This window comes from Mercenaria mercenaria, chromosome 14 (genome assembly GCF_021730395.1).
Source record: "Mercenaria mercenaria strain notata chromosome 14, MADL_Memer_1, whole genome shotgun sequence".
NCBI classification, from domain to species: Eukaryota; Metazoa; Mollusca; class Bivalvia; order Venerida; family Veneridae; genus Mercenaria; species Mercenaria mercenaria.
The window spans coordinates 61,064,608-61,208,786 of NC_069374.1; the positions used below are offsets into that span (position 1 = coordinate 61,064,608).

The window sequence follows — 144,179 nt, forward strand, 5'->3', positions numbered from 1 at the left end:
TGCAAAACCATTATGTTGGCGCGGCTCATTTTACCTTTTGTATGAAATGTTTAAGTGCGAAACTGAACGACATTCCTTATTGTTTTTCAATATTTCAAATGACTAGCTAACAACGAAGATACAAGATACGAAATGTGGTGAAACTGTTTTCCAGACAAAAATGAAATACATTTTTAACGAAAAAGAACATTTTGAAGGGTGGCTAAAACATTAATATTTTTCTTTTTTTTTTTGTTATGATATGTAACTTTATTTAGAGGTTTTGATTTTCATTATTACACTAATTGTGTATTATATTATTGCTTTTTAAACCTATATTGAATATTTTCAATAAATAAAATCATGGAATTTTAAGCAGATGATGGATAAATGAGATAATACCTCTTACGGTAAAAATGTACTTCAGCCTGTGAACTTACACCGTTACTTGAATAAAGCTCATTTTGGTGCCGCTTAGTGCATCAAATTTATAACGTCAACGTGAATGCACAAAGCAAACAGTATTGAGGGAAAACTTGCTTCAAAATGACAGAACAACAATAAAACTCTAACTCATTTCGCTTCAAAACATTCAGAAAATAATATAAAACAGACACAGTCGACGCAGACATTATTTTAGGATGGAAAGATGGAAGAAGGGTGGTTTAACTGAGGCTGCTCTTGCAAAAGGTTAAGAGGCATGCATTCATTGTTTAGACCCGCTATTTCTGTCAGATGTTTTCAAGGAAACGCACTTTCGACATGGTTCACTGTTGTACATAAAAAGTTTCGATTATAGAATTTTGGCGGCAAATTGGGATCATTCTTATTTGATGAAGGTTTTATTCCAAAACTGAAGTATGGTATTCCAGTGCTGAATGTAATATCAAAAAAAGTAACCACTGTGATTTCATTTCGTGCATTTCTTTTGGTGTTTCAAAAAAATTAAAAGACGGATAAAACTAAGAAATAAATAAAACCACCATTTACATGTATTTTGAAATGTTTTCGACAGAATGCTGAAAAAATATTTGACTGGTATTTAGTGTAAAAGTGCATTTTGACTTAGATTCGGATATTTCAGGACTGCAACTCACTGCAGACCTGGAACGCCTGTATAAATTACAGACCCCGGTATATACCAGATTCAAGCAATTTGAATGAAAATTATCTTTAATGTATATATTTTGTGACCATTGTAATACTAACCCTAACCTTTTGTCAGTATATGATACATATTATACACTAAATGCATGCTGTCGTACAATAATTTGCGTATTTTTGCCGTGCGCTCCGATTGATAATCACTTCAGGACATGCGTAGGAGACAGCTACAGCTACGACAGACTGCAATGAGCAACATCGCATAAAGAATGTCCGTGACATTGAGCGCAAAATGAACAGAAGTTACGATATGCAAGCATCAAATGGGGATTTTACATTTATGCGTTTTGAAGCGCCTTGTCAGATTTTTCTGTTGATTTTATTTTCACAGTTTTGCATATCATGGATCACAAATGTATCATAATTGAAATGATTGTAGTGAAGTCTACTGGATATATTCCTTAATGAATTACTGTGATCATTGCGTTGGAGATCCACGTTTTAAAAATGTACCATGAATTGATTACAGTGAAGTCTTCATGCATTAAGTTAGCTCTAAAATTGTTTCAAAAATTGATAAAACAATTTAGCAGATGCGTATTAGTTGCACGCAATGCTAATTACGACGCCAGTATTCAGAAATCCAGAAATCCACGTGAATGTAGACTCTGTTCTTGCAGGCAGCTAGTCTAATAGAATTTGAGACAGGCTGAAATTTTAATACCCTGACAGAAACGGCAAGGGTGTCCGTGGTCATCATTTTTAAATGACATTTCACATACTGATATAAACAAAATAATTAGCGTCTTTAAGGAAATTGTTGAGCTGACATTGAAGTATATTTCTAGATGATATACTTAGATTGTAAATTACTTAACACTGTAAATAATGTGAATCTATTTAGTAAAAATAGTTCATTTTTGTGTACTTTCATCATCCTGTATATACAAAAATGTAAAAGGACACAATGAACAAAACGTTTGTGTGACGTTAACACCATAAATGACGTATCAACGTCACAATATTTACATTACCAAAACAAATAAAAAGTAAATTTACCAAATAAATCTGCCGTGAAGACCCCCTATTTTTATTTTATTTTCTTGTTTAGAAATGATATTAAAGAAGAATATATTTGAAAATCAAGAGCTTTGACCGTTCCGTTTTATTTTATTTCGCTAAACGGCCATAAAACACATTGAATATTTTCGCCATTTTTCCCCATCCCTACTACGGATATCTCTTTATTTAAGCATTTTCCAAATGAAATAATTTACAATATGCAACATGTAAACAATAACATTGAATTTAGCTATATTCTTGAGTTTGAAAAAATGTAATAACATTAATTTTAATGCGATTATTACAGAAAAACGGCGTTTTCCCTTGAAAAATACATGTGCCGCTAAGTGGCGCTCTTCAAAAGAAATGTGGACTAGGTTTACTAACGATTTTCTTTTTCCTCCAAATGAAAGACAGGATATGTTAGTACATACAGACTTAATGTCAGTCTTATATCTCATACTTCGAAATTTTAGTAGGAACCCCGCGAACCACCTTAAGTCCACGGCAATTCCACTGTATAATTTTACTTTCCACTTACAATGGTAAACAAAAATTGAACGACTGGAAATTTAAAGTATTAGTGTTACATTGACTCAGGAGGTGGGAACGTTTTGATCTTCCCCTCCTTTGTGCTAGTTACACTGGACGGAGCAGATAATGGCGGATCGTCATCATCCTCCCCCGTCAACCGGTTCGTATCAAGAGGGAACCGGTTATGGGTTTTTATAGGATCATTTGATCCCTTTCCAAACCCATCAGTTTTCAAGTCAATTTTTTGTCTGGGTGTTTGACTCACCCCACGTTGATTAGAATTTGATGTAACATTTTGCTTTGACGATTGCGAATTTGCGTAGTTTGGAACATTTTTGTACAGCTGGTTGCAGCCTTGGTTTAGCAGCTTCATTTTGAACTACTGGTGGCTGAACAGGTTTTGCTGAAACTTTTGGCTTTTCGTTTTGAGCATTTGAAACAGGCACAGAATCACTTTGCGTAGACGCATCAATACATTGAGTTTATTTGTTTGAGTTAGATTTTGTTATGGAAGAATATGTCGATGTCAGTGATGGAGATACGAATTTAGCATTGGAAATTTGTCTAGCTTCAGGAAATCCAATGCCCTGTGTGAATTTGACATGGAGAACTTCCTTTTCGATCTTCCATGTCTTGCAGTCTCGAGACTTGGCTGAATGAGGCTCGCCGCAATTCACACAGCGCAATGGATATCTGCAGGTGTCATGTTCATGAGAATAGCCATTTTGGCAGCACTTTTGGCAAATATGATCAGCTTTACAGTTATTTTCATTGTGGCCAAACTTGAAACAATTATAACATTGTAGAGGATTTGGAATGTAAGTGGAAACTTTTGTACGAAGATAGCCAATGTTGATAACAGAAGGAAGAAATGGAACGCCAAATGTTAGAATGATAGTGTTCGTTTGGATTTCTTTGCCTAGTTTCTTTATTTCGATGCGTTTAGCAGCATTGACATGTTGCGCAGCAAGTTCTCGCACAATTTCCGTCTCCGATACTCCTGCAAGATCAGGACAACGAATGATCTCCCTTGAGGAGTTCAGAGAACGGTGTGGGATACACTTGCATGGGTGGTTAAAAAATGACGTCATGCTAAGTGCATGTGCTGCTTTGTCAACCTCCACGAGCTGGTCCCCTGTACGTAGTTTCTTAACTGATTTTGGAGCACCAGCAACACTCTCGAGTGTTTTCGCAATCACAAAAGGAGAGTACTTGACATTTTAAATGTTTCGTCAGTGGACTGAATCAGAAGAAATCTAGCGTAAATAGTGTTTGAGCCAAATGGTCGGTGAGAAGAATTCTCACCTTTCATGCCGTCAGAGTCTGTTTCCGAATGCCGTCGTTTATTTTTATTTGTATTTTCCATGTTTAAATGTTTCAGATTCATCACTCGCAGCCCCCATCCGCCGCGGAGTCCAACAAGGGAACATGTAAACAAAGCGGATAATATCCAGCTTATACATGTTAGGGATACTGTAGTGATATACTTTGCCAGATATTTTGCAATCTTTTTATATCACCAGCTGTATTGCAGAAAACAATAAGGGGATTGAAGGGATTGCTACTCTACCCAACCAATTGACCCTAAGCCACCGTCTTCCATGAAATAAGATGGAAATACATATTACAGTGAAGTGTTCAATAACTGTGTGAACGTACAATGAAATTTGCTGAGCGCAGTAAGATATGACAATAGAGAGAGACATTAGATTTTGTAAAACATAAATTTGCAAAAGCTCAGAAACGCCAAAAACGTCTACACCGAATCAGAGGCCAAAGATGTGTATTGGCATCCACATCCCGGAAAGAGGATGTACACATATAAACAAGTACACATCATCTCCCCGAGATGCTATGGGGCACCTCAACATCCAGGACACTCCTCTCCGACTTACGGGTCGCCACCCACGGCAAACAAGTGGCTCCATTTTCGGGGGAGTAGTACCCCTTTGCATGGAGATACAGCCGGCATTTTCTATCCCCCGCCGGCAAAGGGCAAGGTAACCTGAGGATGGTATTAAAATCAAAACCTATTTTACATCATATTTATGGCACATAGAAGTAATGATTTATTTCAGATAACGTCTGTGGCATAAAATTTCAAAATATAATAAAAATAATAAGTATGGCTTTTAAAACCAAATTCGGCCGTCAAACTATGTGAACATTTTGCGTGTAGTGGGTATTTAACCGGGCAAGCCCATGACAACTAAATTTATAGTCAAATGTTGCTAGACTGTAGTAAGAAACGAAACGAAGAACATGCTTGACATTGCGTGCATGCTAGTGTGTACGTGCATGCGTGTGCGTGCATGCGTGCGTGTTTGTGTGCGCGCACTCTTTATGTATTATACTGTTAATACACTGGTATAGAGCGTTTCCAACTGCGCTACGGCTGTATGGTGGGTGTTGTAAAACCTCCATATAATTCTCCTTGAGGTATTCCTGTACTACGGCTGAAAGATTGACCGGGGCGATGTCATATAGTAGCCATGCGCCTTTGACCTTGGGCGCTTTGCAATGAAGTGGTTGGGAACAGCAGAGAAGACATTTCCTTTGTAAAATGTGCCAGTAACGCTACTCTGTTCAGGAACAGGGGATTGAGCCACAATTCCATCGGAGTCAACTAACATGGCATACACAACCCGCATGAAGCTTCTGCTCAGCCGGGCAATAACGGTCCTCCAGTTATTTTCACCTACCCACTTTTTATCATTTTCTTTATTGTCCGGTTAAAAAGAAGCACAACCACGTCTAATCACCTGTAAAAATTCATGTGATACGCTTAGATTCCTTGTTTTGTTTATAGTCTACCAATATCTCAGGAAAATGTGACTTCTGATGGCATTTTTTGTTAATGCTCGGATATTAGTATAAAAGTGTTACTTAGGATCATACATGAAATATAAAAGGGGCTGTCGCCTTCTAGGGTTCCTCATTACAGTATAATAGGGTCAAAGGTCAAATGAGTGCATTTACAAATAAACTATGCGCTACGCACTCGTTTTATTTTCATATAACCATCTAAATTGATTTAAATACTGTGTCTCAACCCCCTTCAGTATTTTGTATATAAAACTGATGATAATATAAAAATATTTATAATATATATTATATTATATAGAATAATATATATCTGGGAAAAGTGGCATACGATGGCAAAGTGAGTTTATACTTGGCATGTTTGCTAATCTTTATATGTGGATCAACTGTAGAAATATTTTGGTATTGTCGTATCCAAGGTTTATGTTAATGGAATTCCAAGGTCAAAGACATGTCAAGGTCAAAACTGAACTTTTGAAAATGACATGTAAGGTATTAAAGATAGCAAAATGGTGCGTATATTAATTCTTATAGATTTGAATGAACGTTTTACACAGTGTTTAATGATTATTTTATTATAATAAAACATAAAAATGATCATAGACTGATTTAAATTCACTTAACCGTACGGGTAACCATAAGGTAACCCTTAAATTAAAAGTCACATAATTAGTAAATTCCAAATCACACCAATACACTTTGATCTTATGAATTTAATGAAATTAAAATTTTTATATTCTGAATGTTCAACTAGGTTTAGTTAAAATGGAACATCCGCCAATATTTTCAATATGAACATGTTAATTTTATATCAGGTTTGTGACGTGATTAATGACACCACATTAATGACAAAATTGTTTAATCCCGCAGATGATAGTACTTGCCGCATGGAGACCAGCACCAAGTTGCATTCATTCTGTGACTTTTTCTTTTTGGGTTACCTTATTTGAACTGTCATGGCTCAACGAATGTACGCACAATTGATATCACTGTTATGTTTATTTAAGGAGGTAGGTTACCTTTATATTTGTATGTGCGAATGTCCAACCGGAAGCTAGCGTGACGATTTACGACGACGTTTACGACAAACTAAATGTATTTGTATATTCATTCTTCTGAAAACAAATCATAGACCTGTCTTCGATCTGACGCTTTTTGGTATAATAATGCAGAAATAATGAATAAATTGCCGCAGAAACGCTTCAAAACAATGTTGCCTTAAAATGACGTCATTGACGTCATGACGTTACGTGTCAGTTACCGCGCAAAATTAATAGCTTTTATCTTGAAAGTACGTAATTCTGTGCATTTTCTTTATTCAAACTATTTTCAAATAACCATTATTTGCTGAAATATTTTTTATGAGTCTTTTGCTCTGAATAATAATCAATATTTTGCTTCTTTTATGTAGTTATATTGAAATGTTATGCGGAATGTAAGAAAATGGATGATGGTAACCAATGTTATTTGGAATATAGTTGGGTGAGAGGTTACTTGTTACGGCCATTTTCAAATAAAAAATCTAGCAGTTTGATTTGTAATACCTATTTTACAGGTTCCGTTGATAATTTGTTACTTATATACTAAAACTAAGATCTAAAATTGTTCAAATTTCAGTAGAAAATTGTGGTTTCTTGAATTGAATTGATGTTACCATGGAAACGAAGCCCGTGACCTATGTATCTAAATGTAAAATTCAAAAGCGTTGACACTAGTCTATTTAAGAAACACAGCTTCGGCTTTTATTTTCATTTCAACAATATCCATGAGAATAATAGTAGCATGCTGAACGATTTTTCCATGAAAAATGCCAGACGAGGGGTACTGCTGTAAGTATTCTAAGCTTAGAAATTTGTTTGAATAAATGCAGATAACACGAAAATATAACTTACGTTAGAAATAATATGTTTTAAAGCTACATCAACTAGAAAATAATCTTATCAATATTATTTTATAAGAAATTATGACAAAAAGCAAGATATAAGCCATTTTAAACATCTCTGTTGCCATGGTTACTTTAAACTTTAAGAAAAATAGGGTACCATGTATAGTGCTTGGTATTTTGCTAATAATATTACCCAAATATTCTATGTTGGTCATTAACAGGATGGCACTGAAGCCGTCGAAAACTCCTATTTTTATACATAGTTGTTTAAAACTGAGAGAAAATGCGTTACCATGGAAACACGAGCCCCGCGACATATACATTTTAAGCTTATATTAGAAAGCTAACGTGCATACTAATAAAATTATAGATTATGCTGACTTCTACGGATATCAATGAAACTAAAATACACTGAAAAGTGTTAAATATCCGTACTTTTCTTCTTCTTTCAATATGAAATACCTTTGGAGGGTCATGTTCTTCAAACCTGGATAAAAATTGAACTTGAAGGGACAGAGACAAACGAAACTGAGATTTTAGCAGTTAAAACTTCATATTACACGAAATACAAAAAGATGCTGCGGTTCAACTAATTTGAATTTACCCTTGTAACAAGGTAACCTACCTCCTTAATTGAACTGGTCAATAAACAATGTGTCCAATTTTCATTAAATATCTGTCAAAAATTGGCAGAGATAAAAAAAAAAAAGTCATGTGTGGAGATGTTGAGTAAATGATAATAAAATGACACTGCAAATCCCTTTCTTGCACTTCAGGCAGCAATTTAATTTGAATTATAAGCTTTGAACTGACTATAAAAAGAATATTGTACACCTATCTTTTGAGAAATATGTGCAAAAGAGAAAATATGGAAGGTTTTGAAGAAGAAGACTACAATGGAAAATGAATTATATATAAATGTATAACAAATCTCACATAAACAGTTAAAATCACTTTACTGTCATGTATACAACCAAGTATTTTTAGATCAATAAGTAGAGCGCAGATTTAAGGATCGCGATTTCGTAAGTTCGATCCCCGGGAGAGGTGTATGTTCTCCGTGACGATTTGATAATAGACATTGTCAGGAGTAATTTCGTCTTTCGCTTCTGAATCATATGGAGAAGTTGGCAGTTACTTGCGGGGAAAAGGGCAAGTACTTGTAGAGACTCCAGAAACACGAATTAGGTTAACTGACCACCGTTACATGACTGAAATACTGTTGAAAGTAATCGGCGTGAAGTTGGCAGTACAGCAGTAGCAGCAGTAGTAGCAGTTAACTGCTACTACTGCCAGCAGTTACAGCAGTTAACTGCTGCTACTGCCAGCAGTTACAGCAATTAACTGCTACTACTGCCAGCAGTTACAGCAGTTAATAAGTTGTTACAGTAGTTTATGTTACTGACATTAGATATTTTGTTTCCCTTTCTTCACAATAGACATTAATATCAGTACATCAAAATGCTGTCTCATCTTGCCATTTTCCCTTTATTTACTGTTATTTTACAGAGGGATGCACTCCCTGTCCCCACAACCATGCTCCTACGCACATGGTAAAGTAAGTTTTAACAAGTTGGATGTAATTAATTCCGGGCCTGATTTACTCGTTATGAAAATGAAAGTAGAAAAATCGCGATTTTCCAGACAATTACATGTAAATGGTTTTTTTAAGTGGCCCGGGTACTTTTCCCTTAAAAAAAATAAAATAAATGTTTTTTAAATGGGCATAAAATTCTTTGGGATTATTTTTAATGATTATTGAAGTAAAGATGGGAAAAAATATTGACAAAAGTTGTTTACGATAAAATCGGATTTCCTGGCTCCTGACAATACAATGAAACTGATTTATGTATCATCCTTCGCACAGGTAGATTTGGAAAACGAGGAAATTTTGGGGGGGTCCCAAGCTCAGCCCCAGACCTTTATTAGCGGATCGGACCGGGTGGCCGTTGTAGAGAGGGTTGTCCCCCACCAGGCACGGGTGGCCGCCATTCCGGGAAAACTCTTGTTTGGGAGGAACCCGGGCCGAGGTGTGAGGCGGGGGTGGGTCGGGGGTGGCCTAAAATCGTTCCAGCAGTTAATAGGAGGTCCCTACGGGACCTTTATCCAGGGTTGAGACCGGGTGGCCGTTGTAGAGTGTGGCGGTCTATGGGGGGCCAGCATAGTGGCTGTTCCGGGAAAACTCTTGTTTACTCGCGAGCGGGTCTCAAAGTTGGTTTCAGGCCATTTTCGGAAGTTTTCAATTTTTCCAGTTTGGACGCCCCCAGCTCCGCCCCAGACCTTTATTAGCGGATCGGACCGGGTGGCCGTTGTAGAGAGGGAAAACTCTTGTTTGGGAGGAACCCGGGCCGAGGTCGGGCGGTGTTTGCCTGGAAAACTCTTGTTTTTGAGAAATCGGGGCGGAGTGTGGTTAGAGTGGCTTTCTTTCAGCAGTAAAAACCTGATCAACTGTTCAAATAAACCATACTGATAAACTGTTCTTAGTCATATTTTAATGCTGGCAGTTACATATATAGGAGACTGGTAAACGTTCTTATAAGCTATTTAACTGCTGACAGTAAAATAGTAAGAAAAACGACGAAACTGCTCTTAGTAATACTGTTTTATTGCTGATGGTTGCATATCCTGCTCTTAAAAACATCATTTAACTAACTGTAGTAACATATACATGAAACTGATGAAAGTAATCGCAGAAACAACTTTTAACTATGGACAGTAACATCTATCTGACAATGATACCAGATATCGTCATTTAACTGCTATCATTATATAATATAATGTTTATAGGAAATACAGAAAACTCAAAAATTCGTATATTTTAACAGCTGTCAATATCATATAGAAAACAGCTGAAACTGTAGTAAGTGACAATATGTAACTGCTGGCAGTGACATACACAAAGAAATGATAAAGCATGTCGTAGAAACATCATTTACCTGCTGGCGATAACGGGCTGAGGAGTGTTCGAATCCCGACTCGGCACTTTTTCCGCCTCATTAATTAACGCACACGATGAATTGCTGTCACTGCTGGAAGTTAACTGCGATACGCAATAAATTGCTGTAACTACTGGCAGTATGAACAGTTGACTGTTGTAACTGCTGGCAGTAGCAGCAGTTAACTGCTGTAACTGCTGGCAGTAGGAGCAGTTAGGAGCAGTAGGAGCAGTTAACTGCTGTAACTGCTGGCAGTAACAGCAGTTAACTGCTCCTACTGCTGCTACTGCTGTACTGCCAACGTCACGCTGATTTGAAAGTAATATTTACCTATATGAAATGCTTCTCTAGCTCCTAAAGAAATGATTTCAATACTAGTGATGATTCAATAAATGATATATATTTATGTTAATTTGTCCACGCTGTTAAATAGGACCATTTTAGAGGAATAACTGTAAGATTGGTCATATTATAGGTGTACACAGTACATGTACGTTAATAAACAAAACAGAACAGATCCGTAGGATTTGAGCTAGTTAATCTGTACAATACTTCTTTGATTTGCTGTAATTTGTTTCTTTTGTTTTATTATCGGTCAGACATTTATCCTAACATTTTATGTATTTGTAGTTAAGTAGCACATTTCTAGAACTATCACCGAAGCTCTTAATGCGATATTTGCATTATTTCATTTTGAAAATTCAGCAAGCTATTTCTGTTTCGATCCTTATTATATTTTGCTTTACTTCTACAACCTCACTTCCTGTTCAAAACAAAAGTTGAAAACGAATCAGATCGTAACAATTTACACATCTCACACTTGCTTTCAGACAGGATGTCCTTGATAACATTGTGAAAACAAAGCTAGTATCTTGACACTGAAACATTAGTCATTCAGATATTTTACAAATAAAAATGTAAAAATAAAGATGTTAAAACATCAGAAAGGTTGCTTTAGAATGTTTCATAATAGTAACACTGAGGCACATTCAGTGAAATAGTGAAGTTAGTTATACCTTACGGTATTTTCATGGTTACTGACAGATGATGGTTCAGCTAATCAAAATGGTGAAATATGGTAGCTTGATAGTAACTAAGAGATATACAATGCGTAAAAATAACTACCTGTGGGATAAAAGGAGCATGAAGAAGAGATTTGAAATTCAAAACGATGGATTTATAATAAACAAATACTGCCGATTGAATATGTCAGGCTAAGACGTCTATAGCTTGTGAAGTGGGACTATTATGGGGTTTATTCATTTTTTATATAAGCGTAAGAAGTTATTTTTATGTAAGGGTAGTTCATTCTAGCATTCCACACTGAATTTAATTGACAATATATTTATTTTTACATGTTTAAGGTTACAATAGCGTTAGCTCACAATTGTTTCATTTATAACATCAGTAGATTCCTTCGTGATACTTTGGTATGTTTGCTCTACCCGGTTCTATCACCAACCAATCACTCGGAAATCTAAAGGTATTGTAACAGGAAAACAAACATGCTTTACCTCTATATTCACAGTCATAAAGATCATACTAATAACATTCGAAAAACTTCAAATTCACTGACAATTATTAAGCCTTTTTGAAGTTATGCCATCCATAGAACCAATATAAACAAATAGTTACAAAATTGTAGATATTGAAAACAACTGAAGAGTGGTTACCAGTTTTTATAATAGCCTAATGTTAATGTGCAAAGAATATTTTTAGCTGATTCAAAACTATGAAGAGTACCATTATCATGTTAATGGAATGAAAAAAAAAACTTAACATTTGCGATTATCTAATACCTATATTCAAACTTAGATATCACTTACTTTTTGTGCATAGACAGTATTTCTAAACGCCCACACATTCCTGAAATTACTACACGTGCGTAAACCACTGGAATAGGGTTTTAATTGACAGCATAGACCATTTTAGATAATGCTTGAGATAATTTGCACATCTCATAATATCTCACAGACTTAATCAAACCGAGTTTGCTACTTTTACGTCCTTGAGTTCTATGCTTCCAAAGGAATCTTTCGATCTGTCAACAGTTAGTACAGTCAGACCGTGTTCGCTAGAGCTCGACGGGATAAGCAAAATGTGTTCGAGATATCAGTAGTATAAGTCAAGATGAAGTATACATTATATAGACCTGACGATGAGTTCGAGCCATTAGTAGTAGTAGTATAGTGTGAGTAAATAGCTGCATTAAATCAGGTCTAGGTCCATGTCCCTAAACTGGTTCCAACTGATTCAAACCAATCACCTTGACCTACCTAGTTTATATAAGGTTCACGTGACTGACCTCGATACTAAATATAGAACATACATGACATCATGTGGTGGTGGGTTTCCAGCTACACCGGTATGCAAATGAGGCCTGATGCAGCATGTTTTTTTTTTCATTTCCAGCGGCTGCGACTGTTTCTGAGACTCTCGCAGACTTTCAGGAATTTCGGTGCCAATGTAGAAAAAGTTATTTTTAACATTCTGACACCTCCAGAGTCATTTTTAGCGGTTTGCGACTGTTTCCGAGACTCTCGCAGACTTTCAGGAATTTCGTGCCAATGTAGAAAAAGTTATTTTAACATTCTGAAACCCTCCAGAGTCATTTCTAGCGGTCTGCGACTGTTTCTGAGACTCTCGCAGACTTTCAGGAATTTCGGTGCCAATGTATAAAAGTTATTTTTAACATTCTGACACCCTCCAGAGAGTAATTTCTAGCGGTCTGTGACTACTTCAGAGACACTCGCAGACTTTCAGGAATTTCGGCCAATGTAGAAAAGTTATTTGTAACATTCTGAGACCCTCCAGAGTCATTTCTAGCGGTCTGCGACTGCTTCTGAGACTCTCGCAGACTTTCAGGAATTTCGGTGCCAATGTAGAAAAAGTTTATTTTTAATATTCTGAGACCCTCCAGAGTCATTTCTAGTGGTCTGCGACTGTTTCTGATACTCTCGCAGACTTTCAGAATTTCGGTGCCAATGGAGTTAATGCCCATTTTCCCGGTTTCCCAAGTCGAGTAGATTCAGAAAATAGTAATGTATGGGTGTACGTAGTATAATTACCGAGATATCGGCATTAAAGGGAAATCATTCATGCGTTACAACCCTGGTTTTCCATCCGTCATCGGAGGAACCGTGGCGTGTAGGGTATCTAACGAAAGCTCTCGACCAGCTCTATGCGATGACAGACTCAAACCCGTACTTCTGGCCTCCTCAGACTCAAGAAACGTAGAAATTGGTGCGAGACAAAGCTCGAGGAAAACAAAACAAACGCCGTCTACATCTATATGCATACGTTTATTCGCTTACATATTATATACGTATTTATTGCATGCTCATAAACCCAACGTACGCAATAACGCTCACTGTATATACGCCCCCCCCCCCCCATCACCCTCTACAGCCTTAATTAACGATTAAATCGACGTTGAGCCGAGATCTATGAAGAAACTTGTAATCACATGCACTTAGTCACACCTAACTGATTTATAAATGACATTATTATTATGTTCTGTCTGGCTCTTATATTCGACCAAAAAAACACAATGGATGCTAGGTACGCCTGCGTGTATATTTGTTGTGGGGCAGAGGACGGCCTCCTACGTCACTCCTAGGTAACTCAAGAAGTTGACGGGGTCAGAGGAGGGCCTCCTACGTCACTCCTGAATAACTCGAGTCATTGTTTATATATTTTCTTTCTAAGCACTTTAATAACGCCTTCCGATAATGGTTATTTTAGGTTATTCCTTAGCCGTTCCAGTTCACCTCTCTACCCAACGGTCTATCCGCTGCAAGGTGCCCTCGGCGTCTGTCGGTAACTCTCTTCCAGCTCCTTCTGTTTAACTGGTGGTGGTTTCGTTATTTCCGGGGCTTCGTATTTTTCAGAACCTTTTCAAACAGATACTTTCTCTTGTTTATTGCGTATTTCCACGCCTCCTCACTACTGTAATCGTCCATCAACTCAAGATCAGATGCCGTATTCTTAATGGATTTATAAGCAGGGTCATGTTTAAGAGCACGATTCCACAGTATGGTTTTAGCAAAGATTTTCGTCATCGTCTTCCTGTATTTGTCTCTCATGTCACTGTATGCACGATTCCTAGCGACGTTTACGGCGGTACCGTCCGTCACCATGTAGTGTTGCACTCTTTCACTATATTCCGACTGCAAGACTTTGAACGTTGCGTCTATAATGTTTCTCCATGGGTCCTCTGTTTCTTCGTCGGAGGAACTCGCCTCCTCCTTTCTATGATTATCATTGTCCCTTGATTCCTTATCACTATCGTCACCAATAGCGTTCATTTCTTCCGCACTGTCCGATTCACCGCTTTCCTCATTATGCTGCATCTTCTTATGACGTAACATGTTATCTCGTCTACTGAATGTTTTCCCGCAAACGTTGCATGTGTTCATGTCGGCGTCTGGCTGGTAAATGAGGAGGAATTCTCATACAGCAGTATAAAGAGGAGGAGGCGAGACGAGGCGATAATTCTTCCTCATTTACCAGCCAGACGCCGACATGAACACATGCAGCTTTCGTTAGATACCCTACACGCCACGGTTCCCTCCGATGACGAATGGAAAACCAGGGTTGTAACGCATGAATGATTTCCCTTTAAATGCCGATATCTCGGTAATTATACTACGTACACCCATACATCTACATATTTTCTGAATCTACTCGACTTGGGAAACCGAAAATGGCATTAACTCCATTGGCACCGAAATTCCTGAAAGTCTGCGAGAGTATCAGAAACAGTCGCAGACCACTAGAAATGACTCTGGAGGGTCTCAGAATATTAAAAATAACTTTTTCTACATTGGCACCGAAATTCGTCATCGGAGGGAACCGTGGCGTGTAGGGTATCTAACGAAAGCTCTCGACCAGCTCTATGCGATGACAGACTCAAACCCGTACTTCTGGCCTCCTCAGACTCAAGAAACGTAGAAATTGGTGCGAGACAAAGCTCGAGGAAAACAAAACAAACGCCGTCTACATCTATATGCATACGTTTATTCGCTTACATATTATACACGTATTTATTGCATGCTCATAAACCCAACGTACGCAATAACGCTCACTGTATATACGCCCCCATCACCCTCTACAGCCTTAATTAACGATTAAATCGACGTTGAGCCGAAATCTATGAAGAAACTTGTAATCACATGCACTTAGTCACACCTAACTGATTTATAAATGACATTATTATTATGTTCTGTCTGGCTCTTATATTCGACCAAAAAAAAACACAATGGATGCTAGGTACGCCTGCGTGTATATTTGTTGTGGGGCAGAGGACGGCCTCCTACGTCACTCCTAGGTAACTCAAGAAGTTGAGGGGGTCAGAGGAGGGCCTCCTACGTCACTCCTGAATAACTCGAGTCATTGTTTATATATTTTCTTTTCTAAGCACTTTAATAACGCCTTCCGATAATGGTTATTTTAGGCTTATTCCTTAGCCGTTCCAGTTCACTCTCTACCCAACGGTCTACCCGCTGCAAGGTGCCCTCGGCGTCTGTCGGTAACTCTCTTCCAGCTCCTTCCTGTTTAACTGGTGGTGGTTTCGTTATTTCCGGGGCTTCGTATTTTTTCAGAACCTTTTCAAACAGATACTTTCTCTTGTTTATTGCGTATTTCCACGCCTCCTCACTACTGTAATCGTCCATCAACTCAAGATCAGATGCCGTATTCTTAATGGATTTATAAGCAGGGTCATGTTTAAGAGCACGATTCCACAGTATGGTTTTAGCAAAGATTTTCGCCATCGTCTTCCTGTATTTGTCTCTCATGTCACTGTATGCACGATTCCTAGCGACGTTTACGGCGGTACCGTCCGTCACCATGTAGTGTTGCACTCTTTCACTATATTCCGGCTACAAGACTTTGAACGTTGCGTCTATAATGTTTCTCCATGGGTCCTCTGTTTCTTCGTCGGAGGAACTCGCCTCCTCCTTTCTATGATTATCATTGTCCCTTGAATCAACACAAAATGGTCATATATCGCCGAGCTTAAAATAAGTGAAGTACTGTACTATTTCAGAAAGACTTATATGTAGTACAACAGTTTTGTAAAAGACATCTATGTAGAAGTGTATCAATGTTCAACATTTTTGGAGAAATTAGAATTCTTTCTGGGAAAGGGACTTATCCTGCTAATATGAAATATTATGAGTGAATTAACATACATGGCAAGGAAGGGAATTTATTGGTGAATAACATATCTCTATGTGTTGGAAAAAAAAAAGGCTATTTTAAGCAAATTATTTGATCTCTGCTGAAGAAAGGACACTGGGTGAACTAATATCCATGCCAAGAAAGTTTAAGGGTGAATTATATCCCTGCCGATGATTGGACTTGGGTGAATTATATCCCTGCCATGTAGGGGGACTTTGCACATAAAGTAAAATAATCCCTGCTGAGGAGGAGCCTTGGGTAAATGAATATCCCCGCCATATTAGGTGTTTTAAAACGTGAAATAATACCCCTGCCAAGGAAGGCACTTCTGGATGACTTTTTTCTAAACAGCTACAAACTTGGATGGTGCGCATGCTTTCTTCATCTGGTATATATATATTTGGCATACATATAGTTAATGAAAATCCAATATTTCTCAAACATGCAAATTTAATGTTACAAATTTGGAACAAACTGTTCAAGGGAAACGATCAAAAGTGAAATGCTGGTCTAATTAATAGTAAATGTGGAGAAAAGAGTGACAGCTGCGATAATGCCTAGAGAATGGTAGCAGATTTACTAGATGGAGGTTACTTTTATAGTACTTACAAAAAAATCTTGAAAAGTAGAAATATGTGCATTCATGTAGAAATATATAGATATAAATTGATAACATTGGGGCTGAGAGTCCTGCATGTTTGTTGTAAGACAAAAAGTAATGAAAAAAATATAATTATATAACTAGCTTCACAAAATGTGAACATGTCAAACTTCAAAACTAGGTTTAACACTAGCGGTATCAAACAAAATTTCAAGTTCAGAATTGTGACAAGACTGCAGACTGAAACTAGCATCCTTTTAACCCTTTTCATGCTGTACAGACTGATTCTGCCTTTGCGACCAGTGTGTATCATGATAATACTGCACATTCATGCAGTCTGATCATGATCTGCACTGTTCGCTATTCAGCCAGTTCCTTTTTGGTAAGCGCTCCTTTTAACATTAGCACTTTAAGCATGTTTTTAAGGGTTAACTCATTAACCTTTCTATTGTTTGTACATCATTCTAAATTTACCAACAACAGGGATTCCCTTTTGTACATGTATGTCATTTAATAACAGGGATACCCCCTTTTTTTATATACATGTATAAGTTAAAAATAAAAAAGGGAAGTTCTACAGCTTTATAAAAATCTATAAATGTAACCAGTCTATAAAACTACAACAGATGAAATGCATATTTAAATAATTCATTAGTTTATGGCACATGAATAGAAATAATACTTGCATATATTTTGAGTCTGCCAAGTAGCAAATGAAAAACATAACCATGCAAAAACAATAAAACAATGAAGGCACATCTTTATACAATGTTGCATACTTTAAAAGTAACAAAAAACATTTTAATATACATGTAATGACTTTATGACTGGAAGCCTGTTTTCAGACACTGCTGCTGACATAGAAAAATAAGAGGTGTGTGTAAAACATGTATGCCACACATGATTGCTGTAATAAGTGACTGGGTGTAGTATTTTAGAGTAAGCTACATTGTGACCACAAAATTATGGGAAGGCATTCAACCTGAGCCACTCCCATATACCCTATAACTGCCATATTAAAAATATTGATTTTTGTGTTTTATTTTCCTCAGTAAAAATATTACAAAGGCACTTTATTCTAACAAATCAGAATTTTTCAAGACTATAAAAGAATTGATAATCTGTATGCATTAAATCTAAAATTTCAGACAAGAAACCACAAAGTAACTTCAAAATTTAAATGAAGGTAGAGAGGATAATCTGATGGTATCAATGACATGCAATTTTTACTGTAATTTCACATAAATATTACTTTAAATTCGAACAATCTGAATTATTCCCAACTGGATCTGAACAAGTCCTTTACCTGTGCATACAGTTTGTTTGCACAAACAATATACTGAAACAGACTCTATAATCTTTGCTCTTAATTTCAGTGTCTGATTCTTATTAATTTACTCTAAAGACCACTTTCTCAGAAAAACAGTAGCCATGTTTTATTTCGAAGTAGTGCAGTGTGGAATAAGTGCTGTTTGAACCTTCAACCTCCAACAGTTTGGTCTCTGAATTTAAATGCATCATCATATTTAGAAACCAACCAAGTTTTGGTACCTTAATACTGAAATATCTATATAGAAACTAGAGGTAAGAAGAGCCAAGGACTTGAAACTCTAAATTTCTAAAGCTTACTATGGGCATATCTATAACAAACATAACTATATATGTATATCAATTACAACATGATTCTTATCTTAGATTACCAGTTAAAACAGAAATGAGCCGCGCCATGGGAAAACCAACATAGTGGCTTTGCGACCAGCATGGATGCAGACCAGCCTGTGCATCCGCGCAGTCTGGTCAGGATCCATGCTGTTCGCTAACAGTTTCTCTAATAGCAATAGGCTTTGAAAGCGAACAGCATGGATCCTGACCAGACTGCGCGGATGCGCAGGCTGGTCTGGATCCATGCTGGTCGCAAAGCCACTATGTTGGTTTTCCCATGGCGCGGCTCAAATATGTTACGATATAAAAACTGAAACGTGAGCTGCCACAAAGACATGTTCCACATGATATCTGGTCAGAGAAAACTGGGTAAGTAATTTTGAGACTCCATGTAGCTGTTACCTCGACATTGGCCTAATATATCAAAACACATAAAGGTCACCTACAACCTATACAGAATTATCCTGTGCAGTATGACTAACACAGCTGCAGACTCGATATAGCAGTTAATGCCTTGACCTTGACCTAAATAACAAAAGGTGCCATGTCCTAACAACAGGCAATAATTATCGGAAGTCTGGTGGCTATGAGCATTCTAAAGATACTGACTGGAGACCATTTTCCATCTCCTGGGCACTGTGACCTTGACATTTGACCTACATGACTACAGGGTAATCTACTAACCTGATGATAGGCAACCATCATGTAAAACTTGACAGACATAGGCAAAAGCAAACCCAAGTAATTGGTTGGGAACAACTTTGAGCACCATTTTAACTGTTACTTTAACTTTCTGACACCATAAAAACAGAAACAGTCATTTAAGCTACTGACCATAAAACAATATGATAATCTAAAAGCAATCATCATTACGACGTTTTGACATTATATGTCAAATGGCTCCTAAATCATAGAAGCAAAATCAATTGCAGGTCACTATGACCTTGACATAATAATCTCTTACAAATGGGGTAATCTGTTGACCATGGACAGTTTAACATCATTCGGAATAACTGACCTCCAGCATCATGATCGTTCATCAATCTGTCTTATCGACAAACCATCAAACTCCTCTTTTCTTCTAACAGCGATATAACAAATAAGCAAGTGAGTTAAACAATATATAACAGTCTATTTTTAAAAACAAAATTTAAAAATGTTAATAAATACATTAATAAATTGCACAAAAATTACACCTTTTTCACAAATATGTGTGTCCTAAATATTCATATGTAGTTTAATCAAGTGCACCTCTGCACGACTGCACATATAACCCACTATATACATTTGGCTACCAGGCTAACTTTAATTACTCTATAGCTCTGGTTTCTTCATTTCCAAAATCAAGTGTAAGTGTTTTAAGGTATATGTATCAAACAAGTGTGTCCATTTATGGCTCATAATATAGGTATGATTATTATCACATTGGCTGTTTACCTTATAGTTTTGGTTACCGCAGTCTGCACAGAAGACTGAACTTTTTGTTCATCTTGTATTGATATTCATATATTGAACAACTGTAATATCATAGTCTGAAGTTTTGGTAAGTTTTCATGTGTTTCTTTAAGATTGTTTTTAACAGAAATGTCTTCAGTTTTCAGTTTCAGGGGTTTTCTGTTTCCATACATAATCATATACGTTTTCATCATTTTTATTAAAAAGAGAAATGTTTTTAGAGACCAAAGGTATATAGTTGGTTACAAATAGACTTAGTTGTGCAGAGATGCCCGTTTCTTGACTTATTTATAAATAATAATTATAACAATTAAAACTTTCAAAACAAAAACATGTTCTTGGAATGTTATAGGTAACAGATTACATACACAATGGTTTGTAGACATGTCTACCAGATGTCTGTCATTCTTTACTTAACACCTTTAGCCTTCTGGCGGCAAGTGATTCTGCCTTTGCGACCAGTGCAGACCAAGCTCAGCCTTCACATCCGTGCAGTCTGATCCTGGTCTGTGCTATTTGCTATCAGTCAGTACATTTTCTGTGAACACCCCTTTGAATAATAAATGGTACTGCCCAAACTGAATGATAGAGTAGTCCATTTTAGACATTTAACAGGCTAAAGATTAAAACAAAATGGTAGTTTTTTCTTTTTGTTTTCGTCATGAGAAATCCCTTTAACAAATTGATATTTCAAGTGAAAAAGTAACATTTTTTTCCAATATGTCCTACTTTACCATTTCAATTATTAAATCAAACATTACATCAATGGCAATATGTTTCATAAAATAAGGATTGCCTTAGCTTCAAATTCTGTTAATCATTATTTTTACATTATATTTTACCTGTATCAAACATCAACATGCATATCTAATACAGTAATCTTCATTTAACATCTTCAAGTATGTCTAACACAGTTCAGAATTATCTCGGACCATATATGTCTTACACAATTTTGTTCATATACAATGTAGCATTACCACCAGGTTCATATATGTCTAACACAGTTATATTTATTTAACAACATAATTACACCTCAATATGTCTTACACAATAATGTTCATTTACCATCACAACCATGTCCATATAATAAATTATGTCTAACACCAATATGTTTATTTAATATAATCATCATCTCCACAGTTATGTCTAAACTACAGTTACACTGCACTTATATATCTAACATACAGGTGTTACATATCTAACATCACCTCGTCATGTCAGTGCAATAACTCAATAAGTGCATATATATTATATAAGCACTTATTGAGTTATTGCGCTGACATGACGACCTGTTTCATCACTATCTTACATTCTCTGTCCAACATCTTAAGCAGTATTGCAAACAGCATTTCAAAAGATGTAAAACAACTCCATGTTTTATCAAAATCTCGTGCAATATTTTATTAGCGCCTAACACTATGTTTTATCAACATCTACAATATTATGTTTAACAGTGTCTATAACATCATTCATGTTTTACCAGCATTTAATGTCATTTCATAACAAAACACTAACAAGATGATTTATCAAATGTAACAAACATGATTTTATCAAGACAAAATAACAACAGCATAATTCAATTGGTTTAAATCAAAATCTAACACATGTTCTCTCAATGTGAAATGTCAGTCTTTGACTACACAATTATTTTACTGATGTTTTACATCATTTCTATGGCTATAAACCACACTTGTTCTACAGTGATGTTTGCAACATCAAAGTTATTCTTTTCACATTATATTATACAAATGCACTGACCTGGGTACTTGTATCAGAAGGGTTGGTTTCTATACATTTCTTATATCGCCAGAGTCCTAAGGAGAGTGAAATGAAAAGTACCAGAACCAATAAGACATGATATAAGGTGTCTAGATCTACACACATCAACAGTGTAATTTTTCTTTTATTAATTATTTACATACAAACAAATTTCTGACAAATGCCTGCAAGCATTTATGCCAGGTAATGTTAAAATCCCTTCATCAATGGCAGAGTTATGGATTGGACAAGAAACAGACCATGTTAACCTTTAACCTCTAAGTGTGACCCTGACCTCAGAGCTAGGGGTCTGGATCTTGCGCATGACACATCATCTCATTATGGGGAACCTTTATGCCAAGTAACTTCAAAATCCCTTGATGAATGGCAAGAGTTATGAACCTGACACGAAACAGACCCTATTAATCTTCGACTTCTAAGTCTGACCTTGCCCATGGAGCTAGGGGGTCTGGGTCTTGTACACGATATGTTGTTTCATTATGGTGAACATTTATGTCAAGTTATTTCAAATTCCATTTGGATGGCAGAGTTACAGCCCTGACAAGAATTTATACAAGACAGATGATGTAATTTTAATATGCCCACAGTTGGGGGCATAAAATAGTTTTTCAAACCAACTGACTAGAATGATACGGATTCAGAAACTAAAGTATTGACACAAGGTGTTGTATCAATCTATTTGTAACTGAAAAGGAAACCTGGGAAATCTAAAGTAGGTCATGTATAAAATCCATCAAATAGATCAACTAGGGTAATACAGGTTCAGAAAACATTAGGTCAGTGATAATACAAGATATTGTTTCAACTTGTGTTATAAAAACAGTTTTATCAACAGAAAATGTACATGTAAGTAATAAAAATATATATCATCATACATGTATTTAACACAGAAAACACTCGTCAAACCAGTCATTCAGTCATCACTTTCTCTTTTATTTTTATTTGATTTTTAAGGGCCGTCAATGATGGACAATCCTGTATACTAACACAAAAGTTATGTGTTTTCTTGGTGCCTATCATGAAGTTGCTTTAGCAAAGACATTAAAAGAGGCTGCAGTTTTGTAGTATGTGCACATGTAGTTAATCTCTATACATAACATTCTGATAAGAATTACCAGACAAATTTGATCAAATTGTTATCTACAGGTAAATCTGTTTTAAAATGGCACTGTGTAAGTTTGCTTTACATATACAATGGTTAATGTCAGATATATATTGTTTTGTCTGTAGTCTGCAATGTTTTAATTTTTTTTACAACTCTGATATTTATTAACCTTTAGTCTGCTGGCAGCAAGTGATTCTGACAGTGCGACCAGTGCAAACCAAGGTCAGTCTGCACATCAGTTCAGTCTGATCATGGTCTGCACTGTTCAATATTCAGTTAGTAAATTTTCATTGAACGCCCCTTTAAATAATAAATGGCACTGCCCACATTGAATCATATACCAGTCCATTTCGGAAATTTACCAGGCTAATGGTTAAAGATCAAGAACGAAATCTTAAACATATGTATTTCTGGTATAGTATCAAAATGCAACCTCTCTATTTTGAAGCAAGAAAGAAATATTTACCATCAGCATTTATTTATTCAGAAATACTGGTACATCTAATTGCAAAATTCCTTATATAACTTCGAAAGTTTTTAATGTATCATTTGTTATCAATCATAACTGAGAAATGAAACTCTTCTATATCATGTATCATCTCACACAAATCCAATTTGATACGGATCGTCTCTATCACTGACAGCCCCTTGTATTTTTAGGACTGCCACCAACAAGGACAAATGGAATTCCCAGACTTTTCCCTAACCAAAGTATTATTTTCACTGACGACTACCATCTTATTTCATCCGCACCACTCTCCCCTACAACCAGTCAATGCAAGCATTTACTGTTTATTCTAACTCTTACAATCTGAAGGTAAGCGGACAGCCTAAAAAACAAACACATCATCTAAGAATGATACTAGCCAATGAAGATACTGTTTCTGGCAAAAACCTGTATTTTTGAAATTATCTTTTTTGTTACTCAATCAAAAGGTACATGTATTAGTAAAAAGAAAGTTTATCAACTGTAACTAAGAACAAATTGTGCAAAAATACTATTAAGACTGATTTGATATCCTTGCTAAAATTAATATTTTGGCAAAAAGAAATTATTTTTCTAAATTTTTTTATTTTAATTTACTGAAACATTTTCAAAATTCCCTGACAATTCACTGACCTTATAAATAATCCCTGACTTATCATAATTGGTGGCAACCCTGAATATTTTTAACATTGCTTTTGATTTTGTTCAACCTACAATCAACACTCATAACAGAAAAAAGGTTTACACACCAAAAGCATCAATATTAACAGAGAATTGTGTTTCTTTCTGAGATCTTGGGTTTAAATTTTTAATGAAATGAATGGTAGAACTCAGGAAATATTCTAAAAGCCTTAAGGCTGATTGCCAACAGCTATTTACAACCTTTCATTTCTGGCGAATAAATATAATGAAAGGTTGTAAGTAATTCTTACGACCTACTATGAGTTTTTTCAGAAACTGCACTTGAAGAGTCAAAACCTGAGCTTAAAATTATTCATTTATGACACTTCTTATTGAATCAATAAGATTTTTCATTTATAGTAGTGGTCATAAGTGGCAGATACCACTTGTCTTTATACTGACTGTAAAAAAGGCATAAAGTACAATTGCTTAAATAGCTTCCACTCAGTAAATACATGACAGCTCATATTGTCAGTAGTTAAAGGCATTAGCTGCAAGGTTGCAGTATGACTAGGGACAGTACAGGACGGTCCACCTGGAGAAATCTATAAAAGAAAATAAACACTTTTCACTTTTTTCAAAAGAAGTGTTTTCTACAGATGATCTGTCCTATCATGGAAGTCACTGTTCTTTTTTTCTTGTTTTCTGCTAAAAGCATAAAAATAAGTGAATTTATTTATGTATAGCTATCTAATGTTAATATTTGTACTCGTATTTCACTACATACTCCGGATACACCTGTCCATTGTTGTCAAATATTACAAAGATTTTTGGATTATTTTTATCGTCTACACACGAGTCGTACAGATCACTACAGGGATTGGTCTTATCCTTGCTGGGTGGCCGAACATACTCGCGCTTGCCCTGGACGTACTCCCCGACAAGCACTTTGACAATGAACATGGCCTTGTTGTCCAAATCTGTGTAACAATCAGAATATTTTGAAGTAGTTGCAAAATAGCTACCCTTTCCATATCTTGTACCTGTCAAGATAAATTTGAATTGTGTATAATTTAATAAATCAAAACTAAGTTATGGATTTACATTACACTACACCTGAACTGAAAAGAGCATAAACTAATATTATGTCAACTTAATATGAAAGAAAGATACATTTACATAAAATTTATTCATAAACAGCAAATAAAATATCAATGTATGCTCACCAACCATCTTGGAACTAACAAAGCATTTATTTATTATCATATGAGTCAAGAGTCAAAATAAGTGGAACAGAAGGTACAATTACAACACTCAATATATCAACAGCAGAGTCAGAACTATTAATTCAAAATGATTACATTCATTGATCAGCTTTGGCATATCTGTGAAAGCACAACAAAAGTTTTACATAAAAAGACAGCACTTTGTTTTAAATATTCATATACAAAGGTAGAATGAATTTCCAAATAAAATATCATAGTCTTTTACTTTAACCCTTAGCCTGCTAAATTTCTAAAATGGACTGGTCCATCATTCAATTTGGGCAATACCATTTATTATTCAAAGGGGTGTTCACTGAAAATTTACTGACTGAATAGCGAACAGTGCAGACCATGATCAGACTGCACAGATGTGCAGGCTGATCTTGGTCTGCACTGGTCGCAAAGGCAGATACAATTGCCGCCAGCAGGCTAAAGGTTAATCTATTTTAGAAATGTACTGAAAATGATGAACAACTAGAGCTATCACTAAAGGTGATGAATGCCCCCCCCCCCCCCCCCCCGCCGCATGCACTGACACAGTACATTGCAATTTGACGCACACAAGATTGCATAATTATGTGGACTGTATGTATATATAGACTGTATGTATACAGTATAGTAACAAAAAACAAAGTCCCATAACTATGCAGAATATTTATCTAAAAGAATGTAACATGCACCATGCACAACTAGGGTTGGTACTGATCACTTGTGTGAAGTTTCATTAAATTGTGTGCAAGGGTTTGGTAGATTAGGCACGCACAAAACTGCATATGCAGACTGTATGTACATTGTATGTTAACAAGTCCCATAACTCTGCAATTTTTGTTGCTGAAAGAACCTAACATGCCCCATGCACAACTACTGTTGTTACTGATCACTTGTGTGAAGTTTCATTAAATTGTGTCAAGAGGATGAGGAGAGATGGTGCGCACAAGATTGTGTCTATGTATATAGTATAGTAACAAAAAAACAAAGTCCCATAACTCTGCAAAAATTTTTTTCTGAAAGAACCTAACATGCCCCATGCACAACTACTGTTGTTACTGATCACTTGTGTGAAGTTTTATTAAATTGTGTCAAGGGGATGAGGAGAGATGGTGCGCACAAGATTGTGTCTATGTATATAGTATAGTAACAAAAAAACAAAGTCCCATAACTCTGGAATTTTTTTTTCTAAAAGAACCTAACATACCAATGCACAACTACTGTTGGTACTGATCACTTGTGTGAAGTTTCATTAAATTGTGTCAAGGGGATGAGGAGAGATGGTGCGCACAAGATTGTGTCTATGTATATAGTATAGTAACAAAAAAACAAAGTCCCATAACTCTGCAAATTTTTTTTCTAAAAGAACCTAACATGCCCCATGCACAACTACTGTTGGTACTGATCACTTGTGTGAAGTTTCATTAAATTCTGTCAAGGGGATAAGGAGAGATGGTGCGCACAAGATTGTGTCTATGTATATAATATAGTAATAAAAAAACAAAGTCCCATAACTCTGGATTTTTTTTTCTAAAAGAACCTAACATGTCCCATGCACAACTACTGTTGATACTGATCACTTGTGTGAAGTTTCATTAAATTGTGTCAAGGGGATGAGGAGAGATGGTGCGCACAAGATTGTGTCTATGTATATAGTATAGTAACAAAAAAACAAAGTCCCATAACTCTGCAAATTTTTTTTCTAAAAGAACCTAACATGCCCCATGCACAACTACTGTTGGTACTGATCACTTGTGTGAAGTTTCATTAAATTCTGTCAAGGGGATAAGGAGAGATGGTGCGCACAAGATTGTGTCTATGTATATAGTATAGTAATAAAAAAACAAAGTCCCATAACTCTGGATTTTTTTTTTCTAAAAGAACCTAACATGTCCCATGCACAACTACTGTTGATACTGATCACTTGTGTGAAGTTTCATTAAATTGTGTCAAGGGGATGAGGAGAGATGGTGCGCACAAGATTGTGTCTATGTATATATATAGTATAGTAACAAAAAAACAAAGTCCCATAACTCTGCAAATTTTTTTTCTAAAAGAACCTAACGTGCCCCATGCACAACTACTGTTGGTACTGATCACTTGTGTGAAGTTTCATTAAATTCTGTCAAGGGGATAAGGAGAGATGGTGCGCACAAGATTGCGTCTACGGACAGACGGACAGACAGACAGACGGACGGACAGACAGACAACCTGAAACCAGTATACCCCCCCTTACAACTTTGTTGTCGGGGGGTACAATTATTATAGTAGATAATGATTAGTTTGGTTTAAACATATTTTATTTTGCAATATTTACAACATGATTACAAATATACAATAAAGGATTGGACAGGAAGCTTTATAAGCTTAAGGTTGTCCTCTCCCTTAATGATTAGTTTCATGTTGTGTATGTAGTCAAATATAATACCTGATTTTTGTCCACTGAGTCGGAAGTCAAATCCCTGCCTACAGATAGCATCAACATATCTAGTAGTAGTGCCGTGGAATAAGCGTCTCTCTCCAACATCTTTACTATTAATCTTCTTCTGCATCCGCACTTTCTTACTGTAAATCAATGACACATATGTAAAGATTATCTTTTTTTTATATTTAAATGTCTATAAAAAACAATGAAGGTTAAATAATAGGGCAAAAAAATCACTGGCAGGGCAAAAAAGTCACACAGCTTTCTCACACTATGATGACCGACTGAAGGTATCTAGGACAAAAGAACTAAGAATACGTTTTGATAAAGCAGCCAATGCAGAAACAGTCCTGGTCAATTAATGCTATAATCAGAACTTATGTCCAGCTTTTTTATGTTGAAATTATACTTAGTATGCCAAAGGAATGAATTCCTTTCAAAGTCCCTCTTAACCGCCTCGATAGCCTAGTCATGGGTTCGATACCAGACTGCGTCTTATATTAAAGAAGTGAAAAATGGTACCAGTAGCTCTCTTGCTTGGCACTCAGCACTGAAAGGGAAACTGGCCTCTTCTATCATACCCTATTGGATTCCATCAGGAGTGAGGTGTTGATAGTGATTAATATAAGTTGTAGAACTTGTTTCACAACTGACCTAAAATAAATTAGTACTAGAAATGTTTCAGACACAGATGCAACATGAGAAAGGTCATTGGCACGGTACTGCTCACAAACTGAAAGAAGGACCCTTGGCCCTATCTATTTACAAAAAAAAAAAATTGTAGGAAAACCAGAAAATTTAGTATTCTGTATATGTAGTGAAAATTGCCTAAGTTCAACCAAGGACTTTGACCTTGACCTTTGAGCTAGTGAAATGGTTTTGCGCATGACAAAACGTCTACCCATGCTTAACATTTGTGTCAAATTATTCTGAAATCGGATGATGCATATTAAAGTTATGGCCAGGACACAAAGACCACATTATAAGTTGTTTGTAGTAAAAATTGGCTAAGTTCAACCAAGGATTTTGACCTTGACCTTTGAGAAAGTGAAATATTTTTGTGCTTGACACATGGTTTATCAATGCTTATCATTTGTGTCAAATTATTCTGAAATCAGACCATGCATGTCAAGTTATGGCCCGGACACGAACACCTCACTTTCCCGAACACACAAACACACAGACACATAAACGGTCAGGGGTAACACTATATGCTCCCCCCATTTTATGGCAGGGGCATAATAAACTAAAAGCCCTCTTGAGAATGTTCTTTGACTGCAGTGGTAGCTCTGCATCTTCAATTCAAATATTTCTCTACATATACTGGGAAAAGTTGGTAAACAAGTTAAAAAGCTTTTCCTTTCATTTGACTGGGTGACCTAGTTCTTGACCCCATATGAGCCAGTTTCAAACTTGGCTTAGAAATCTTCAAGATAAACATTCTGACCAAGTTTCATGAGCATAGGGTTATAAATGTGGCCTCCAGGTTGTTAACAAGCTTTTTCTTTGATTTGAGCTGATGACCTAGTTTTTGACCCGACATGACCCAGTTTCGATCCAGGCCTAGAAATCATCAAGATAAACATTCTGTGCAATTTTGTATCAAATCAAAGCATAAATGAAACTTCTATATGACTGAAAGGGCTGAACTAGTAACTCCAGAACCCATGATGGCATCTAGCCGGTTTTCGAACGGAACCGAGATCTTATTGTGACTTAAATTGTGTGTAAATGTGGTTAAAAACAAATATAAAATGTCGCTTCTATTGTGTTCACAAGCTGAAAATTAAAAAATGTTGGCTCTTTCAGGGGTCAATCAGGGGTCGTAATCCCGGAACTTATGACTGGATCTGAGAGATTCATCATGGAATCCAAGATTTACTGTTGTTGAAGATATTTTGCAAGTTGGTATAAAATCAAACCATAAAAAAAGTCTCTTTATGGCTGCAAAAGCCAAAATAGCAAATTTTGGCCTTTTAAGGAGCCATAACTCTGGAGCCTATGATGGGATCTGGCCAGTTTTCAAAAGAAACTGAGATATTATGCCAATACAAGTTGTGTACAAGTTTGATTAAAGTTGATTGCAAAATGTGGTCTCTATCAATTCAAGTTCACAAGCCAACAAGAGTGCCAGAATGTCACAATATACGCCCGTCACAGCAAATTTCTTTACACTAGCACCTGTATCTGCAAATGGAATTTTAATTTTCTAGTTGTTTACAATGTTGTTTTTTTTAGAAATTATTGTAATTCTTTTATTTTTTTAAGTCCACAAAAAAAATCCTTACCAGGTAGAGATATCTTAAAATACACCCAAAATTTGAAAGTAACATCAATGTTGTACCACAGAAAAGTGGTCTTGGTTTTTCCCTAAGGTCAATTATAAAAAAGTTACAATGTAAGTTATTTATAGTAACAACTAAGAGAAGTTAATCTTTAAAGAGAAAAAAAAAAAAAAAAAAAAATCAAAAAAAAAAAAAAAAATTACAAGTCCATATAAAAATCCTTACCAGGTAGAGATAGCTCAAAATACACCTCAGAATTGGATGTAACATGCATGTTGTACTACAGAAAAGTGGTCTCGATTTTTCCCTACGACTTGTAATGAAAAAGTTACAATATAAACTATTTATAGTAACAGCAAAGGGAAGTAATTCAAAAGAAGGGACCAGTGCATGACACTCCGTCTCATGGTGGTGTACAATTGTGCCAAGTTACATCAAAATCCCTCCATGCATGAAGAAGAAATGCTCTGGACAAAGTCTTTCTTGTATCTGACCTTTGGCCTCTAAGTGTGACCTTGACCTTAGACCTAGGGACCTGGTTCTTGCGCATGACACTCCGTCTCATGATGGTGAACAATTGTGCCAAGCTACATCAAAGTCCTTTCATGCATGAAGAAGATATGCTCCGGACAAAGTTTTCATTCTTGTATCCTTTGACCTCTAACTGTGACCTTGACCTTAGACCTAGGGACCTGGTTCTTGCGCACGACACTCCGTCTCATTATGGTGAACAACTGTGCCAAGCTACATCAAAATCCTTCCATGCATGAAGAAGATATGCTCCGGACAAAGTCATTCTTGAATTTTTCATTCTTGTATCCTATGGCCTCTTAAGTGTGACCTTGACCTTAGACCTAGGGACCTGGTTTTTGCGCAAGACACTCCGTCTCATGATGATGAACAATTGTGCCAACTTTCATCAAAATCCCTCCATGCATGAAGAAGATATGCTCCAGACAAAGTCATGCTTGAATTTGACCTTTGACCTCTAAGTGTGACCTTGACCTTAGACCTAGGGACCTGGTTCTTGCGCACGACACTGCGTCTCATGATGGTGAACAACTGTGCCAAGTTTCATCAAAATCCCTCCATGCATGTAGAAGATATGCTCCGGACAAGGTCTGTGGACGCCGCCCGCCCGCCCGCCCATCCGCCCGCCCGCCAGGGGCGTTCCCATAATACGTCCCGTTTTTCAAACGGGCGTATAAAAATAGCAAATTTTGGCTCTTTAAGGGGCCATAACTCTGGAAGTCATGATAGGATATGCCAGTTTTCAAAAGGAACCGAGATATTATGCCAACACAAGTTGTGTGCAAGTTTGATTAAAGTTGATTGTAAAATGTGGTCTCTAGACTCTATTGTGTTCACAAGCCAAAAATAGCAAATTTTGGCCCTTTAAGGGTTCATAACTCTGGAACCCATGATGGAATCTGGCCAGTTTTCGAAAGGAACCGAGATATTATGCCAAAATAAGTTGTGTGCAAGTTTGATTAAAGTTGATTGCAAAATGTGGTCTCTATCGTGTTCACAAGCCCAAAATAGCAAATTTTGGCCCTTTAAGGGGCCATACCTCTGGAAGCCAAGATGGGATATGGCCAGTTTTCGAAAGGAACCGAGATATTATGCCAATACAAGTTGTGTGAAAGTTTGATTAAAATTGATTGCAAAATGTGGTCTCTATAGTGTTCACAAGAAACTGTGAACGGATGACAGACGACAGACAAAATGCGATCACAAAAGCTCACCCTGTCACTACCTGACAGGTGAGCCTATAAAAACGATAGGTTCACAATATTTGGCACAACTTATTTCAATAACACCATGACTCTGATGAAGTTTTCATAAAGCCTATCTTTGGGAAAATCAAAAATCTAATGAAAATTTGGCATGGAAAAAAAATATACAGGGTAGATCTGAATGAAACTTGTAAATTAAAATACCAGTAATATCTTTTATTTGACTGACTAAAATATATAGCTTTGTGTGCTTATTTTTTATATATTTGCCAATGATTAAAGAGATCCGCAAATTCCAATTTTGAATATTTTCCATGTATTGACATTGTGTTCATATACTGAATCTTAAACAAGAGGGCCATGATAGCCCTATATCGCTGACATGAGTTAAATTGCTCAAAATGATATGATCAAGTTTTGACATAGAGCACATAAGCATACACATCAAATATCAGCAGGATAAATATTTTCTTGTAACAGTCCCTTTTGACCTAGTCAGGGCCAATTTCCATACCAAGTTTGAGGGTCCTAGGCTCAAATGCTGCATTTTTGTACTAGCATGACTATTCCTTACCCTGGAAGACTTAAATAACATTTGAAACCAATCTCATTAGATGCTGCTGATCTCAATATTCATTTACATAAAATAAAGGGAGGTAATTTGTCATAAATTCAGTCAAAAGTGATCTAACCTGATTGTCTGAGTCCATCTGGTGGCATAAATGACATTTGAAATCAGTATCTTCATTGGTTACTGAGATACATGTACACCCATTTTAATTTGAAACAAAGGGAGGTAATATGACAAACAATCAGTCCATATCTATCTACCCTGATTGCCTCAGTCCAACTAAAGACAATAATAAAATTTCAAATGAGTTCCATAAATATTTACCAAGCTAAATCCATTTTTATTAAAACCAGGGGAGGTAATCATGCATTGGTATACACATGTAGAAGATACAGAGTACACGCCTATACAACAATATATTAGAAAAGTATTCATATCGATAAATGTTAAATCAAGAGTTATCTAACATGACTATTCTTTAATATCATGGAAGACATAAATAACGTTTCAAACCAATCTAATTAAAAGCTGCTACGGTGTATTAATTTAGTTAAAAAATAAAGGGAGGTAATTTGTCAAAAATTCAAGTAATATGTATCTATATAAATCCAATTTGATTACAATCAGGGGAGGTAATCAGATGTAAAATAACCCAGGAACCTATGATTGGATCTGACAGATTCGTCATGGATTCCAAGATTTATTGTTGTCGAAGATATTTTGCAAGTTTGTATCAAATCAAACAATAACAAGAGGACCATGATGGTCCTGAATCGCTCACCTCTTCCCACATGACCCAGTTTTGAGTATGATGTCGTTTTTCTATTATTTGACATAGTGACCTAGTTTTTGAGCTCACGTGACCCAGTTTTGAACTTGACCTAGATATTATCAAGATAAAAATTCTGACCAATTTTCATGAAGATCCATTGAAAAATATGGTCTCTAGAGAGGTCACAAGGTTTTTCTATTATTTGACCTATTGACCTAGTTTACGAAGGTACGTGACCCTGTTTTGAACTTTACCTAGATATCATCATGGTGAACATTCTCACTGATTTTCATGAAGATCTCATGAAAAATATGGCCTCTAGAGAGGTCACAAGGTTTTTCTATTTTTATACCTACTGGCCTAGTTTTTGACCGCACGTGACCCAGTTTCGAAACTGACCTAGATATCATCAAGGTGAACATTTAGATCAATTTTCATGAAGATCCATTGAAAAATATGGCCTCTAGAGAGGTCACAAGGTTTTAATAATTTTAGACCTACTGACCTAGTTTTTGAACGCAGCTGACCCAGTATCAAACTTGAACTAAAATCTTAGAAAAGGTAGTAGATGCGCGTCTTGAGCGGCACTTGAGTGAAAATGAGCTACATGAGGGACTGCAGTCTGCTTACAGAAAGTTTCATTCAACTGAGTCGGCTTTGATAAAGGTACAGAATGACATCCTCACATCTCTCGATCAAAATTCTGTAACAGTCCTCGTGCTACTCGATCTTTCTGCGGCTTTCGACACGATTGATCACCAAACACTGTTACACCGGCTCGAACATCATTTTGGAGTCACACACAAAGCACTTGCATGGATGTCATCATATCTTAGTGACCGCTATCAAACTGTATGCGTTGATGGTGAGTTGTCGACGCCTACGTTGATGAAATACAGTGTGCCCCAGGGATCAGTGCTTGGTCCAAAGAACTATATCATGTACACTAAACCCGTGGGTGCCATATGCAGACGTCATGGACTTCTTCATCATTTCTACGCTGATGACTCTCAATTATACCTATCTTTTAAGCCGATAGAGGCTGTGGCCAGAAGTGAAGCTTTGCGCCGCATTGAGAGCTGTCTGACTGAAATTGTCTCGTGGATGAATTCCAACATGCTGAAGCTCAATGCTGACAAAACTGAGGTAATGCTATTGACATCAAAGCGTAACTCCAAGTACATTGATGACGTTTCTGTGAAGGTCGGTGATTCTGTGATAAAATCCACGAAATGTGTTAGGAATCTTGGAGCAGTATTTGACAGCGGTATGGATATGGAACAACAAGTCAACTCGGTGTGCCGGGCTGGATATGCACAACTTCGCAGAATAGGTCACATCAGACGGTATCTTACCAGTGATGCCACAAAAACCCTTATAAACAGCCTGGTTACTTCACGGTTAGACTACTGTAATGCCTTGTTAAGTGGTATACCAAACAGCACACTTAACAAGTTGCAACATGTCCAGAACACTGCAGCTCGCGTAATCACTAAGACGCCCCGTCGCAATCATATAACACCGGTTCTGAAGGAGCTTCACTGGTTGCCAGTGAAATACAGGGTGCAGTACAAGGTTCTGACCCACACCTTTAAGGCGTTACACAATCAGTCCCCTGCCTATATTAGGGATATGCTAGAAGTGTATAAACCGGTCAGGACCCTAAGATCGCAAAACACGCTGTCACTGGTTATGCCAAAATCTAATACCATGATGTATGGCAATCGCAGCTTTTCGTGCATTGCTCCAAAGCTTTGGAACTCTCTTCCTGTCAAAATCAGGGAAGCTGACACGCTAGCTGCTTTCAAAAGCCTGCTCAAAACCCACTTTTTTGTACAATATTTTGTTAACTGACCGATACATTTATTTTTTTTTATCTTGTTTTTTTTTAAATTATACTTGTTTTCATTCATGATTTTTGTTAATGTGGAATGCATTATCTTTGTATACGTATTTGTTTGTATTTTTGCAATTTATTCTGTAAAGCACTTTTGAACGTGTACAAGTGCATGAAAAGAGTGCTATATAAATGTGGTATAATAATAATAATAATAACTAGACATCATCAAGATGAACATTCAGACCAACTTTCATACAGATCCCATGAAAAGTATGGCCTCTAGAGAGGTCACAAGGTTTATTTATTATTTGACCTACTGACCCAGTTTTTTAAGGCACTTGACCCAGTTTCAAACTTGACCTAGATATCATCAAGGTGAACACTCTGACCAATTTTCATGAAGATCCATTCAAGGGTATGGCTTCTAGAGAGGTCACAAGGTTTTTCTATTTCAAGACCTACTGACCTAGTTTTTGACTGCAGTTGACCCAGTTTCAAACTTGACCTATATATCATCAAGATGAACATTCACACCAACTTTCATACAGATCCCATGAAAAATATGGCCTCTAGAGAGGTCACAACGTTTTTTCATTATTTGACCTACTGACCTATTTTTTGACGGCACGTGATCCACTTTCGAACTTGATCTAGATATCATCAAGGTGAACATTCTGACAAATTTTTTTATCCATTCAGAAGTATGGCCTCTAGAGAGGTCACAAGGTTTTTCTATTTTTAGACCTACTGACCTAGTTTTTGATCGCACATGACCCTGTTTTGAACCTGACCCAGATATCATCAAGATGAACATTCAGACCAACTTTCATACAGATCCCATGAAAAATATGGCCTTTAGAGAGGTCACAAGGTTTTTCTATTATTTGACCTACTGACCTAGTTTTTGAAGGCACTTGAACCAGTTTCGAATTTGACCTAGATATCATCAAGATGAACATTCACACCAACTTTCATACAGATCCCATGAAAAATATGGCCTCTAGAGAGGTCACAAGGTTTTTCTATTATTTGACCTACTGACCTAGTTTTTGATGGCACATGACCCACTTTCGAACTTGACCTAGATATCATCAAGGTGAACATTCTGACCAATTTTCATGAAGATCTCATGAAATATATGGCCTCTAGAGAGGTCACAAGGTTTTTCTATTTTTAGACCTACTGAACTAGTTTTTAAACACATGTGACCCAGTTTCGAACTTGACCTGGATATCATCACGATGAACATTCAGACCAACTTTCATACAGATCCCATGAAAAATTTGGCCTTTAGAGAGGTCACAAGGTTTTTGTATTATTTGACCTACTGACCTAGTTTTTGAAGGCACGTGACCCAGTTTCGAACTTGACCTAGATATCATCAAGGTGAACGTTCTGACCAATTTTGATGAAGATCCTGTGAAATATATGGCCTCTAGAGAGGTCACAAGGTTTTTCTATTTTTAGACCTACTGACCTAGTTTTTGATGGCACATGACCCAGTTTCGAACCTGACCTAGATATCATCAAGGTGAACATTCTGACCAATTTTCATGAAGATCTTGTGAAATATATGGCCTCTAGAGAGGTCACAAGGTTTTTCTATTTTTAGACCTACTGACCTAGTTTTTGATGGCATGTGACCCAGTTTCGAACTTGACCTAGATATCATCAAGATGAACATTCACACCAACTTTCATAAAGATCCCACAAAAAATATGACCTCTAGAGTGGTCACAAGCAAAAGTTTACGGACGGACGGACGGACGGACGCACGCACGGACGACGGACGCTGCGTGATCACAAAAGCTCACCTTGTCACTATGTGACAGGTGAGCTAAAAATTAACGAAGTCTCTTTATGGCTGCAAAAGATAAAATAGCAAATTTTGGCTCTTTAAGTGGTCAAAACTCTGGAACCCATGATGTGATCTGGCCAGTTTTCGAAAGGAACCGCGACATTATGCCAATACAAGTTGTGTGCAAGTTTGATTAAGTTGATTGCAATTGGGTCTCTTTCGAGTTTACAAGCCAAAAATAGCAAATTCTGGCTCTTGACGGGGCCATAACTCTGCAACCAATAATGGGATCTAGCCAGTTTTCGAAAGGAACTGAAATATTATGCCAATACAAGTTGTGTTCAAGTTTTATTAAGGTTGATTGTAAAATGTGGTCTCTATCATGTTCACAAGCCAAAAATGGCAAATTTTGGCCCTTTAAGGGGTCATAACTCTGGAACCCATGATGGGATCTGGCCAATTTTCGAAAGGAACCGAGATATAATGCCTATACAAGTTATGTGCAGGTTTGATTAAAATCAAATTAAAAATGTGGTCTCTATCGTGTTCACAAGGAAATTGTGAACGGACGACAGATGGACGGACGGACAAAGGGTGATCACAAAAGCTCACCCTGTCACTACCTGACAGGTGAGCTAAAGAGTTAGAAACACTGCAGATTTTATCAGTTAACACATAAAGATTGATATTAACTTGTCTGTGACTTATTTATGCTTCTGTATGCCCTAGCTGGGCTTTATTCTAGGTTTTGCAGATAAATGACATTACTCCATCACTTGCAGTGTGTCAAATGTGCAGAACTACCTTAAGGACAAATTTCATAATAAGATACTCTCCTAATCAAGTTTCACATCCTGACAATTAAACTGCTAATTATCTTACTTGTTAGAAGGATTGAGGAAGTGTGAACTTGAATATCTGATCGAAGTTGCTGTGAGATAGGATACATGATACTATCAAGGAAATTCAAACCTATGAGAAATCATTTCAATAATCATCTTTAAATGCATGGTTCCGACACATAAATAATTTTCCTGGATGGATAATAAAGATAAACTTAGTTAATTTCCAGTAACAAGAGATACATGTACTTTGAATTAAATGAGTCATCATAGATCAAGTTTATCTCTGTAGTCTTAATGTTTCATTATAATCTGACAAAAGAGCCATGACAGTAATATATCAACTTATCAGACACAAAGAGCTCTAATTGGTAACAGTTTTGGTAGATAGTCACCTAAGGAAAAATTCTGCCACATTATGAAATCAGGTAAGCAATGTCTAATGAGCAGATTTTTTTAAAGATTCTATTGTATGCATCAAACAAAAGCAGGTATGACCTTTGACCCCTAAGTGTGACCTTTACAGCCAGATCTGAAACATGCACTTGGCATGTCGTCTTGATGTGGTGAACATTTGTCCCAAGTTTCTCTAAAACCCTTGAAGCAGATCAAGAGTAACAGAGCAAACATGGAACAAAGTCATATGAATTTTGACCCCTAAGTATGACCTTGACCTTGAAGCGATCCATCATAAACATGCGCTCTGCCAGTTGTCTTGATGTGGTGAACATTTGTGTCAAGTTTCTTCAAAATCCTTCAAAGGGTTCAAGTGTTACAGAGAGGACAGGAAATTGCTAACGGTAGGACAGACGGATACTGGCATCATAACATAATACACCTACTTTCTATAAAAATAGAAAATATTCCAAGCCACCTGGCATTCACTTTTTTCTCTCTCATAAACAGATTTAATCAAACCGAGTCTGCTATTATTCTGCTTGGTTGCATGCCTTGCTTCCAAAGGACCTCTTACACCAGCAATCTTTAAGTGCTGTGTGGAGGCTGTAAAAAGTCTCCCCTTAATTGGATTCAGTGCTGTTACATTTTCAGGTCCTTAGGGATCATGGAGTCCATTCAACATTTGTGTAATAAAGTTCCACTTAAACCGATGCTAGTGTGTGTGTGTGTGTGTGTTTTTATTTTCTCTACAGTCCTGATTAACAGTTTTAGGCTTATTTATCTCATATAACTGCAACAGGTGGTCATCATTTTCTTTTTTCTATACAGACCTGGTGCAAACAGACCTAGGCATACTTACCTGACATAGTCACACCAGAGGTCACCATTTTCTATTCTCTCTATAGACTTGATACACACTGTGCTGGGCATGCTCTCACAGAACAATCCTTCTATTTCCTTATACTCTCTCTGAGTAGACGGGTATCTTTTCAAAATCTTTAATAAATAACAAAAATCATTAGAAAAATTCATAAAGATATGACAAAGATAGAAACTGTGCAAGAGATGTTCAGTTCGATACAAATCAAGGGAAATGTTCCTATGCTGTTTTTTTTTTAATCACATGAATAGCTGTCATACTGTAACATTTTAGCTTTTATTGTCGGAGATGGACACCTAATGCCCCTCTTCCAAATATTATTTCAGAAAAAATTTAAAAGGGAGAAACAGAAAATGATATAAGGCATACCACAGAAAACAAAATAAGGAGTTTCGTTCAAATCAAATACACTCAACATGGTGTTTCACCTTTTTGTTTTATTGCCGAGGTGTTAAATATTTTCTTGTGTTCCTTTGTATTTTATTCTTGTACACCCTTTGTCATCTTTAAAATATGCTTGTATGGATCTATTGCAATTTAAAAGTCCTAGAAAAAGTGTTTTCTTTTGGATTCACTTAATTTCGGAGCATAGGTATCAACATTCTTTATTGAGAAAGAAGTTCATATAATCTGAATAATGTACAAGTTCTAGTTCGTCTGAAAGAATGGTTTAATTAAAGTAGTTCTTTGGCAAAAGATAAGAAATTTCTCATTTCAATGAGCTACTAAGAATGGGTGTTCTTGAATAAAACCTGACATCAATGACTATTTTTTATCTAAATAAATTCAACAGGTTCATTTCGGCTGACATCTTTTTACAATAACATATTTTTAGGGTGCATACAGATAAGAAATTGTGTCCCATTAGATCTGAATAACCTGCATTAAATAACAAGAGGGTTAATGGCCCTATATTGCTCACCAGAGTTGATCTGGCCTACTGACCAAGTTTTTGATCCCACATGACCCAGTTTCATACTTGACATAGAGATCATCAAGACAAACATTCTGACCAAGTTTCATAAAGATAGGGTCACAACTGTGGCCTCTACAGTGTTAACAAGATTTGAACGGGTGACCTAGTTTTAGATTCCTTATGACCCAGATCCAAACTTGACTTAGAGGTTATCAAGACAAACATTCTGACCAATTCTCATGAGTTTCAAACTTGAATTGTGGTCTTTAGAGTGTTAACAAGATTTCCCTTTGATCTGGCCTAGTGACCTAGTTTTTGACCCACATAACCCAGTTTCGAACTTGACCTAGAGATCATCAAGACAAACACTCTGACCAAGTTTCATAAAGATAGGGTCACAACTGTTTTTCCTTTGATTTGACCAGTTGACCAACTGTTTTTCCTTTGATTTGATCAGTTGACCTAGTTTTGGACCCTACATGACACAGATCTGAACTTGACCTAGAAGTCATCAAGACAAACATTCTGACCAATTCTAATGCACGACACATGTCAGACAATGACTGGTCACAATAGCTAAAAACAAACTAGAATGTGTCTGTAGGACACAGGGTGTGCCCCCACTGGTACATCTGTCACACATATGGGCCAATAAATATTTGCAGTCATTAGGGAGTATAGCCTCAACAAACATTTTATGAAAAGGATTCATTATTCTAGAACATATACTTTTTGAGCTATGAGCATCACAAACAAAAAATCCACTATTTTGGCTATTTCAAAGACCGTATTTCTGTAATAAGCCCTCAGATTCTCAAGAAGAATGCCAAGTGTGCAAGGCCACATCATGATAAAAGACTCAAGCATGGTTTCATGAATTAACATTGCATACTTTTCTAGCTAGGCACATAAATAGGTGAAAATGTGCATTTTTTTAATATTTCAGGGGCCATAACTTAAAGAAGAGGGCCATGAAGGCCCTGTATCGCTCACCTGACCTATTGACTTAAAGATCATCAAGTTAGTTTCATTAAGATATGGTCATAAATGTGGCCTCTAAAGTGTTAACTAACTTTTCCTTTGATTTGACCTGGTGACTTAGTTTTTGATCCAATATGACCCAGATTCGAACTTGACCTAAAGACCATCAAGATTAACATTCTGACTAAGTTTCATGAAGATACAGACATAAATGTGGCCTCTAGAGAGTTAACCAGTTTTTCCTTTGATTTGACCCAGTGACCGAGTTTTTGACACCACATGACCCAGATTCGAACTTGACCTAAGGATTGTCAAAATTAACAATCTGACTAAGTTCCATGAAGATACAGTCATAAATGTGGCCTCTAGAGTGTTAACAAGCTTTTCCTTTGATTTGACCCAGTGACCTAGTTTTTGACCCCACCTGACCCAGATTTAAATATGACCTACAGATCATCAAGATTAACATTCTGACCAAGTTTCATTAAGATATGGTCATAAATCTCGCCTCTAGAGTGTTAACTAACTTTTCCTTTGATTTGACTCGGTGACCTAGTTTTTGACCCCATATGACCCAGATCTGAACCTGACCTAAAGATCACCAAGATTAACATTCTGACTAAGTGTCATGAAGATACAGTCATAAATGTGGCCTCTACAGTGTTAACAAGCTTTTCCTTTGATTTGACCCAGTGACCTAGTTTTTGACCCTACATGACCCAGATTAGATCTTGACCTAAAGATCATCAAGATTAACACTCTGATTAAGTTTCATGAAGATACAGTCATAAATGTGGCCTCTAGAGTGTTAACAAGCTTTTCCTTTGATTTGACCTGGTGACCTAGATTTTGATCCCGCCTGACTCAGATTTGAACACGACCTATAGATCATCAAGATTAACATTCTGACCAAGTTTCATTAAGATATGGTCATAAATGTGGCCTCTAGAGTGTTAACTAGTTTTTCCTTTGATTTGACCTGGTGACCTAGTTTTTGACCCTACCTGACCCAGATTCAAATTGGACATTGAGATCATCATGAGTACCATTTTGACAAAGTTTCATGAAGATACAGTCATAAATGTGGCCTCTACAGTGTTAACAAGCTTTTCCTTCGATTTGACCTGGTGACCTAGTTTTCAACCCTAGATGACCCAATATCGAACTCGTCCAAGATTTTATTGAGGGTAACATTCTGACCAAGTTTCATTAAGAATTGGTCAAAATTGTGACCTCTAGAGTGTTAACAGTCAAATTGTTGACGACGGACGACGGACACAGGGCGATCACAAAAGCTCACCTTGAGCACTTCGTGCTCAGGTGAGCTAAAAATAGGGGGATAGAGCCAGCCAAAAATAAAATCTGTGCACATTTATATCATGATAAAGACTTATGCAAGTTTTCATCTATTTATATCATATACTTTTTGAGCTAGGTGTGTCACAAGGTGAAAATGTGCATCATTGACTATTTCAGGGGCCATAAATCTGAAAATAGGGGGTGGAGGAAGACAAAAATAGAAGGTGCGAAAGTTCATATCATGATAAAGACTTATGCAAGGTTTAATCAATTTATATTAAATACTTCTTGAAATAGGTGTGTCACAATGTAAAAATGTGCATTTTTGACTATTTCAAGCGCCACCACTTTAGAAATAGGGGGCAGACCCAGATGTAAAATAGGAGGTGCACAAGTTCATATCATGATTAAGACTCATGCAAGGTTTCATGAATCTATATCAAATACGTTTTGAGCTAGGCATGTCACAAGGTGAAAATGTGCATTTTTGTCTATTTCAGGGGCCATAACTTGGAAAAAGGGGGAGGGGGATGGCACAATAAAAGAAGAGGGTCATAGATAATGATCTGGGCCTACATAATTTAGAGTGTTAACAGGCTTTTCCTTTGATTTGACCAGATGACCCTGATTTGAACCTGGCGTAGAAATCATCAACTTGAAGATAAACATCCTGATCAACTTTCATAAAGATAGGATTATAAATGTGTCCCATAGTGTTAACAAGCTTTTCATATGATCTGAGCATGTGACCTAGTTTTTGACCCCACATGACCCAGATAAACATTCTGATCAACTTTCACGATGATAGGGTCATAAATGTGGCCTCTAGAATGTTAACAAGTGTGCCTTTGATTTTAGTGGGTGACCTAGTTTTTTACCACACACGACGTAGTTTCAAACTTGGCCTTTGAATCATCAAGAATAACATTCTGACCAAGTTTCATGAAGACAGGGTAAGATATATGGCCTCTAGAATGTGAACAAGCTTTTCCTTTGATATGAGCAGGTGACCTAGTTTTTGACACCACATCCCGGCCTAGGAATCTTCAAGAATAACATTCTGACAAAATTTCATGAAAATAGGGCTATAATTGTGACCTCTAGAGTGTTAACAAGCTCTTCTTTTAATTTGAAAGGGTAACCTAGTTTTTTACCCTAAATGACCCAGATTCAAACTTGACCTAGATGCCATCAAGACAAACATTCTGACCAATTCTAATGAGTTTCAAACTTAAAATGTGACAAGAATTTCCTTTGATCTGGCCAACTGGCATAGTTTTTGACCACCACAGTTTCAAACTCATCAAGACAAACATTCTGACCAAATCTCATGAGTTTCAAACTCAAAATGTGGTCTCTACAGTGTTAACAAGATATTCCTTTGGTCTGGCCTAGTGACCTAGCTTTTTTCACCACATAACCAAGTTTTGGACTTGGCCTAAGGGTTGTCAAGATAAACATTCTAGTCAAGATTCATGAAAATAGGGTCATTAATGTGGCGTCCAGAGTGTTAACAAGCTTTTCCTTTAATTTGACTGGGTGACCTAGTTTTTGACCCCACATGACGCAGATTAAACTTGACCTAGAGGACATCAAGACAAAAACTTAAATCTTAACAAGAGGACCATGATGGTCCTGAATCGCTCACCTGTTCCCACATGACCCAGTTTTGGCTTTGACGTCGTTTTTTCTATTATTTGACATAGTGACCTAGTTTTTGAGCTCATGTGACCTAGTTTTGAACTTGACCTAGATATCATCAAGATAAAAATTCTGACCAATTTTCATGAAGATCCATTGAAAAATATGGCCTCTAGAGAGGTCAAAAGACTTTTTTATTATTTGACCTACTGACCTAGTTTTTGAATGCAGTTGACCCAGCTTCAAACTTGAACTAAATATCATCAAGATGAACATTCAGACCAACTTTCATACAAATCCCATGAAAAGTATGGCCTCTACAGAGGTCACAAGGTTTTTTTTATTATTTGACCTACTGACCTAGTTTTTGACGGCACGTGACCCAGTTTCAAACTTGACCTAGATATCATCAAGGTGAACATTCTGACCAATTTTCATGAAGATCCATTCAAGGGTATGGCCTCTAGAGAGGTCACAAGGTTTTTCTATTTTAAGACCTACTGACCTAGTTTTTGATCGCAGTTGACCCAGTTTCAAACTTGACCTATATATCATCAAGATAAACATTCAGACCAACTTTCATACAGATCCCATGAAAAGTATGACCTCTAGAGAGGTCACAAGGTTTTTTCATTATTTGACCTACTGACCTACTTTTTGACGACACGTGACCCACTTTCGAACTTGACCTAGATATCATCAAGGTGAACATTCTGACCAATTTTCATGAAGATCCATTCAAGGGTATGGCCTCTAGAGAGGTCACAAGGTTTTTCTATTTTAAGACCTACTGACCTAGTTTTTGATCGCAGTTGACCCAGTTTCAAACTTGACCTATACATCATCAAGATAAACATTCAGACCAACTTTCATACAGATCCCATGAAAAGTATGACCTCTAGAGAGGTCACAAGGTTTTTTCATTATTTGACCTACTGACCTACTTTTTGATGACATGTGACCCACTTTCGAACTTGACCTAGATATCATCAAGATGAGCATTCTGACCAATTTTTATGAAGATCCATTCAAAAGTATGGCCTCTAGAGAGGTCACAAGGTTTTTCTATTTTTAGACCTACTGACCTAGTTTTTGACCGCACATGACCCAGTTTCGAACTTGACCTAGATATCATCAAGCTGAACATTCAGACCAACTTTCACACAGATCCCATGAAAAATATGGCCTTTAGAGAGATCACAAGGTTTTTCTATTATTTGACCTACTGACCTAGTTTTTGGCAGCATGTGACCCAGTTTCGAACTTGACCTAGATATCATCAAGGTGAACGTTCTGACCAATATTCATGATGATCTTATGAAATATATGGCCTCTAGAGAGGTCACAAGGTTTTTCTATTTTTAGACCTACTGACCTAGTTTTTGATGGCACGTGACCCAGTTTCGAACTTGACCTAGATATCATCACGATGAACATTCAGACCAACTTTCATACAGATCCCATGAAAAATATGGCCTTTAGAGAGGTCACAAGGTTTTTCTATTATTTGACCTACTGACCTAGTTTTTGAAGGCACGTGACCCGGTTTTGAACTTGACCTAGATATCATCAAGATGAACATTCTGACCAATTTTCATGAAGATCTTGTGAAATATATGGCCTCTAGAGAGGTCACATGGTTTTTCTATTTTTAGACCTACTGACCTAGTTTTTGACCGCACATGACCCAGTTTCGAATTTGACCTAGATATCATCAAGGTGAACATTCTGATCAATTTTCATAAAGATCCCATGAAAAATGTGACCTCTAGAGTGGTCACAAGCAAAAGTTTACGCACTAACGGACGACGGACGCTGCGCGATCACAAAAGCTCACCTAGTCACTTTGTGACAGGTGAGCTAAAAACTCTTTAAAACTTAAACTCAAACTTAATCCGTGGACTATAGGGAGTTAACAAGAATTTCTTTTGATCTGGCCTACTGACCCAGTTTCAAACTTAACCTAGAGATCATCAAGACGACACATTCTGAAAAAAGTTTCATAAAGATTGTGTCTGTGGCCTCTAGAGGGTTAAAAAGGCAAATGCTGACGCATGACGGAGGGCGCCAAACAATTACCGATCATGAGAGCTCAGCTTGAGCACTTCACTCTCAGGTGAACTAAAAATAACCATAAATAAATTAATAACTATCAAGTATCTTTGGATCTTAATTCTCATAATTTTGTTCAAAAGTTACATTTCTGACATTACAATACCAATATTGCAACATTGTGCGTAACCTCAAAAGAAGCTTCAATATTACCTCAACAATTTTGCAATGGTCCATTATATCTGTTCCAGCATTCATCTGCCAGTGGGGTGGAGCTGCTACGGCACCAACACCGCTGGCCGCACCTCTCATCACCTGTCCTGAGCTACGTCCTCCGGGCAACCTTAAGCAAGGAAAACATTGTATAAAGTAATCATAACTACATGTCCCTCCCAGTTGAAATTCCACCAGCAGACCATTTCATACCTTTCTCCTTAATTTTGAAAAAGAAATAAAAATACATTAAAAGAAAGCCTAGAATGTACTGACTTTTTCTATTTTTTACATTATTAAGGTAATTTTGTAAAACAAGAGTGCCATGAATGCCCTGTATCCTTCACCTGACCTATTGACCTAAAGACCATCAAGATTAACATTCTGACCAAGTTCCATTTAGATATGGTATAAATGTGGCCTCTAAAGTGTAAACTAGCTTTTTTTAAATTTGACCTAGTAACCTATTTTTTGACCAGACATGACCCAGATTCAAACTGGACCTTGAAATCATTAAGATTACCATTCTGACCAAATTTCATGAAGATACATCATACATGCAGCCTCTAGAGTGTTAACAAGTTTTTCCTTTGATTTGACCTAATTTTTGACCCCACCTGACCAAGATTTGAATCTGACCTAAAGATCAAGATTAACATTCTGACCTAGTTTCATTAAGAATATATGGTAATAAATATGGCCTCTACAGTGTAAACTAGCTTTTCCTTTGATTTGACCTGGTGACCTAGTTTTTGATCCTACATGACCCAGATTCAAACTGGACTTTGAGAATGTCAAGATTACCATTTTGACCAAGTTTCATAAAGATACATTCATAAATGTGGCCTCTACAGTGTTAACAAGCTTTACCTTTGATTTGACTTGGTGATCTAGTTTTTGACCTGACATGACCCAGGTTCGAACTTGACCGAAAGATTATCAAGATTAACATTCTGACAAAGTTTCATAAAGATACAGTAATAAATGTGGCCTCTACAGTGTTAACAAGCTTTACCTAGTGACCTAGTTTTTGACCCCACCTGACCAAGATTCAAACTTGACCTATACAGCCTCAAGATTAACACTCTGATCAAGTTTCAGTAAGATATGGTCATAAATGTTGCCTCTACAGTGTAAACTAGCTTTTCCTTTGATCTGACCTGGTGACCTAGTTTTTGATCCCACATGACCCAGATTCAAACTTGACCTTGAGATCATCAAGATTAACATCCTGACCAAGTTTCATGAAGATACAGTCATAAATGTGGCCTCTACAGTGTTAACAAGCTTTTCCTTTGATTTGACCTGGTGACCTAGTTTTTGACCCTAGATGACCCAATATCAAACTTGTCTAAGTCTTTATTGAGGGTAACATTCTGACTAAGTTTCATTAAGATTGGGTCCAAATTGTGACCTCTACAGTGTAAACTAGCTTTTCCTTTGATCTAATCTGGTGACCTAGTTTTTGACCCAGATGACCCAATATCGAACTCGTCCAAGATTTTACTGAGGGTTACATTCTGACCAAGTTTCATTAAGATTGGGCCAAAAATGTATCCTCTAGAGTGTTAACAAGCTTTTCCTTTGATTTGACCTGGTGACCTAGTTTTTAAACCCAGATGACCCGATATCGACCTCATCCAAGACTTTATTGAGAGTAACATTCTGACCAAGTTTCATTATGATTGGGCCAAAACTGTGACCTCTAGAGTGTTAACAAGCTTTTCCTTTGATTTGACCTGGTGACCTAGTTTTTGACCCAAGATAACCCAATATCGAACTCATCCAAGATTTAATTGAGGGTAACATTCTGACCAAGTTTCATCAAGATTGGCTCAAATTTGTGACATCTAGAGTGTTAAAAGTCAAGTTGTTGATGCCGACGCCGATGACGACGAACATAGGGTGATCACAAAAGCTCACCTTTGAGCACTTCGTGCTCAGGTGAGCTAAAAAACACAGGCAAAACTTGTTGTAAATATTTATCTCATGATTATTCAGGCTGTTCGAAACAAATAATTAGACAATTCTGGCAATTGCTCTTTACCATGTCAGCCGAACTTCGTTCACTCAAACTCGAAGGTACTAGCAAGGTATGTTCGTGTTATCGATAGTTCGAGCCATCAATCAATATAGTACATTATAAAGGAATCTTGCCGGGACCTGAAGATGAGTTTGAGCAAAATGTGGTTTTGAATTATCTGAGTTCTATCTAACCATGTTCAAAATCGTTAGAGGCAATTATTTATTACAGCCATCTGCATCTTCACAGGGCTTGATAAATCCACTCATTCATTCATAAATATGAGCAGAAGTAGGCTCAGGGCTGTAGTATATGTCCTGCAGGATGAGTGCAATTTTGACCACAAATACAGTGAATCTTATTAAAATGGAGCCGTGAAGAAGCCAGATAGCTAAAAGCTCTAAAACGAAAATTATTAATTTGTTGTCTAAAATCTGCCAAACTCTGTTATGGTACTGCATTATGATTGCCTTAGCCAGACACTTGATAGTCAAGAACAAGATTCTGGTATGTACCATTTTTAATGGACTTTAAAATAGATAATGTCTGTAAAAAATTCATTTTCTTAGTGAACAGAAGGACATGACAAATTATAGCAGAACCTGCAATGAACATTTTAGGTAGTTCGTCCTACAGGACAACGGACAAGTTGATTTCAAAGAATTTGTTGAGCTTTGCTGCAGGCAGTTGAGCTAAAATTGAACATACTGTCTCTTTTTCTGTTCAAAATCTTGTTTGCTGATAAATGTAGGTCTTCTGGAGACTTCTCGTTCAGTTTTATACTCAAGGTTACGTTGTACCATCTTCGGAAAGTCAAGAATGTACTCGTGTCCAAGAGTGCTGAATGCAAGCTGACCCTCTGGATTGGCAATATAGGCCTGCTCTAGATCAGTGCTAGATATATTGGACTTGTATCCAGTAATATCATCCTAAAATATAAGAATATTACTGAAGCTACATGTACATAAATAAAACTTTACTTACACACTAGATTTTAAAATACAAAGCAATTTAGTTCTCTAAATTTTTTAATATTTTTTTTTTTCGAGCAGTCATTGCTTGATGGCTTCCTCACATGAAGAAGTCAACGCCCCGAGTGAGACTTGAACCCACATCAGTGAGGGGTAAGTGATCTAAAGTCAGCGCCCAGAACCACTCGACCATGAAATAATATTGTGAAATCATTTCTAATATTCATGGGGAACTGATTATTTATGGAATACACAGCTGTATCAATCCACAAATCAAATCCAAACAAATAAATGCAAGAGATACTCCCATTCATGTTATCTTCACATGGTGAAATACATAAATTCATATCCCTATGGAATAACCATTGTGATCAAAAGCATGTGATTTTAGGCCTACAAAATGAACTGATTTCACAGGCATTTGTTTGTTTTGGGTTTAGCGCATTTTTCAACAGTATTTCAGTTATGTAATGGCGGGCAGTTAATCTAACCAGTGTTCCTGAATTCTGTACCAGTGTATAAACCTGTTCTCCTCAAGTGTCTGCCTACTTCCCCACATGAATACCAGGACAAATGATTTCAGACACAATATCTTTTTTAAAATCATCACAGAGAACATAATTTGTGCGCTCTCCCTATTGATCAAAGCGGCTTGCTATTACATACTAACTAAAACGTCATAGCCTGATACAGTACCCTTCTTTCTGACTTGATTAGCTAAAGGCTTTAAAATTGTACCACACTCAATAAAATATAAGAATTAGTATTACCTCGCCATATCTTATCCACTGACCGAGTTGGTTTTTCCAATACCAATTCCACACTGTTGTTAATGGCTGTCGTTCAAACTCTACAGAAGATGAAGTTGACAGTCTATGAACGTCATACTTCTGTCCGTCAACACTTGTACCAGTCATTGTTTTAAATATCACTTTTACACTGGAAACAGACAAGTATTTTCTAACATAACAATATCATAACCAGACCTTCAATTATGTAAATATAAGCACCGTTGTGCGAAAACCAACATGAGGGCCTTGCGGCCAGCAAAGATTCAGATCAGTGCACATCCACACTGCTCATTTATCCCACCATACATACTGTTTGCCTATCAACTTCAGCACTTGTATGCAACTGATTTAAGTGAAAAGTATGCATGTGCAGGCTGATATAGATCCATACTAGTCACAAAGCCCTAATGCTAGTTTTTGCACAGTGGGTCACAATTAATAGTTTACAATCAGGATGGTTTTATTACTGGTATCAATGAAAAGCCAAATCGAAAATTGCTTTGTGTATAGCTTATAAACGCAATTCTGGCATAACCACTACCCAGCCTGATTTACTTGTACAGTAACAAAAAAACACATACTGGCAACCAGCAACATGGTAGTACTGGCAACCATTTTGTACATACAAATGTAGTGGTATTTAGTTACCAGCCTTAACACTAAAAATAACAAGGGATACGTTTTGACCAAGTGCTGGTACGGATTGATACGGATTACTTTCAGGTACATTTCTATCCATGGCTAGACGTAGCTATCCACACCGTATGTGTGACTGGGGTATCAAGGGGTTTAGGAGATACAGAGCGGACACAAAATGGCAGGCTCAAAACTTTGACCTTCAGTTGTAACATTGTCCTTGAGCTGACATGGCTGACTCATGGGTTCTGCACATCGTCTTGATGAGGTGATCATTCGATGTAAGTTTCATGATTATTCTTCAAGGGGTTTAGGAGATACAGAGCAGACACGAAATGGAAGGCTCAAAATTTGCTTGAGTTGTGACCTTGACCTTGAGCCAACAGTTCTGCATATCGTCTTGGTAAGGTGATCATTTGACCAAATTTTCATGATTATCCTTCAAGGGGTTTAGGAGATACAGAGCAGACACGAAATGGAAGGCTCAAACCTTTGACCTTGAGTTGTGACCTTGACCTTGAGCCAACATGCCTGACTCATGAGTTCTGCACATCGTCTTGATGAGGTGATCATTCGACCCAAGTTTCATGATTATCCTTCAAGGGGTTTAGGAGATACAGAGCAGACACGAAATGGAAGGCTCAAACCTTTTACCTTGAGTTGTGACCTTGACCTTGAGCCAACATGCCTGACTCATGAGTTCTGCACATCGTCTTGATGAGGTGATCATTCGACCCAAGTTTCATGACTATCCTTCAAGGGGTTTAGGAGATACAGAGCGGACACGAAATGGAAGGCTCAAAACTTTGACCTTGAGTTGGGACCTTGACCTTAAGCCGACATGGCTGACTCATGAGTTCTGCATATCGTCTTCATGAAGTGGTCATTCGACCCAAGTTTAATGATTATCCTTCAAGGGGTTAGGTGATATAGAGCGGACACAAAATGAAAGGCTAAAATATTTGACCTTGAGTTGTGACCTTGACCTTAAGCCAACATGGCTGACTCATGGGTTCTGCACATCGACTTGATGAGGTGATCATTTGACCCAAGTTTCATGATTATCCTTGAAGGGGTTTAGGAGACACAGAGCGGACACGAAACGGAAGGCTCAAAACTTTGACCTTGAGTTGTGACCTCGACCTTAAGCCGACATGGCTAACTCATGGGTTCTGCACATTGTCTTCATGAAGTGGTCATTCGACCCAAGTTTAATGATTATCCTTCAAGGGGTTAGGAGATACAGAGCGGACACAAAATGAAAGGCTAAACATTTTGACCTTGAGTTGTGACCTTGACCTTAAGCCAACATGGCTGACTCATGGGTTCTGCACATCGTCTTGATGAGGTGATCATTTCACCCAAGTTTCATGATTATCCTTCAAGGGGTTTAGGAGATACAGAGCTGACACGAAATGGAAGGCTCAAACCTTTTACCTTGAGTTGTGACCTTGACCTCAAGCCGACATGGCTGACTCATGAGTTCTGCATATCGCCTTGATCAGGTGATCATTTGATCCAAGTTTCATGATTATCCTTCAAGGGGTTTAGGAGATACAGAGCAGACACAAAATGGAAGGCTAAAACCTTTGACCTAGAGTTGTGACCTTGACCTTGAGCTGACATGGCTGACTCATAAATTCTGCATATCGCCTTGATCAGGTGATAATTTGATCCAAGTTTCATGATTATCCTTCAAGGTGTTTAGGAGATACAGAGCAGACATAAAATGGAAGGCTCAAACCTTTTTAACTAGAGCTGTGCCCTTGACCTTGACCCAACATGGCTGATTCATAAGTTCTGCACATCGTCTTGATGAGGTGATCATTCGACCCAAGTTTCATGATTATCCTTCAAGGGGTTTAGGAGATACAGAGCGGACACAAAATGGAACGCTCAAAACTTTGACTTCGAGTTGTGACCTTGACCTTAAGCCAACATAGCTGACTCATGGGTTCTGCACATCGTCTTCATGAAGTGATCATTCGACCCAAGTTTCAAGATTATCCTTCAAGGGGTTTAGGAGATACAGAGTGGACATGAAATGGAAGGCTCAAAACTTTGACCTTGAGTTGTGACCTTGACCTTGAGCCGGCATGGCTGACTCATGGGTTATGCACATCGTCTTGATGAGGTGATCATACTACCCAAGTTTCATGATTATCCTTCAAGGGGTTTAGGAGATACAGAGCTGACACGAAATGGAACACTCAAACCTTTGACCATGAGTTGTGACCTTGACCTCGAGCCGACATGGCTGACTCATGAGTTCTGCATATTGCCTTGATCATGTGATCAGTTGATCCAAGTTTCATGATTATCCTTCAAGGGGTTTAGGAGATACAGAGCGGACACGAAATGGAAGGCTCAAACCTTTGACCTCGAGTTGTGACCTTGACCTTAAGCCGACATGGCTGACTCATGAGTTCTGCACATCGTCTTGATGAGGTGATCATTTGCCCCAAGTTTCATGAAAATCCTTCATGGAGTTTAGGAGATATAGAGGGGACACAAAATGTTACGGACAGACGGAAGACAGAAGGATGGACAGAGACCATTCCTATAACTCATGGTGTGGGATTAAAAACAGGCAACTACCTACCAATACACAACCACTGAAAATTTATAATGATATATGGAATTTAAAATGAAAAGATTTCAGAATTCACAAAACGAATTCAAGAACAACAGTTTGAACTGTACCAAGTTCAATATTATCAAGAAATAAAACTGGCTGACCTTTGACCTATTTCCATGTAATACTCCAGGTTTTCTGGGTCACTGTAGGTCAGCTCCATCTCTAGGTTCACAACTGGCGGCAGAATCTGCCACTCCATTTCCCCCTGCTGCTTATATAGCCACTGATATGGCAGGTCACCATGGAAATTACGACAGGTCAATTCCCCAAATGCACAGCGACCACGTAGATGGAAGAAACAGATGGCCTGACGAGAGTTTTGGTCTGTTGAGATCTCTCTACTTATACCTGCTCTCCCTGAAATTAAATCAATGCTATCCATTACTAACCATTTATATTACAAAACTAGAAATGTGTCCATGGGACACAGATGCCCCCACTACATGACATTAAAATGATAATTTTTTCCGAGGTCAGGGACCATAACTCCTACAATACTGAATAAATCCGGACGCGAAACCCCAGGTGCACAACTGCACATGCTGACCAACATTCCTGTAAACTTTGGTGACTCTAGGTCAAATACTTCTGGAGCTACGCGCAACACAACATTAAAATGACCAATTTTTAACTAAGTCAGGTGCCATAACTCCTACATGACTGAATGAATCCGGATGCGAAACCCCAGGTGCACAACTGCAAATGCTGACCAACATTCCTGTAAACTTTGGTGACTCTAGGTCAAATACTTTTGGAGCTACGCACGACACAACATTACAATGACCAATTTTTAACTAAGTCAGGGGCTATAACTCCTACAAGACTGAATGAATCCGGACGCGAAACCCCAGGTGCATAACTACACATGCTGACCAACATTCCTGTAAAGTTTTGTGACTCTATGTCAAATACTTTTGGAGCTAGGCGCGACACAACATTCTCGGAAGGACGAATGGACGGACGGAAGGACGGACGGACAAGGGCAAATCTATATGCACACCCCCCCAAAGTGGGGGCATAATAAAACGATTATATATAATATCAATTGCTACTAAATAAACCACCCCATAATTTTTTTTTCACCCTTTATCCATAGATACCCAAAATTCAATTCTTCTATGGATTTTAACATGTATGCATAGCATCACACTGACATCCACATATCATCTTCGGTCATTGATTTTAGCCTATATCCATATCCACATAAAAAAAATCATCCCATGGATTCAATCCTGAATGCATACTTGCTCAAAAATACATCACCTCATGGATTTTTTTACTCAACAATAAAAAATCACATGGACTTTATCACTCAACAATATATCATCCCATGGACTTTATCACTCAACAATATATATTTTCTCATCGATTTTATCACACATCATTATATCATCTCATGGATTTTATCACTCAACAATATATTTTCTCATTGATTTTATCATTCAACAATATATCATCCCATGGACTTCACTCAACAATATATATTTTCTCATCGATTTTATCACACATCATTATATCATCCCATGGATTTTATCTCTCAACAATATATTTTCTCATTGATTTTATCACTCAACAATATATCATCCCATGAGTTTTATTTTATCACTCAACAATATATTATCCCATGGATTTTGTCACTCAACAATATATCACCCCTTGGATTTTGTCACTCAACAATATATCACCCCATGGATTTTGTCACTCAACAATATAACACCCTGTGGATTTTATCCTGTATTCATATTTGAATAAGCTCATACCACATTCCTATATAATAATACAATTTCTACAGATTATTCTAATCTGTAATGAAATTAACATGATTAGTTTTTCTTCTACAAAGCATGATTGTTTACCAGTTGCTGCCTGTCTGTGTGCCGAGGAAGCACGTGGTGTCCTCTGTGCAGCATGGGGACCTGCAGATCTCTGTGCTGATGCTGGCCGAGGTGGTTTCTGGGCTGCTGGGGGCCCAGCTGGTCTTGGTGCAAATACTGGATATGGCATAGGCATACCTGCCCAACCTTGTCCAGGCAGGGGGCTCTGTCTTTCTCGTGGCAATGGAGGTCTTGGAAGTCCAGGACCTGCAAAGTTAAAATGTCTTCTTTGTTAAGACTAAATAAATCAAATAGTGGTACTTTGAAAAAGTCAGATTTTAAATATTAAAGTCAAAGATAATTTGTAATTTTTCATCTACCTCTAATGAATAGACTCAATCAAACTAAGTCTGCTATTATTTTGCTTGGTTGCATTCTATGCTTCCAAAAGATCTTTTATAGATTTCATTTGGAATGACATGGCCAGGGATCACACCTCAACCCTCCCTCACCTAAAGTGGACACTCTACCATCGAGCTTCTGGAGGGGTATGGCATAAAACCTTTTGGTTTTGGCAAAAAGGGCTATTTCATGGAGACATTAATTCACAGATTTCAAATTCTAATGATAAAACAAAGAGTTTTATTTCCTCAGTGGGATTTTAAATTCAGGTATTGACACTTAAGGTTCCAGTGTTTTCTGTTATAAAGCAGTACAAAAGGTGCAAATGAAAGCATTTATTTGACTAAACAGTAGAGAGGTTGATTTTTCAACATATAATAAGTATAACAAGAGCGCCGCCAAGCGGGGCAATATATGCCCTAAGGGTTACATCAGAGGATGGGAGTAAAATTTAAAAAACTTGACTGTTGAAGCCCAAAGGACAGGAACAACAAAAAGAAGAAATTCCAAAAAAAATAATTTCTAAGTCCACAAAAAAATTCTTATTAGGTAAAGTTATGTCAAAATACTTCTAAAAATTGGATGTACTATCCACGTTGTACCACAGAAAAGTGGTCTTGGTTTTTCCCTACTGCCAATAATAAAAAGTTTCAAAATAAGCTATTTATAGTAACAAAAAAGGGAAGTAATTCAAAAAAAATTATTGTAAGAGAACAAAAAGGGATCTGCCAAATAAAAACAAGAGCACTGCAATGCATAGCAATATACACAAAGCAAAGTCATATATGACCTATGACCCCTAAGTGTGACCTTGACCTTGAAGCGAGTCATCCAAAACATGCGCTCTGCATGTCGCCTCAGTGTGGTGAATATTTGTGCCAAGTTTCTTTGAAATCCTTCAAGCAGTTCAAGAGTTACAGAGCGGACACAGCAAAGTCATATATGACCTTTCACTCCTAAGTGTGACTTGACCTTGAAGCTAGTCATCCAAAACAAGCACTCTGCACGTTGTCTCAGTGTGGTGAACATTGTGCCAAGTTTCTTTGAAATCCTTCAAGCAGTTCAAGAGTTACAGAGCGGACACGAAACACACTCATATGACCTTTGACCCCTAAGTGTGACCTTGACCTTGAGACATCCAAAACATGCGCTCTGCATGTCGTCTCAGTGTGGTGAACATTTGTGTCAAGTTTCTTTGAAATCCTTCAAGGGGTTCAAGAGTTACAGAGCGGACACGAAATTGCTAACGGACGGACAGACGGACACCGGGACCATAACATAATACGTCCCTTCGGGCGTATAATAAGTATCAGCTTGAAATATACCAATGATTTTATCAAGTGTGACACACAAATCTACATACAGTCAGACTTCGTTTGCTCGAACTCAGATAATTCGCGTACCACACTTTGCTAGAACTTAATGTCAGGTTCCAGTAAAGTATCTGTATAATATATTTTTTTGGCCCAAACTACCGATAACTCGAACAAATTTTCATTGTCTTGTCGAGTTCAAGTGAACGAAGTTTGACTGTAGTTTTGAACTGTAATCATTAACTGCATTCTATAGGTGTAAAAGTGTGATATAATCATCTCTAAATGAAATTGAAATTTCAATATGCAAAATACTGACACCTTAATTAATTGAAGCTTAATGAAGTATCTATTAAACATATTGTGTCAACACATTATTCTATATCTACACATAACAAAACTTCTAATGCCCTTCAATATCTTTTTCAATATCATTCATACTACATTGTACTACATATCTTTAACTATGTCTCACATATTAAAAAAAATATGTTGACAAAATGCATATGAAAATTTCAACGAAACTGAATGACACTATGTTATATTTTACCCACTTAAACCGATTTCCAAAAGTCACAAAATCACATAAATGGGTTCTATTTAACAAGAGGACCAAAATGGCTATAATATCGCTCACCTGTTATCATTGTACTTAAGGACAAGGATCTGAATCACGCTCTCTGCACGTCGTTTCAATGAGGTGAACATTTGTGTCAGGTTTCTTTGAAATCCTTCAAGGGATTCAAGAGTTACAGAGCGGAAGGGAAATTGCTAACAAACAGACAGACAGGCGGACACCGAGGCGATAACATAATACGTCCCTTCGGGCGTATAAAAAGGAATGGAGATCTTATGGTGATACAAGTTGTGTGCAAGTTTGGTTTAAACAAATCATAAATGAAGCTGCTATTGTGCAGACAAGGTCAAAATAGCTAATTTTGGCCCTTTCAGGGGCCATAACTCTGGAACCCATTAAGGGATCTGATCGGTTCAAGAAAGGAACCAAGATCTTATGGTGATACAAGTTTTGTGCAAGTTTGATTAAATTCAAATCATAAATGAAGCTGCTATTGTGCACACAAGGTCAAAATAGCTAATTCTGGCTCTATCAGGGGCCATAACTCTGGACCCATAAAGGAATCTGGCCAGTTCAAGAAAGGAACCAAGATCTTGTGGTGATACAAGTTGTGTGCAAGTTTGGTTAAAATCAAATCATAAATGAAGCTGCTAGTGTGCAGACAAGGTCAAAATAGCTAATTTTGGCCCTTTCAGGGGCCATAACTCTGGAACCCATAATGGAATCTGGCTAGTTCAAAGAAGGAACCGAGATCTTGTGGTGATACAAGTTGTGTGCAAATTTGGTTAAAATAAAATCATAAATGAAGCTGCTATTGTGCAGACAAGGTCAAAATAGCTAATTCTGGCCCTTTCAGGGCCCATAACTCTGGAACCCATAAAGGAATTTGGCCAGTTCAAAAAAGGAACCAAGATCTTATGGTGATACAAGTTGTGTGCAAGTTTGGTAAAAATCAAATCATAAATAAAGCTGCTATTGTGCAGACAAGGTCAAAATATCTAATTTTGGCCCTTTCAGGGGCCATAACTCTGGAACCCATAATGGGATCTGGCCAGTTCAAGAAAGGGACTAAGATCTTATGGTGATACAAGTTGTGTGCAAGTTTGGTTAAAATAAAATCATAAATGAAACCACTATCATGCAGACAAGAAATTGTTGACAGACGGACGGTCCACCACTTTCCATTAGTGGGCCAACAGCCAAACAGCCATTTTTTAAGGGGCCAACAAGGGTCAACAATGGCCCCCAATAATCTGCTGATCAACCAAAATGGCCCCTTAAGGGTCTCCCCCACTAGTTTCGGACACACTGTGTAATGGGCCATTTCTTGAAAACACAATTTTTACCTCCCCTGAGGCCCTGTGACTCATTTACAGCAAAAAACAAAGGGTCATGGCTCCTTGCTTATAAACGGCCCCATAGTCACCTCTGGGCTACTAACATGGCCTGTTATCCCAGTTTAGAGGCACGGACGGACGACGGACGAAGGGTGATCACAAAAGCTCACCTTGTCACTATGTGACAGGTGAGCTAAAAAAGAGCACATTTTGTTTTAATGTAAGGATAGTTTGACAAGAACAAAATAATTTCTTTATTCTACCATATACATTATATTACAGTTTATATTATACATTATAATAAAATAGTGCTTAAAAGAATAGCATTCATCTTATTTTTTCTATATCACTGGCAGAAGGTGTCAAACTGAATGGAAATACATGTATCTCAGGTGACTGTGTTTGCAGCAACTCGGCAGAGCCACGTTACCACCTACACAGTTACACTGAAGCCAGATATTTCAATACACACCTGCAACCAACATGACCAATGAAAGATTCTTATGATGTAACTGTAAACATATAAAATCTCAACCTCAATCTCTTATTATGCACAAACTTCATCTTTACCTGAGGGAACGTTATGCTTCGGCTTCCTTTTGTTCCTAGTACCTAAATAGAATAAAGAACTGAATACATATTGTCATGCAGCTAAATCATGCAAATGAAATATAGAATACACTGCTAACAAGGGCTGTCCGTAAGACAGCGCGCTCCACTATTCGCCGATTTGACAGTAAAATGAATATATGTCTCAATAAGAGACCTCTACCTTAAAAGGAAGATTAGATACACCAAGGGGCATAATTCTGTAAAGAACACAAATTAGAGTTATTGGGATTGTTACCACACATGCAGATGATGATGGTTAAGATATATTTTGAGTTTCAAGTCATTATCTTATATAGTACCAAAGTTATATCCAGATAACGAAGTTTGTTAAAAAATTCAAGTATGAAAGGGGCATAATTTGGTCAAAAATACAAATCAGAGTTATGGGGATTGTTACCACACATGCAGATGATGATGATAAAGATACATTTTAAGTTTCAAGTCTTTATCTTATATTGCATTAAAGTTATACCCAGAAAGCAAAGATTGCAAAAAAAATAAGTACAAAAGGGGCATAATTCTGTCAAAAATACAATTAGAGTTATTGGGTTTGTAACCACACATGCAGATGATGATTATAAAGAAATATTTTACAATTTCAAGTCATTATCTTTTACAGTACCAAAGATATGTCTATAAATGAAGCTTTCGAAAAAATTTAACATGAAAATAATTCCAAGTATAACAATTTTGTGACCTTGACCTTGGGTATAATGGGCCCAGCCCCTGACATACTTTGTTTGTATGCTGAACAATGTTTATGTGAACTTACAGTAAGATATAAGCAATAGTAACAAAGATATGACAGAAAAACAAAGGTTGCCGAAAAACTTTAACCTTAAAAATAACCTAAGTATAACACCTTGGTGACCTTGACCTTGGGTATAATGGGCTCAGCCCCTAAACATACTTTGTTTGTATACTGGACAATGTTTATGTGAAGTTACAGTAAGATATAAGCAATAGTAACAAAGATATGACAGAAAAACAAAGGTTGCCGAAAAACTTTAACCAAGAAGGGTCACGCCGACGCCGGGGCGAGTAGAATAGCCCCCCTATTCTCCGAATAGTGGAGCTAAAAACAGTTCATGCATGTAAAGAAAACAAGACATCATCTGAATTCTAAAGTTCTCTTGTTTCTAATGTGAATAATAGTTATACCAATGAAGATAGAGGTACAATAGTTCCATGCTGAGAGAAAAAATATACTTTTCGTAAACAGTCAGGGGTGTAACTGTTTTAAGTTATGTAACCTATTTCAGTTACTTTCTCAAGCATTTTATAACCTGTATTAGTTATAAAATATAGTTAACTCAGGTAAGTTATTCAAAAAAAGTCTTTTTGCTGTTCTCACAAAGTGACCTCTAAAGTGAAATTAATAGAAAACTGTGGTTAATCAAATTCTCTTTTAGTCTGATCATGACCTGATAAGCATATTAATGGGATATTAAGAGTTTTATAGCTTTAAAACCTTTGCGTAAAACTTTATCAGCCTTGCGTAAAAAAATTTACTGCATAGCTGGAAAGATAACAGTTCAAGGATTCAGGAAATAATTGCATTAGTCTCATTCAAAATGAGGAATTGGCACAGGAGGGCTTTGCAATATTTTATGATAACTGAAACAAGTTATGAAAGTATAAGCAATAATTCAAATGGGTTATAAACTGCAATAACTTGAAACAGTTACACCCCTGACTGGTAAAGATCAAAATATTAAAATTTATCTAAACAAGTAATGATATATTATAATAAAATGTATTTTACATGCATATGGATGATGGGTTTTAATGTCACTCCCACTCAATTTGTGGTCATTTTCACTTTCCAGCTTTTGATGGTGAAAGAAGATCCAAGGTGCTCTTCTGGTTTTTATTTCATAACAGGTTTGCATCCGGGTAAAACCACCAACCATCCAAATACCAGCTAGATGACTTCAACACATGAAAAAATCTGCAGCCAAAGCAAGATTCCGAACCCATCGTGGTAAAGGCCAAGTGATGCGAAGTCAGTGACCTTAATCATTTGCCCATAGCGACACCTTTTTGAATCACTAACAACATAAGAATCAATAAAATATTTTTTTCACAAAAAAAAAAAATAATACTAATAACTTACCTTTCCTTCCCCTTGGCTGGCTAATACCGTACCCATCACTGTCATCTGAGCTTGAGTTCCCATCGTAATTTCCTGACCCAATACTCAATCCGGACATACCTCTGTGTAGAGGTGATGACCCAACACTGCTTCCATCACTCCCTGCGTTTGATACCGCTTCTCGTAAATCTGCTATAATTTCCTTTGGCGTTCTCAATGTACTAATTCCATGCTTTTCAAGGATTTCTTTCACACCACGCTCAAGTATATCATGGCTTCTGCGACATGTTTTACCAAATCGACATCTGCCTAGAATGTAGTGCTTACAGATATGTAAATTTGGACAAAGTTTTCCTGACTCTGCATACCTGCATCCTCCCTCAACATTGTAGAATTTACATATTTTTGGCGCCGTCACAGATGTTCGACTTTCTGCCCGTCCAAAAAGTAATTTTAAATCCTCTACTGCAATACCGTCCAAAAAATTTTCTTTTAAAATCTGCATATTGTGGGAGATTGTCAGATCATGACCAAATGTACACTGGCCTCCAAACGGACACTTTCCAGATAATAAATAAAACTTGCATATATGCAAACCAGTGCAAAACGGAATAGTTCCAGGACAAGTTTTGTTTTTTGAACAATGAGTTTCGCATATCTCAACTTTAGTTACTTGTTTCACAAAAAGCTGTCCATCTTCAAAACATTCAAAATAGCCGGGATTTCTGACCACAACCTCCTCCAACTCGGCTAGTTCTATCCCTCTAAAGCGCTTACATAGTTCAACCAATGACAAAGGCTTGCGTTCCCTCGAAAGGACTATATTTACACTCTTTATAACATCCTTCTCGCGTTGAGATTTTGGGATAAATGCAGAGGCATACATTTTCAGGCATAATATGATACTGTCACTTTAATCCCGATTCCATCAGGCCTGAAAAGAGATTACAAAAATTATAACTCATGTTAACTGATGTCACTGCAGGCGATTTTAGAAAGATGTTTATAAATTTTCAAGTTAAATGGAATAATGAACATAATTATCTTGAACAAGTGACCGAGTATTGCAGTGCCAGTGGCAATACAGAAGTTCCCTTCAAGTGGAAAACTTTGTTAAACAGTGTTCATAGTTGTCAACAGTGATAGGACTAAAAACTATTTTTTAAGAAATTGCAGGATCCAGATTTTTGGACAGACAGAAGGATGGTATTCCTTTAGTCCCGTCTGTGGAAGCTTTTGCATAAATAAAATGAAAGTCACAGAACACACCCAAGAATTTAAATGACCTGCCTTCTGAAATTATATAAGTGCGAAATCTTCGAAAGGATGTTAGTGTTACATCACTGATGAAATTGATGTGTATATGTAAATGGTGTCAATGTAAAAATAGGCACCGGACGGCTAGAAAATCTTCAGGGGATTTTCTAGTCGTCCGGTAATCATGGTAATAGATTTCCTAATGAATAAGTAACGGTACCTTTTATTTCCTAAGATATCGATACATATCTGCAAACAAAATTGTGTGTCATTGACTCAATACATTCTAAAGATTACTTTTAATTATTCTTCTCAAATTGCATTATTCAGCAGATAAAATGAAAGTTTGCCGATATCAATAATGGCGAGACTGCCGTGACGTCACTTTGGCAGGCAAAACAATGTTTTTATGGGATCGGAATTTTAAATTTTAACAACTTTTTCACTGGATTTTCAAAATTAAAACAGTTTTGAAATACTTACCATGCTTACTGTTTTCATATTTTAGTATTCAAATATCTTTTTTAATGAATAACTCATTACTGTATTAATTTCTACTATTAAATGACATTTAATTTCAACAGCGGCAGTGTGATAAAACAGAAAAACAGTAGTTAAGCGTTCATAATTTATCCATTTTATTTCAAAATAATAGTCAAAATTAACTAATCATCATCAGAATTGCTTGTTTTTATCATGATTATAAGCTTTCCAAATGTACTTTGACATTTTATCATTTTACATAATTTTATAAAAGATATATCACAGAAAAGGCATTTCAGTGAATGGCAACTGTATAATTATTTAAGAGCATTTTACAAACATTAAAAAAATCAGCTTATCATAAAAGAAATCAGCAAATTAATTTTTTATCTGGTTGTTAAAGACACTTAAAAAAATTCTCTGAAAGATAATAGAAACAGCCACTATGATTATAACAGGCCAAGAAGTTTTATAAAAAATAATGTTTATATGTTGTCAGGTAACAGACACTGTTAATAAACACCACCAAAACCATAATCCACAAGCGAGTTGTTATTTCAATAAACACCATGAAAAACATGATCCAATTTCACATGTATGCAAATGAGCTATTTGATCTCTAATTAACATAAATGTGTCGTTTAACAACATCCGCTAATGCAGTGCATAACAGATAGCTTCATGGAACACAGTCATAATAGATCGCTTAATGGATCATATTTATAATAGATCGCTTAATGGATTGCATAATAAATCACATATTAGATTGCCCAAAACACTGGGTCTTTTTTTTTGTTTGGCGGCCGTTTTGAAGTGTTACAAAATCAATTATCCGGTATAAATTATAATTTGACAAAACTTTTTTTTTTTTTTAAATATATACCAAAGGGACTGCAGATAATAAATTCCACTAAATGCTCAAAGAATTTTGATCTGTTTTATTTAAAAAAAAACAACAACACATCACAACCCACACCGCTAGTTAATTTACTACTAGTCGCCGGGTTCAACCATTCTGCTTTCATCTCATAATCGATTGCTCCGGAAGTGATGTCATGCATACCTGATCAATTGTCCGAGGTTCTATGATGCCTGACTTCCTACGGATTTACGTACCCTACATAACAATTCAAATTATCAACTCTAGCTTAATTAGTAACTATAAATGCAAGATATAGAGACTGAAGAGGATGTCAACCAAATGTTTATAGTCTGTCCCACCTAATTTTGGACCTCCGATAATTTATTTATCCTGTAGGTAAAATTGTCAAAAATGGCATCGTTAATACCAGAAAGTTAATATCTCTAGGCACCTTTTTCATTTTTTTTTGAAAAAATGTAAAATGAAGCTAAAAATCAAGATTTTATGTTTTTCCCCATAGACTTGCGTTGTAAAATGACGTGACGTCCATTCCAAGATGGCGGCGTCCATACAAATGTCATATGGTGGTTTGCTCACAGTTGGCGACGTCTGATATATTTGATATTTATTGTTGAATAACAGACATGGAAAACAAACTTTTTTCCAAAACTCTTAGGATTTACTTGTAAGGAAGGTGCTGAATTAACATTTTACTTCAAATTAAGCAGTTATTTTCGTTTCAGGTATTCAGCTTTTTTCTGAAAATGTGTTGTCTCAAGTCAAGTGCGTATCATTGTTTCAGCCATAGATATTATAATAGAGGTGGGGACAGCAGAGGTGCGCACAACCCATTTAACTCATTTTCATTATGGGTTACTGTTGTTTACAATCTTATCAAAGGTTCGGATGATAACAGTCTGTTAAAAGGTTGTTTTTAGCATGAATACATAGTTACGTCTCACTATTTTTAGTGACCGTTCGATCTAGGATAAACATATTAATGATTTAAAAAGTACATATTTTAATTTGAGACAACGGCCTATATAAGGGACTACGTTAAACAAATTAATAACTGCCTTTATTCTTTATAATAGCATAATATCTATTTTATCAATTCCATCCTCGCGTCTTTATTTCTCATGCTCGGCCGTTGTAAAGTGGGGCATGTTAAAACATGTTTGTGCTATTGATAGGCATGGTAGATCTATAGACGAAATAAAAATATGACATTTTGAAGGGGTATTTTGCTCTTCAGCCAGATAAATGAAGCATGTTCAAGCGCGTTAGTTACTTTCATTTTTGATGGTATGAAAAACATGTGTTTTTTCTCACCAAAAAGTATGTATACGAAACATTAATTTTGCTTCTATTACAAACGGGGGCAGTACACAGCTATATTGAAAATTCCACCACAAACGCGTTGAATGCAAAAAAATAAAACAGTGTTTCTGTTAAAAAATGATTTGTAGCAATTCAAACTTTTTGTAGAAATTCAGTCGAAAATTTCGTAGTTGCAGGAACTTTGCCATACTATGTATAATTAGCTTATTAAATACATCCATACCCATTTCATTACAAAACTATACTCTGGCAAAAATGACTGTACGTAACCAATTGCCACAACTTGCAACTATTGCAAAATATACACAGAATATCACTGCGGTCATGTGTATGCAGTGATATAGTCACATGCCAAATGGATTTTCATTGTATACATGTATATCATACGGAATCTGATGAAACTTCAGAATTTAGGTTGACCAAATGCTTTTAACAGCGATACATTTGTTGGTTTTCGTGTTGTTGCTTTTACGCTTGGTTTTACATCACACCGACACAGTTTAGGTCACATTGGCGACTTTACAGTTTTTGATGGTGGAATAAGACCCTAGGGCATTATTTCATCACGGACGAGAACCTAAGCGGATCTACAGACTTTCTGAATGCCAGATGGATGGCTTCCTAACATGAAAGAATTTCACACACTAAGGGATGTTTTGAGCCACCGGCATTTAGGAGAAGGGGTTGGAAGTAAGCAGCCTCAACCACATGGCCGAGAAGCCCACTTAACGGCGGCCAATTGTCACTAACACGTGAAATTTCCCGAAAATCTCCAAACTGGAGAATATTTGGCAATGGCGACCAGAAATAAACAACAGCGAATTCCTATAGAGAAACTGAAATTTAGTCGCACGGGAAAACCAGACGATTGTTGCAAAAATCCTTGAAATTCTTGAGGGCGACTTTTTTTTCAATCACAAAAACATGTCTTATGTTCTTTGATCCCGTTTCATTTCTTCATATATTGGCCCGAAGTTGAGGTCCAAAATTAGGTGGGACAGACTATAGAGTGGTGGAACCTATGCTCGCGGTATTCCTATGCTCGCGGTATTTCCATAAATACGCTCTCTGCAGAAGCACTGATAAAAATATTTCATCATGCTATGTTCAACACCGACCAGTGGTGAAATGCCTTTACAACAAACGTAGCGATAGCCGCGCGTGCCGCTCACGTGACGTATACAGCAGCCGATATATTTTACGCAATCTGTATCCGTCGCACAAATCTTACACAAATATGTCAAAATCACGCAACTACAATTAGTTTTTAAGAAATCATGCATTAAATTCAGATATAAGATACATTTAAGAGCAAGATGTGATGAATGTGACGCCTGGCTACACTACGAGTGCCTTTCGAAACATGAAAAAATCGGTGTTGACCTTAGTATTTTGACAAAGTCCAAATGGCTCTTTCTGAGATGTAGGGAGGAGTTAATTTCCAACACACAAAAGAAGTGTAGAAAACATTAGTGAGTTAATCACTGTCGTTGTCTGAATCTTTAATACTTGAACATTCTGTTTTTAAATAACATTATCATACGTTTTTAAGCTTTGTTCTAATAGTGATTCCATTTCTGTAAGGGAAATATACACATAGAGGCACATACTAAATTTTATCCTCATTTCTTTTGTGTTTCACATAATAAATGAGTAATGTTCCAGTGTACGAAATTTAGATTTGAATCCACTAGCCCGTTCGGGCTACCAGACTGGAAATTTTCCAAGCCCGACACCAATTTCACTAGCCCGAACTTTAATATACCTTAAAATACATAATTTTTGCACCATATAACATTTTTTTACAGACATCTCTATGCATGTTTGAAGTAATAAAAAAGACATACAGTACATGTTTGCCATGTTTTTGAAAAAAATTTAACTCTAAATACTCCAGTCCAGATCAGCATCGTCAGAGTCCAAAAGCATCGGACATGACACTCCTTGCCAAAACAAAATCTAAACTGTTACCCCGATTTTTTAGGATCCGCACTCACCAATTACTGCAACTCGGACTGTTGACAATTTGCAAGATGTAATAACGAGTGCTGAATACACATTTACACACACGCTGATAGCATAATTTAAGCTCCGCCTACTGCAGGTACTTGTGAGATTTTCGCGAGAAGTATGAAAGCTAATGAAATAATCCGTTACGCTAGAGGTGATTGTATTCAGCCAATTAGCGCTGCGGTTACGTCTTTGACACTGTGTTTGATTGTCAACACATGAGAGAGCAAAACCAACAATAATCCCATAAGTGTTTCTCAGTCTGGATGCAGTACTCGTTTAATTAGCATGATTTTTTTAAACAAATTAGGAAAATTCAGTAGCCTGGTCGGGCTTGTACCTGCGGAAAATCGGTAGCCCGAGCTGAAATTTGGTAGCCACGGGCTGTCGGACTACCGCGAATTTCGAACACTGATGTTCTAAATATTATATTCGCATATGCTTGTTTGTTCATTTTTAGCCTGCTGATTTTTTTTCCGCCTTAATTTAATCGATATAACATACCGCCAGCATAGGTTCCCTTCAGGGCGAATTTTCACCTTTTCACGTATGCCGTGTCGATAGCTCACGAGACGACTAAGTCACGTAATGACGCACATCAACAATATGTTTCCATAAAAGGAGGATAACTTTACGTTTTTTCATAGGCAAATCGAAATAATAATTTTTTCTTGCTTCTTAAAAAGATTATATATGTACAAAATACCGCGAGCATAGGTTCCACCACTCTAGTGATTAAAGTGTCACTAATTTCACATCCCTTCACAAAGACGTTCAAAATTACCTTTGTAAATATCACAATCGAAACCGAAAGTAGAAATTTTCATCTGCCTTTCCGATTTTGTCACAATTTCCATGTGTGTACGCCGAAACATTTTCTGCAAACTAAGTTTACTTAATTTATCGCTTCACGTCTTCTATGACATCATACATTACTCTTGTGTCAGAGTCTTAGAAAAACAAATAAATTATGTCTAAATATTCAAATGACTTTTTATCTTGGCTAGAACCTGTGCTTTGTACCGTTCACTTTGGGCCTAACACCTGTACCATTACGTATTGTACCGTACAGTCCGGGATCATTACAGAACACGAGCCCCCTACACCCAAAGAGTCACCACGACGTTCTGATAAAACTGATATAAATACAGCTATTTTACAAGATGGCATGTGAACAATTTACGCTCTCCTTGAACTAATGTCTTTTCACAACTTCATCTGCAAACTTACTCAGTCATTCTCTCAGTCATTCTCTTTTCAGTATAGTATTATAAACATAGAATAATAACTATCTTACACTGTAGAAACAAAGTGTGGTCTAAACTCACCTTAATACATCAAGTTCTGTGCAAACTAGGTTATAGTCTACTCGTGTATTCCGAATAAGTCTAAAGTGCGGATCCCTCTAAACGTTTTACAGCTGATAGCAACAATTACTTCAGCAATATTTAGAATTTTTGGCTACTTAGATTGTGATTTTTATGATTGTTGTTACGCCTAATGATTAGATAACAAAGTTCATGGTTGCAAGTTTAACCTTCCATTACTCTGGTATAGATACAAAACATGACGTTAGTAACATCGTTTAGAAACGACGTCATCTGTTATAAAAAACAACAACAACAAAAATAAAACGTCTATAAATATCATTTTTCTCCCTTGTTTTAAAGAATAAAAGATTATACTAAGAAAATAAATATTAAAACATAAAATTTGAAACTGTTTTAGTTTACAGGAATGATTATCATAATATAAAAAAAAAAACTTGAAGTACCTCATCTGTTAAAGTGACTTCTTTTATGCTTTCCAAGACCACTTCATACTCATTGCTATCAATTTTACTGCCGCCTCAGTGCCATAAGTTTCGGTATCCGGAAGAAGGTATCGTGATAAGTAATCAAATGGATCTGCTGCAATTTGCCTGGCTCATATACAAGCTAATAGTCTACAGCTTAGCTGCATTTCCATCATCAATTTCTCAATCCTTGGAGATGGTCTGGTACAGGATTTGTTGAACATTGTAATAAGAGGCTTATATGAAGTTGTTAGCATCTATGTATATCAGATTCATGCTGAATCTTGATTTGACCCATTTCACAGCAAGTGCGTCTTTCTCGGTTTGACTAATCTCTTCTCAGCACTTGCCATATATCTGCTAATGCACTGTACTGGCTACAGTCTTTGGCATGTTTTCTGAAACAAGCCAGCTGACAATCCCACGTGAAAACTTGCTTCTGTTCGAACGATGGTTGATTTTCTAGGATTGAAGAACACCACCGTCGCCCCACTTGTGATGCTATCTTTCAATAGAAGATACATTTTGTCCTGTTAGTCTTCTTAGTGATGACGTCAAAACAGAATTTCGTGTAATGAACTGAGAGAGGTATCCTATCATGTCCAGGAAGCTTCTAACCTCGTCCCTAGACTACGGTGGTTTACATTCTTTCACTGCTTTGACCTTATCTACTGTTGGTTTGAGTCCTTCAATAGTGAACCTGTATCCATAAAACTCTAGTTCTTTCACTCCAAACTGGCATTTTTCTTTACTGAGTACGAGCAATTTGGAATGTCTCCGAAAATTCTGAACATGGCTTCATCAAATAAGTCCTGAGATGTTTTTGCTCAAATATAAGCCTTTTTGGTCTCGTGTTTCACCATGGTGTGCTAAAATGGGCAACAGCCCTCGAGTCAGGATGGAATACTAATTGATGATATCCTTGCCTGAAATCCATGTTAGAAAATGCTTTATAGTCATGGAATTAACATATGAAATCCTATTTATTTGGTACACTAAAGTCAATTTATTTGGTACACTAAAGTCAACAATGTGCGAATATTACGCGAATATTACTCCAAATGAATATAAACGGCTTAGTAACATTGAGGACCCATGGATATGCAACCAGTGCTCAGCCTTCCACTTTACTGACAGCTTCTTCGACAATACTATTTTATCCGTTGACAACTCTGTAAATTCTACAGGTGAAGAAAATATAGACAATTTTGAATGTATAACTAAACTGAGGAAGCAACACCCACGGAGATTTGTATGCGGATGTCTAAATACCAAACAGTTTACGTAACAAATTTTATTGTATTCAAGAACTTTTAACTGAAAATACTATTGACCTTCTTTTTCTTTTAGAAACTAAAATAGATGAATCCTTCCCACTATTTTAACCGTTGACAACTCTCTAAATTTTACAGGTGAAGAAAATATAAACAACTTTGAGTGTATAACTAAACTGAGGAAGCAACACCCACGAAGATTTTTATGCGGATGTCTAAATATAAACAGTTTACGTAACAAATTTTATTGTATTCAAGAACTTTTAACTGAAAATACTATTGACCTTTTTCTTTTAGAAACTAAAACAGATGAATCCTTCCCAGATGCGCAATTTGCAGTCGACAATTATCATATGTGGATACGCTCCTTTACCAGCGTTGAGTATCCACTACCGTTACTTCACACGAGATATGGAAATGTATTGTAATATTCGACCGATGCGTGGGAGAGTAATATGTGGATACGCTCCTTTACCAGCGTTGAGTATCCACTACCGTTACTTCACACGAGATATGGAAATGTATTGTAATATTTGACCGATGCGTGGGAGAGTAATATGTGAAGAACAGACCGAACATCCAGTGGCGGAGGTTATTGCTTATCTAAGATCAGACATTGCAGGAGAGAGGAAACAGATACAGGAATCTGTATTGAGGTAAAATTGGAAAATAAAAAGTGGTTAATTTTTGGAACATACAAACCTCCATCTTTAACAAATGTAACTTTTCAAGAAAATTTTGACATGTCTTTTAGCAAGTATGAGAATATAATGATAATTGGTGATTTGAATTTTAACATGCTCTCTGATGATAAATGTCATACACTAAACAATACTTGTGATATTTTTGCCCTGGAAAACATGATTAAAGATCCTACTTGTTTCCAAAATCACAGTGATCCTACACTCCTTGATGTTATTTTAACAAATAGTGCAAATCTTATTTCTAATACATGTAACTTTGACTGTGGTCTGAGTGACTGTCATAACTTTATAGGCGCTCAGTTTAAACATGATGTCCAAAAATTGAATAATAAATTTGCACATACAGAAGTTTTAAAAAAATTGATGTTGAAAATTTTAATCAAGTCTTACTTTGTCATATTTCTGAATTAGACTGCCAAAAGGATGATGTGAATTTATTATATGATGATTTTAGCAGGACTTTTTTAGATGTAGCAAACAAGCATGTACCTTTGAAAAAGAAAAGGGTTTTGCAGAAGCCAGAACTATTCATGAATAAAACTTTGAAACAAGATATTTAAAAAAAACGAATGTTTCTCAATAAATTTAAAAAGAATAAAACAACTAAAAACTGGGAAATTTGAGAAAATATAGAAATCTAGTAACTAGCTTGAGAAGAAAATCATTAAATAAATACTTTATTGATAGATATGTAGGGGGGTGCAAATCCAAACATTTCTGGTCAACATTAAAACCTTTCCTCACAAATTAAGGTTGTACTAAATTTAAGGACACTATATTATTAGAAAAAGATAAACTTATTAATGATCAACAAGAAGTCTGCAAAGTGTTTAATGATTTTTTTTTTTGTAAATGTGGCTAGAGATATTGGTAATGACAATCTTATCCCAAATGAAGACCATCCAAGTATTGCTGCTATTTTAAAGAAATAATTTATAGTAAAACAGTGCTTTATCACTATTTATACACGATGGGCGGTTATATGTCGGGCGTAATAATTTCACGAGGGCGCAGCCCGAGTGAAATTATTTCGGACGACGTGTAACCGCCCGAGTGTATAAATAGTGATAAAGCACTGTTTTGCTATAAATTATTTCGATTCTAATATGTTCTTTATTGTAAAATTTATATCAAATATGATGGAACTGTTTCTTCGCGCAAGCATGGCGCCAATAGTAGGTATTTGTTAAAACATGCCAGGACCGGAAACGGTAATACGTCTTGCGGCAGAATTCAGTTCGAGCGAAAATTATTGCGAATTATTCAGCAAAGCGAATAACTAATTCAGTATGTGTATAATTAATCAAAATATTTGTGCAATGTAACATTTCGTTTAAAACATGTTATTAAGTAAAATAGTTCATGAAATTTGAAAGGGCTATTTCTTGATGCGTACATGGCGCTAAATATCACGTTGACGTGACGTCAACATAACTTCTTTGTGATGATTAAAGCATTGTTAGCCATATTAGAATAACTATTCTAACATGGCTCGATTTGATTTCCAATTAAGCAAAGAAGAAAATCAAGCTCTATATATTCTGCGATAAACAACGGTTGACGCGCGGACCGGTAAGAGAGCATTATGACGTCAATTATGACGTCATATTGCCACATGACGTTCGATACATTACTCCTTGCGTAAACGAAGTCCAGTATAATATCTATTAAAATTATATCAATGAGCATGTCAGAATGAAAACAATCAAGGCCTTCTTGTTATTTATCGTCTAATTTACCACGGTTCATCTTTCAGATGCTTCAGTATTTAACCACTCGGGCTAACGCCCTTGTGGTTCAATTCCTACGCATCAGAACTCTGAACCGTGGTAAATCAGACGATAAACAACTCGAAGGCCTTGATTATTTGTTAAATAAATCATGCCAATCAGAATTAATTTTTGAGCCAGTTACAGAAAATTTCATTTGTAAGCAAATCAATAAGTTAAACATAAAGAAAGCCACTGGAGCTGACCATTTATCTTCAAAACTTGTTAAACTGGACTGGCTGAACCAGCAATTTCAGGTCATCTTACTTTTCTGGTTAATAAATCCTTTTCAACTTCACTTTTCCCCGATAGCTTGAAAATTGCCCAGGTGACACCACTGCATAAAAAGAAAAGTACATTAGAAAAAGGGAATTATCGCCCTGTCAGTATTCTACCAATTTTATCAAAACTTTTTGAGAGAGCTATTAATACTCAAGTTGTAAACTTTTTTGAACAACATTTTAACATGTATTTATCCGCTTTTAGGTCAGGTTATGGGTGTCAAACGACCCTTTTAAGGATAGTTGAAGATTGGAAACAAGCCTTAAATGAGAACAAATATGTAGTCTCAATTTTAATGGATCTTTCTAAAGCTTTTGATTGTATACCACATGATTTACTCATTTTGAAACTTAAAGCATATGGTGTATCCGAAAATTCCCTAAAATTAATACAAAGTTATCTTAGTAATAGGAGTCAGTGCATTAAGTTAGGTGAATTTAGCAGTGATTTTAAAGACATCTATAAAGGAGTTCCACAAGGTTCCATTTTAGGGCCGATTCTTTTCAACATCTTCATAAACGATATCTTTTATATTGTACAAGTTAGAAAATTATATAACTATGCTGATGACAACACTCTATCACATGCAGACCATGATAATAATACTGTTGTAACAACTTTGGAAAATGATAGCCTATCACTCATTTAATGGTTTTCAGATAATAAAATGCAGGCAAATCCAGACAAATTCCAAGCTATTGCTATTGGTAATAAGACAAAAAAAAATGTAATATCTCCTTCAGTCTAGATGATAACATTATTTCATGTGATGAGGAAGTAAAACTGTTAGGGGTAACTATAGATTTTAAACTTAATTTTCATTCTCATGTTTCAAGTATTTGCAAAAAAGCATCTAGGCAGATGAACGTATTAAAACGCATTGGACGTAATCTATGTAAATAAGGTAAAATTAGCATTTACTACTCATTTATTATGTCAAATTTTAACTTTTGTCCATTGGCTTGGCATTTCTGCGGAGAAAAAATACAAGAAAGGGCCTTACGTTTCATTTATAATGACTACTGTTCAGATTATGCAACTCTTCTAAATCAATCTCGGCTTCCATCTTTGAAAGTTAGGCGTCTAAGGACAATTGCTATTGAAACTTTCAAAATAATTAATAAACAGACTCCAGCTTATATTCATGACCTTATACATATTGATGATAAACCTTATTCTTTTAGGTATTCGAACACTGCAGAAGTGCCACAGGTAAGGACAACAAGATATGGTAGCAACTCCTTCCGTTCTTGCGCTGCCAAGTTCTGGAACTCCTTTCCTCAACATTTTAGAGACGAGTCAAACCAAAATCAGTCCCGGAGCTTGATCAGTGCTTGGAACGGACAGAGTTGTCGCTGCTCTTGTTGTGTCAACAATGCATAAGTGTTGCTACTGTATTTATGCCAATGCTTCATATGTACTGCATGTTGTTTGTTTTTATTTTGTTTACTGTTAACTTCAATACATAGCTTTCCAATTTGCATACTTCAGCATGCCATTGTTTATTTGCTCTGCTAGCTTATAGTTGTGCTAGATACAAATTGTATGCTTATGTATTTTGCAACCGGTAACTACTTTTGTTCTTTGCTTAGTTTGCATGTTTCTGTTTAAATTGTATATGATTTAATTTGCATTTTACAGAAACTATTTAATATATTACCTGAGAGATAGGTCCTAATCAGGTCTCTTTGAATCTGATTCAAGGTGACATTTGATTTTTGAAGACAATTTTTAACTGGTGCAATTTTGTGTTTATATTAATTTTTTCAGAATTTTACTGATTAGATTTTAATTTATTTTTAGACTTTGGTCAAGATTAGCACAAACCTCTCAGCTTTTACTTTATATAATTTGAAGTCCTGCAGTTGTATTATGTATAATGTGCTTTTATGCTTGATAATTCATGTGCTGTTCCATGTGCATGTTTGTTTGTATTGTAATGTGACTGTTATTTGTTGCTAAGTCGGCTATTAGCTATTTATAGCTAATGTTATTATGTTTTTGCAACCCGACTATAAATACAAATTTGTATCTTGTATCTGGCTGTAATCATGAGTGGTTCTAGATTCTCTTTGCCATTGTTTGCATAATTTGCATACTTATCTTGGTTATGGTTGAACCACCAGTGGTGAATACCATGTCACAGGTTCTCCAGATTCGAATTTTTCGAATATCTCTTCTTTAATGTATTCGTCCAGCCATTTTTTTCAATGGCTCTTGAAGGTAATACGGTACATGGCGCAGTATCTGCGCGACAGGTATAGCCTCTGGCTTCATTGAAAATTAAACAAGATAGTCTTCATTATTTTCCTTGTTATCTATTTTCCCTATTCCCTGCAAGGCCATGATTTTTCCTGGTCATTTAGAATAGATCTGACTTCTTTTCTATCTCTCATTCTAAGTTCATTTTGTTCTCTCAGAGAACCATCAGGTCTAATATCTAACATGCCTAGATCAATGAATCAGTAACCTTCTGTGCATATTAAATAACCATAGGTTATATCATTTACCTATTTTTTCAAGCGATAAACACAGTTTAAGTATGTCGAATATTGACTCGAGAAGCTAAGTTTTGCCGAGAAACTATTATATTTATTGCCTGATGATGTACACAGATAAATGATACATGGTTATGATGTAAAATATACCACACTATAAATATATAAATATTTTAACATTACATACAAAAATATTGGTTATATTGAACAGAAAGCATTAAATATGGGGTATTCCGAATCAGTGTGCTTTGTGTGCATAACCTTACTCACATTTGTAAGCATAACCTTACAATATGTGTTTTTCAAACATTCCAAGCCATAACCTTACACATATTCAGTGCCCTCTTATGAAATTTTATTGGAAGATAAAATTCGGTATGTCTGAGGCGCAGACTGATTTACCAAACGTGTCAGGTAGTTTAACAAATGTGAGTAAGGTTGCCCGATTTGCCAATTGTTGCGTTAATCGCAAATTGGTTATTTACACTGAGCGATTTACAAATCGCGCAGACTGATCATTTGCGCGTGACAATTGCGCACTTACTCCCAATATTATTAGCAAACCGTAATTACTGCATGCAACACACTGAACAAATATTTGGATATGCTTACAGTTACAATGATATTGGTAAGCCATCAATATGTGCTTGAGAAAGCATGTATAAGAGTTAACCCTTACGGAATGAAAAAAAAAAAAAAAAGATGCGAACATGCTGCGAACATGCCGCGAACATACTTATTTATTCGCAAGAAGTATTCGCGGGATATTCACTGCTACCCGCGATCATGTCGCGACTGACTTGATACTCGTGCGTGGGACATTCTCAGGAAGACCAGTTATCGCGAGAAGAACTTAGAAGATTGTGATCTTTCGGAAAACTATTCATGAAGAGCTATCATAATAGAAGATCAATGTAAAGTAACAGCATAAGTCTGATAAGTAAATTACAATGTGGGTTCGAGCCTCTCTCGGGGCGTTGAATTCTTCATGTGAGGAAGCCATCCAGATGACTTACGGTAGCTCGGTGGTTCTACCCAGGTGCCCGCTCGTGATGAAATAATGCACGGAGGGGCATCTGGGGTCTTCCTCCACCATTAAAGCTGGAAAGTCGCCATATGACCTATCATGTGTCGGTGCGACGTTAAATCAAAAATTTCATATGTAAACGGTGATTCTTAGAGGATAATAGGAATATATTCTTATTTGTGGTACATGTAAGTCAGAAAATGTATGCTCAATATTTATACCTATTTGTCTGAATAACCTTGAGGTGGTACAGCCTCAGTTCTGAAGTTTATTCAATTAATTTACAATGTATATCCCTGATTTCTGTTAATTTATTTGTTTTGCACCTTTTCTGTGCATGCTTTTTTGGTAGTCATGGCTTTCAGCTAGTTCGCGGCATGTTCGCACCAACTAGTTCGCGGGATGATCGCAGCAAGTTGTGCGCGGGAAGCTCACAGCTATTTGTTCGCGGGAAGTTCGAGGCCACTTTTTCGCGGCAAATCTAATTTGCATGTGAAAAGTGAACACCAAACGAACATCCTGCGAAAATTGCATCAATTGTATCAGAAGTGCTCGCGTCATTTTCACCCTGATATTCGCGGCATAATCGCAACAAGTGTTCGCGGCAAACTATTATATTTCCTTAAGGGTATGGAAAAACACGCTCATCAAAATAATGTCTTTCTCGCGCATTCATCAAACTGAAAACTAAAGGAATTTTTCACGTGATACGACTAAAATTGCTTTCTTTTCTGCTCTTTGATTTCTTTCCTGCTTCTTTTCTTCTTGTGAAACTTATTTTTCTTGTTGGTGTTTTTAAATCTGATGCCAATATTACTGGCTAGGTCAGACATTATAAATAAAGATTTAAAATTTTGCAAATCGAGACGAAAAAAAAACATGGCATTATTGTAATAATGTTGACAAAAGTGATTACGGCAACGTGGATCGCAATAATAACGACGGCGATGATATGACGAAGATGATAGATAAGTATTTGTGATGTAATTAGTTGTCTAAAGAAGTCGTATTATCTTTGTAAGCTACATATACAACATTTGAAAACTGATAAAGATCGGATACACACGTATTTATCGGTAAACACTGATAATTTTGCTTAATAGTATCTAATCTGTTGAAGGTAAATAAACAATTAGTTTATATGTATAGGTTTCTTTCACTGATCAAGTAGTAAGTACGGACTTTGTAAGTATACTTATATTCCTAACCATTTTTGTGTTACTTGTATAAGATTTATTTAATTAAATTATCTTTACTGTTTCAAGAGAAATTTGAAGGAATAAAAATGTTCTTCATGTATACTGGACGCGATTCATCCGGTTTTTTTTATCAGTGTTTAATACACCATCTTACAACCCGAGGTGTATGTTGCATAAAGAAATTGAATAACGACTGTACAAGTTTCGTGCAGTAGTTTTTATTTGCTTACGTACAACTTGATATAAAATAAAAACCTTGATAGTTCCTTTTATTCCTTATATTATATTTCTCTATTTCGAAAAGCAATCTGAAAGAAATCGATCAGCCTCTTACGAAAAAAATCGTAACGTTTCATTGCAGACGACAATAACAAAGCCGAAACTCATATGCTGCTAAAGCCTGTGTAACGCTTGAATATAGACGCAAGATCACCGGTTTTGTTGTTGTTGTTTTTCAAAATACACTCTGTTAGCAAATTGTGCTATTAAAAGTCATTTATTTGATTTTAGTTTTATTCATCATATATTATTTGTTAAATAAGGCAAGGAGATAAATGCTTCTGTCTTTGATTGTATGTACAGATCTGAATATCCGGTTCCCGGGTAACTTTTCACGCCGTTACTAGACAGCGTTGCTCTCTAAACAGTTACCCTCGAACCGGATTTTCCTATCTACAGTATAACGCTAACCCTAGAGACTTCCCTTTAAGAGGAAAAAAAATAAATAAAACATCCGTACTTATATGATTTATTATCACAGCATTTAAAAATCATAATACGTTTACGCTGAAAAACGCAGTGAGCATGACTGAATACATTTGTATTAGACACCAATTATCAATTCCCAAAAGGACCAAAACAAAACGTGCGAGACGCCAAAATAATGTCCCATTAATTCATACCGGGTTTAGACTTTATCATGAAAAACTTAGTTAAGATAATATCATTCAAAAAGTAGTTACACATTCAATCGCGTCCCATGTTTTCTTTTCCAACACCGTTGATACAGTCATATGAACGACGTTGTCTTTTTGTAGCAGTTAGCGCAATATTCAACTTTATGGTGTTGCTCACTTGAATATCAGTAATGATAACGGACTGATCAGGCCTAGTACTATTCTCTTAAAGCTGAGCACCGAGCGAGGGAGCTACTTTTTTGATAGGGCGCGGACCCACTGCTTCCCGCACGAGGAGCGGGCGCTTTACTGCTAACAATCTGAAGAATCTGAAAACTACCCGACATTGTGACATTGAAACAAACATCTAACAAGCGTGTCCTCCCTAACTACATTGATTCAGTAAGAAAATCACATACTTTGTAATATTCAAGAATTTCTATTCATTATTCAATGTTAGTGCGTATTAAATGCCATCAATATTTTCCGTCAGAAACCGTGATTTTAACTTTATTACAAAAACGTTAATTGAACTAGTGCAATTTAATAGACACTGAAAATTACAAATAGGCTTATAACGCAAGTAATAAATATTTTTTACTCTTTATGATTGCTTTATAACAAAGTAAAATAAATGCTTTACCTCCAAAAACCTGGCCCCAATTTCATGAAATATAAACTTAAGTAATCGCCTAGCTAAGTCTGTTATCTTGCCCTTTATGCGTCTTCAATGTTGACTTTTTCATACTATCAGCACCTTATATGGCTATTTGATAGATAAAAACACAATTACAGGAAACGAAGCATAGAAAAATGAACTATATTTAAGCAAATATACCTAAGCAATAGCTCGAGTGTAAAATAGCAAATTAAACTGATTTAAATTATTTAAGTTTTTTTCGTTTTTTCGTGAAATTAGGGCCTGTTCTACTGGCAGAGAAATATTATGCTTGACTGCAGGTTGTATTTCTTACAGAACTTGTTTACTGGTGAAGCCTAAAGAAGTTATTACAGGAAAATAAACTTCAATCTTTGAAAACATTTAAACTTTCTTCTGACAACGAAGATGCCCGCAGTTCGATGTCCCGTCCCTGGATGTGATTATATCACGGATGACCTGGATTCTACCATCGTTGTTGCACTCATTAACGCACACAGTGCATCCCACACCGGTGGAGAAGCCGCCAAGGTGGAATCGGCCAGACGTTCAATTGCAACTGCCTCTGGATCAAACGAGGATTCGGCTGTCCCACTAACGTCAGGAACGACCGAACGCTGTTAGTAATATTTGATCTTCTTAAATTATGACATAATTCGACACGGATCATTAGACAAGTTCACAGGGTTCTCTGTTTTGACAAGTTCATTTTCATTTTCCCTATTCTTTTGGAAGATAAAAAACTGACAATTAATACAATATTTCTGAATCTTATTCATGCATTTGCTTAAACCTTTCATAAATTTATATTCTATTGTGGCAGCATTATTCTCATATTTGTACTTAGAAAATGTTAAAAAGAGTTGTTTTCTTCAATACTTCTAAAACATATGCATGCGTTAACTGAAACTTCACACACAATCTTGGAAAACAAGAAAACACATAGAGAGTCGTCGCTCAAACTTCAGAACAGTTTGTAAGAAATCTACGATAAGTATTCATATCAGGATTCATTCTTTTGTGTATTGCCACATAGTCGCCGGAAATATGAAAACTGTAAATATTTGTTTATTTGTATCAGTCGAAATAATTGTGTGAAATCAACTAATATCTGTAAGAACAATCTGTAATTTTGACAAATCAAACCAGTACTAAATTAGAACTTTAGAACATCAGTTCTGTTTTTCTCCTGTCTTGTAGCTAGATCACAGTACATCCAGGGAAGATGCACACACCGTCAGACATGTCCAGGGATATGCTATAAGTACAACGGCAATGGGTGTGAGAAAGCTGATTCATGTCCTTACATACATATGTGCAAGAGCTACGTAGAAAGTAGATGCACATCTGGAAAAGAGTGTAGTAAAAGTCACGACATCTTTAATCCTGCAGTAAAGGCAAAGCTTGAAAAACATGGAATAAATACGAAGAGAAGACCAAGAGAAGTTCTTGCTGACTTCCAATCAATCTTACAAGATGATGAATGCGGGAATTCAAAAGGTGAGATTTTATACCGGAAATAGACTTTATCTAGTGAGTATAAGGATCTCTAAAACGTTTGAAAAATATCACTAAGAAGTGATTAGTAATATATTGGGGAATATGATTACTATCTTTTATAGATAAGGGAGCATCTATATTTTCATTTTCATTATATTACGACATAGGTTATATTTGTCGCTTCCAAGTAGTTACCCACTAGCTGAACTTAGATATGTGGGTCTTTCTCAATGCTTACTTTATTTAACAAAAGTGTCTAATGCAAATATTTAGTAATGTACAGAATAATATAGTAAGTTTACTAGCAAATATAATTTCTTTCAGCGGAGAAAATAATCAAGGAAACGTCAAAACATACTGCTCCAAAGATATGTTACGGCTATAACGGCAATGGGTGTGGAAGAGCTGGCTCTTGCTCTTTTATACATATGTGCAGGAGCTACGTGGAGCGTAGGTGTGAATCTGGGAAAGAGTGTAGTAAAAGTCATGATATCTGCAACCCCGCAGTAAAATCAGTGCTTGAAAAACATGGTATAAATACAAAGAGAAGACCAAGAGAAATTCTTGCTGACTTACAGGCGGCCGTGAAAGGTTACGAAAGCAAGAGCAACCTTGATGAAACGGAAATAACAACAGGTAAGAATAACGAACTTAAAAAAATATAGGACATGTGACCACAATTAACGGTATACGTCACTCTATACTTAATAGTATTCCCTACATATTCTGTATAAAACTGACATCTTTTAAAGACATTTTAAAGTGCTACCAAACATTTTAAAGAGTTATGATAAAACTGATATAAAAAGCAGAAAAAAGTAGGGGTTATATATCTTCTAAGAGAGATTTCTCTGGTCACACTTGCTTACTGTAAAATGTCATCAAAATCACACTGCTGGGACCTGGAAGTATTACTCATACTAAAATTGAGTTTCACTTCACCAAATACAACCTCTTCTCCAAATTCTTTCTACCAAAATGTCAAAACTACATTCACAATGAAATTTAAACAGAAAACAGCTCTGCGACCATGCCAAGTAAAATATTAGTGTTCAAAATCCTGCCCGCCATTACGCGACTAGACCAGATGGCTCCCTTTGTGGTTCCGGATTATAATTAGGCCTATATGAAACTCTCCTCTTTCTTAAATAAACACCACGAATTATAATTGGATTTTGGCGTCATGTTTTCAAAATGTAAAGTAGACAAATGACATGAATTGACTGAATCCGGATGATATAAAAAGAAATAAAATTTACATATATGTATGTATTTACATTTCGCATTACCGGGCTCGGATATCTTACTCAAAATTGAGAGTCTGATTCCTCAAAGCTATTATGTTTGCAATAAGAAAATATTGCAGAGTAATTATGATTTAGTGGAGAAGCTGGAAGTCAGGAAGACGTCACTGTTGTTCAAAGATAAAAAACAAAAAAAAAAACAACAAAACATGCCAGGTAACAGCGTGTCAGAATTGGTACTTTTGTACATAACAAATAAAGCATTTCTCAAAGTTCATGAGGAAAATGAAGCAGATGAATATAGATAAAAAAGCTTTAAGAACATTTCCACCACTAGATATGTCTTTTTTGTCTACGTTTTTTAACAATCGATGTAATTAGAGACACGACCATAGACTTTGTTCAAGTGATCGACCAGGTTGCATAGAAAAGGGATATGAGATTCGCATTGTACATGTATAAGCTGGATCGCATTGTATGTAATGAAAATATGAGCTAAATAATAAAAATGTATTTTACGTCTTCACATAGCACTGCTGTATAATTTCACATGGGTATAGGTCTAAATAAATAATACATTTTGTTTCAAATTTATTCAAAAAAGCATTAAGAACAAGTTTAAGTCCACTGTTTTCACTTCAAATTTTATGCAGAAATGCACCTTTTGCCATCCTCAGTTTAAAAATTAAACGTGGAAGGATACCCCTGTACATCCCTACACAATCCTGTATACTATGAAAAAAAAATACCTAGGAAGGCGCCTGGTATTGGACTCCACAATGTAAAAATACCATATTCATGGTCCTCGAAGGAAACATCGCCGCTTCGTCCGTCTGTCCAGGACTTCCGGATTATTTCTCAGCAACAATTGGTTGGAAGTTAGCAGAAAATGCATAGAAAGCTTCACTATTAAGAGGAGAGGCGCATATTGTCTTCGTGTACAGTCGGTCTTTCACCCAGTTATTGCCCTTTGATTATTGAACAATAGTATATGTATACTAAAGTACAATTCTTGTCCGGAGTGTTTATCAGAAACCACAGGTAGGAATCCAGTGAAACATAATAGGATGCAGGATGTTTAATATATATTTCATTAAGCTTCCAAGGAGTCAGTATTTTAAATATTGAAATTTTAATTGCATTTATGTTTATATCACACTTTTACACCTTTTATAATTGCAGTTCAAAACTGTGTAGGGTTGTTTGTCATTAAATACTTGATAAAATTATTGGAATAATTTAGTACTTCTCATGCTTATTACATATAGTTTTTTTACATGCACAATACACATATTGAAATATAAACATTTCTCCTTTTCAAAGTACTGATTTTGTTTGCAGCCTTTGTATTGCTTTGTTACAGTGCAGTCAGTTAATTTTCAGCGAAAATCCCTTTGAATCACAAGTGGTACTGCCAAATCTAAAGGATGGACCAGTCCATTTTAGAAATTTAGCACTGTTAAGGTTAGTCTCAACTAAGAAAACGTTTTAAATTTACAGGTCCTGGATTTCCAAGACCTTCATTGCCGCGAGAAAGACAAAGGCCCCTGCCTGGAAAAAGTCAGCCTTGTTTGTCTATATATACACCAAGACCAGCTGGGCCCCAGACAGGCAAGAAGCCACCTCGAGCAAAATCAGCACAGAGATCTGCTGATCCCCAGGCAGCACAGAGGACACCACGTGCTCCCTCAACACACAGACAGACAGCAACTGGTAAAGAATCAGGCTTAGTAGAAGAAATACTAATCATATTAATTTATTACAGATTGAAACAATTTGTAGAAATTGCATTATCACTATATAGGAATGTGGTCTGATTTTTTCCAAATATGGATACAGGATAAAATCCATGAGATGATATATTGCTGAGTGATAAAATCCATAGGATGATATATTATTGTATGACAGAATTCATGATATGATATATCGTTGAGTGATACAGTTCATGGGATGCTATATTGTTGAGTGATTGAACTCATTTGATGATATATTATTGAGTTATAAAATCCATGGAATAGTATATTGAACTTTTATATGCATTTTTCTGCAGACATGATTATTATTTTTTTTTTTTCGTTTTTTGTTTGTCATCACAATTGAAGTCATTTGACGATATTTAAGCTTTAACGGTGGTTGAAGAAGAACACAGATGTCACTACGAACATAATGTATTGCACTGGCAGATATGCACGTGGGCAGAACCAATGCCACTATCGTGATCGTTTCTCTTAAGGTAAAATAACGAATTAGTTATCCATCCATATACAGTTTATTACTATCTTTGAAATTATAAGCATTAATACAGTGCTGTACCATATTGTATAAATGCTTTTCATTGTCGACAAGAGATGCAAATGATTAAAATATTTTTCAGCTTGGAAATCCGAAGAAAAATCGCAAAAGCAAAAGTCTGTAAAGTTATGTTATAGATACAACGGCAAAGGCTGCGAAAAAGCTGGTTCTTGTCCGTACATACATATGTGCAAGAGTTACGTAGCAAGAAGGTGTATAACTGGAAAAGAGTGTAGTAAAAGTCACGATATTCTTGACCCTGCAGTAAAATCAATACTTGCAAAACATGGAATCAATACGAACAGAAGACCAAGAGAAATCCTTGCAGACTTGCAAGCAGCGGTGAAAGCCGAAGAAGATTAAATCAAACGTGAAGAAAGTACACACTTAAAAGGTAGGAATAAGGATTACAGTTGATGGTGGAGAATAAACTCTCCCCAAAAGCTTATCCCGTACTGTGTATTTTGATCAGAAAAGCATGGAAGCTAATTTCTGCCAAGTTCGTTTAGTAGTTCAGACGCCCACAAATAACAAAAAGACGATAAGCAATTGTTCCGGTGCGTCAGAATATGTACCAAGAAAAAGACGCCATGCGAAACAAGTTCGTCTTTTGTTCTCCTTGTGAAACAGAAGACGCCGAATAATATCAGTTTCTCTTGTGTTTTCGTTAATTCATATGCGCAAGAAGAGCACAACTATGTTGTCTGAAAGCAGAGTGTACTTATATTTTAACATAATTAACGTGTCTAGTGTAGTTTTGTTTGATTAGTTTTTGTTTTTGTTTATTTGCTTGCGTGCGTGTGTCTGGGGTAGTGCCCCACTACTTGTTTGCTGGTTCTCTTTGCGTCATTTTGCGTCTGTGGTATTTAATGTGTCTGTTTGTGTGTAAGTGTGTGTGTTTACGCGCGTATGTGCGTGTAATATTGTCTTTTGTGTACACGTGCTGCGTGTTTGCGCTGCAGGGAAAGTGCGTTTTGGAGCGCACCTTTTCCTGTTGAATACTTATTCTTGCTTTTTTTCCACTTTCTATGACATCCCACCTTTTTATCTGCCCCTTACCCATTTTGGTATTTTACATATGATCAAACGTACTTGTTCTTGGATTTTTAAGCAATCCGTGTTCTGTATTTTTTCTGCCAAATTTTCCTTTTGTTGCGGGTCGGCTTTGCGATGCATGGCTCTATGGCAGTTTTCAGGATGCTCTATGTTGTCAGGGAATCCATGATAATTGTAAGATATGTGCTTATATTTGGTCTAATGTTCTGTATGTTTATATATTCTCTAAATGCTATAAATGTAATGATTTATTTAATCTTACGATTAATGATGATAATGTTTATATTTATTTATGAAGAATAACCATTACCTATTTTTCATTCTGCTATGTCAATTACTATCTTGCAAGTTTTCTCCCATGTACATGCATGTATCTGCTTCTTATGTCATATTTCCAAGGAGTACATCATACTTTAACTAAATTGCCAGTATTTATTACCTTCATCCATTCATCTGTATTTTGTGTTAATGCCCATTTCCTAAATCTATTTCCAGAAATTTATGGAGGCTGCCATGTTGTTAACTGCTGCGTGTAGGAATGTATTCATTTTCATATTTAAATGCAGCATACTTTCATCATTTTGTGCAATGGGCATTGATACACATTAGAAACATATTTTAATTATTAACTGTCACGAAAATTTACATTATTTTTCATTTTTGTTTAAGAAATCCGCACTATTTATAAGGTCAGTCGCGCTTTCAATCATCGGAATTTTCTGTTTTATTGCATCAATTACGTTTTACCTACCCAAAAGATTTTCATCATTTCATTTGCTACCACAAAAGATATGTTGAATTTGTGTATTACAGCTCACATTTTGTTGTATGTCTTGTTATTCAAGATTTTACTTGGTAATTACTCTTAGCTTATTTAAGGAAGAGATTCTCTACCCAACTCTGATTGGCTAAGATATTTTTAAGTGCAAACTGATTGGATGAGACCTCTGTCCTAAAATCCTAAACGGAGAAAAGCTTATAAATAGAGCGACGTGCCTCACTTTGGTTAGGGCAGTGGCGAAGGTGCCATGATTTAAATTCATTGCAAAAGTCTTGTATATTGTAGCGTATTTCATTAAGGTATCCTGACCCCCTGTCTGGAGCATGCTACAAACTGGTGTCTGACTATAGGGATATTGATGCCAAAACAAACACACAACCCTAATTTTATGGTCACAATTTAGGGACAGCTGTAGCTCATTACTGCAAAGCAATTTAATATTTTGTTACATTCAACTAGTAACGTAAGGCATTGATGGCTTCACCAGACCATGTAAAGTCACATATCAGGTGACCAATATTGTAAGAGGCGATCCCGAATATGACTTCAGGCAGAAAATAGGTTATGAATAACAGAGAGAGTCGAGTGTAACTGTTTCTATCAACAGTCAACAATTACACGAAGACAGATATTTCCATCAACAGGATGGTAATAGAATTAACTAAAACTGGTAACTATGCTCTACTACCATCTACACATCGTGGTATAACACATACAATTAAACCTGACATATATGATGGGTCGCAAACTTTTGAGCAACACGTTTCTCATTTTGAAGATTAATCTGAACTTGCTTGATGGTCATTACATACACGTGTTTTAACCTTGCCAGACAGCCTACATGGGCCGGCACGAACCTAATACATGACCGTTTCAGTGAGTGAGCGAAGAAACTATGACATTCTTGTTGCTAGGTTACAAGATAAATTTGATCATTTTAAGCACCAAGATTTGTGACGGTAAAATCTAGAGAGCATAAAACGTTAAAAGGGTGAAATTATTGCACTGCAGGTGATGATTAAATACAGCTGGCACGAACGGCTCCTTCAGATCTTTGAGATTTTAGATAGAGCACTAGAAAAGCTAGCACAAAAACAATTTTATAAATCATTGGCTACCGAAATGAAATGCCGATGTGCTTATAATTTCTATACTACGGTAAATAAGGCTATAACTATAATAAAACGCGACGAGAGCATTTTAAGAGTTCAGAATGCAGTCGCTATTAGATTTCTTATACATGTATAACTTTAAGAAAGAAAGTAGAAACTGAAGAACATAAAACAATGATTAAAAAGCTAAAGGAAATGTTAGAAAAGATTGAGCGCACCTGCAAGAGTAACTCAACTAATCCTCTAGTAGAAATGCCAGACAGTGTTTTGGTTGTAACTCCACAAGTCATTTGCGGAGAAACTGTCCTCTTTACACCAGTATTTACTGAAATAACACTCATTGAAACAGACAAAATTTCTGTCTCCAACTGGGGAACAATATTGAATCTCGTTGTAGTAGCAGGTCACTTGACAACTATTTGGGACAGGTACCCATACCCTCAGGAAGAGGAATTGTTCATCGTTTTAAGACAAAAGAGGAAGTTTTTAGCCATATATATAATTACTGCATGTAACACATCAATACTGTTTACAGTCATTTGGACTCATTTCTTACTAATTTAACTGTATTGCAGCAGTAACTTCCTTAGAGGCACTATAATATACCTTGAAAGAGTATTCATATCCAGTAGTGTCAAACAACTTTTTATCAGGGTAGGTTTTTTTTCTGAGTAAGGGAAAAAAACATAATATTTTACGAGAAGAATGGGGCCCATTTTCGACCCACAAAAACGGCCAAACGAGTGCCCTGAGTGGTGGTAAGTGATTCCAGACATGCAGGGTAGAAGCCTACCACGTCACTCTAGTTGTTGTTAATGTCATAAATTATGACCAAACTTCAACAACCTTGTAAAAGTACATGAACATAGGTACATGTGAATCCTGTTTTGAAGAAAAAAGGGAGACTCAGCGAGGGTGGCTCAAGTGACTGAAACAGAAGCAGAACCAGCCTTACCAGACCATCTTAAGGATATATATGAACAAAAATCTTAAGATCTAAATGAAACAGAGAAGCAAGCTTTGGTAAAGTTCTGTGTAAATATTTTAGTATAGTTTCTAAATCTCAAGAAATTATAGGTTTAACTAACATAGTTCAAAACTATATCAATACGAAAGATACCCTGTCAGGTGACCCTCTGTGCATTATTTCATCACGAGCAGGCACCTAGGTAGAACCACCGACCTTCCGTAAGCCAGCTGGATGGCTTCCTAACATAAAGAATTCAATGTTAGGCTCGAACCCACATCAATGAGGGGCAAGTGATTTGAAGCCAGCGACCTTAACCATTCGGCCACGGAGGCCCCGTACGGAGCGGTCGAGGACGCCTACTCATTGCCTAGGGTAGGTTGTTGCATTGGTGCTTTATCGGACGCCAAATATTGTAGTTCACTTGACCTCAATAGTGGGTACTGGCAAGTTGATATGAAATCCGGGGACAAGGAAAGCCTTTGCTACAACGGCAGTCTTTTCCAGAATGTAATGCGTTATCGAGGACACCCTGTTCCAAATGCACCAAGCAACAGAGTAATAACGAAATACTTGATGGAAACAGTGACATTGTACTAGATGTCTCCGCTACTAGCTTTAATCCTGATTATCAGTCCCTGAATATTGACATTTGTACTGTCCAAAACAGCATTTAAGATGCTCATTGCCTGGGTGGAGCCAAAGTGAAATCTCTGACCAGCAAAATGCTAACATCTATCATGCACACCTTAAAAACTCTTCTGGTAAACCTAGATGACAAGATATAAGTTTACAAACCTTTTAAGCAAAATCAGTCTGGTAAATGGGACCTTCTATCTTTAGAAAATGGAGTCCTAGTCAGTACATGCCATGACAATGTGAAACATCGTCATAAACAGATTGTTGTCCCAAAACGCAGTTGTGCTGAAGTTATACACTATATGCACGATTTTCCTAGGGCTGGCCACCTTAGTGCCTTAAAGGCACTCGCTACAGTTTTTCCGGACGGGTCGATATTTACCCGCAACACCGTGCCAATTTGTAATCGATGTAGCTCACTGCAGAGCTGGTGCGGTCTTCTGCGCATGCCCGGAAGTGATTATCTAATGTCGCGTACGGCAAAAATTCGCAAATTATTGTATGTTCGCATGCATTTAATGTACAAAATTTATAATATACTGACTGAGGTTAGGGTAAGTATCACCATGGTTTCAAAATATAAACATTTAAAGTACTTTTAGTTCAAATTGCTTCAATCCGACATAAACTGGAGTCTGTTATTTATTCCAGCCCCTAAACTCTGCATTGAGTCACAGCTGTTTCTAATCCCGTACCGTACATTCGTAAACTATAGGTTTTGTTAAAAAAAAGCGCGGAAACTTTCATCGTTCTATGCCATCAAAATGCTTCAGAAACACTTTAAAATCCGCTTATTAAGAAATCTGCCGTTTGATAATTTTATATATATATATTTCTAAGTCATTTGTTCAAACACTGAAAGAGTATTTCGTACCAACCTGCGTTGTATAAATGCCCGCCACACCCCACCTCGTTGTAATTTGATTTAAGCGAAATCTAATATGGTGACCTATCAATTTTCTTTTTGTTTTAGATTAGGTAGACATAACCAAAGGTATATGCAGAGTTTGATTAAATTCTATTATGTGAAACTCGATAAAATAGCAGAAGTACCAACTTAAAACTGATAAAAATATGCAAAAATAGCCCTTGGGTCCGCTGAACAAGTATTCCTTTCTTTACAAAATCATGTTCTTTTGATTTCTCTGAGCATGTTTCAAATAGATATATTGTTTTCCGTTATAAAAATGCTTAGATAATCGAATGTATGCTGATTATTGTACTTTACTGAAATATATTTTAGGATTACAGAAATTTTGAAAAATGTTTAAAATAGCGCCTTATCTAGGGGCAAATTAAATTGAAACAAAGCTGGTGACCTAGTATTTTTATTTCATTTTTCAATACATCATAACATGATCTTTAAATGCAAAACATTTCATCAAAATCTATTATTGAGAAAAAAATTACGAAACTGTAGCGAGCGTCCTTAAAGACTCTAGAAAAAATACGTCAACATTTCTGTTGGCCCGACATGAAGCTGGATGTTAAGGCTGTAAACGATGCAATCAATGTGCATCTCGACAACCAGCAAAGCCAAGTATGACCCTATTCAGTAGATATTTTGGGGCCTCTACCAAAAACAAGTTCTGGCAACTCTTATGTCCTATTTATCTTCGACTGTTTCGCTAGATGGACTGTGTCGGTTGCCATGCCTAACCAGGAAGTAGCAACAATAGAAAGCGTTTGTTTATCATGATGTGACTTGGTTTGGTGTACTTTTGACTACTTTTAAATGATAGGTGTGACCTCCTACATATACGCCACACAAACAGAGCTTTAATGCTGATAGTTAGCGGTCATGGGATCAATATCTTCCAGGGGTCATGATAGCCTACCGATCATCAAAAAAATTGACAACAGGACAAACACCAAACAAAATAGTGTTTGGTCGTAAAATATTTACCTCTACAAGTCTGCATGGGTCTGCATATATTCTCGATAAGTTCTAAAAATCATTGCAATATACCGTAATCGCCATTATGACCTATTTGCAAAAAGAATGTCATTTCAACACGAAGATCTGGTATGAGATCATGACCCAGCACGGCGTCCAGATGTATGTAGCAAGCTATCTGTCCATTGGAAAGGTCCGTGTGTAATCGTTAACAAAATTGACGACCTGGTTTATCTGGTTAAATAGTCAGCAAAAACACCGGCTTGGCCATTGGATGTTGATCGCCTCATGAAATACGTTGGCTCTCAATTCCCCTCATGGTTGAAGAAAGAACTGCTTAGTAATGCTGCCCATTCGCAGTAGATATTTAACAAAGCAACAAAATGTCAAGTATATGTTGTTGTCTGCATCTGTTTTAGCTGATGTTGGTGCCTTGTGCATTCGACAGTGTCTGTGTAACTGGTAATTAGCAGTGATCACTCATATGACTAATGATGGCGAATTAATTACTCACCTGCATTAATTTGCTGTCTCAGATACTTTTTAGCTTTAAAGCTAAAGTTTTCTTTATGCTCTCAATAATTATAACTTTATTTACACGAATTTTGGTATAATAAAATGTAAAATGTATATCAAACAATGAGAAATTAGTCAAATTACAAAAAAGTGAAATTAGTATCATTTTGAAAGTGTTCCTTATGCTTTATGCAAAATGTTACTGTCATCAACTTTCTAAGGTAGTGGATCGGTGACTCTCTGCAATTTCTGTGTAATTTTGTGTTTATGAAAACATTTGACATTTACTGGCCATAATTACAGCTTTAAACGATCTTCGCTTTCCATAAAAAAATGAAAAATGCTGGAAAACTACAGTGGCAAATACATAATTTAACGATATTTGTTACAGATCCTCTACGCTAAACAATAAATAAGGTATTTTATTTATTGTTATAAAGCGAGTAACTTCAGATTTTCACATTAATTTACAATTTGAACTGTTTATACAGCTTAAAACATTTTTGTTTGGGCCTCTTATTTACAATTATCACCTGAATTACATTCGTGAGTGGAGAATATTGATGGTAAAGTGTTGTAGGAGTTTTACATTCTAAAATCTTTAATAACTCTTTTTCAATGTTGATATATTTAAGTGAGTTTCCTCCAATAAATGTAGAACATTAATATAAGAAAATGAAATAATGTGAAATTTGAATGTTTAAGCTATATCTTAAAATACATATTGCTTATCACATATGAATTTGGTACACAAAAATCGTTTCATTTAAACAAATGCATAAACCGACAATATTTATGTGGAGACATACATTCATAATAAAATAGACAAAATAGAAAACCGCAATCTTCCTTCCTCATTTAGCTAGGAAGTAAATAAGGAATAAAGGTTTTATTCTTGTTTTCTGAAAATTGTGTTTTTATGAAAATTGAATTACCTATTTCCTTGGGAAAAATCAGTTTTAGAATAGAACGGTGATAAATTGACTATACCTATTCATCGAGTTTGTGTAGGAGAAGCTGTTTTGATTTGTTAGAAGTAAGTAAATGCCGTTATTTCACATTTATTTTTTATATTTATTGTAAATATCAGATCTGATTTTTAGTTTTTACCAAAAGATTACAATTCTATTCTGTGTTAATATTCATGTAAATTGAACTTTGTTTAGTATTGTTTTTGCTTGAAGGACATCTGACTCTCCTGATTGCAAAGGACGTTCAGATAAATATTTAAAAATTTTGTAATGTGCAGCTCAAATTTCCTTTTGAAAAACACTTTATGTACTTACTTTTATTATAAAAATGTACTTCACGTAATATTTTACTATGTTTGAAAATGTGGCTTTGAACAGTCACGACAGTGCTAGAGCGTAAATATCTTAAATTTCATGACTTTTATAAAGTAAAATGTTTGCCACTTTGTCGCTGTATTGTGGCTGCTCTTTATACTTAATTCGCTGAAGCGTTTAGTTTTATGTTACGTTTTTGTACAGGCATACACGCTTCTCTGGTATGCGCATATTTAACAGGTGTTGCCGCAACATATAGACAATGTGCGGCTGTATTGATTACTTGTTGACAGAAGAATTAGTTTTTTTCCGAAAATACATAGCTTCATGTTGTATATTTAGAACGTTTACTGTCCTTTTCCACTACGATAATATTTCAACAGATTATTGTATTACGATACGAATGTACATAATATAAGTTTTATTAGATAAATATAAATGGTCGTATGCTTGTTCCTTTACTTAGACTCGGTAAGTCACACTCGACAGAGCAACTGATCGCAAAAACTGTTGTCATTACAAGCTGGCCAGTCAAACACCTTGACCTTAGAAATTACCTCACATGTATAAATTATTCTTTCCAAATTGAGACGACTCTCCGGCCGAACGCGTTCGGCGGATTACATATTACTAAACCCGAAGATGGAAAAGTGGCGTTGTTGGAACATGCCAAACATCTTATTTGTCAAAAAAGTAACAGGCGTCGTTATTTGTAAATGCAGGGTCCGTTTGTGAAAACAAACCGTAATGCAACTGTCTCATTGTCCGGTATGTTCTAGGGAATTCCAGTTACAGTACGCAAGCGCAGATATTTATGTCCTTCCCACTTGCAGACGATATATTAAAAATATCTTCTGACTAATGAAAGAAAACAGTGAAATCAGAACAGAAACAACCTCGTCCTTAAACTATGGATATAAAATAGGAACCAAAAAGACGGGAGATTTTCTACGATACCGTCTAGGCATATAGTGTTTATATATTTTAGGGCAGCATAATTAGAAGCAATTGTCTATGGTCGAGTGGTTAACGCGTTGGACTTATAATCTTGAGGTCTGGATTCGAAACCCGGTTTCCTTTTTTTTTTTTTTGAAAGTTGTCAGTTATATTGAAAGTTGTTTCTTTTTCGTAATATTATGAGCGTGACGTTGCAAACGTCATTCAAACGTAATTTGACGTAATTGTAATGAGCATTTTATAAATCTAGTATTCAACTAGTAAACTTGAGTCAACTGGAGTAGGTTTGGATATAATTTCTATAATGAACTTGTCCATTTTACAATTTGGACGGTACCGTTTACAGTTAAAAGGGGTGCATACTAAAGTGAAACTGACAGAATGTAGATCTTGATCAGACTGCACGGATGTGCATGCTCATCATGATCTATACTTGTCACGAAGCCAGAATCAATTGCGCCTAGCATAATGAGAACTAAATATGTTGGAAAAGCAACTCCTTCAACATTAAGTATCTGATTAACTATCATCGTATAATATATGAAACATTTTCTTGGTGGTTACCTTTCTAAACCCCAAAAAATCAAAAGTTTAATGCTTATAATGACTGCATGAGCTGTCTTTCCAAGATTAAATTCAAGTCTTTGATTACAAAAAAATCTATAATTTATGGTGGATAGTAAAATGGGGCTTTTCAATTAAATGTATTGTTGAAAGGGGAAATAAGTCATTAAATATTCGTGCCAGAGTAATTGTTCATGTCTTATATGGTGTTTGTTTAAGGTATGGAACAACAGTTACTGCTCTGAGTCTGAAGCAAATCCAAACAGTGTGTGAAAGAGTAACGGAACTTGTTTAATATGATGTGGTTGATGAACAAGTAAAAGTAAAAGGAGCCGTGCCATGAGAAAACCAACATAGTGGGTTTGCGATCAGCATGGATCCAGACCAGCCTGTGCATCCGCGCAGTGTGATCAGGATCTATGCTGTTCGCTTTCAAAGCCTATGGCAATTACAGAAACCGTTAGCGAACAACATGGATCCTGACCAGACTGCCATAACATACATTTTTTTACCTTCAAACTTTCTGGCGTTATTTTACCCTTTGTCCCAATACATTATTATTATTATGTTGTTTTTTCCCCTAACTTTACACTGTACAGGCGTAAAATAAAAGTTGGAGTGAAGTCTAGGAGTGGAATCTGGAGTGAGATTTTGGAGTTAAGCCTTGGAGTCTAATTTTGGAGTGAGATTTTGGAGTCAAACTAAATATGGTTATATCCGTTCAAAAATTGAAAAGTTATTTAACTTCTACCCTGCTACATGTCTAAAGTGGACAGGTCCATCATTATCAATTTGGGCCGTAACCATTTATCATTCAAAGGGGTGTTCACTGAAAATTTACTAACTGAACAGCGAACAGTGCAGACCATGATTAGCTTGCACAGATGTGCAGGCTGATCTTGGTCTGCACTGGTCGCAGAAAGCAGAATCACTTGCCGCCAGCAGGCTATAGGTTAAGATAAAAAATGTGAAATTATTGGTGAAAATCCATAAGACAAAATACAACAAAGATTAATATATGTTGCTGTTGCTGTTGCAAACAATAATAAGAATGGTTATAGTTGGCATGAGAAATCAAATTTAATATATAACTCGAGCGTGGTAGTTATACTTTTCATCATGGAAATGATGCAAATGTGTTTTATATAATTACGTTTACAACAAAAAGTATTAAATTTTGTTCGTGTCTTTGGGATGAAAATGTATACATTGTATCAGCAATTATGCTATCGTCATCTGATCATAATCGTCATAACTGATATCCTGAAAACCAACTTCTCACCCATAACAGACAGAATCACTGAACACTCTAAACGAAACGAATTGTTTAAATTGCAGTCATCACCATCATCATTAACATTACAAAGTGTTCATACCTCTATCACTATAGTCATTATCAACAACAATAACAACAACAGACCGTAGAATTTTACAAAACTGATTTTTCTCTTGGTCACCAGCAAAAAAAAAAACATCAGTACACTAACTATGATAATGCCAGGATTGGCAACTACCCACCCAGGGCGGGTTTACCCGCCCAGGAAAACCCGGGTTTTCCCGGGTTGGGCAATACTACTAAAATGAATGAAGTGGGCAATACTGGGCAATAAGAAGTTTTTTTCTACTTTTTTAACAAAAACAATTGAGTTTCTATGTTATACAATTTGAGCTAATTCTTATATTAAGTTTTACTTACTTTGAAATCATTGTGAATTAATAGGTAGCTGACAGAACAGTTTTATTAACAAAATTATCAATTTTTACACAACGAAATATTTTTTATGTGATAGTAAACACCTTTCAACATTTACATGATTTTATAAACGACACAGTATTACTTTTATTTGTAATCTACACACTGTCAGTGATCACACATTGAATGATCTCTCTAGGCCACCACTAGATTTTGCTTAGCATATGATAGTCTAACAGTCTAGTTGTTCTTCTTTATCACGGAGCTTTCTCTGCAACAGAACACAAGTTCAGCAGTTTTTTTTTATCCCAAGTCTGTTTCTGAGTTTTGTCTGAATAATACCAAAATTTGAAGACACCCTTTGAATTGACCCAGATGCCAGCATATCTAGGTATTTTTTGGCACTACAAAGTGGTCTAAGGCTGATCTAAAACCAACACACTGCAACGTTTTAGTCTATGAGTTTCCAGTCTCTCAGTTTTAGCACTGACCACAGTGCCAGTCTTTACATTTTGCAATAATTTTATAACCATCCACAGTAACATTAAAACTATTCCATAAAGGGTCCTTAGGTTTCATGGTTATATGATAAAAATGACTATGTGATCTAAATATGAAACTGAATAAGCTAGATCTGAGTTGTTCACACTTCTAATTTTAATCGCCTAATCTTGCTCAATAATTGCTCAATCATCATCATAATAATGTCTATTCAACAGACTTTTATAGGTATTATAACATTAGGCATGCAGGTGTCATTGTTATCACTATATGGGTTGTAAGTCAACTAAAGTGTTGAAATACATATTGAAGTATGAACTGAAATATTATACTACCCAGTATTGCCCACTATTACCCATTAAAACTCGGATTTTCCTAGTATAACCTGGACTGGGCTGGGCAATACGCTTAAAACCCGGGGATAATGATGATGATTATGATGACGATGTTGATTCTAGTAATAATGATTATGATGGTTATGATAACAACGATGGTGTTCGTGACTTATTCTAAATATTTTTTATAAAAGGTCAGCCAGTAGGATGCATTTTCATGCATAAAAACTGTCAAAATGTTTTTTTTATATTGAGAAAATCTTATAGTAAATTAATTTGAAAGATTAAAAGGTTCCAGTTCAATATTGCTTTAATTTAAAGACCTTAAGGATTTTTCTGATGCTGATGTTAGTGATGACGATGTTTCAAGAATTAAAACCTTGTATACAGTACAGTTATTTTATTTAATTGAAGTATCACTTCAAAACAAATGTTTGTTTTCATCATCACATATCATTCTGCCATCAAGTCATCATCATCATCATAAGCAGCAGCAGCACTTATATAAAAATCAAAACATAACTACATGTCATTTGTTTCCTATGATAGTTTTTACAATTCAACTAAATAACATCATAATCATCCATCAGCAGCATTTTCATCATCAGCATTATATTATATATAAAAACATTGACAAAGCTAATATCAGCATACTTTGCATACACATTATCCTAAAAGAACGCAGGAAAAACATTTTAATCATCATGATTTTGACTCCAAATTCTCATTCCGGACTATTCTCAATGACTCCACTTCATTTTGTTTGTCGTCGACCCAATGTATATGACAAATGAAACACATACGATATCATAAAGAAGCACAACACTTCAAGATTAAAGACCAATAGCAGCTAGAAAGATAAAAAACTCCTTCCAGTCATTATCATTAACAATTGTTTGGTAGTAAGACATAGAAACTAATGGCTATAACAATGAAAATTCTAGTTGAATTTGTAATTCGGGGATGATTCAAATGATGAAGCTGTCAAACAAACGATCACTTGATTAAAGTGTCTTTCAGTTTAAGGTATTGGACCCCTAATGGTAATGTTTAAAAAATGGCATTTGCTTGTTATATTCTTAAAGTTGACCATGTTTCGCACTGTGTTGCAAATTTTAAACAACTTTTACCATGCCGTTTTTCTGTAAATTTTGTATAGTTTATGGTATTTCCTCAAGCTCAAGTAGAGACAAATTTCAATGTGATGGCCACTATCTAAAACGTTTGCAGAGAATTCATTACAGCATTAATTTTGATAAAAGAAACATCAAACTATTGTTAAACAACTATAAAACACAAAATAAAACTGTAAACATATTTTTTTCTAGGGTGCCTCAAGAAAACAGATTTAATAAGACAAAATTCTAACTCCAACATTGAAAAATTAAGGTCGAATCCTGTGGGTCTGTTTTGAATTCTGCTCACTTCATTCAAAAATAACCTTGGGGTAGAAGTAAAACCTATCTGCATTTCTTACACAATATGTTATCTAAAGAATGAAGGCAAAATAGAGAACTTTTAGCGCATGTAACTCAATATTTTTAAAGATGTCTAACTCTACCCCTCCTGATTCAGAGGTAAATTCACTTTGAACAGCAAGAAATCGCTTATAAAATGAAAATGTTCCACGTTTGTACAATACATCTATAATAAATCTCGAAACAAAGAAATACTTACTAGAAAAGTAAGAAAACATGGGAAAAAATGGTCCCAGTGGGGCTTGAACGTACGACCCTCTGAAAATTGCAGTCAAAGTAGGCTTATGTTAGGAACTGAATACTCTTCAAACAGGAGGTACTCTATTACGGATCCAATACCTTAAATGTTCGAAAGTTTTGGCTACCATAACTTAACTGATGCTGTTTTTATTTTCTGATAGTTGCGTCCATAAAGTTATGGCGAAACCCCATTTGGTTATCTGGTCAGTATTAAACCGCAACATCTCGCACAGTCTCTCATGAGAATCTGATGATGTCATGCAACAGTTCAGAGCACGTGGTTATTTCTAAAAATCAAGATCAAAATTTTAGCAATTTTTGAATTTAATTAATCATAAACATAACCATTTTTGATTAAATTCATAAAAAATTGACCTTAGAAGGTTTAAGTCCTCAGAAAAAGGCAATAAATAAAGATTCTATAAGACCTACTGGTTTTCAAAATGAAGAGTACAAGGTGGACACAATATTGTACAGACAGGGGTACCAAGTTGAAAGTTGATTATATAACTTGTGTTCAAATTATCTTGCATTAATTATTTTATACCAGATCAAAAGAAAAATGGATTAGAAATATTTTAAAATAAAATGTGAGTCCATTTAATTTCATTTAATGAATATAGGGCCTACTACAGCGTGAAATTTTGTAGCTAAAAATTACCGTGTAAAGATAAAAAAAAGTCGAAACCGAAAGTAGAATTGTTCATCTGCTCTCAGATATATTTCCTCTTTCCACGCGAATAGAGTAAACTGGGAACATATTCTGTGATTTCAGTTTACTTATTTTACTGCTACATCTCTTCTATGTCATAAAACATTACTTTAGTTTCAGAGGCCTGTAGATTAGACAAATAAATTTATGTCCATATTCAAATGGTTTTTCAACTGGGCTAGAACTTGTGCTTTGTACATTTAATTTTTTTCCTAACACCTGTACCATTACGTATTGTACCGTGTAGTTCGGGAATACGGGAATAATGGCAGAACTCGCTTAAATGTCATTTAAAAGAGATGTACTGTGTCACGCCCAGTAGATTCTTTGGAGAGGGTTATGATTCTTCGTAGCATATACCCATATAACATATACATGTAGACCTAACACTGCAACTTATACCCGCATTACCAAGTAACGAGATCCCAGCAACTAAAAAGGCACATTAAGACTTACTTTGCGATGTTTATTACGCTTCATACACACAGTTTCATCGGATAATTTTCCCACGATATGTGTAGGTTACAAAGAAGTGTAATTCAATATAGCTTCATTTCAAAGTTTTGGTTAACTATCTTTTCAAATTCAAACGAAGGCCAGATCTAAATGATTCACAAAGGCGGAAGTACCCGAAGCTCAATGCACACTAGGACAAATTTGGTATAAAAAGAGAAGCAAATTAAGCTAACTTCGACGTAAACAACTGAAACAGGGATTATAATTTATTTACTGTCATATAGTAGTTGTTATTAATTTAGTTAATTTGAGTTTGCCCGCATTAACATGATCAGCAGCACCAGAGAAAATGTGAAATTCTCGACTAGATATAACTCTTTATCCTGTCACTTGCAGTATTTTCGACCCGATATCAGGGTGCCGTATATCTTTCTTGATATACCGTCAGTTGATCATGTGACCAGTGATATACGGTCAGTTGATCATGTGACCTTATGATCGATATTGTTGTCATAAGAAATTTTGCAACGAAACCATCATCATTGTGTTGGAAATGTCCGAACTAAGAAAATGAGTGGTCAAATAATGAGTTTTTATTCAAAAACGAAGAAGTTACTGCGATTTTGCCGGTAATCACGTCATTATATAAGTGACGTCATTACGAATATGACGTCATTAAAGCGGTTGTCGCACACTTATTTTTGTAAAATAAATTGCCAAATATCGGAAAATGAAGTAATGACAAGATAAATAGAATAATAGGTTAGTGCCAAAGATGGAGAAATGTTATCTGGCTCGGCTCCGGACGTTATCAGGTTCGCCTTCGGCTCACCCGATAACCTCCCCCACCTCGCCAGATAAACTTTCTCATCTACGGCACTAACCTATTATTCTCTATATTCATCGAAAAAAAAACAACAGATGTTGAGCTGGCGGCTTAAATTTAGTTACATGGGAGTTGATCCTGAGGCTCTGAAGTATCAATCTCTACCACAGGATCTGGTCCGACCACAGCACTAACTGGATTGCATGACTTGATCTCGGAAGAATTCCTGCTATTGTAGGTGAGTGCATTGCTCAGCTATGTTTCTCACCATTGTAACGATATTATGTCTCATGAATTTCCGAGGACCAGTAAGGTTCCATTACATGTTCTTGATCATTTCCCGCCAAAATCGGTCTTCTGAATAGAAGTTGAACTGTGCACTTGTATTTGTTTCTTTGTGATCAGATTTGAGGATCAGAAACCAGTTATTATTCATGAAATCGTATAATCTTATAAGATTCTTTTTAACTGGTTGTAGGTGCAGACGGGAACTTCCGGCCTCGAGGTTCCTATCGCGTTACCGCCTAAACAGTTACCCGAGAGCCGGATATTTCCATCTGCACCTATAACCAGTGACAGAATCTGTTTCTTGCATACCGATATCAAGATATAATAATTAACAAATGTATAATAAAATCAATCGAACGGCTTTCTTTTTAGAACTATTTCTTACAGCAGCGTATTTAGACAAAGCGCGGGAAACCAACGTCCGTAAACAGGACGTTTCAAAGACAAATAACAATGTTCAGTTCCGACTTCGTTTTATCAGTTGCAGCTTAACGTTAACATTTGTTTTATAGAATAACATGTTTTGAACAGAGAAATATACCATCAGGAACAAAAAGGAACTGTCAAGGTATTGGATTTTTATTCCGTTTTTATTCCGTTTTTGAAATAAAGTATAAACATATTATTCATATCTGTGTAGTTCGAAACACGTCATTTAAAGAACGAGAGTCATCGGGGTGTAAGATGGATTTTTCCAGCTCCGGTAAAAGTACGAGAAATTCCCGTCTAGTATGCAAGAAAATAGTGTTGTTTTTTATTCTGATGGAAAAATGTTCAGTTCCGACTTCGTTTTATCAGTTGCAGCTTAACGTTAAAATTTGTTTTATAGAATAACATGTTTTGAACAGAGAAATATACCATCAGGAACAAAAAGGAACTGTCAAGGTATTGGATTTTTATTCCATTTTTATTCCGTTTTTGAAATAAAGTATAAACATATTATTCATATCTGTGTAGTTCGAAACACGTCATTTAAAGAACGAGAGTCATCGGGGTTTTAAGATGGATTTTTCCAGCTCCGGTAAAAGTATCAGAAATTCCCGTCTGGTATGCAAGAAAATAGGGTTGTTTTTTATTCTGATGGAAAAATGTTGGATTAAAAACAGTAAGTGTTGTTTTAAAAATTATTTTTTTTTGGTACAGACTGGACGACTCGTGAATGTCTAGGGATGCCTTATTAAAGGCCTTTGTAACGGTAGCGCCTACCTTTCACATATTTTTTAGCATTAGAGATACCTTTTGAGAGTTTACGATGCTTTATGTACTTAATGTAACATATGCATACATACCTTTGAGCTGTAGGTGATTTGAAATACAAACTAGAATGTGTCTGTAGGACACAGGGTGTGCCCCCCACTGGTACATTAGTCACAAATAAGGGGCAATAATTCAAATGTTTGCAGTCTTAATGGGGTATAGCCTCAACAAACATTTTATGAAAAGGGTTCATTATTCTAGGCCCTATACTTTTTGAGCTATGAGCATCACAAACAAAAAATCCACTATTCTGGCTATTTCAAGGGCCATAACTCTGTAATAAGAGTAAGATTCTCAAGAAGAATGCCAAGAGTGCAAGGCCACATCATGATAAAGACTCCTGCAAGGTTTCCTGAATTTACATCTAATACTTTTTGAGCTAGGCACATAATTAGGTGAAAAAGTGCATTTTTTTTACTATTTCAGGGGCCATAACTTTAAAAATAGGGGTGGAACCAGCCAAAAAATTAGAGGTGTGCAAGTTTATATCATGATAAAGACTTATGCAAGTTTTCAACCATTTATATTAAATACTTTCTGAGCTAGGCGTGTCACAAGGTGAAAATGTGCATTTTTGACTATTTCAGGGGCCATAACTCTAAAAATAGGGGGCATAGCCAGACGAAAAATAGGAGGTACGCAAGTTCATATCTTGATATAGACTCATGCAAGGTTTCATCAATTTATATGAAAAACCTTTTTTGCTAGGGGTGTCACAAGGTGAAAATGTGCATTTTTGACTATTTCAGGGGCCATAACTCAAAAAATAGGAGGCAGACCCAAAGAAAAATAGGAGGTGCGCAAGTTCTTATCATGATTAATATACATGCAAGGTTTCATGAATCTATATCAAATACTTTTTGAGCTAGGCGCGTCACAAGGTGATAATGTGCATTTTTGACTATTTCAGGGGCCATAACTCAAAAAATAGGGGGCGGAGCAAAATGAAAAATAAGAGGTGCGCAAGTTCATATCATGATAAAGAATCATGCAAGGTTTCATCAATTTATATGAAATACTTTTTGAGCTAGGCGTGTCACAACGTGAAAATGTGCATTTTTGACTATTTCAGGGGCCATAACTCTGAAAATAGGGGGCGGACCCAAATGAAAAATAGGAGGTGCGCAAGTTCATATCATGATTAATATACATGCAAGGTTTCATGAATCTATATCAAATACTTTTTGAGCTAGGCGTGTCACAAGGTGAAAATATGCATTTTTGACTATTTCAGGGGCCATAACTCTAAAAATAGGGGGCGGAGCCAGATGAAAAATAGGAGGTGCGCAAGTTCATATCATGATAAAGACTCATGCAAGGTTTCATCAATTTATATGAAATACTTTTTGAGCTAGGCGTGTCACAAGGTGAAAATGTGCATTTTTGACTATTTCAGGGGCCATAACTCTGAAAATAGGGGGCGGACCAAAATGAAAAATAGGAGGTGCGCAAGTTCATATCATGATTAATACACATGCAAGGTTTCATGAATCTATATCAAATAGTTTTTGAGCTAGGCGCGTCACAAGGTGATAATGTGCATTTTTGACTATTTCAGGGGCCATAACTCTAAAAATAGGGGACGGAGCCAGACGAAAAATAGGAGGTGCGCAAGTTCATATCATGATAAAGACTCATGCAAGGTTTCATGAATTTATATCAAATACTTTTTGAGCTAGGCGTGTCACGAACTTCGGACGGACGGACGGATGGACGGACGGACGGACGGACGGACGCACGGATGCACGGACAAGACCAAATCTATATGCCCCCACCACTCATGGGGGGGGGGGGGGGCACAAAAATGTGTGGAATAAATGAGCACTACAGTACAGTTAATTAATCTTTAGGATACATTTTTAAACCCTCACGCTTATACATTGTAAGTATCAAGAGGTGCTGTCGTTTTTATCTTGTCGTGCCAGCGGTGTAGATCCTACCCTGGTACCCTGGTGTTGAATCAAGTTAAGGCACACTTTTCTGCACTGGCGTCTTACATAGGCCCACAACTGAACCTGTGGCCTATAGCATATGGGTAGAGCCATCTATTAGGGAAACAACCTCTGTATAAAGTAGGACGAGACCGACTGACGACGGTCCAATCTTGGCGAATAAGCTTCAGAGTCGGTATTCTATTAATGACAAGGTAAGTTGCGCAAAGGTAATTTAAAGCTCTCTGTAGTTTCAAAATATTATTCATAATAGGGTTATTTCTTAATTCACCACAGTGGTTAACACGTGCGACTTCTTCACAGGAGATCGCGAGTTCCACCCCCAGTCGGTCTGGTCTTGATTTGACCCTCTGGGTTGAAAGATTGTTATACTGAGATCATGCAATTTTTCATAATTTAAAGATCTGCCTAAATTAATCAAAGGTATTATTCAGTATTCAATGTTTGCAGTTTATCATGTTGATAAACACTTTCGTTTATTATTTGTGTATACGATTCCTGCTATTAATTATATATCCAAATCCACATAAATTATATAACTTGTAGTATTGCATTCATATATAAAACGATTTATCAACCGGAAGTTGGTACTATTTTACGGTAGTTCATTGGCAAAACATTTTCGGTGTAACCGTGAAACCCTAGCTTAAGGCTTGGACAGAGTAAGAATATATACAGAGAAGTGTGAGATTGGCATCCCATAAACCGCGTTTTCTACTGTTGCCTAAAATCAAGGTTACCCTGAAGCAACACTTTCTTAAAGCATTGGCATTGTTGTAATGAGTGTGATAATGTTGATGAGTAACACGCGGCAACGTGGGACGTCGATCATATGGTGAAGATTTTCGGTATGTAATTAGTTGTCTAAAGTTTCGTTTTTAAAAATTGATAAAGATTGGATACACACGTATTTATCGGAAAACACTGATAGTTTTGTTTTATAGTATCTAATCTGTCGAAAGTAAATAAACAGTCAGTTTATGTGTATCCATAGGGGTCTTTCACTAACCGAATAGTAACTACGGATTTTGTAGGTATGTTTTTTATTTCTAACCTATTCCTATTTGTTACTTGTTTAATCAGATGTATTTAATTAAATTCTCTTTGCTGTTATCAGAGAAACCTTAAGGAAGTAGATAAAAATGTTCTTCATGCATCCTGGACGCGAATTTTCAGTGTTTTCACCGGAGCTTAAAAACGTCTTACAACCTGAGGTGCATGTTTATGGCACGACAGTTGTCCGATAATCACGTGAACCCAGGTTCAAGGCCGAACACTAGGCTTAACGATTGATAAACCAGGTTTTTTTCGAACGAGTTTCTCCGAATACTAACCTGTATTTACGAGAGATAACGCCGCAAACAATAGTTCATTCTCGTGAATCCAGGTTTACGTCCGATAAACTAGGTTTCTCGGTTGAACTATAAACTTTAATTTCGGTCGTTATCCTAAGTTCACGTTTACGTGCGTAAACCTGGATTCACGAGCGTGAACCATAATTTACGAAAGTGAGCCCATGTTAACGACCGTGAACTTGGATTTACGACCGTGAACATAGGTTCACGCTCGTGAACATAGGATAACGACCGAAAATCAAAGTTTTCTTCGAGAAAACCTAGTTTATCGAACGTAAACCTAGGTCCACCATGGTTCATGCTCGTAAACCCAAGTTCACGGTCGTAAACATAGGTTCAAGCTCGTAAACATAGGTTCACGGCCGAAATTGATAGTTGATTTGATAATCCCAATACCTCAATCTTAGACTATGTTTCTCGATTGAGCTATGAATTTCACCCACCCGCTTAAGTCAATAGTGAGAATGCAGATCTATTAATCATGGGCTTTGAGTCTAATATCCCTGACTATTTCACGGTGTGTTTGACCTCATTTGTCTTCCATTTATGATACAATGATTAAAATAGAGAAATTGATAGTCTGCTGAGAACAAGTTAGTACTGGTACTGGATCTAGAAGTTCTGGTTAAAACGGCACTAAATGCAAAACAAGCCAAATAAATATAAGAACATATAAAGCAATACTCATTATTAGGTATCATACAAATGCTGTATAAATATTGAAACGTGATAACTGATTTGTATCTCGTAAATGGAAATAACTACATTCCTATTACATTCAAAACTGCTCAAAATTGTAAATGCAACACAGAGCTAACTCATTGAAGACATGACTATGTCCTTCTCTACAGAGCTATCTATCACGATAAAAAGTGATTATTATTACTCCCAAATCATTTTTGGTACATATTTTATTTCCAAATGCATTGTATACTTTACAGCTATCCCACGCCTACTCGGTTTGCTTCTGAATATCAGTTAAAATGCAAATATTTGACAATGAAAGTGCTTTCATGGACGAAACGGCCAAATTGACTGTTAAGTCAGCTTGCTGGTAAACACCTCCACCACCAAAAATCAAGAATAAATTAACAAACTTTAAGTTCTGTGAAAAGTTAAATCATACCTACATCGCCTACCATTTCCCGATTTTTGATATTCGATACAATGCTTGTAAAAATGAAAAACATATGATGATACTCACCTTTGTTGACATTCTTTCATCGCGACATGCATTAGCTCGGAAGTTGCGACAGAGCGATTTACAGTATACGTCTGAAGTTGTTACCAGGCGTGATAGTATAACTTAGCTATAACACAGTTCTAGAAAAATCGACATCAAATAATCAAAACTTAATCAATAACACGATTTTTAACTGAAAGACTTAACTAAGTATTTACCTAGTAAGTATTTACGTGAAATTGGGGTCGGTTCTATTGGTAGGTTAATAACATGCTTGGCTGCAGATTGTGTTATTTTTCCACTTGCAGAACTTGTTTACTTATGAAATCTAAAGTAGGAATTTGCAGGAAAATAAATTTCCATCTCTGAACGTATTTGAACATTCTTCACATCAAAGATGCCCGCCGTTCAATGTCCCGTCCCTGGATGTGATTATATCACGGATGACTTGGATTCTGCCATCGTTGTTGCACTCATTAACGCACACAGTGCATCTCACACTGGTGGAGAGGCCGTCAAGGTCAAATCGGCCAGACGTCCCGTTGCAACTGCGTCTGGATCAAACGAGGATTCGGCCGCCTCACGAACATCAGGAACGTCCGAACGCTGTAAGTAAAATGAACATACATAATTATATTTGTCCTTCCGATCTGATTATGAAAAAATTATCACAAACTTCGACACAAGTTTGTTATATTCCAGAAAACTTGCATCTGCGGGTGTCTCTAAATTGCTTTTTGTATTTTTAGCATGTGTAAATGTTGAGTTCTGCTCAACCCGGTGCTAGATGGCGTGGACGGTAGCATGCATTTCCACTACCGTCCATGAACAGGCTCAATCAAACCGAGCCTGCAACATTTTCGTTTTTGTCGTGTTGGGCGACCTGTGAAGTTTCTACTTTTCTCTGTTGTATACGGTGTTTGTCCGGATACGAGTTATATGACCCAGGGAAGTGCCTATGCCTTTGGTATCTTGAACAATGAATTGGGTCCAATCAGTAAGGTGACTATGTCTTAGACTGACAAACCAGTCTTTTGGAAAGTCAGATTTTTTCTGTCTTGTAGCTAGATCACAAGATATGTCAGGAAGACGCACAAATCGTAAGACTTGTCCGAAAATATGCAATAAGTACAACGGCAATGGGTGTGAGAAAGCTGATTCATGTCCTTACATACATATGTGCAAGAGCTACGTAGAAAGTAGATGCGCATCTGGAAGAGAGTGTAGTAAAAGTCACGACATATTTAATCCTGCAGTAAAGGCAAAGCTTGAAAAATATGGAATAAATACTAAGAGAAGACCAAGAGAAGTTCTTGCTGAATTCCAAGCAATCTTAAAAGATGATGAATGTGGGAATTCAAAAGGTGAGAATTAATGCTGGAAATTGATTTTAATCTAGTGTGTACAAAGATCACCAAACACGTCTGAAAATTCACTTAAGAAGTGGTTGGTATATTGGGAAATATGATTTCTTTATTTTATAGATAAGGTAGCATCTGTATTTTCATTTTGATCATATTATGTGATAGTTTGTATTTTTCGCATTCGTAGAATTGCCTACTAGCTGAACTTATATATGTAGGTGTTTCTCAATGCTTACCTATATTTATTAAACAAATTTTTTAAAAACTCAAATTTCTAAGGCAAATGGTAATATGAAAATAATGTTGTAAGTATACTAGCAAATATAAATTTTTCAGCTGAGAAATCAAACCAGAAAACGTCAAACCATACTGCTCCAAAGATATGTTACGACTATAACGGCAATGGGTGTGGAAGAACTGGCTCTTGCTCTTTCATTCATATGTGCAGGAGCTACGTAGAGCGTAGGTGTGAATCAGGGAAAGAGTGCAGTAAAAGTCATGATATCTGTGAACCCGCAGTAAAATCAGTGCTTGAAAAACATGGTATAGATACAAAGAGAAGACCGAGAGAAATTCTTGTTGACTTGCAGGCGGCCCTGAAAGGTTACAAAAACAAGAGCAACCTTGATGAAACGGAAAAATCAACGGGTAAGAATAAACAAACTTGATAATAAAACAAAAAATGTGGTCACAATAAACGCTATATGAAATTCTCCTTCTCCTTTTCCTAAATAAACACCAGGAATCATATTTGGATTTTTTTCGTGTGTTTAGACATCTAAACATGGCGTCATATTTGAAATATATATAAAAGTAGACAGGTAGTATTAATGGACTGAAGCCGGTTGATGTGAAAACAAGAAAAAATAATATATTTGTATATGCATTTTCAGCAGACCTGATTATTCTCACATGTTGTGTTTATCGTCACAAATGAGGTCTTTTTACGGCATGTAAGCTTTAACGGTGGCCGTGAAAAACCACAGGTGTCCCTAGGACCATGATTTTAGGCACTAGCAGATGTGCACATGGGTAGAACTAATGGCACTATCATGATCATTTCTCTTAATTTAAAGGTAAAAATGCAAATTAAAGTTACAGGTTAATAACAAGCATTAATACAGTACTTTACCACAATGATTAGACGCATTTTATTGTATTGATTTGACGTCAAAAGATGTAAATGATCGAAAACATTTTTTTTAGCCGGAAAATCCGAAGACAAATCCCAAAAGCAAAAGTCACTAAAGTTATGTTATAGATACAACGGCAATGGCTGCGAAAAATCTGGTTCTTGTCCTTACGTACATATGTGCAAGAGCTACGTAGAAAGTAGGTGCGAAACTGGAAAAGAGTGTAGTAAAAGTCACGATATTCTTGACCCTGGAGTAAAAGCAATACTTGTTAAACATGGAATCAATACGAAGAGAAGACCAAGAGAAATTCTTGCAGACTTGCAAGAAGCGGTGAAAGACGAAGGAGATAAAATTAGACATGAAGGAAGTACTAACGTAAAAGGTAGGAACTGTTTTTAAGAAACACAGTTTTCCAAGACCGAAGTAGTCCATAAAAATTCTTCCCAACAGTGTATCCTGTAATTTGATTAGAAAGCATGGAAGCTGACTTCTGCCAACTTTGTTCTGTAGACCAGACACCCGCAAATATCAAAAAGAAGGTTGGCAATTGTTCCGGCGCATGGGAATAGGCGCCGAGGAAAAGACGTCATGCGAAACAAGTTTGTTTGTGTGTGCGTGCGTGCGTGCGTGCGTGTGTGTGTGCGTGTGTGTGTGTGTGTGTGTGTGTGTGTGTGTGTGTGCGTGTGCGTGTAATTTTGTCTTGTACACGCGCTTAGTGTTTGCTCTGCTGTGGTTTGTGGTGTAGGGAAAGAGCGTGGCTATTCCTGTTGAATATTTATCCTTGCTTTTTAAACTTTCTCAACACCCAACCCTTTATCAGCTCCTTACCCGTATATTTATATTTGCATATGATTCAACGTACTTGTTGTTGAATTTTTGTGCTGTATTTTTCCATTACATTTTCTTTTTGCTGCGGGCCTACTACGGGTAAATCTATAATTGTTTCATTCTTTACTTTGGGTGTAGAGATACTTTTAAAAAGAAAAAAAAACTGACTGCATCTATACAATATATTATAATTATTTTGAATACAAATCCATTTGTTCTAGCTGAAAATGAGAAATCATCGAAGCAAAATGTTCCAAAGATTTGTTACCAATACAATGGCAATAGCTGTAAAAGAGCAGGTTCTTGTACTTACATACATATGTGCAGGAGTTACGTAGAAAGTAGATGCGAAGCCGGAAAAGACTGTAATAAAAGTCATGATGTCCTCAATCCTACTGTTAAGGCAATACTAGGAAAGCATGGAATAAATACAAATAGAAGACCGAGAGAAATCATAGCGGACTTGCAAGCGGCCATTAAAGGTGATGACAGCAATCGCAGTCGTACAGTAGGTGGTGAAGCAAAAGGTACAGGATAAAAAACATGTATTTCACGTAATGTTACTACATATTATACTAACAGTGAGTCCGCAATTCAACATTTAAACTGAGCAAGAGCATAGTAGTGATACAATTATTTGAACACTATAATTAAAGGACGTAAGAAGGAAGTTTTACGCTTTAAGTTTTTGTGTACAACGATAATTGATAGTATTTTTCAACAAGACAAGAATTTAGTGGGAAATAAAACTGTTGTTTTATATGTTTATGGTGTTACACCCTCTTTTAGATTTTATTTTATTCTGACAATGCATTTCTTGAAATGTAGGTAATTGATTACAACAATTAAGGAGTGGATTAATTTTCAAATGTGGCTTAATTCTATTGGGTGTTCAAAGTTTATTTCGTTCACTCGCGAGAAAATCAAAATGCAGCACCAAGGCAATTTAATATTGCAAATATTTTGATTTTCTTCTATAACAGTTAATAAATTTCTACCAAATATAATAACCTTGGTTTCTTTTGTGATTCTTGAAGCATGATCGGGACCGCCGTGGCCGAATGTTTATGGTCGCTGACTTCAAATCACTTGCCCCTTATTGATGAGAGTTCACGGCCTCGCTCGAGGCGGTGAATTCTTTATGTGAGTAAGCTATCCAGCTGGCTTACGGAAGGTCGGTGGTTTTACCCAGGTGCCAGCCTGTGATGAAATAATGCACAGAGGGACACCTGGGATCTTCCTCCATCATCTAAACCTCTCAGTTTTATTTACTTAAAACTATTGAATGAACTCTTATAGTGGAAACAAAATTTAATTGCTGTTGAAATTTTGAAATTGTTCTTGTGTTACGTTACAAATTAATGTCATACAAAATCTTATGCGTGCATTTATAGAAATGAAATGTTATTACTTGTTGAAGTCATTTACTAACTAATGAACCATCATGACTTTAAAGCTTCATACTGTTCCAAAATTTAGCGTATTTGGAATAAATTCGTCATTGACTTTTAATTGATTGATTAAAAATTCACATTCTAAAAGTGTCTTTGTTGAAACATCATTTCCTCATTAGATGAAAGATCATATTCAGTTATTTCTGTACGGTAGAGTCGCTGAAAGTAAAACTGACAAACTATTATATGCGCACCTCATATCACCTCGTAACGGCAACGTCTTTCATAAACGCCAACGTCGCCAACGAAAGCGTTTTAAAATCAACCAAACTTAAATTGAAAATGCTGGTATTATGGCCTCTACAGATATTCGGTATAACATACCGAAGACTTAGTATATGCATATCCGAATACGACTTTTTGTCACAGCGGTAGTTACGCTTCAAGTAGCACTGAAGTACAGTCATTGTTATTCTTATTTATTGTGCACATATTATAATAAACACCTCTTTTACTGTTAAGATAAGGCGTAGTTTAATTCATTAGTATGTAGATATTATTTTTGTTTTTATTGACATTTTGAACACATTTTGTTAAGGTCTGAAGCATATTTTTTCCAGCGGTAAGAACTGACAGAAAACCTGGGAAATTTTCAAGGAAAATAATATGTCTCTTTAACCTACGTGGAAGATGCAGATGGAACTTTTGTCCAAACGTTCATTCAGAACTACCATATCAATGGAGATGGAAAAGCCTGTCTGAGAAAGACTGGAATATTCCAAGCGAGCACGAAAATGTACAAATGGAATGTGCATTCAGTGATCCATCAAATCAACAATACACGCTCACTACTGAAGATGGGTAATGCATACATTGCTTAGAAATCGTTAAAACAAAACAAGCCTCAATACCTAATGGATAAATCGAATATACCTCTTTTTCTATACAGTATTACATCATATTCGTGTCCAGTTAAACGATGATCGCAACTTACAAACTATTTAGGAATGTTACTACTATTACATAAATATACAATCATGGTCATACTAAGGTCACGAACCACCATAGTTAATGTTTTCCCAATACTCTATTGTTAGTTTTCATTTTGCAAATTCTAGCTGTAATGTTGACCATTTTCGCTACAAAGTTGTATGTTGTGTTTTAAATCATGAAAGGTATGATATATTTACACGTTTCAGTGTCACAATTAACACTGACTTTAATACTATGACTGGAAACAGCATAGATGGAAATACTAACACAAACTACATAATTCGCCGAATATCGACTCCGTCATCGGTAGAGTTTACTCGGCAACCATGGACAACTGTTTGGCTGTGGTACTGGAAAAATGAAGATGGAAGTTGGGCAAAATACAGCGACATGGTAGTACATTTTTCTTGTTTGCCCAACCAAAGATGAAGTGAGAATCTGATTTTGTAAGCTTAATCTGGTAACAAATGTCTGATTTTATATTTTATGTAGACCAGTGGTGTAACAAAGCAACCCGTAGGGAATAGACCTGCTATCCAAAATTGTGGCCCAACAAAATGGCAAAATTCAATATGTTTTTGCATATGTAAAAACGAACAGGGCAGTGAATTTAAAACAAGTTCCTTAATCAAATGTGCCGGAAACAAATATTCATAATTGAAGCTAAAATATGAGCAACGACTTACCGTATCTTAGAAGGGTAAGTGTACTTTGAAACAAACTATATAAAGATCTTGCTTGTCATGTTAACTATTAAACAATGTACACGGCTGGATAAAACATGACAGTAGAAGATAACCTTGTAACTGCTGCTCAGAATTACATAACTAAACACTAAGCGTATTAAGTAGAAGTATAAAATTATCTACGTAACAGACAATTCATATTATAATAGAGTACATTTCACTTTGTAGAGTGGTCCTTCTTCTATCCAAAAAATATCGAATAACGATATTGAACAAGCGTACATCAACAATTCAGATGGTCAAATAGCATGTGATGGGAATGGCAACTTTATTGATTTTTCAAAGATGGTGCAAATTCATGTGGACGACAAAACTGAAGTGGAAGTTTGTCGTAGACCGACTTTCGTCAGTGAAAGGGAGGCAAAAGAAAAACCTAATAAGATTGTTCAAAAGTATTAGATTATTTGTTTTTCGGTAGTTTTCTTAATAGTTTTTTCTCTGTTTTCAATAAGATCAACAGATAATCAACAACTATTTCTGTATGTTCCTTTTGTATACATAATAACATTGCACATATTTAACATTAACTCCCTTCCATTATAATATGCCTAGTTTGTTCTTTGCCAAAGCCACCATTGTCAGTGATTGTAATCTATGTAGCAATAAATAACGAACTTACTTTAGTAAGAAAAAACAACAACAGATTTTTTTTACTTGTTTTACTTCCTTCGTATGTCCTATAAATGCGTAATATTCTTATGGTACTAAGGTTCAATTGACTTTGTGAAATATATTTTTCATTTGGAAAATGTACAAAAAATGTTCATGACCGTAACCTTTTACAATCGGATGCATTTGTTATTTTAGAGAGCACCATGACCTCAAACTTGACCTCAAACCAGAACAGAAAGTAGAGCTCGTATCTAGTACCGTGGATATGTTTGCACCACCACCCAACTGGAAAATGTCACCAGGAGAAGATATAACAGACCATTGTCAACTTACTATGGTACCATTTCTCATAAGCACTTCTTTAGAATATATAAGTATCTCTCTCTATTTATGCAAATTATATACAAAGCACGAAAACAGGCAAAAACAACAAAATGTAGTTTTATCTAGGGCATCATTTCGAAATGAACTTCCATAATTTCTTATCGTAAGTTATTGTGTGATTGACTTTAGCTTTCATAACAGACTTTTTTTTTAACCTAAGAAGTTTTAACAAATATTGTGTGTCTCAATGCATACCAGCTGATTTGTAATATGTCTCCGTTTGTCTGTCCAGTTTTAATCGTATGTCTCTGAGACCAGTCAGAATGTAACTTTGGTTGAACTTGCTACGCACAACCTTACTTTACAGTTACAGGATACAGATACCGAGTACAGGGAAATTAAATCATTCTTTTACGAAAGTCTTCCCAAACCAGTTCGTATCAAATCAATAGAGAGAATCGAAAATGGGGATTTATGGGAGAATTTCGTCAGGTACGATATGTTTAACCTTGTATTTTTTGGTAGTAGATTTTTCAAGCGTTCATTGTCAGCAAACAAACACTCAGTTTTTACAATGATGATTTTAAGAAAAAGGAAACGTTTTTCTTATGTTAATTCTGTAGTCTTCTTAAATCGTTTAAGGAAGTAGACGAATGTATAAAACAGACGTCACAGTGAGAAAATTACATACATTTCAACACTTTGATAAAAAGGTGTTCATTTTGTTTCCATAGATAGATAAATTCGTTTACCTCTAGACATTCATTTCAGCTGTAGTTCCATAATTCATTAAAATGATTATTCTACGTTTTTCAATTAGAACAAAAGAAATTATGCTTTACATCTTTAACTCGTGAAATTTTAGAAATCAATCTGTTTATAAAAATCAATCTGCCAGTATCTTTTTCCGGTGCAGTCGCCCGACATGACATAAACGAAAATGTTGTAGGCCCGGTTTGATTGAGTCTGTTCATTGAAAGTAGTTGAAATGCCAGCTACAGTTCACGCCTTCTATCCCCGGGTTGAGCAGAACTCAACATTAACACTCATCAAACTCATTTTTGAGCATTCCTTCTTCTTTAATTAATGAAAATGACCCGAAGTGACTTTCAGGTAAGTACTCTAAATGTCTAAAGGTTAAATTGCTTGATATTGGACCAGTAGTCATGGTAGTGAGAAAATGACTATTTTTTGTTGATTAAAAACTCAGTTAAAAGCTTATTGATAATAGCCTAGTAAGTTTCCTATCTATTTTTTACGGTAAACTATGTTAATCGAACATGTCTACTAATATTCAAATAGAATGGACTGCACGGGTTGCCTTATTGTATTGCAGTAAGCGAACGAAGATGTTGAAGAAGAAGAGCAAAGAAGAGATTGGAGAGAGAAGATTGTTTCACGGTACAAGGAACCAGTACATCGATCCTATCTGGCATCAGGGGTTCGATTTCAGGCTTAGTGGACAAACATCAGGTAAACGAAGTCTTATCTCTAATTTATATCTTGCTTGCCTGCAATATGTTTATGTGTGTGTTTGCTTTCTAGATTCTCAAAATGCAGTTTTGACTTGTGTTTAATAGCAAAGGCCCATCACGTATCGCACTAGTAAAGCGAGTCATCTTGTATGCTGAATAGTGATTAGAAGTTATATTCACAAGTTGAGATAAATTAGAGTTATTTGTATACAAGTCTCATACAGAGAAAACATTCGCATGCACCGAAATGGTAGAGTTCGTCATTGATAACATGGTAAAAAAAGAAAGCGCCAATTCAATATAAAATACAACGAGGTATCATTTTTGCCGAGCATGGGAAGGTCTTGCTGATGTTTTAGATATGTTATCCTTTTCTGGGTAGTATGTTCAAGCTTCGATAGATAAAGGACAGTTTTTGTGTTTTTGAGCTCTACATTTATTGAAAAAAACACAATAGATACTGAATGAAGATTTTTACGGATACTTTTCTAATTATGATATAATAATATCATCTAAATATTTGAGCGGCCTGTGCCACCAATGTCCAACAAAACAAACTGTAATAACGTAACAAGTAAGAGTTGACATTAATTTGTCGATGATTGCTTAAGTGATATTATAATAAATTAATAGACAATACTATATCAATCCCTTTTTATAATGAATTTATGAATCGAAGCGAATGAAATAATAAATGCAAGGCTCTGCTGATCATTTTATCGTTTGTGATCAGTGAGTTTAATAAATTCAATCTGGAAACTTTTTATCACTTATTAGCTTTTCCTCCTGAAACCCCATAAATGCTTGTTTCTTTACCTATTTTACTTAAAGTTAGTATTCGATCAACGTCTCCAATACTTAAAACAACATCAACGTCAATATGGTATTACACTAGTGTAAAACCAAATTATATAATGGCTTTATTGCACTCCTACGTTGACAGACATTATTAAATGCGGTTTTCTATAACTAGGCACGGCATATGGAAAAGGGAGTTACTTTGCCACAAATGCTCAATACTCCAACAGTTACGCCGAGCAAGGTGCGGACAGAGCAATGTTTGTTGTGAAAGTCTTACCAGGGTCATATGTTCGTGGAAGTAGTGAATACAAACGGCCTCCACACAAAGACAAGGGAAACCCATGCAGTGAGCTCTACGATTCGTGTGTAGATAATGAAAGCAATCCGCAAATATTTATTATATTTGATAATAATCAGATATACCCGGAATATCTGATAAAGTATGACTACAGTAATATGTCTATGTGATATCAAAAATATTAGAAAATTCTTCTACTGCTTTATGTATCCTAATCCTAAATCCAATCAACAGTTAACACGATCCATTTGTATTTGACAGTTTCCAAACTGTCAAAATGCTTGATTTATCAAGAATTTATCGGAAAATTCAAAAGAACAAGCAGATGTGTCGTATATTTGATAAGCATTAATAAAATTCAAGAAATATCTTGATCGGGAAACATTCATTCATAAAACATAATTTACTTATGTCTTTCTATATATATTAGAACTGCTCTATCCGAAATCGGATAATGCGCATACTTTCGTTCTGTTTTACCATCCGTAACAAATGCACACTACGAATTTTGGTAGTTAAGATAAAATGATTTTTGTACATGTGTATCAAATGGCAAAAATAAATACTGTGTGTTTGAGTGGCTATCCGAATTCAGATAATCTGTTTGAGTGGATATCCGAATTCAGATAAGCCAAAAACATTTAACTATCTAAAATCGTACTAAAGAAAAACTTGAGTGTTTTCGTTACCATCCAAATTCAGATAAGCTTCAACAATGTCCTATCTGAAATTGAATGAATCAAAACTAACTGATGGCGTTGCTATCCGAATTTAGATAAGACCTAACAATTAGCTATAAAAAGAATGAGCGTTGACTAAAGTTAAATGTATTACAATGAGACAATGTTTGCTATCTGAATTTGGATAGAGAAAAAACCTTTGTAATGTTGTTACTATCCGAATTCTTATAAGCTCATTCAGTATAAGAAAATCTGGAAGTTGTCATTGGCGAAATTCTTATAAGCTACGGTATTGGGAAGAGCAGGCAAAATAAATGACGTGACACAAGATGAAACAAAACATGTTATGAATGATCGCTTTATGAAAATGTTTGCATGTCTATGTGAAATAAAGTTTAATATATATTTATTTCATATGAGCTTTGATCTTACTCAACAATATATTGTTGTAATATTATTAAGTATCTACATGTTTCTGTCCTTTAATTGGCAAATGGTAAAACAATTAAGCATAACGTTATTCCTCTTCTAGAGAAAATAGTTCATGATTCCTCATAGTCAGATATTCACATTCTTCTTTTGCCAGTCTACCAGATCTTTTCCCATCCTGTCAGGTAGCCATATATGAAGGTTCAACATCAACCTGAAAGTTAAAAGTTATACAACTATGTGAAACGTATTTAATAAGTGTATTACATAAAATGTAATGAATATACTACAAACAAAGCTTACATTATATGTGATGGAAAAATACTAAGAAAATATGGTTCATGGATCCAATCAACATTATTTATATTCAATAATAGAAATAAAAAATACTGATAATTTGCTGACAATAACCAGACTTTGTCTTTTCCTACACTCTTTAATTTGGACATATTTAAAGCAGAAGAAATGATTCATTATGTTATTGTGTTATGTGAGGAATAAGCCACGCTCATAACATGTAACTGCACTATATGCGCGGTAATGTATTTATTTCTTTTAATTGCTACTGTTCTTTCTTTCTATAAATAAATATGCAAACTATTAATTGTAACACAATCTGTAAGAACTATTAATGAGTTTTATATGCTAACTTATATAAGAACTATTTACATTCAAACAAGCATAATTAAAAAAAAATTATGCAATATTCTTTATGAATCCATATCTTAGAAGATAATAATTGAATACCTTTTTTATTGGCTTCTCCCAGTAAATTCAATACGTATTATCATATAAAACATCATTTATTGAGTTAAAATTACTCGTTAATTCCGTCACATGTATTTTGCAAACTGTTAGAAAACTCTACGTGTATTAGATTTAAACATTTTCCTCGGCGAATCTTGTGCCATTTCCTAGATAATAACATCGGCAAGTGCATAGTAGGCGGTTACTACAGAATGATTGACTGAACTGTTACTATGTTACATGTAGATAACCTCAGCCACTCATCATGCATTTTGATGCTGATGTTATCTGTGAGAAGATTATTTTGAGTTTTAAGGGGCCAGTAGTTCTGTTTATAAATACAAACATGTGGTTCTGATATTGCTGATAAAGAGAATTGTAAGACCATTTGTAAATTTGATCTACCTATGGAGGACTTAATGCATCCCAATAATTATGTTCTTATCATTACATCCAAAACTCTAAACACTAGCTTGGTAATACATATAAACATATCTTTAGCTAAGTTTAATAATAATATATCTTATAATGTAAAAAAGTACCTACAGAAAAAGATGTGTTTGCAAGTTATCAGAATTTTAGATCTTATTTCAGTAGAGTTTCAAGAGCTTGTATCTGATCGATTTCACAAGGTCACTTAATCATTATATATCAAATTATTAACATTCATATATTCTAAACTCTGAATAAAACGCTGAAATGATTTTCTTCTTAACTATTTGTTTGTATTACGCTTACGTTCATTAAATTGTTTCTGTCTTATAGTCTTTTCATAATCCGACATTGATTTAATAAGTTTTACTCTGTTACTATCTGACCTATTTTCTCAAAACCTATTTCAATCACAATAAAATCTGTCTCTTTTTAATGAACATTCTTCATCAAACTATGTTTTATTTTAAATCCGTGGTGGAAGGTTTACGTAACTCCGATTTTATAATCTTTTTTAAAATGTGGTGCGCAAACACTGTGCATAATGTTTGAAAAATGTAAAAGATTTCTATCGATTGAAGATGGATTACTTTTATCATTTAAACAGCTTGTTAAATTATTTAATTCTGAGATGAAATTCTCGCTGTTTATTTTTCTTCATATTTTTCAGTTTTATTAGTATCCCATTTATAAGAGGTATCGGTTTTTCTGTTTTCATCTGTAGAGATAACACAATGTAAAGTAAAATTCTAAACACAATGATCGGACAAGATACATGGTCCCTGAACATTAAAACTCTGAAATAAGTCCACAATTGACGGACTACATATAATATAATCAACCAGACTACTTACGTTTCTGCTAATATATGTTACCTTTCCAGCATCATTTTTGAAAATGTTTTAGCGCAAAAATGCCGTGTTAGTTCTTGGAACTGCCACGAGATACCTGGTAGCTATCATGATAATATTCTAAACGTTCCAGAAATGTTGTGCATTTTCCTGAAAACATTATCGTAATAAATTACTTTTTAAGATATTCTTTTCATTTTTTAGGAAACTAGACTATTGAGAGATGTTTTCAGGAAAGCTCGAAATATCAAGATAATTGCTGAAAGTATCGACATAGCTGTCTTGCTAAGTAATGGCAACTGTGGGCACTAACACACACACACAAAAAATCGAGATACTAATTTAAATTATTGCATTGATATAGACTATTGAGATAATCTTTTAAGATAACTTCGCTTTATCAAGATAACTTCTTAAAAGTATTGCGCTGGCTACTTATTAGACTAGTTCCTAGACTATGATATATCTTTTTACATTTTTATGATTGAATGTAGTGAACTGAGCCAGTCTATATCCTATGTCCAGTATCATACTTTAATATGATAATTGAAACACCATTCCTGTGTAATTCTCTTAAATGTACTGGATTTTGTCCGTATGAAATCTATTTATACAAATAATGTAGAAATATATTTATTATCAGTCTAGTGGCTAGTGTAGCTACCTATCATCTCATGTTAAAAATATGCCACCATACTCAACAGTTATTAATTTTTATTAGTTAACCCATGCCATTTAGTTTTAAAGGGGAATAACTTTTTCAGAATATTTCAAGGATCCATCGTACGGGACAGCACTGCAGTACATGTAATGTAGACTGTCGGTAAAGCTGTTGTTTGTTTATTTCTTTCTATTTACTCCTTAACCTTTAAGGCCAACCAAAAGCTAATAATCACATGAACATAGTTTTAGGCCTTTACCGCGTTAACTTGTTTTTAAAACATTATGTGCTAGCTTTTTTACATTTGTTGTTCAGTCAAATTGTTTTACTGTGTTCCGTTTGGACCATCATTTTTTATTACTTAGCCACATATCTCGAAAGCCGAAATCACGACACTACGATGAGATGATAATAACAGTCGAATCACTACTTTGAAAACTCAAAACTACGATAGTGAAAGTCGATAACTTTTCTCGTTTTGACTATCGTGGTTTCATGTTTCCATCATCGTGCTTTCGACTTTCGTTATCGAAGTTTCGATTTTCAACATCTTAATTTCGATTTTCAAGTCGAAACAACGATGTTGAAATTCGAAACTACAAGGATGAAAGTTGAAAGTTCGATTGTGAAAGTTGAAACCACGCTGATGAAAACACTTAAGATGGTTGCTAGTGTTCTGGCAGACTGCAAATAGTTGTATATCTTCTCAGATTCTTCAAAAACAGAATCATATAAATACAACACTTATATCAAATTCCTGTTCTTGATTCTGCTATCAGTAGGAAAGTAGAAACTGATTAACATAATTATGTTAAAAATCTTAATACTTAATACTTTTTCTTTTCTCATCGGTTGTATTAATTATATGTGAATATTATTGAATTTATTGTAGTTATCTGATTTCCCGTATAGATTAAATAACATATATGCCTAAACACCAGAGAAAGATATCATTTCTGGGATATCTAGATGTCTTCATATAGTTCACTCATTAATGATATCATGACTTAACTTGATATTTCATGTTCATTTTTTGATATCACAAATGATTTGTATGTCTATATCGTAACATGCAATTAAAGATGTCCTTGAAATGGAATATTAAAGCTATTTACATTCTGATATTTTAAACCTGTTTTCTGTGTGCTGATAGCTTTGATTATTTAGTTCTTCATGTAAAAGAATGAAGTTTAGATAGCATAAGAAAAAAAAAAAACATTGAGAAAACTATATTATAGAATATATCAACTAATATTTCGCAAATTGTTAATTGATATCTAAATTGACTTCACTTTCTATGCGTCTATGTATGTAAGAAAACACATTTTTTAAGTGAAAAAGGTATTAAAATATACTAACTGAAAAACATCAAAACAACATACATTTTTACAATACGTGTTCCAGCTGGTTAATGATAATATGGCCGAAATCGTCCTAAAATGTTGACCTAGTTGCCACACTGTAAACATGAAGTCATTGGGCCAACGACGGAAACCCGTCAAAGGATAATCGTGGTTGGGCCACTGTTGGCCCAACAATGATTAATAAGTATTTAAATACAGCTGTTGGGCCAACGTTGAACCAACTTTGAATTTCAGTCACAGATATATTTACATTGGGCCAATATTGATTTTCAGATAATTATATATTTTACAGGAGACTGTTTTTATCACAAGCCCCTACAGGTATACACGTTATGTGTGTGTGTAACATGCAATATTTAATTAATAATTAAATACTTTTCTGCACCAATTCGTAATCAGTTAAATTTGGGCTAATTAAACCTTAAACTTATCTACAGCCGTAATGACATTTTGAACTATTTCAAATCTACTACCTTGAAAAAAAATTGTGAAAAAAATTGAAAACAAAAAAAAACAAACTCACTACTAACTCTATAACAAATATCTAATTTTATACAGTCATAAAATGTTTACAAAATCTGTTGAGTATTCCAGAACATGAACTCTCGTTAACCCGGGTTATGTAAGAAATCCCAGAAAATGTGGTTAATTTTACTCTCTAGGCCAGATTTCTAGCTGCATATATGTGAAGTAAAGGAAACTATTATACATGTGATAGATCTAGAGTTAACAAAAACCCGGTCTACCAGCTATAAACTGTAAGTAGAAATTTTTGAATATTATTGATAAAGTTGTGGAATCTTGTAAACAGAGAATTTCTTAATTTTATCCTATATGCAAGTAATATCCATGTGACTTGAACATATGTTAAATACTTTTATCTAAAGCTAGCGGATGGCACTTGTGTTGAGTATTAAATTCTTTAAATAAAATAACTCATATTCTCGTTAATTCTAACATATTTTTCTCGGTTAAATACAGACAAAAATAAATTTCATACATTTTACGCAAGTTTATGTCCAGAGGTTTATGTGCATTTCTTTAGTTATATTGTTATCAATTTGACGTAGATGGTTTAATCAACATTATAATTTTTTTTTTACAGGGTGCTGTTCAAGAGAGTAATAATGGAGTGCCTAGCACTGTGGTGCACAAGAAAAAACAAGAAGAAAAAAAGAAAGCAGCAACGTCAGTGAGAAAAAAACAATCAAACAGAACTTGGATATATAATGAATTAATATACAGACATTAAATTACTTTAGTAGGATTTAATCAGTGACTGAAAAAAAGAAAAAATATTTAGATTTATAAAAGGCTGGGATCAATATTTGACATGTTGTAGTGATGAAATATTCTCATATATTTCTTCAGGAAAATTGCAAACAAACTTTAAATAAATGTTAGATTTCTTTTTGTTAAACTTTAACAAAATCACAACTATTTGAAAATAAAATACGTAATAAATAATGCTAGTTTTGGTCTTTTTCAGTTTCGTAATCGTTGGGATAGCGTTGACCCAACGCTGGACCAACCATGATAGACGAAAAAATGCTGTTGGCCCAATGGAGGGCCAACGATAAGTGCAGGATACAAGTTGTTGGCCCAATGGAGGGCCAACGATAAGTGTAGGATTCCAGTCGTTGGACCAACGATGTACCAACCGTTGGGCCAACGTTGCGCCAGTTAGCAAAATGGCAGTGGGCCAACGTTTGAAATCTTCGTTGGGCCAACGAAGAGTCTGCCGTTGGCCCAACGTTGGGCCAACGCATGTCTGCTATCTGGGCAGTATATGACACGAGTTTTCAAGTGGTCCTGTTAGTGTAACACATATAGTATATACGTTTTAAACTATTAACAGAATGAACACATCTGTGCTTACTGTGCATGATAAGATATTGTGGATTCTATTTTGCAATTCAATTATATAAACGTCTTAGGATTCTAATAGCGTCAATTTGTCATTCTTCAGAATTAATAATTGCTCCTCGGAACTCAGTTTAAAAAAAACAAACAAATTTATTGATACAGGGGAGAATCAATAAAGAATTATCAACATTCAAACACGCAAGGCAATTATTTCGGAAAAGGTAAGTTTCGATTATCAGAGTAGAGTAGCTAGGACAACTGTCTTTTATATCTAAATCTAGTGAATGGATCCAGTCTATGCTCTCCGTGATAGACTAGCTCCTAGACCATGATATATCGTTTTATATATTTCTGCCTTACTGACCTGAACGATGAAAAGACGGTTACTATTTTGGCAACGAACATTGTATAAAATTGACTGACTAGATTGTACAATATTATATTAAGTGAACTACAGACAAAAATGAATTCGGGTAACCCGAGGTAACTTTAATAGAAAAGCGTGTTTATAAGGGAAACATTAATTTTCAAATAAAAAACATTTCAGACAAAACACTAATGCAAATATTATGCAAAAGAAGACAATGCTGTTTTTGTTATTTGGCGTCACACTGGCGAAAGGAAAGGATTTGAGACTATTTATCTCAGACCTTTAATAACTTCATAATATCATACATATTTAAACACAAATGATAACATGGAAAAGGAAATGTACAAACTTCCTGATCTATTTGAGTATCTTACACATGAAAACAACAGTATAATGTTTTTATAATTGCAAATAACAGATTATCAACATTAAGAAGCCACTCAATGAGTTCATTGTTTGCAGTAGTTATGCAATTAAATGAGCTCTCTCTAGGCAGTAGTTATTTAATTGAGAGAGCTCCTTCTATGCAGTAGTAATACAAAGCAGTGAGCTCTTTCTACTGAGTACTTTTCCAATTCAGTAATATTTTCATGCAGTAGATATTCAATTCAGTGAGCTTTTTTATGCATTGGTTAGTTAATTCGGTTAGATCGTTCTAGACTGTAATCATTCACTTCAGTGAGATGAGTAATTATTTTTTTCAATTTAGTGAGCTCTTATTGTGCAGTAGATATTCAGTTCAGTGAGATCTTTCTAGGCAGTAATTATTCCAGTCGATGAGCTATTTCTATGCAGTAAGTTCTTTCTATGCTGTAGTAATTCAATTCAGTGATATCTAGATCTTTCTATGCGGTAGTTAGTCAATTCGGTGATATCTTTCTAGACAATCGTTATCTAATTCAGTGAGATCCTTCTACGCAGTGGTACATTAAATTCAGTGTGATCTTAATCTTTCTATGCGGTTTTTATTCCATTCAGTGACATCTTTCTAGGCAGTATAGTTATTCAATTCTGTGAGCTCGTTCTATGCAGTAGTATATCAAATTCAGTGTGATCTAAATCTTTATATGATGTTTTAATCCATTAAGTAATATCTTTCTAGGCAGTAGTTAATCAGTTCAGTGAGATCTTTTTATGCTGTAGTAATTCAATTCAGTGTGATCTAAATCTTTCTATGCGGAAGTTATTCCATTCTGTGATATCTTTCTAGACAGTAGTTACTCAATTCAAAGAGCTCATTCTATGCAGTAGTTATTTTAATACAATTTCTATATGTAAGCTATCTCATGTGTTTCTCACACAATACAAACATTAATGTATGGTATACAGAACAGAACAAAATGTACATAATACCGGTGTACCCCATTAATAATATCATATTGTATTGATATCTCGTTTCTTTTCTATATTTTGTTGCTGATTATTGTTTTATAGAGAATAACAGGCTACTGTCTTTTAATATCAATGTTATCAGATCGAGGTTGATTTGGGCTGGAAGCAGTGAGAGAACCAAACCCCTTCCGCCCATTATCATCCGAGACCTGATCCAGACTCAGGTCAGGGATACTTTAAAGTTTTTAAAAATCACTAAAGGACCATATATGATAAGGAGTGTTTTGGGCCCCCGATCCAATTCTGTTTTTTAATGCATCATTAGATTATAAAATATGTCTATTTTCTTGATTTAGTTGCCAAATATTTTGATAAAGTCAGTATTTTTAGAAAAAAAATACTGATTTATATATATACATGCGTCCAAGAGTGTGAATATTTGGTTTATGAGGGGGTATGCTTAAAAAGTGCCATACTGAAGTTATTATTTACTTAAATTAGAACTTGACCTGATCATTTATTGCTAATACAGTGTACAATTCATTTTGACATTTAATACCCATTATAATACTTTAATAAGAAAAACAATAAAAAGGGAGAACTCTTCTTTACTCACAACAGCTGAAAAGTAAGGTAAAAGTTGTATTTTCTCAATTTTCCAAAATAAAGACACATCAAGAAATGTTTATTGTTTTATATCTAGTTTAAAACTTGTCATGGTTACAAATCTAATTACTTGTTATCATGGTAACAGACTGACTTTTTATGCATTGTTTGTTAAAAGGATCCATTATTTCTCCTCAAATGCTTGTAAATGACCTTGTCAAATCAAGGTAAAACAAACAGCAGGTTGACCTGATACTATAAGATTTTCAGCAAAGCATTTGATAAAGTGAGCCATGAGAAAAGTGTCAGCTGGACTTGGACAAGGAATTCAATTCTTCTAAGTGTCAAGTTATCTGCGTCAAAAGAAGGAAATATCCTATTCACTCATAATACCACCTGCATAATACATTACTAGAATATGTCACCTGAACAGAATACCTTGTCGTGGATATCTCAAACGGTCTGTCGTGGGACGCCAATATAAATAGGTCAACCAAAAAGACAAATAAAACTCCATGGCATATCAGACCCTCGTCAGACCACAGCTGGAATATAGTTCCGAAGCCTTGTCTCTATACACACAAACCAAAATAGACCAAAACAGAAGCGGTCCGAAGACGGGCAGCACGTTGGGCTATGTCTGACTTTGGCCGCAACTCCACTGTCACTGACATGCTATACAGTCTAAAATTGCACAGGCTACATCTCCGGCGCCTTTACACCCGACCCTCTCTAATGTATAAAATCTCAAATCAACTGGTTGCATTCGCCATGGAAGATTATCTCATCCCCTTAACAAGGCAATAACGCCATTATCATTAGCTGTCTTACAGGGTAATCTCTGTCACCACTGGCAACCTCGAATATTCCTTTTTCCCATGACTATAGTCCTGTGGAATAATCTTCCACCTGACATTCCCTACCTTCCAACCCTTGAGTAGTTTAATGCCACTGTTTGCAAAATTGAACACACAGATAGTGTCGGAAAATAGTTTGTATGAGCGGTTAGAACAGGACCTGACAAAAAATATGAAAGGAGTTCATGTGACTTTAGCCCAAATTCGCTCAAAACACAAATCCAAGGGTACAACAAGATCTTACATAACAATTTTAACTTTTCAAAAGAGACATAATTAAACAATCCAAACCCTTTGCGCTGTGTAGTTTTATAAAATGAAAAATAAGACAGGAAAGGTTTACAATATTAGTAACAAAGTACGAAATATATTTTGTTTTCTGTCTATTATACATTGTAACTCAATAATTTACTATGAATATGCATAAACAATAGGAGATTGAAACACAACACTTAAACACTTGACCCAGCTTGTGGTGTAAAAGAGCAAAATTATATACGTTACCATTTACTTCCTGTTGCAATTCACGTTTAAAATAAGTGGTTGAAACTAGATGACTTGCTGTAAATAAAATTATTCACGTTTTTCATCGTCTGCTAACTATTTTGTCTCCAGTTCCCGGTAGTTATTTTACCGCGTTTTCTGCTTGCAATTCACGATTTTCTCATGTTTTCAGTGCACTATATAAGTGATTGTTAATTGATATTCTCCACTCGAGGTTGAATATTTGACAGCATAACAAGTATTTTGATTATTTGTTTATTCTCGTAAGAAAACTTGACAAACCCTTCTGAGACGAATATTCAGTTTTTGGACATCATTTGCATCTGGAAATGAACACTCAACGTAATACTCAGCGAAAAAGATAGCAATTTCGGTAAGGTAAAGATTTATTACTTTTTTCTATGTTCCGTAGTGTTTTGTCAAAATGAATATTTATAGTTTGAAAGTTTGACACGTGTAACGGGAATGTCCTAGAACTTATCAACATACGTTTCCACAAAATGAGACATTTCATATTGCTAAAGTTTTGATTTTGGCTAAAAATCTTTTACAAAGATTATTGACATGGTAAGGTTCATCAACGCTAAGGAATATATGCTAATACGGATTTACAAAATATCTTGTTTAATTTCGGCCTACTGTGTACTTGAATTAGTGGTAATGTTGGCTGTAGAAAATTTGAAACAGTTTATCTGTAAACATTTTTGAATATTTTAAGTGGCGGATATGTTACCTATATAGCAAAATTTGTACGTGACGAACTTCATAATCCTTTGTTATTCGTTTAAATAACCGCAGAGAAGGTTTTCGGGTCACGAAGTTTTCGTGCAAATTGTGCAACAAATTACTCCGTCTGGTCAGAATGTTCAAATAAAGAAAACGTGCATATTAAAATTTGTTATTTGTTTTTGTATATTTTCAGTTAGTTTTATGGTACATGTGCACAAGGTTTGTATAACACATATAGATGCGTTTATTTGTTTGCAGATGTTTTCTTGCTTAATGTGTTATTTTATTGTTAATGTTATTTAATATAAATTCACGATGAAAAAACCTGCTATTGAAGGAAAGTAAATATTACATGTATATACTTCTGGGACGAGATTTATGAACTAGTACATATAAGGTGTGCATATTGTATCAGTAAGTAGAAGTGAAGCGAAGCATACGTACTCGTACTTTAATTTATCCGGCGTAAATGATTCGTCGTATTTAAAGCGTTTACAATTCGATTTAATATTAGATATGTTAATTATTCTTTCTTCAGATGATGCTGTTGGCTTTTAGCATAATCAGAGAAAACAACAATAGAAAGTTGCTGATTGATTTTGAATCGTGGGATGTTGTGATTAGCACAGAAGCTTTGACTTGCTTAAATGTAGACCACGTGGCGGATATGTTTTCATAAATTAGATAAGTATATGTTTAGATAAATTTGGTTTTTAAAGCTACTTGCCCATAGTTTAGGTGAAAAAATTTCAATGTTAATTTCCGCCATGTTTGGCATAGAATGTATATATGACACTGAAAAAACGATGAAGTGGGTGAAAATAAAGTTAGATATTGGAATAAAATGCAAGAATAATGTAAATTGACTGCATTACTTCAAAATCGTTGAAACTGTTTGTTCCTTCTGCACACTATATTTGGTTATTTTTAAAGAGGCACCACAAAATAACTGTATTCTTTTGTATTTCCATGATGGTAATTATACATGTTTTGCATGAAGAAAATGACAGGGACATATATATGGCCAAGACAATGTGCGTAATGTTTTAAGATTTTATTGAATTACTGTAGCAATATGTACATAAATCAGTGTATTTAGTTAAATTTTGATCACATTTTGTTTCAACAGTTTAAGATAGTTATTCATATATATTTTTGAAACTATGCTGAAAAGAGATTTCCTGAATAAGTTTGCAGATGAAGTTGTCAAAACACATTTATTCAGGAAAGGCCTAAATTGTCAACCTAAAATCTTGTGGTATAGCTGTATTTTAAGAATTATTTTCATGAAGATTTTGTTGGTGAAAAGTTAGGTCACTAGGTCGTGGTGGGTCTTTAAGAGTATCTTTCAAAAAATCTTATGCCACTAGTCACTTCAGAGTACCCTCTTGTTATGGAATTTTGAGAAAAATTATTAGAGATGATCAGCTTAACATAGAGATCGTTTATTGATGTACAATTCAGTATTCAGAATTGATTAGAACTGTGATAGAAATTTAATATTTGTTCTTATATTTTAGTTGTAAGATGAAGTCACCAAAACGTCAGTTATGTTGATTTTGAATCGTGTGATGTTGTGTTTAGCACAGAAGCTTTGATTTGGTTAATTGTAGACCACGTGGTGAATATGTTTTCAAGAATAAAATTACAGTGAAAAGATAAGTATATGTTTTAGATAAATTTGGTTTTTAAGACTACTCGGCCATAGTGTAGGTGAAAATTTTCAATATGTTCATTTCTGCCATGTTTTGCATATGACACTGAAAAATGAAGTGGGTGAAAGTAAAAGTTAGATATTGGGAAAAATGCAAGAATAATGTAAAATGTGTGCATTATTTCAAAAGCGTTCCAACTGTTTTATACTTTCTGACAATATATTTGGTTATTTATAAAAGTATCTTGCAAAACTCTTACGCCTATAAGTTTGTACCACTAGTCATTTCAGAGTACTTTTATGTTTTTTTTTGAGACAATTTATTACTGAGTTAGCTATGTTGCTTTTAGCCTTTCGTGCATTAGTACGTTTTCTGCCATTAAGTCATGCATTATTGTGTTGACTGTCTTATTGCAGTTGTTTGATAAATTCAACTACAAAAAGAAGTACATCTGTGAAAAATATTGTTTTGGTATATTGAGCTGTTTTAAAGAAAGACCGTGCTATGATGCATTTGCTTTTACATTTTTGCCGTACTTTGAGACCACTGACCGTTTTATTTTTGTTATACTATGAGAGTTTTACATGCAGATCAATCTTCAATCTGTTGATTGTTGTTTTCAGATGTCGTGATTAGGAAAACGTTGATTGGTAGATGATATTTATTTTAGAAGTTGTAAGGCTAACAAAAAACTACAATGTACGAAAAACTGCTGTGAAAATATGAAATATCTAATATATAATGTTCTTTTCAATGACGGATTATTATGTGTTGATATATTCAGTTGTTTTACGACCGTGCTGTGATAGTGTTTGTTCTTGTAATTTTTCGAATATGAGGCTACTGTCCGTTTTACCTTGGCTTTTACACCAAAATATAATCATTAATCCATTAATTATTTTAGATGTGATAACCGTAACATTGTTTGGCTGACATAAATTTCAGACGGTTTCAAACTGTAGTAATTAGCTTAACGAAGAGATTGTTTGATTGATATACTGTTTAGATTTTTTAATTAAAAATATGTGAAAATTGCGACGGAAGATAAGTATTTGGCTATAATGCGGAAATAGTGACCGTTTTACTTTGGTCGTGCTGGGAAAGCATTTGCGTTTCTTGGTGAAAAAAGGAACATTTTACTGTGGCCGTGCTGAGATAGCGTTGGCTGTTTATTTTAACCGTACATTATTGCGTTGACTGCCTTATAGTCAGTGTTGTGAAAACATTAGCTATGACACTTTTACTTTTGCCGTATTTTGAAAGTGTGGGATGCTTTGTTCTAGTCATGCATAATTGCGTTGACTTTCTTATTATTAGTGTTGTGAAAACGTTAGGTATTGTAATTTACGTCGGCTGTGCTATGGAAGTGTTGGCTGTTTTATTTTTGTCGTGTATCATTTTGTTGACCGTTTAATTTCTGTGTTGTGAAGTCATTAGCTACAGCATTGGGTACAGCATTAATGAATGATTATTATATTTTGATAAATGAAGTTGTTTAAAAAACGACAGTGATTTTGTCTTTTCATTTTTGACATATTCAATAACGTTAATTGTGCTGTGATATATATATATATATATATATATATATATATATATATATATATATATATATATATATATATATATATATATTTATTTATTTTATCTAGATCAATCGTTAATCTTATTATGTTCTTTTCAGATGTAGTGATCAGTGTTACCTTGTTTGGTGGATATTTATTTCTGTTGAGCTAAGAACAACAATGAATAGATAAGTATACATTTGTAATATAGGGAGTCGCTTCAAACTTAATTTAAAAGGATACGCGAAAGGCCTGATTTTTTACATTGTGCTTGTACGGCTAAGTGTTACCTGTTCAAGCTCAATTTGCTAAGGAAGTTATGTCCGTTTTGCTTTAACTGTACTGTAAAAGGTTTTACTGTTTTGACTGGTTATAACGCAAAAGAGCTGACTAGCCAAACAAGTGTTTATATTAAACTCTGCAGTAAGTGTTACTTTTAGATGTTGCGAATAGTTTAACGTATATCGCTTTAGCGAAACTTTGATAACAATACATGATGTTGTTTATTTATATTTCGAGTCCGTGATGCGAAAACATTAGCCGTTTCATTTCTGCTAAACTTTGAAATGTTGTCTGTAATTTATTTTTGCCGAGTTCTTTCCAAATGAAATATTTAATATGTGAATTAATATTTTCAGATGGTGTGCAAGTTGTAGCTTAATGTAGATAGTAAGATGGATATGTAATTCATATAAAACTTGTGTAGAACTGCAATGAAAGATAAGTATACTTTTTGAGTATCAAGCTATGTGTCTATTTTACTTCAGCTGTTCTGTGAAAGCGGTGGGTGTTTGGAAAAAAATGACTGTTTTACTTTGGTAGTGCTGTTGAAGCGTACGCTGTATCGAAAAAGTGACCGTTTGGTCGTGTTGTGAAAGCGTTTGCTGTAAAAAAGTGCTATTTTGCTTTGGCTGTGCTGAGAAGCATGGGCTGTAAATTTTAGTCGTGCATTATTGCTTTGACTGTCTTTTGAATGCTTTGTCTGTGATACATGAATATTAGGCCGTGCTGCGTTTATTTTGGCTAGCGTTCTGAAAACTTTGGATATTTCTAAAAGAATCTTTTGAATTTATTACACTACAATTACCTTCTTTGTTTAGCTCGATTGGAATGCTGTCAAATACTAAGACCTGTATCCTATATTTTTGTTTGTTGTTTTTGTAGTTAGGAACATGAAATTAGTGAATAATTGATTACTCACGACATGAGAGTGAGTAAATAAAATTATTCACGTTTTTCATCGTCTGCTAACTATTTTGTCTCCAGTTCCCGGTAGTTATTTTACCGCGTTTTCTGCTTGCAATTCACGATTTTCTCATGTTTTCAGTGCACTATATAAGTGATTGTTAATTGATATTCTCCACTCGAGGTTGAATATTTGACAGCATAACAAGTATTTTGATTATTTGTTTATTCCCTCCCACCCACCCTAACAAACATTTCAAGTTTCTTAATAGTTATTGCTGATGGCTTGTAGCTTTATTCGAATATCAAAGACAGATTTGACTTTTTGACTGTGATTTAAACAAGAGTAATCATTTAGTTCTAGAGAGATTCCTTAGGCCAGACATTACGTCTCCTTTATGTTCTGATAGAAAATAAGGTTCACAGTTACGTACCTTATGTTTCAAGGGTCTTTAGACATGAACAGTTCCTTGTTAATTATTACTGTTGAGTATTCATGTATTACTAGAACTTTGAAGGCAGATATACATTTAACATTATATAAGAACATTTGAATTCTTCATGCCAGACTCGGTATCTACATTTAGAAAAGTAACATTCACAAGTACGCATTTAATTCTATATCTATATATATTTTATGCTGTTTTTTCCCATGCAATGTTATTCTTTTTGTTATCAAATGGAAATTGCCGTTATCCTCTTTGAGCTAGTTTTCATTGTATTTTTTATTTTACCTTGAAAGAATGTTATGTTTTACACACTGCACATTTTTCTTATTTTGTGGTTATTCAACGAAGCTGAGAGAGACCAGAATTGCCATCTTATATGCGGTTTAACTATTCTAGATAAGATGAGTTCAAGTTATTACATTTGGTTCATTCGGGACCTAGTAGAAAGCACATTTTTACAGTTTAGATTTTCATGTACATCTGATTGTGATGTTTGCCTTAAATTTTGATAGTATGTTTTCAGGCTGAGTGGTGTACAAAGATAAAGATAACCACATTTACCCCACTTCTACTGGTCGATCATCAACACATCGCACAACATCGTACCGTCTGACATTTGCAAGACAAATATATTCGTATTTTTTGTACATTGGAATGCTGTCAAATACTAAGACCTGTATCCTATATTTTTGTTTGTTGTTTTTGTAGTTAGGAACATGAAATTAGTGAATAATTGATTTACTCACGACATGAGAGTGAGTAAATACATACTGCATTGTCTTCATTTTATTCAAGTGCGCAAGAGAAGTCACTCTGTAATTTTATTGTACTCAGGAACTGACTCATGAAAATTAGGTAAAATCCATATAGTTATCTTTTTATATAGCAGTTTCACTCATTTGATGATCATCAATTAAGATCAGATTAAGTTTCATATATACATGCTTTTCGAAAAATTTGTTTTATGCTGAAAGGCTTTTCTAACTGGATACCTGGCCTTGTTGTTAGTGACATACATTGAATCCCACCAGGATTGTATTAATTCTTTAATCTATTATTTAGGATTTCAGTAATTAATGGTGTGTAAAAGATAAAACGAAAATGTTTATTCCCATCCCAAAGTGCAAGTATTTCAATTTATTTTTAAGTATATTTAATTGTTCAAATTTCTTCTTTTTAGAATACCACATGCATTTGTATTCCTTGTACTATTTGTCATTCTTTCAGACAATTAGTCTATACGGACATTTGACATAGGGATAGGACACCAGCACTTGAGATGCATTGTGTTTAAAAGCCGTCTTCTTAGAATACCACACTTGTCTTCCTTGTTTTACTATTTGTCATAGTTAAAGACAATTAGTCCATACGGACTTTTGAAATAGGGACAGGACACCAGCACTTGAGATGCATTGTGTTTAAACGCCGTTACTTCCAGTTAATGACACGAATTCTTCGAAAGAGAAATCTAAATTTAGTGGTTTTGTTCTCGATCATTAAAGTCAACGAGATGATTTTTTTCCCCTTTGAACGGACAAGGGATTTCTAAATAACGTATTGGCTCTTGAGACATCGCATGTTGTAAAATATTTTAATATCTTATTTCTGATATAAAGATGCAGAAGAATTTTCGGAAGTAAAATAGTAAAAAACTTATTAAAAGTCTAATGTGAAAATTGTTGCTGACACCACTTGATTATTTATAATATCATTTACTTTGTTTAAACTGTTAGGGCCTGAAATTATTTTTATAATACCGTCATTCGTTTTCTTTCATTTGAAACTATCTTAGCGATGTCTGTATCTTGATGGCCAATGGAATGCCTAATGGCCAAACATTTGGAATGTAAAAATGTTTTCTACAGGCAACAAGTTATCTCCCATGTACAATGTATATATGAAGAGATTTTACATACTTTGTTATTTTACTCTGACATCATTCTGTGATAGCATATTGCATCAATAATAAATCACCAGTTATCCTTATTTTAGACCATTAGTATACTTCTTACTATCGTGGCTGAAACCGACTTTTACCAATAAACCCAAAGCTTTGAAGGACATCTGCCAAAGTACTGTGTTAAGATGCGGTAGGGTATGGCATTTCAAAAGCGCTGCCTTTCTAATTTAGTCCCGTTTTCCAGATTTATTGCATACAAATTAAATAAGGACTTCCTTTTGTTTGTTAATCAATTATGAAGCAACAAAGAAAAAAACTCATGATACCCGTATCGCTCATCGAGTTATTGAACCACATGTTTCAAACTGATTCTAAAATATTAGAAAGTAGGTCACATTTATGGTCAATGAAAGACAGTTTAAAGATTGGGTGCAAAACTGTACATAAGCAAAATTTACGCAGGGAAACACACGGGCGATGTAGACCTACTGACCTATTTTTTTGACCGCAGTTGACCCAGTTTCAAATTTGACCTAGATATCATCAAGATAGATATTAGACCAACTTTCATACAGATCCCATGATAAAATATCGCCTCTAGGAGAGGTCACAAGGTTTTTCTATTATTTGATCCACTGACCTTGTTTTTGAAGGCACGTGACCTCGTTTTTGAACTTGAACTAGATATCATCAAGTGAACGTTCTGACCAATTTTCATAAAGATCTATTGATTGGTTTCTAGAGAAGCCCAAAAAGGTTTTTCTATTTTTAGACCATTTGACCTAGTTTTTGATCGCACGCGCCCCAGTTTCAAAGAAATGACTTCGCATGACGTCACAAGATGTTTTACGTACCATTACACCAAGCTATTCAAGAAAAGCAAGAGATTTGTCCCTTTTATGGCAAATTTTTAGAGTAAAATGTTTTGGAAAAATCCCGTATTTGTTCAAAATTTACACGAGCGCACCTTAGAACAATTTTCTTTCATGGTTTATTCCCCGTGTTTTTGAAATTCCTAAACAAAATCCAAAAACTAAATTGTTTTCCCCTGCGCTCGTATCGTACTTTGTTTGATAAAGGCATAAAAACCCATCTAAAAATGTACAAAATCTGTGTTGATGACATGAAACTAGAACCATGGATCATGATTTTTAAAACGCAAAACTAATACATTTTATTTTCAAAAAATGTAAGATTAAGCCTTTTTCTTTCAAATAATCCATATCGAGTTTGTATTTTTACTTTCTTTTTCTTCGAAATTTGGGGCTAAAATTGTGCCTTATTGATACATGTTCCTTTAAAAACTGATGCATGAATTTTAATTAACTGAAACCGAGAATAAAAATTTACACAAAACAATTAGAAAACATTTTTCTAACTAGAAAAATCTCACTGAAGTAAATCTTAGACTTAAACTTAATAAAATGTGCATGCCTTAAATTTGGCATAAATCAAAAATAAGTATATCATACAGTGAAATTGTGTGTATTGTAACCCTTTTTCCAAGAATCGATCCATGTAAATTTTGTGATGTCATCATGAACGTTTCAAAATGACGTCATTCATGCTATTGTCTGTGGGGTTTAAAAGTAGAGACAACCATATTCAAGGAAATTTGTTAAGATTTACATAATCTGTTTAGAAAAAAAAAGTTGTGCAACATCGAAACTGGACTCTGTAATAAAATTCATTGGGAAAGAAACTGATGTAAAAATGAGTCTGTCAATAATGGTAGGAGCTTAATTCTGATATCAGGTCAATGACGTTTGTTTTATGACTGTGACCTTGCCCTCTGGTTGGGGATAAGGGTGTTGCATCACACCCTATGGGAACATTTGTACCAAGTAATATTCAAAAGTTATTGAAAGCAAAAATTTTTTGAATTCCATCTGTGACATTGAACATGAAATAGGTTCTGTTTAATTAAAATGACAAGTCGTCTGATTATCGTAATATTGTTATCCCTTGATGGACGGCAGAGCTGTCGACCGGGCACGAAACCGATCCTGTTCATGCCATGTTAGCATTTTACTGCCAATTGTGATCTTGGCCATTTAAAGTTAGGAGTTTGAAAGATGTGCATGACACATTGTCTTATTATTGAGTAATTTGTGCCAAGTAATATTAAAATCCCATGATGAATGAAATATGGACAAGGGGGGACGGACCTGAAACGAAATGACGGTCGAAAAAAGCGCAATCATATATTTCCCCTAACTGGGTTTGATCAGCCCGGGCGAGTAATAACATCTTCAGTCTGCTAATATATTACTGCTGAGAAAAAATTAAAATATTAGTTTCATGACATAAAATTTGGGGGCAAAAAATGACCCCACACTTAAGTGGCAGGGGCCAGTTTCGTATGTTGGTTAATGTATTATGCGCTGATACCAGTGCGGAGAAAAGTGATAAAAATTCTTTTTTGACAAATTCCAGGTAAGTGTTGAGCGAATATATTGTATATTCTTAGCACTTTATCGTTTGACATTTTAAAGCGTGATAAATCCGTTGTTTCTATGATGATGATGATGAAAACGAGTAAAACACCGGTTCAGGGCACCTTGCCCTACCGGTACCATATTATTCACAAATAACTGACCTAAACAGACGTATATCGTATACGTTCTTTCTTCTGTGGGCTTAATATACAGTATTTTTTTTTCAAAAAATGTGGTGGTACATGTATTAAATTTCAGCGTACCTTACTTTTGTGGTGTCTGTCTTCTCACGTTGATGGGATCTATTTCTGCGGTTCTGTATTCACCGATTGTTTCATTAATTTTAAACCGATTATAATGGCGGCTTGTATTTTTTTGCGAATTTTCAAATATACAGTCTTATTGTCTTGTGCTAAATTGCAGAAGATTAATTTCTCAAGCCCCTAGAGAATTGTTGCAGGTTATTTTAAAACACTTAAAAAAATTCCTAATTGGTCAGTTTATATTATATTACTATTTTGTTATTAATGCATGTATTTACACGAAATTTCACATACCGACATTTGAATAGATACTGCAGTTGATTATTGATTTATTTTTCGCCGACTCACGGCCAGCGTAACCGCTTAGGCGTTTTAACCAATATGCAAAATTGCATATTTTGGCATTTACTGACGAAAGTCCTACTAGAAAAAAACAATTTTATTGTGAATTGACACAAGGGCAAATCGCCCGGGCTGGGGAATTTTACAACAAAACTCAAAATGGGCCCATTTCAATGATTGTCTTGGGGTTAAATTTTGCCAAAAGAGCGCGGATGATAGATAATCAACGATTAAAGGGTTCTTGAAAACGGAAAAAAGGTTAAAAGGGAAAAATAACCATAAAAGTAACAGCTATAAACAAATTTTATCAAATTCTTTTGAAATTGCAAAAATAATTACACACTGTCTTTAATGTGCCCCGGCTAGCAATATTTTGACAGCTTGATCGTGTTGCTTTTGTGTCAATTTCACCATGAATGTGTTTTTCTAAGAGGACTTTCGTCAGTAATGCCAAAAGTGTAAACGAATACGTGCATTTTTGGTGCACATGCCCTGCACGTGCAAAAAAGGGCAATGTTAGTCAAACCCCAAATGCGGTTACTTGGGCTGTGGAGTCGCCAAAAATAAATCTTTAACTGCTGCAGTACCTATTCAAATATCGGTATGTGAAATTTCGTGTGAAACATGCATTATCAAAAAAATAGAAAATAAAATTAAATGACCAAATAAATTAGAAATTTTGTTGAGTGTACATACGGTCATGCAAAACAGACACGAAAAGTAGACTAGCCACTAAAATGATAATAACTATATTTCTATATTTTCCCTTTTTTGAAAAATTCAATTTCATAGAGACAAAAGCCAGTCTTTTTTAAAAGATTTTAACAGGACTGATGTTAATTAGGATATTGGACATAGGATATAGATGGCTCAGTTCACTACATTCAATCATAAAAATGTAAAAAGATATTCATAGTCTATGAGCTAGTCTAACGAAAAAGGTACTTATACGATATTTTTAACGCATGAATATTGTGGCCAGACGAAAATAATCTTGGGAAAAAAGTGCCTCAAAACCGTTTTTTTTTCAAAAATTTGAGCTAAATCTGGATGGATGGATGAATGACAGTTTCCATTCCGTTTAATTTCCTTTAACTCATGTAGTTTTAGACCCGGCCGTTTGGAAAATGGATTCAGCAATATTTATTTTACCAAGAATTACTTGTATAAAGAATCCTTAGTTCTATAAACACCATTTAAATGAATAAAAATGCTTTTAAAGTATATCTACCTGTTTCATTCTAAATATGTACTCGGGTCAAATACCAAATTGGACCCTGCCACTTGATTTGGCAATTAATAAAATTGAGAGTTTTTTCTATTTTCGAATTTTTGTATATCTTTCTGAAAATTTAAAAACCAGTCTGAGATAAATATGTTTTCAATAGCATGAAAATGTCTGTATAAGAGCGTCTAAACTTGCCTACCCTCACGCCAAAATGAGCCAACATTTACAATCTGTCTCTTAGATAAAGAATGTAAAGTAAATCGTTTTTAATGGTTTTCTAGCGTAATTTAATATATTTCGTAATTAGGAAGATATTAAGGACATTCGCATCATTTGTGAAAATGAAATGTCCCATCTCCCAAATTTTATATTTTATGAGGTCCACACACTCTAAAAGTCCCCTGAATGACGAAATGCCAAATATGCGCACGATGGTTTAAAATATAAAATGAATCTTTTACGTTACTAAGTTGAAGATTTTTTTTAAAAACAGCAACAATTTTGCTGCTGTGACGTCAATTAGCGTTTGTAGTCCCCAGAAATTTTAAAAAACAAACAGCGTTTGTAAACTATATACAAACGCGCAAATATTTCACTTTGATTATGCTATTTATGAACAAAAGCAAGTTTTACTGGGTTTTAACTTCTATATATTTATTCGCATTAAACCAGATGCAAGTGATTTTTAATAGCACGATAAGATGTCTGTATGTGAGCGTCTAAAACTTGCCCACCCCATCATGCATAATGAGCCAAAATTAAAATTTGTCGCTATGAGACAAAAAAGTAAATGTTTTAATCATTTTCTGGCGTGATTAACGTATAATAATATTGGGAGTTCGCATCATTTTGAAAAAATTTAAAAAAAGTCCCATCCTCTAAATAATAAAAATGATGCTTTTACGGTACTATTGTACTATTTAATTGACTGTCAAACATGTTCCCAACTTTCATGTTAATCTTATATAGGCTCGAACAGAAAATAAGGAAAACCGGGTCCATGTTTTGACAGGTCAAATAAATTGTACAATAAAACACTGTTAAATTGTGGTAAAAGTTAAACAACATGTTTCATATTGGACTTTTTTTTATGATTTTTTTTTCGCACGTATCAGTGTTATTTTTTGGGAAAATTCAAAAATTATGCCCCTTGCTCAAATAGGTGATTTTTTTCAAAAAAAAAAAAAAAAAAATTTAAAAAAATAAATAAAAATAATTTAATTTGAGCTTTTTGGTTGATTTTAGATATCTCCGGAATTTGGACAGGTCTGTCTCTTGGGGAAAAATGTCCAAGCATTCATTCATTTTTCACAACATTTTCTAATTTGTGGGAGTCCCTTTTTTAAAAAGCATCATAGATAATCAGTTGAATACAAAATCTTATAACAAACATCCGGTCTTGTTTTCAAGTAACGATACAAGTAACAATACAAATCGGCCATTTCTACTTACGAAACCTGATGTACATGTTTTTCATGTCAGTTCGAAAATAACAGAATGATTAATTTTCCCCATTTAAAGGAAAGCTTTTTCTCTCTTCGGTCAGAACTGTCAATACCTGATGGGTTGGGAAATATATGAAATGTTCGCTGCAACACTTTGAGGTAGTTTGGCTTCAAACATGTTCCACATTAACTGTGGGTATCAAATGCCCATTATGTCTTTTCAGACATTTCAGACAAGACTGGGTAAACCTTACAATCATTTCCCTAGGGGAAAATCTCCAGAATGACTGGCTTTTGACTCCTGTGCAACTACATAATATTGTTTATAAAATTTAAAGTTTTTAATATCTTTGTTTATTTTCAGTCTAGTGTCTAGTTAATGGCTAAAAGAATTACTTTGCTCTGCTTTAATTTTCATTGACCCAATACAATTTATATATGATTTATAGCACACTTGTTGCAGTTCCACTTAAAATACCAAAGTTGGATATCATATGTTCCGGTAGTTTTTTATCTTGATTTGAATTGTTTCAGTAAAAGAAATATTTATAAGGAACAAACATCCAATTAGGATTAGCCAGGTATAATACAAGAAATAATGAACGAAAAAAAATACCTAAAAATAATAAGAAAACATTTTTATTAAGGATACAATTCGAAATGATGATTTATTTACATTGTACACTGTCAGGTTGTTTAGGGCGATCCATCGGAATGTTTATTTACACACGGATATGAACATTATTACCATGGGAAATGTAGCACATAATATTTAGACTCAAGTCGGAAACATTATCCTGAAACGATTATTTTTCGTGTTAAACCTTGTGCTACCACGATAATAACTAAGATGTTTTTTTACCCAAAATTCTTTCATTACTTCAAAACCAACGGACACTAGCTTATGTTTCCCAAAATGTAAACAAAATAAGAAAATCAACTGAAATTTATTTTGTAAATTAGGGGGCCAATATAAATTGAATTGATAAGAAAGTGCTAACTACAATAAACGCACTGGAAAGCTATTTCGGATAAAATTTCATCGGTTTTAGCGGACATTTTTTATGCAGAATTACAGGGAAAATCGTTATTTGTTCTTGTCGTTTCTGAGCATGGATATTTTTCGGAAGGTTTGTATCCTACATGTATATGTAATTAGATACTTTTTCTAGTAAATTTAGAAGAAAAATTTTGTTTTCCGTAAAATATTTTAAAATGAAGTATGTATCACTTAGTTATTTAAATGTTCATTATTTATTTGTACTGATCTGTTGTTCAAAAAGTGGGACTAAAAATTATTAGCTTTCATTTAGTAAAAATTTCCCTTGCTAGGACGCTGTATTTGTTACTTTTTGATTTGTGAAAGGTGTACTGTTAAATTTTAGAGTTCGCATGCTAGTCCCCATACTGGATTCGATTCATTGGTAATGGAGGCCTTGTGTACTATGCAATACTAAGGTAAGAAATTACAACTAGTGATCGTTTGATTTCAAATAGAATTGTACTTGTTAAACAATTTTAAATAAAGAAATAAAGAAACATACGGAGAAAAAAATGATTAAAATATTTTGTACCATAGCTTCATTTATTTTCGGATCTACTAAAAAATTCTAGTGCCTAAATTTACCCAGTTAACTAGATTTTATTAACAGTGTATGTAAAGGTTTACCCGAGAAAACAATATTGCCTTATTAGCTATATGCAACACTTACAAACCGATTTTATCACTGTTATTAGAAGTTAAATAAAGTGATAAAATCAAATATATATTTTGTTTCATCTATAGTAAAGTTGCAGTGTATGGTTTTTAATCTAATTCAAAGTACTGTTAAATCAATGTATGCATTAACTTGGAATATTATGTTTACATGACTATAGTTTGAGCGGGTTTTTGATATTTTTAAATTTGGTTGCGTTATCTATTATGCCTTATCTGAAATGTTAACAAATATAATGTATTATGGAATGTAAAATAATTTGAGATTATAGAAAAATCTTTTAAAAGTAAACAAAGAAAACAAGAAATAATGTTAACATAGTGTTTCTGTCAATCTGCAAATTTCATTTTTAAAATCTAAGACAAACATCCGATAATAAGTTGTCTTTATTTTGGAAACAAAAATGCATCATAAACTCTTGGTGTTTTCTAACATCTTTCTAAATTTTTACATACTTCAGGTGTTATAAAAAACTAAAATAAAATGGATGTATTTTATTTTCGCGTTTGCGCGAAATTCATTTAAGAATATCTCAAATTTTCATTCTTTCAAACAATAGACATATTTTAGTAAAGAACTTGGCGTCTAATGAAATCATCAAGCATACTTCCTGAAAAATGGAAGAAAAAAGATGGGGTAGTTTTGAAATCTTGATATATGTGTTTTGTTTAGAAATACGATTAATTAAAACTACACATGCGGCAGCTTCATATGTATTTGGTGCAGTTCAATACAGTTGCCGATAACACAAGAGTCAATAAACTACTGGAGCATGTAAATACAAGATTTTTAAAAAATTACTCAAATGAATTTATTTATTCATATAAAATGTTTAGTCCAGTTTTTCTATTTCAAGATCTAAAAACTACATGGTACAAAAAAAATAGCTGCTGTCTTCAAAACCAATATTTCTTCCAGAATTTTGTACAAAAGTCAAGGATATTTCCTGTATTGAACACGAAGCTATACATGTATTTAATAATATATTGATGTGATTATTCTGTTCTAATTGTATTAAAATCATTGTTGCAGAAAACTACATTCAGTGCAACATTTGCTGTTATTAACAGAGATATACACAGATCATTGTGGATTATAAATAAAAGTAAATAAAATGCTTCCTCCTTTATATTTTCAGATTTTTTGATTCACTTTTTTCCAATAATAACTTGACATTCACAAATTTTATTCAGGTGTAAAAATAAATGATTAAAATGGTGTTTAGTCATTTTATTCAAAACGTTCATACTTCTGTATAAAAATGTTAAGTGGTTTTGAACAATAAAACTGCTCCGAAAATTTCTTTCACAATTTATACAATAAATGTTTGCATTTATAGAATGAAAATGTGATAGGTGAGAGAAAAACATGCAGTCATAAAATTAGAAACCAGGAATTCCAAACATTTTAATTGTCTTTAGAATATTTTACGGGTAAGGTATGTATTTTGGGAAATTATACCCATGAAATTTATCAGAGCCTATACATCAAATAGCCGTATTATTCTTACCAACCGCGCATGATGAAACTGTGTTAAAGTACTACTTTCTTTTAAAAAATCATACTTTAATATTATGTTTTATTACTTTCAGGTTTTGGGTCTTTAAAAGCGACCACGTTACCTAACTGGAATAGTGTTTTTTAAGTTTGATGTATTTTCGTATTACTTTGAATATTACAAATATATGGACATTTGTTTTCGTAATGTGAAATGATAACTTTCTCGAAAATGTCAGGACAGAAACATTCAATAATTACATTTAACCATATTTAAGTTGGTAAGATGTGGGAAACAGTGACAAAAATCTGATGGAATATATTGAAAATCTTGTAATCTTTCACAATTTGTAATTATTTCTATGATGACTAATGGCAAAAACGTGCAAACACATGTATTTTGTCTGTTTTCAGAAAGTTGAATGCATAAGGACTTGTATTCTATTTCACACAGTATCAGTTACCTTGGACATTCAGTTTTCTGAAACTTATCAGGAATTTTACCCGTTATCTTAGCTTTCCTGTACATTTTTATTTCTTTATTCAATGAATATACTGTATGATTACATAACACAGTGCTTAACACAGTGTTTGAATTCTGATAGCAACAGCAATACTCATCTTTTCA

The 144,179-nt window shown here is 35.3% G+C and overlaps 3 protein-coding genes and 1 long non-coding RNA gene across 12 annotated transcripts; 3 read left to right on the forward strand and 1 right to left on the reverse strand.

Annotated features, from left to right (window-relative positions):
- Positions 1 to 19,044: 19,044 nt before the first annotated feature.
- On the reverse strand, positions 19,045 to 69,210 carry LOC123527834 (protein mono-ADP-ribosyltransferase PARP12-like). 3 transcript variants are annotated; one of them, XM_045307522.2, is made up of 11 exons: positions 68,610 to 69,210; positions 61,350 to 62,262; positions 59,192 to 59,233; positions 55,035 to 55,259; positions 53,280 to 53,535; positions 49,884 to 50,052; positions 48,851 to 49,071; positions 46,120 to 46,249; positions 38,997 to 39,133; positions 27,898 to 28,034; positions 19,045 to 25,259 (listed from the first exon to the last, which is right to left on the reverse strand). In XM_045307522.2, exons 2-11 carry the CDS (start codon positions 62,212 to 62,214, stop codon positions 24,973 to 24,975), a joined length of 2,469 nt encoding a protein of 822 aa, XP_045163457.2. In that variant the 5' UTR covers positions 62,215 to 62,262; positions 68,610 to 69,210; the 3' UTR covers positions 19,045 to 24,972. The 3 variants fall into 3 exon arrangements, with proteins under 3 accessions (XP_045163457.2, XP_045163458.2, XP_045163461.2); XM_045307523.2 differs by lacking the exon at positions 68,610 to 69,210 and adding an exon at positions 68,066 to 68,290; XM_045307526.2 differs by lacking the exon at positions 59,192 to 59,233.
- An 8,498-nt stretch (positions 69,211 to 77,708) lies between these two features.
- Positions 77,709 to 86,301, forward strand: LOC123527833 (uncharacterized). Of its 2 annotated transcripts, none has more exons than XM_053523649.1 (6): positions 77,709 to 77,815; positions 79,702 to 80,002; positions 80,584 to 80,883; positions 81,208 to 81,519; positions 83,628 to 83,840; positions 84,502 to 86,301. In XM_053523649.1, the coding sequence occupies exons 2-6, from the start codon at positions 79,792 to 79,794 to the stop codon at positions 84,780 to 84,782; spliced, it is 1,317 nt and encodes a 438-aa protein (XP_053379624.1). In that variant the 5' UTR covers positions 77,709 to 77,815; positions 79,702 to 79,791; the 3' UTR covers positions 84,783 to 86,301. The 2 variants fall into 2 exon arrangements, with proteins under 2 accessions (XP_053379624.1, XP_053379623.1); XM_053523648.1 differs by lacking the exon at positions 77,709 to 77,815 and adding an exon at positions 78,946 to 79,127.
- Positions 86,302 to 92,198: 5,897 nt separating this feature from the next.
- On the forward strand, positions 92,199 to 117,492 carry LOC123527831 (protein mono-ADP-ribosyltransferase PARP12-like). Of its 6 annotated transcripts, none has more exons than XM_053523651.1 (14): positions 92,199 to 92,423; positions 100,606 to 100,673; positions 106,779 to 107,078; positions 107,535 to 107,834; positions 108,171 to 108,482; positions 109,041 to 109,352; positions 110,020 to 110,325; positions 111,813 to 112,053; positions 112,392 to 112,578; positions 113,100 to 113,323; positions 113,739 to 113,880; positions 114,235 to 114,359; positions 115,204 to 115,340; positions 116,316 to 117,492. In XM_053523651.1, exons 3-14 carry the CDS (start codon positions 106,868 to 106,870, stop codon positions 116,609 to 116,611), a joined length of 2,793 nt encoding a protein of 930 aa, XP_053379626.1. In that variant the 5' UTR covers positions 92,199 to 92,423; positions 100,606 to 100,673; positions 106,779 to 106,867; the 3' UTR covers positions 116,612 to 117,492. The 6 variants fall into 6 exon arrangements, with proteins under 6 accessions (XP_053379626.1, XP_053379630.1, XP_053379629.1 ...); XM_053523654.1 differs by lacking the exon at positions 92,199 to 92,423 and having other exon boundaries at positions 100,498 to 100,673; positions 106,779 to 106,999; positions 107,048 to 107,078; XM_053523650.1 differs by lacking the exon at positions 92,199 to 92,423 and having other exon boundaries at positions 100,498 to 100,673.
- Positions 117,493 to 120,320: 2,828 nt separating this feature from the next.
- LOC123543698 (uncharacterized) lies at positions 120,321 to 134,159 on the forward strand. The gene is made up of 3 exons (XR_008367146.1): positions 120,321 to 122,363; positions 122,711 to 123,692; positions 133,948 to 134,159. It is a non-coding gene; the product is annotated as an uncharacterized LOC123543698 (long non-coding RNA).
- The last annotated feature ends 10,020 nt before the right edge of the window (positions 134,160 to 144,179 follow it).

What these genes read in the sequence shown, in the direction of transcription:
- LOC123527834 (XM_045307522.2), bottom strand. Translation starts at nt 62,214, where the DNA reads ATGTATGCCTCTGCATTTATCCCAAAATCTCAACGCGAGAAGGATGTT. An exon ending in ACACAGACAGGCAGCAACTG is followed by an intron (nt 53,536 to 55,034) that starts GTAAACAATCAT and finishes ATTTAATTTCAG; the next exon opens with GGAGAGCAGGTATAAGTAGA. An exon ending in ACTCAGTGGACAAAAATCAG is followed by an intron (nt 25,260 to 27,897) that starts GTATTATATTTG and finishes TTATCTTGACAG; the next exon opens with GTACAAGATATGGAAAGGGT.
- LOC123527833 (XM_053523649.1), top strand. Translation starts at nt 79,792, where the DNA reads ATGCCCGCAGTTCGATGTCCCGTCCCTGGATGTGATTATATCACGGAT. An exon ending in TGAAACGGAAATAACAACAG is followed by an intron (nt 81,520 to 83,627) that starts GTAAGAATAACG and finishes TTAAATTTACAG; the next exon opens with GTCCTGGATTTCCAAGACCT. An exon ending in ACACAGACAGACAGCAACTG is followed by an intron (nt 83,841 to 84,501) that starts GTAAAGAATCAG and finishes AATATTTTTCAG; the next exon opens with CTTGGAAATCCGAAGAAAAA.
- LOC123527831 (XM_053523651.1), top strand. Translation starts at nt 106,868, where the DNA reads ATGCCCGCCGTTCAATGTCCCGTCCCTGGATGTGATTATATCACGGAT. An exon ending in TGAAACGGAAAAATCAACGG is followed by an intron (nt 108,483 to 109,040) that starts GTAAGAATAAAC and finishes CATTTTTTTTAG; the next exon opens with CCGGAAAATCCGAAGACAAA. An exon ending in ACGCTCACTACTGAAGATGG is followed by an intron (nt 112,054 to 112,391) that starts GTAATGCATACA and finishes TACACGTTTCAG; the next exon opens with TGTCACAATTAACACTGACT.